This window comes from Microcebus murinus, chromosome 4, assembly GCF_040939455.1.
Source record: "Microcebus murinus isolate Inina chromosome 4, M.murinus_Inina_mat1.0, whole genome shotgun sequence".
Classification (NCBI taxonomy): domain Eukaryota; kingdom Metazoa; phylum Chordata; class Mammalia; order Primates; family Cheirogaleidae; genus Microcebus; species Microcebus murinus.
The window spans coordinates 77,200,622-77,344,800 of NC_134107.1; the positions used below are offsets into that span (position 1 = coordinate 77,200,622).

The 144,179-nt window shown below is 38.4% G+C and overlaps 1 protein-coding gene and 1 long non-coding RNA gene across 3 annotated transcripts; one reads left to right on the plus strand and one right to left on the minus strand.

The window, feature by feature from the left end:
* Nucleotides 1-16,164: 16,164 nt before the first annotated feature.
* On the minus strand, nucleotides 16,165-91,596 carry SESN3 (sestrin 3). The gene is made up of 10 exons (XM_012743920.3): nucleotides 91,160-91,596; nucleotides 53,744-53,809; nucleotides 42,302-42,499; nucleotides 40,538-40,720; nucleotides 35,453-35,689; nucleotides 33,972-34,146; nucleotides 28,658-28,776; nucleotides 27,721-27,911; nucleotides 25,356-25,500; nucleotides 16,165-24,056 (listed from the first exon to the last, which is right to left on the minus strand). Exons 1-10 carry the CDS (start codon nucleotides 91,235-91,237, stop codon nucleotides 23,970-23,972), a joined length of 1,479 nt encoding a protein of 492 aa, XP_012599374.1. The 5' UTR covers nucleotides 91,238-91,596; the 3' UTR covers nucleotides 16,165-23,969.
* A 350-nt stretch (nucleotides 91,597-91,946) lies between these two features.
* Nucleotides 91,947-116,052, plus strand: LOC105859778 (uncharacterized). 2 transcript variants are annotated; one of them, XR_012918991.1, is made up of 5 exons: nucleotides 91,947-92,566; nucleotides 103,745-103,793; nucleotides 108,031-108,151; nucleotides 108,262-108,419; nucleotides 113,921-116,052. It is a non-coding gene; the product is annotated as an uncharacterized LOC105859778 (long non-coding RNA). The 2 variants fall into 2 exon arrangements; XR_001148684.3 differs by lacking the exon at nucleotides 113,921-116,052 and having other exon boundaries at nucleotides 108,262-109,273.
* The last annotated feature ends 28,127 nt before the right edge of the window (nucleotides 116,053-144,179 follow it).

Genomic DNA, 144,179 nt, shown 5'->3' on the forward strand with positions numbered 1-144,179 from the left:
TGGGATTGTCCCCTGCCTCCGGGGTTCCCAGGGCGCCTCGACGTCCCTTCCCAGGGCCCAGGCTCGGCTGAGCTCGCGGGGCCGCGGGGCCGACCCGGTGACACCACCTCTCTCCCGATGACCACCTGTCCTGCCCTTTTCCGGGGAGGGCGAGATCAAAGTATACCGAGGCGGGCGGGACAACAGGGGCTCCTTCCCGCTGGCCGGCCTCGCATCCTTCCTCCCTGAGCGGGTTCTTTCCCTTTCCCCGCACGGGGGCCTTGGAGAGTCAGAGGGGAGCTTTAGCCTGCTCCCCGAAAAATGCACCTTCATCCACCCAATTGTGCATCACCCCTTCGAGTTCCCAGACCTGCTGACGACCCCGATGGAGCCTGATCCCTCCCGGGGAAGGGCCGCGCAGGTCTGGGCCAGGCTCGCGCTCTCCTGGCCCTACTGGAGCCAGCGCGGGGCGGGGCCGGGCAGCGCCGGGCGCCTGCAGACCTCGAGTGGCCTCACCTCGGTGGCCCTACTGGGAACGACCGGGCGGCGCTCACCACGCTGAGGGCCATTCATGAATTTGCACTGAGAAAGCGCTGCGGAGGCGCCACACGTGTCAATCCACCTGCAGAATGCGTCCCCTCCCTGGAGGCAAGCCCCAGGGGAGGACAGAGCGGGAGAAGTTGCTGGAAGACGGTGAACTCAGGAGCAGGGGAGTAGAAGAATTGAAGGTGCGGTGACATCAGGCTCGGACAGCCTGTGAACTCCTCTCAAGAAGACAGAAACTTCCGTGATCCCCACAGGGCCAGCCCTTTGCTAGACATGTGCCCCCTTTTTTTGTGATGCCATCTGGTCACCCTCCATCCGAGATGTGCTAATAAGTGGCGTCCTGTTGCAGTTCAGTCCGGCTTGTTCTTTGCATACTTCCACCGTGGAGCTGATTTCACAGTTTCACCCGCAGAGGGCAGCCTTATTCCAAGTTTCTAAGGTCCCCAGGCATCTCTCTTCTCCCGACCTCAGGGGTGAAGTGGGACTTACAGCCATTTCCCCCCAGGGCTTCTCTTTCCTCCCCGTCTCACGCATCGCGCGTCCTCCAGTGGATCCAGTGGGTCTGGCTTCTCCCGCATCTTCAGGAAGGCTTAGGGGAGAGGGCCCCGCACTGCTTGTCTCTAGGACAGCCAGTGTGAACTGGCCCTATCCTCTATGGAGGAGGCGACTGTCCTTGTACCCCTCCTCCTGAGCTGTTTGCATTTTAGGACCTTAAAAACCTCCAACATAAGGAAAGCAGACTAGCTGTTGGAAGGAGGCCGATTGTACAGGGCTTCGTAGACATTTTACAGACTTTGACTTTAATGGGAAAGGAATGGGGAGCCATTGGGGGGTTTTTGAGTAGCGGATGGACCTGTGTTTTTCACAGGGATCACACCAGGTGCTGTGTCCGCAGGGACTGTGGGGGGTAACTGGACAAAACGGAGGCCATGGCTGTGACCCAGGGGAGACAGAGTGCTCTGGCCAGGGAGTAGCGCCAGAGGTGGAGAAAAGGGGTCAGATTTTGGATAGAAGAATTTTTTTGAAAGAAAAATAAAAGAGATTTTCCTGTCCAGTTGTTCGTGAGGCGTGAGAAAAAGAGAGGACTCAAGGATGACTGCAAGCAGCTGGAAGGGTAGAGATGCTGCTGCCTGAAATCGGAAGACTGTGGAGACAAGAGGAAGATGGGCTTAATTTTGGAGATTTCCAGTTTGAGGCGTCTCTTAGAAAAATAAGTAGAGAGGATGCTTAGGTAGGCACACCTGTCTGGAGAGGGCTGGGCTGGAGATAGAAATATGGGTTATCATGATACAGGTGTGGGACTGAAAGCCTTGAGGCTGAAGAGATCCTCTGGGGAGTGAGTGGAGACAGAGGAGTCCAAGCACTGAGCCCCTGGGCCCCCAGCATGCACTTGGAGTCTGTTTCCTCTGCTCAACTGCAGTTCCCATGATCCTCTCCTGTTCACAGCTCCGCCCGCAGTGCCTGCTCAAAGAATGAAGGAATCCAACTTTCATCGAATGTAAAAAGAACACAGATATGATCCCTACCTTCTAAGGTGGTTGTCAGAAAAAGCTAAATGAGGTAATGAAAGTAAAAATGCAAATAGTAGACACGGTGTATTTTTAAAGTGTACGTTTCCGTCTCATTCTCCCTTATTTATAACTCAAGTTTATGTGAACTCTACAGCTTATATGTCTTGATTGTACCTTCACAGTTTCTGATACATGCAAGGCAAATACTGTTATTCTCATTTTATAGATGAGGACAATAGGCTCGGTGAGGTAACATAACTTCCTGGAGGTGCACATATAATAGCAATACCGGTGGCTAACCGACTTGGGCACGTCTGTGTCAGGCACTGTGTCAACGACTTGCAACAGCACAGTGAGGCAGCCATTATTACCTTCACTTGCAAATGTGGAAACCAAAGCATGGAGAGGGTGGTTAACTTAGCCAAGGTCCCCTAGGGAGTGAGTGGCAGAATCTGGTCATGAAGCAGACCTTCCAATCCTGACTTGGATGCTCTTTACCCAGCCTCATAGCTCCTTTTGTTCATCCCCTCACTAGACTCCTGCCAGGGCCGGGCCTTACCACTCCTTGCCTTGAAATTGGCAACATTTTCTCCACTTCTCTCCTACCAAGCCTGCAGCAGGATCCAAACGTTTAGTTACTCCTTGGGAACTTTCTGGAGCAAGCTAGGTAAAAGTATTTGATTCCTTAATCTCTCTGTCTGGAAAGTCCTTTCCCTTCTTCTCTACCTGGAAAACTTCTGTGTGTTACAAATCCTGGTGAACTCCTATGTGGCTTTCAAATCCAAATAATATGTCACCTCTACTGTGAAGCTTTCCATGCTTGTACCAGATGCAGTCAGGATTTAGTTCGTGTGACACTTTGTTTATACCTGGGTCACAACAAACTGATGATTTCCCATGGGTTTGACCAATGCACCTGCAAGATTGTGATGTCCTCTAGCAAAGGTTCTTATTTTTGTCATGTCTTTGTCTCCAATGTGGTATTTGCATGAAGGAAACGTAAATGAGTGAATGACCCATTGACAATAACTATCAAAGCAAACTTATGGTTATCAAATATCCTTTTAGAGATTAGGAAACAGGCTAAGAAAAGTGAGTTGCCCAAAGTCACTCAACTGAATTAAATATTGGAGCCTCATTAGCCAAAGTGGCATGCACCTGTAGTCCCAGCTACTCAGGAGGCTGAGGTCACTTGAGCCTGGGAATGCAAGGCAAGTCTGGCCAATATAGCAAGACCCCATCTCAAAAATAAACAAACAAATAAATAAATATTGGTGCCTGAGCTCCAGAGAGGTGAGGAGTTCGTGTCTTGTGAAGTCTCTTGGCATAAAGTCTTTTGATAACTGATGAAGTCCAAGACTTCACACGGCTGTTGCCTCGTTTTTCCTCTGCCATCCAGGGTCCTGAAACCTTCCCCCAAATGCTCCTGCAGGTGGCAACAGAGGCCAAGGAAAGGCAAAGCTTCCTGGTGGAAGCCCCCATGTGAGGTATGTGGGTGGAGAGGCAGAGCTCTCTGAGGGCAGGGGAAAGGGGACTTGAAAAATCCAGGCAAGAGAGCATTTTATGCATCCATCATTTGTACCTTGAAAGGAAATTGTTTAGACACTTTTAGTGTAAGCACTAGTCATAAAATTGACATGAAGAAAGGAAAAAGCAATTAAAATAAAACGACAGCAAATAACAGAATACTTGTTATATGGAAAAACTGTGCCATCTGCCCCAATTCACAGAGTTAGAAAGCAGCAGGGGGTTGTAAGTCTCAGGGCCCATTGCTGTCTGCAGAGGAAGTTTCTGTCTGATGTTTGAGCACAGAGAAATACAAGGTCAGGTATAGGTACATTAGGCAGGCCCCAGACGGAGGGCTGTCTGCAGGGCCAGAGCTTCTGGCTTCTTGCGGGGTCTGTCCCTCACTCTGTCCTACTAAATATTTTTATCAATAGCTCCCTGAGAAACAGATAGGAAAGATCAGTGAGCTTACCAAGGACAGTAAGCTCTGAGTGCTTGCAAGTGCCCACGCAGAACAAGGAATTGTACAGGTTCAAGCAGCATGGGCCAACGGGGAAATGGAACAAGGTGACATTTTACCCTTGTGTTCAAAATAATTGGACAAGGACAGCATGGAAGAGACACGGCTATAGCAGTAGTGTGTGCGGGCTGAGGCTTTTGTTATAATAACTTGCACTTGTGCAGCATGTGTAAGGCATTTGCATTCTCTCTCCACTCCTCACCACACACTAGAGGTGGCAATGGGAAAACCAAGCCTGGGATTATCTTGTCTAACTAAGTAGGAGAGCTGTAGCATGAATCGCATTTCTATAATTTTGGAGTTCTCTGTTATGCTACACATCTCTGACCAGGCTGGGTGCTCTGCTCATTCTTGTTTCAGAGAATCTCCTACCTCCAATCCAGACATCCACCTCATTAGAGGAGTGTATATCCATCTCTTTCTGAGGCTATTGCTCAATCTCCTCATTTAATCGCATCCTCTTTGTCCTCCCACTAATTTGATACATGCCACATGAGTAGGGTTGCCAGATTTAACAAAAAACAAAAAATCCAAGATGCTCAGTTAAATTCAAATTTTAGAGAAACAATGAGTAACTTTTATTGTGTGGAACATACTTATGTTAAAAATTATTGTTTATCTGAAATTCAAATTTAAATGGACATTCTGTATTTATCTGACACCACTGCATACATGGGATAGTTCTGAAATGCCATTTCCACCATTCCAAAAATTTCCATTAGTTTCCTGTTGCCTATAGGGCTGGGGCCACAAACTCAAATTCCTACAGGTGGTAACATAAAAGTATGAATTGGGTGATAAATTGGAGAAATGGGGCCTGGAGCTAAATTTAAAATTGAAGAGCAAATGTTTCCTTACCCCAGAAATTCAAATTCAGGTTTTAAATGTGCACAATTAATCCCAATGAAAGCAAAAAGCAAAAGCAAGCACACATGTATACACACACACACACACACACACACACACACACACACACACACACACATAAATACTCATTCATCCACAGCTATCAGAGACCTGGGCTAAGCCACACCACTCGGCCTGGCATTGGAGGCCCCTGGCTGAGCCTTCTGCCTTTCACTCTCACCACTTTCTACCACGGGCCCTTCCTGCCCTCCCCGCAACCCGTCCTCCTCAGCTAATCACAGCCCAGCTCACCCATGGCCACCTCCCAGCCATGCCAGTCTTGCTGGCACTCAAGTCCACAGTGATCTTTCCCATGGTCAAAGTGCTCTTCTCTGTCCAAGGACACCTCTAGTGGTCACATCTTTATTCCTTCCAACAGCCCAAAGGGAAGACAGAAAGTGACTTTGCGAGGCCCCTACCACGTGCCAAGTCCTCTGTGCAGATCGTTACTTAGCTTTGTCCTCTCCTTAGTGAGATAGTGAATCACTCAGTGGAGCAACCCTGTCTCATGCACCTCCAAATGCCATGTTGAGCTTTGCTATAAAATACATGTTCAGCATATACTTACCAGCAGGTCCCAGAGTGTGCAAACTCACCGACGGCAGACTGGAAGCCAAACCATAAGCCAGTGCTCCCCTGCCCCCACACTTCCTCAGCATACCTCTGTCACCTCCCAATTCAAGCTCAAGCATTTTTCAAGTCTGAGGCTTTAGCCCAAGTTTAAGCTTTGGTCTAAATAATGTATTTTGTTTTTACAGAGCTGCTCAAACCTGAATTTGAAAGATCGTTCTCTTTTTGGCCTCAGTCCTGCTGGGTAGATTTGCTTTATTAGAAAATTAGCCATTGCACCTTCAAAGGCCTTCTCTTGTGCATGGCGAGCTGAGCCGGACCAGGAGCTTTGAAAGGAATGCCATTTAATCTTGGCAGAGCTCCACCTTTTGTTTCTTAGGAGGGAAAAGTCCTGAGGAACACAGGTGACCTGGGGGCTGTTTGCACCCAGACCTGATCTGTCTTTGTGGTGAAAGGGTCAGAAACTTGGAAGTACACAAAGCTGGAAAAAAGAGAGACAAGCACTGGCCAGGCAACCTTTGGTCTTACTAACTCCAAAGATTTTAAAAATATCTTGTCTCTCTCATGGTTCCTTGGACCGCCCAGCTATGTTCTGGCTGAGCTGTGCTGAGCTGGGTGGGGCTGCCGGCTCTGGGACGGGTTAGGAGCCAGCTGTGCCTTCAAAGAGCTCTCTCTCTCTCTCTCTCTCTCTCTCTCAGACTTCCTCCATCTCCAGATTCCACAGCTGCCTCCAGGACCTTCCTTCTGGAAGCCCCACTGCCTTTTGAATTCTGTTATTACTCTTTTCTTTATAAACGATTCTCTTCCTTTTAATGGGAAAAGGTGTCAGGACAAATACATATCTCTATTTTCCTATTAGGCTCTAAACTTTCCATGGGAAAAAACTAGCTTTTTTTTTTATTAATTGAATGGACTAGAAGAAGCTCTTTATTACTCATCAACTTCAAAGAGACTATACCAGGTCCCTTGGGCAGGACTACAGAGCAGCGTTTCTTAATCGGAAATTATAGCCAAAAAGAAGAGGAGATCAGGGCGCATGTGCATTTTACTGGATTAGTGGTTTCCCTTAATAGTCCAGTTTTAGGGAGGAAGGAAGTTGCATGTGCTTGCATGCCAGGTAGTGTGCTAGGAGCTGAGGATGCAGGAATAAATAAAGGACAATCCCTGGCTCTCCCTACCAGATGGAGAAGGGAGACTTGAGCACCCTGTGCCGGGAATAAGCAGTGTAGTACAATAGTTATGAGCACGAGCTCCGGAGTTAGAGGACTTGGCTTGTTCACTGGCTCTGCCACTTACGGGCTGTGTGGCATTCGATTAAGTTAGTTGGCTTCTCTATGCCTTATAGTTTGTATCCCAAATTGGGGTTAATTATAAAACCTATGTTCCAGGGTTCCTGCAAGGATGTAGGGAGTTAAAATAGTTAAAGTGCTTAAGCACAGCGCTTGGCACCTGTAAGTGTTTATTACCGTGGTAAAGAAGGTGTGGAGGAAGTGTGTGGGTGCACAAAGGAAGGTGCAACTGACTGCTTGGATGAGGTAGGGGCAGCTTCAAAGAGGAGGTGACATTTGCTTTGCACCCTGAAAGATGAGTAGGAGTTCGGTAACTCAGGGTGGCGTGAAGGAACCCAGGCAGTGGGGAGTGTGGTCAGAGGCAGAGAGAAGGTGGTGGCTATAAGGAGCAGCAGAGACGCCACGGTGGCAGCTGCCTGGGACTTGTACTTGGCTTGGGGAAGGGGGTAAAAGCACAACCTGAGCCTGGAAAGGTGAGTTCAGACTAGATTAGGAAAGGCCTGGAACTCCATGCAATAGGCCACCAATTCGTTCATGTAAATCACATAGACTGTGTCATGTGTACTGTAAGTGCTCAATAAATACTAGCGATGTATTATTACTGTTATTATGAAGTCTTCTTCTGGGTTTCACCTCACTGAATTTCACAACATCCCTGAGAAGTAGGTTCCATCATCCCCATAGAGGTGGAGAAGGAAGGCATCAAAAAGTTATGTAATTGCCCAATATCACTGAACCTGTAGGTAGCAGAGCTGGAATTCGAACCTGGGCCTGAGTCCAGAGCCTGTGTGCTAAACCTTGACTTTGTGCTTTCTTGTGATCCTTTAGGCCACTGCCTTGAAACTGTGCTTCCCATTTGCCTCGTTAAATGGGATTGTATATGATTATACTATACTGTTTGCTTTTAAAGAAATGAACCTAATAAAGCAGTCTGACATGGGCCTTAGGTGAAGAAATTCACCGTTAGGCTGGGGTGTATCTCAGGCAGGCTGGGTAGAGATCTCGGGCTGTCTCCCCAAGGCGCAGGCCCTAAGAAGCATGGCCATCTGATGCTCTGATTCCTTTAGCACAAAAATTGCCATGATAGACCCAGTTAGTGTTTCCTTAGAGTCTGCTTGGCAGGGCTAAGTGATACCTGACACCCTCTGGTCACTTTGTTTTGGCCAAGGGCTTTGCTCCTATAGTGTCAATGTCATATCAGGTGATGCAGGTCACCAGGCCTTGGAGAAAAGCCCAAACATCTTTCAGTGAGCCCAGGCCCTGTGATACCTTCTCTCCAACCCATTTATGGCCTGCTGGGCTTTTTATGTCCTAGGTTGATTCTGCAGGTCTTCTCCTCCTTCTTTTGGGAGATACTCACTAGGCAAAGCCACTTAGTCACTGGGTCCCTGGCACCTCCTGGGGAGTAACTGGGGAGAGAAGAACAGGGCCCCATTGGGGAAGCAGACAGCAGGCACCAGGGAATTCCCCTTCTCCTAACACTTCCCTGTTTATTGCGTGTTGGCATTCCATGCCACAGGTTTAAGAAATCACCAGGGATCCTGTGGCATTTACCCTGGGACAGCTGCATCTCCCAGTGCAGACCTGCAGAGAACCCTGCTCTGCCCCACGATTCACTCTTAGCCCCTGTCTGTCCCTTTGTAACATTGACTCCAATTTGTTCTGTGGTTTTGTGGTTTTCTCCCCCCTCCTCTTCCTCCTGACTGTGAGCTCCATGTGGGCAGGGACCACATCTATTTTATTCCCTATTGTAGCCAACAATGGGGACAGGTGTGGCACGTGGTCTTTGTCCCTGCATCACTGGCATTTTTTTTCCTATCTCCTTCATTGTCACTTGTGCATTCTCCTCTTCCTGGCCTGTAAGGGTTGAGGTCCCTCTAGGCTGCCTGGTAGGTTACCTTCATCTCTCACTTTTTCCTAAGCCATCTCACACGTGAGTAAAGCTTCAATTAACCTACTTGACATCTTTGTCTATAAGTCTTAAGCCATCTCACACTCCGAGTTACCAAGGCAATACACATGATCTTCTCCCCAAACTTGGCCCCTTCCCAGTGTTCTCTGGGTAAATGGCTCCATCGTGCAGTGATATCGGCAAGCCAGAGACCTAGGAATCAACCTGACACCTCCTCATTGTTTACCTCCCCCAAGCCGATCACCCAGACAGGTCTATTTTTACCTCTTACCTATCTCTCAAATCCTTCTCTTCAGTCCTCATTCTAGTCTGCTCTTTCTTCCCCTTTCACCTGGCTGGCTTATTAAGGAGGGTTTCTGCTTCTATTCTGGTCCCCTCCATTCTCCACGCTCCAGCCACAGTGTCCTTGAAATGCAGACCTGATCATGTCACTCATTACTGTCCTACACACACACACACACACACACACACACACACACACGCACACACACACACTTTAAAACTCCGCTACAGCTTCCATTGCTCTTGCAATAAAAGCTAACATCCTTTGCATGGGCTTTAAAGCCTTGCATATTTGAGACCTGCACTATCTGGCCGACCTCTTGTGATATCCCAGGCTCTGGCCTTTGTGTTGGGGGGCACCTCACTCTGGCAGGCTCCTGTCTTGAACAGTTTCCTATCAAGACAGCTCCAGCCCAGTTACCTCCCAAGGTCTTCTCTTGGCCTACAGAAAGCTCACACGTCCTTGCCATGCCAAATGCTGGAAGGGCAACCATTCTTGCTGCCGCCCTGTCTCTCAGGCTGGCCTGCCTACACAGGCAGCTCCGGCCACCGTCTGGCCTGCATGCTTTCATTTAGATTGGAGTTAAATGCTGGTCTGTGTTGTTTCTTAAACTCCACAAGATTTGGAGAACTCCCTCAGAATGATCTCCTTGAAGGGTGGTGGGACTCGAAGCACTCTCTTTCTAAAATCTTCTCTTCCTGCCTCTTCAACCTCTCCTCTTTTATAGCCAGGAGTGGGGGGTGAGGTAATGGCTCACAAGGCAGGTGTGGGATCACCGCCTCTGCAAGTCACGAATACATGAGCCCTCCTCCCACTTTGGAATATGGGAACTCTTGGCCACCTCTTGAATCCTTCTGGGCCATGGCCGGAACTGAGTGGAAAGAATTCCCTGTACAGAATCCTGTTTTCTGTAGAAGGTGCCCAATGGGTGCTGCGCAGAGCGTTGCTGGTCAGGAGTTGCTGTTCATTGGATAAGCTTATGAAATGACAGTGAGTGTCACCTCATGCATCTGCCGCCATTTGCTGTCGTCTGTCACTGGCTGGTGCCACCTGGCCAGGCTGCCCTGCCTACTGCCTCTGTCCTCACCACAACTCCCAGCCTGAGGGCGACCCCAGCCTGACACAGCCGGCTTGGCCCAAGCACGGAGCAGGAGCCGTTGGCAAGGGCTCTGTCGGGCCCTGGAGGAAGCTGTGGTCCCCCAGTGGGTACTACAAGCCATGGTGAGATAGGGAACCACAGGCCCTGCTCATAAGGAGTCCTGAGACCCGAACCAAGGTCTCCGATAAAAGAAGAGGCAGTGGAAAAACTGGCCAAACCCAGCTAGAACCCAGATGACCAAGCAGCAAGAGTCCCTCTCTCTTGCTCAGAAGTCCCATGGCTGTCTGGGCCTCGCCATTCACTGAATCCTTGGTATTTCTGTCTCATCTTACCAAGACCGCCTCTGGACAAATTCATGAAGGAGATGTCGTTTCTCTGAAGCACTTGTGACCACAGGGAGGGGCATCTCATGCACGTTGGTAGGGGTGTAAATTGATACAACTTTTCTGGAAAGCAATTCAGAAATGTGTAGAGAGCATTAAGAGTGTTTTTGCCTTTTGATGGAGAAATTCCATTTCAGTAGTTTCCATGTCAGAAACCATTTCTAACAGGTTTGTAATGGGAAGTTTATTTTCACCATGGGGAAACCCATCTTTGATGACATTTCTTCTGGGTTCCATTTGATTTGCTGCTTTAATAACATCATGAAACTTCTTCGGTTTCTCTGTTATATATGGAACATAGAGAAAGGGTGTAGGCAGTCATGGTGAATTTAAGGCTATAGGACTCTGTTAACGTTGTCTAAGGGAGGCTGCTCCCAAAAGACATATGGTTCCCCAAAAAGAGACTAGTGTATCGCAGAGTGCATACAAATTTGTATGGGGAGCTTGTAAGAAGGGAAATTGTATGAGCCCCTTACCTCCCATTTTGATTCAGCAAGTCATGGTGGTTTCCAGGAATGTCTATTTTTAACAAGCTTTCCTGTAGATTTTGATGCTTAGACAGAAGGTCTGGTAATCACAGCTGAGACTATAATCTGCCATAGTCCATTTAATTTTTAAAGAATTCTCCTAAATCTTATGTTCATGATATATTGTATAATCCGTGCATTCAAGAAATATCTGAAACACTTGACAAGCATTCTCATTGCAAAGTTATAGGGAGACGTGTAATTACAAAAAAATGCTACATAAACCATATGCCACACTTTTAAGTGCATACACCGTGTATCGATACAGAGAAGTCTAAAATGACTTCCATATACAAAAGTGTTCTGCTCACTAGCAAGCTTGGGCACTTGACTTTTCCCCCTAGGGTTCCTGTGAAATGACTGCATATCCATATGTCACCTTTCTAGCACTTCTGAGGCTCCATCCCACGAATGTGGCCTTAGTAACAACTGGGAATTTTTTAAAATTTCTGCCTAAACCAATTATCTTCTCTCCATTCTGCCTGTAGGCCAGTTTGGTAAATCAGAGCTACAGTTTTTTCTACTGTTAGGAAGATATCTATTGGTGGGATTAACAACACAATTTTTCCAAGTGGTTCCCAAAATGTGTTGTATATTGCAATCACCAGGACTGGTTTTCAAAACCAAATGTCCTGTCTGTGCCTTGGACTAATTACATCAGAATCTTCATGTAGGGGGTGGTTCTTGGGTGTCAGTATTTTTTAGGTCCTCAGGTGATAGGTGCAGCGTGGTTGAGAACTATTCATTTGGCCTAAACTCCACCTGAAGTAACGAAGTGTAGCAGCAAAGGGCTGATTATTAAGCTACCAGCTACACTGAGTCTGTTTTAGAGGCATACGTAAAAATCCCTAAAACTATGCAAGGCTATTGTTAATAGAAAGTAATATAGGGAAGACATTTCCTAATGCAGATTTTCTGGCCACTTTCAGCACTTACATGCTATAAGTTATCTATTGCTGCAACAATGCTGTACTGTGTAACACACAATCAGAAAACCTCAGTAGTGCACAATGATAAATACTGAGTTTTACTCATGAATCGCTGGGTTGATTTGATGATTCTGCTCATCTAACGTGGGCTTGACAGGGCACTTCTATGAGTCTGCAGTCAGTTCTAGGTAGGCTAGTTGACTTTAGTGGTCTTGGATGGGCTTTCTCCTATCTGAGGCCTTAGCCAGAACATCTGGGACAACTCAGCTTGCTTCGGATGGCTCATTCTACAGTGGGCTAGCCCAGGTATGGTAAGGTTATGAGAGAGAGAGAGAGAGAGAGAGAGAGAGAGAGAGAGAGAGAGAGAGAGAGCGAGCATGCAAGGTCTCTGAAAGCCTAGATCTACAGCTTGTACAATGCCACTTCTGCTGCATTCTATTGGCCAACCCAAGTCATAGATGAGTCCAGATTCAAGGGAGTGGGGAAATAGGCTCTACCTCTTGATGAGAAAGTTGTAAAGTCACATTCCAAAGGATGGGAATGCAGCGAGGACAGTAATTGAGGTCATTTATACAAACAATCAACTACATACAGTACCTAAACTTTATCTGTTTATGTACCACTTAGTTAGAAGGCATCTAGTTCTGAAGGCTATTGGTCCTGGGCATCAGAAGAGTGTGTATGCACATACATGGGAAGGTAAGGCCTTGCATGTTAACAGTTTGCTTTGAGTATCTTACACTTTGCCCATGATAGCCTGGTGTACATCATCAAGGGGGATGTGCAGAAGTATTCAAGAGATTATTTAAGATATTAAGAAAATTCTCAAATGCCCAAAGAAAGCATTGGTTTTACCTTGAAGATCTTGTTTCCATGCTGCTCTGGTCGTCAAGGAGATGCTGTTGTTTCAAAATGGGACACACCATTGTGCTAACGACCCGTTGAAATTGGCTCCACATGAATCTGCCTCAATCTGGCTTTCATCACTTTTTTCAAATGAATAAATACAAATATTTTAGCTGATAACCATCTCACTCTGCACAGTTTGACCAAACTACATTTTCCAAGTTCATCTTCTAATATGAAGTCCCACATATATGCCCTGAACATCACACTCTGGATTTTTGTTCTGACTCTTCTACCTATGATGTGATGTCTTTAGTCTCTGGAAATCCAAATCTTAACAACCCTTTGAGTGTCTGTTTAAATATTACCTATTCGAAAAGCCTTCGCTGATAACACCAAACAAAAATGCACTCGTTTTTGTTCACCAAACAAAAAGGCAACTAAACTCAGACAAATCTGAGAACAGTTCTACCATTTGCTTATTGTTTGACATTAGACAGGTGCTTAATTTTGCTAAGCTATTTTTCTTAACTCTCTAGAAGGGAGGTAATACTCATCTGCAGGTATTATAATAAAATATTGCATTTAAAGTTCCTAACATTAACAAGGTCCTTGATAAATGGTGGCTCTTTTTATGACCTGTGTATAAGCTATTACCTTTTTATTTTCTATATTGTATGATGATGTCAAACCAAGGCCTGTCTTACTGTCTTTCTGCCCACACTTTCCCTTTCTTAAAGACAAGGTCTTCTTTCTAGTTACTGTTCTCTGCCTTTTACAGATGAGGAAACTGAGGAACCACAAGATTAAATAACTTGTTCAAGGCCAGATAGTTAGCAATAGTAGAGATTTGAATTTATTCTAGGATCTACTTTCTTAACCCCTATGCTGTATGTGGTGCCCTATCTTAGCCTGAGTTCTCCTGGAAGCAAAGCCTGAGACAAGGTTTATTTGAGACTGAGGAGGCAGGAGTGAAGGACAGGGGGAGAGAAATAGGAAAGGAGGGACCCCTGATAGAGTTGGATTGGTACCGCCCATCCCCCCAGGCCCTCTCAGTTTCAAAAAAATGGTGGCTTGGGGCATGAAAGCAGGAGGCACTGGTCATGGTTAACTAGCATTAACCCCTTGCCCTTCTGGCTGTGCATGCTTAGGGGAAAGGCAGTTTCCTCTCTCATCCTACCCCAAGTACTCAGGCAAGCCCCTGGCAGGAAGCCAGAAGTAGGGAGTCCAGGGCCGCAAGAGCTGTACCTGTAAAAATCTAGCTGAAACCTGCGTGGAGTTGGATGCCACAGCTCCAGTGCAGGAGTTAGAGACGATTGTGAAGTGGCTTCCAAGGGCCCTGACGCTACATGCCTCTTGGCAAATAAAAGAATCAATGGGTGTCAAAAAGTACTGTAACCAGGTGAGTTTTCCTGAAATTCACCTTGATGTGAAGATGAAAGATTTTTTTCAATGTTTATTTTAGGAGCAGGCCTGTGCAAGAGGGAGTATTAAGAATTCTTGCCTGAAATTCCTTTCAAATAGTTTTATGGAAAGTTTTGGGCTCAACTGTGTTTTTTCTGAAACATGTCAAGTATGTGAGATTATGGGAGAAGAGACATTTTTTGAGATTGATTTTCCTCTTAATCCACACAGAGGGAAGCCCATATGAGAAAGTTACATGCATTAGAAACTTTGACTTGAATTTGTAACTTTTATTACAGTGTATTTTACCATATAGTGAAAGTTACATTCTCAGTAGAATGGTCCTAAAAATATATAGTTAAAGTTACTATTCTCAGTAGAATGGTCCTAAAAATAAAAATGCAACACAGTTTTAAGCTTTCCTGAGTGGCTTTAGGATCAGGCCTATTGTTCTCTTGGGAAAAATTTTTAGCCTTTAAATTCACAGGTACTGATTTTATCTATTGTTCTGTAAACCTTCCCTTCAGGGACTATGTTTCAAATCACAGGGCCCATTTAGCAGTGGAGGGGAAAAATCTATTTTTTAAAATTAAAAAGGTTACAATTTAGCCAGAAAGGACAGTTATCTAATGTTTTTTGCAGTATGGATTATCCTTTTACTTTTAAGTAAAACATCACGTAGATAGCATGGTCATTTATATCATTAAGCAAGAAGCTTAGGCTGAATTAAGGTAGTGAAGTTCAGTAGAAATGATATCAGAAAGAAGGGAATTCCAATCCCCACCATGCCAATTCTAGGCGTCAAGTCTCAGGCAAGCAAAGCCCTCTAAGACGCAATTTCCTCAGCTAGAAAATGAAGATATCTTCATTACAAAGTTATTGTGAGGATTAAATGAGATCATATATGTGAAAGGACAACACACACACATAAACATGGAGTCTTATTTTTAAAAAAAAAGGCTCAAAGTTTTAAGTTCATGGAAAAACTAGTGTCAAAAAGCTGGCTTTTGAATTGGAGGAGAGCTTGTGGAAGGGCTGTGCTGTTGGCTGAGTGTGTGCCTTGTCCTTTATCTCCCCTGGGGGTTGCATATTATTGAAAAAGACAGACTAATCAGCTAGGAGCTGGTTTCTGCTGATCTTCCATTATATAGCTGGACACATGGCACAAAAGAAGAGCTCTTGCCTTTGGTATGAATTTTTATGTAATGAGTGAGTTAAGAGAAATGAAAAGTAAGGACTTTCCTTGGAAACCCTTGCACAAAAGCCTGTGCCCATCCCTTATAGATTTCCAAAAGCCTATTTTACATTTCTACTTGGAAGTCTTACTATCACTTCACATTACATATGTATAGTCTTCCCCTCCCCATCAATTCTCCTTCCTACTTTATTTCAACTGGCAACAACACTATTCTCCAAACTCATTACTGCGCTATATATTTGAAATACATTAGTATACTTTACCTAATCTTAAACCACTATCTCAAGTAGATATTGCCTCCCCCCCACCATTTGTTACAGAAATTAAAGATCATAGAGATTAAATTACTTCCAAGGTCACAAAGCTAGTAGAATATGAAAAAAAAAATAGGTTTATGAATGTAGGCCCTGACCCCATATTCAATGTCCCTTTCCCCATTCTAATTACTATTTTGGTTAATGAGAGATAATAATAAAGTTAATTTGCCTCTTGCTGAGATCACAATTGATATTTTAAAAAGTAATAAGGTACTAACTATACATTTTGCACAGTTTACACTATTGCAATATTCCACTAATGCAATATCCAGTGATTATAAGAAATAATCACAAGAAAACTGTGGGTCAGGAAAAAACTAGTGAAAATAATGACTCCTACAATTCAGGTGTCTTTCAGAATGCATGTCTCAATACAGGCAGAAACAAGCGTAGGCAAGAATGCTACTCCAATATAAATAAAGCAAGCAAATGATCAGTGTTCAGTTTTGCCAATTTTATTGAACCAATAAAATTCCTACTAATAACAATGAAATAAATTTCTGCAAGTATAAATGTGATACAGTTTAACAAAACCCATTGTTCTGTACCTATAAATAGATTTTCAAAATGTCATAAAAAGTGCAGTTATGAATTGTTGTTAACATGTTAATACACAGTTCCTTTATTTCAAATGTGTTTGTCTTGACTCACTAACAGTTCCTTCTGCATCTGTTCAAATAATATTACCCATCCCTCCAAAAAAAAAAAAAACGGCATTAAAGCACTAGAATATTACACATAAACTGATCCATTCAGGTCAGCTTTAGTCAGAACTGTAAAATCAGCAACAAAAGAAAAATAAAACCTAGTAATACATACAAAAAAGCTTTCATGGGTTCTATAATCTCCTTAACTGCTGACTCATGTGGAGGGCATTAAGAGTTGAAAAGGCTTATATGTTTAACTACCTTAGACTATATCTACAGCAGGGTCTGGTTTGCCAGAACAAGTTTAAAGTGGCTGTTTATTAAGTTTGCTATTTTCAGAATTGAAAGTATAAATATGAGACCGCCATTTGACACTGAAACTTGTGTGAATCCTAAATTGCATCAATGATCTATTTGATAAAAGCTTATTCTAATTTAAAACCTTATAGAGTAAGAGACTGATATATATAATAGCAGTCTTAAAGATCACGTCATCCGCCTTACATTAGTCCAAAGTCACGTGCTTCGTAAAAAAAAAAAAGAAATTACAGTAACAAAGCACAGGACTACAAAGGCAAAACATCACAGCTTCTGATTACATTGAATAAAAAGTACCAAAGAATGCAAAAGATAACTCTGTATTAATACTGATGAATTAAAGAACTATAATAGACGTTTCACAGCATGCTACATATATCGCTCACAACTTAAGGATAAAATGATGTCTAAAATTGAAAGTCAAGAAGTTGGCAATCTGATTTCATGTGCAATTCAGCTACAAAGTTTTAATATATACATTCATGATGTAGCTGCCCTGCAAAATCAGGATTTAAAAAAAAAAAGAGTTTTCAAGTTCAAATCCTATTTCATAAGTTAAAAGATACATCCAGTTCTTCCATGACCAGGAAAGTTATTTTCAGGTTTGAAGGAGCTAATCCAAGTAGCAAGGCCATATTCCAAGTTGACCTGACAGGGTTCTTTATTACCTTGCTCAGACTGTGTATGTGAATGTGCCCATTCTATTAGCATTGAGAAGATTCCAAACTGGCTTGTGGTTTGCTTTCTGTCTATATTTTGGGCTGAAAAGAGTAAATGTGAAGAGAAAGAGGAAGAGGAAAATTGTGTTTTCTCTCCAGAGAAGACATATAAATGCAAAGGAAATATTTGCACTAGATTATAGTTTGGATCACTTTCCTTGGTGAACAAAGGTACCATTTAACTCTTTATTTTTACTTTAGAGAATCAGCAAAATTCAGAAAGGCGATAATAGTCTTTCCATATTTCAAAGAAAACTTCTTGGCCACCCAACTGATATATTTCCTTTATCCTACCTTTTGATCCTTCCTTATCAGACTTGGGAGAGCCAGTAAAAAATTTGTAAAGATTAATGAACTTAAGAAAGAGCTGTATGATTAGCTCTATTCTGTTAAGTATCATAATGTATGCACTTAACTAATCAGGATTCATGAAAAATATTTTAACACTAAAGACCAGAGAGTCTCTCTCCCTCTTTGATATTCTTTTTGTAGAAATTATACATTCAGTTTTTAAGAGGTTAACTTGAGAGGTGCAAGAAAATAGACTGTTTTAGCAAAATTTACATAACAAAAATTATATTTATCATATTTAGACTTACTAATGTTTGATGCTGTCCTATGAAATGTAAGATGGGGTATTTGTTCTAATGGCTATCTTATGGTATGCACTGCATTGTTTCAAAGATTTCTATAAGCATTCAAAAGAATTAGATATTCATTCTCTTTTTCCCCCTATATTATTTCTTTTCCAATTCTGTACTTCATGGTGTTGCAGTTATAATTAAAGTTAGAATGAACACTTCATGACATATGATTTAATAAAAACCACTGCTTTAGTCTCCACTGTTAAGTCTCACTTCTTAACTAGGCCATCAATTCATTCCTGGGCCCTTAAAGGCATTTATTGGATAGTGCTATCAGGTTGGGTTGTTTATCAATGAGTTGGAAAACATCCAAATACCACCAGAGATCATAACACTCCATACTTTCAAACAGGATGGTTCATCTTTAGGTCAGACAACCATCTGCAGTGCCCCATGTTGGAAACCCGACATAGTTTTACATCTATGAACAACACTAAGTACACACTGGCTGGAAAGGAAGAACTGTTGTGTCTTCCTCTTTTGTGCATTTCCTTTTCCTTAATGATACTATCTGGGTATACCTGAAGTGCAGCTAGGGGAATAGAGATTACAAAGTCAATGCATTCTCTTTTCATCTCACAGAACATTTTTTTCTCCCATGAGAACAGGACAGGAATGGGGGTCAGAGCCTTAGTCTAACCCAGGAAAGCCTGGTCAAACCTTTGTGTACTCAATTTTGTGGTATTTTATCTATATTATAAATTAAATGGGCTTCTGTGATCCAGTTGGACCATCTAAACACCCTTGTCCTTCTATTAGAAATGCATTTCAAGGCCTAAACAACACCAATAAAACAAATGTCTAAAACATCACCCCATTTGTATGCTAGAAATTTCCTGTTCCCATTCAAGGGTTACAGGTCATCTGGATTGCTGGAGAATTTTAGCTTTACATTCAAATAGCTTGGATTAACACCTGTATTCATTACCTAATATAGTTCCAAGTTAGGATGGCAATTCAATCACTTTAAAATCCTGCTAAAGGCTAAATTCTGCATGGTAGAAATAGTTCAATTTTTGTATCATGTATAAATATAAAGATTCCTACTTTGATAGAAGGCAAAAATCTTTTATGATTTATTTAAAATATGGAAGTAGTATTACTGAACAACAGAGAGTGAATCCATGAAAAGGTTGGATACTCTGAATTTATAGGCTCTTTGGGGATGAGGTAGAGGAGAGCAAGATATTTTGGCAGCTGGGAAAAGGGTAGAATAGTATGGGGTGGACAAGATTTACACTTGATGCTGTGTAACATCTGGTAGGGTGTCTAGGGCAAAGGTTAGGCAAAATATAGCTTGGATGGCTGAGGGATTCAGAAGAAGTTGGGACAAAGCCAAATTCTTAATGAATGGATTGAAAGTAACTCAGAAAAATAAATGCTGGTGACTATCGGCAGGTGGCTGGTGATGTTTGGTTTGGATTGTGAAAGGCGTTCAGACCAAGATGGGCCGAGGGAAGGGGAGGAGAGTGAGCATGTAGAGGTTGAGGCACTTGGAGGAAGAGAAAGCAGGCAGGAAAGGGTGGACTGAATGCAGGTACGAGCTCCCACGTGGGAAATGTTTCCTTTATGTTAGGTGTATGATGCTGAGGACAGCCGCATTCTCAGCTTTATGTTCCATGTATTCTTTCAGAACTTTTCCTTCCTCACAGGGCTCTGCTTTGACATATACCTATGCCTCTAACATCCATTTCGCCCCAGCTATTTTTGTTCTAGGTCTCACCTGAGCAGACACTGCTAACTAAGTCAAATTAGCATTGAAATCAGCTCCACATAAAATGGGCATTTAAGTTCTGTTGACTGAGATAAATACATTCATGTTACAGTACTGCTTTGAGGAAAGACTAGTTAATTTGATTCTCAGTCTCCAGAGAGATATAATAGGGAAACACAGTTTATGATGATGGCCACCTAGAATAGGTTCTGATTATACAAATTGGGTAACTGAAAACTCAATCTGAACAGAGGAGCCACATGTCTTTCAGTTTGCTATTGAATTGTACTACTAAGCAAATTTCACATACTATTTATATAGCATTATTGTTGCATACATTTTACTCCATGCAAGACCATCTCTTTGCATAAAAGAAGAAAAGTTCTATTAGATAAAGAGAAGAGTTTAAGGTCTTGTTTTCTGGAGAAATGATTTAGAATTGTCTTTAAAACACAACATAAAACAAAACAAAAAAACCTCATTTTACTATCAGTGCAAATCATTTTTATAACACGCACTGAAATTTATTTTTTTCCCTGATGAATTGTCCTTAGAATTTAAAAGAATCTTACCATCATATATGCATGCACTCTCCACTAAAAGTGGTAAACTATTTTAAGTACAGATCTTTAATTATTTGTTGATAATTTTATTTTGCTGCGGCATAGAAATCTAAGATTTTGGATTAAAAAAAAACTTTATAAGGTGGAAAATGAACAAGCTGCTCTGTGATAATATCAATTAGATTTTAGAAGCATTTAAAATCTTTAGGAGACATTATAACAATTAACATAGGAGCTCTGGTTCAAATTTTATATGATTTTGATATAAAACTTACATTGAATTTTCTGTTCTCAAAACAGCCCTGTGTCTCTCTGCCATTATTTGGGCTTAAAACCATGATTAAAGGCCAAGGCCATACCCCAGATTCCCCATTAGCCATCTTTTATTTTAAAAGTACCCCAAATGGGACAAATGCCTACTGAGAACGAGACAATGTACTTAGTTTAAAAGGCAGACCCAGCTCAAAAGCCTCTTTTCCCTAATTGTCATGAGTCCACCTGAGGGAGCCTTGTCTGAAGGGTCCAATGAGGCACCTGCCTGGCCACGCCCACAGTCAAGTGGGTTAAAGAACAGATTACTTTCAGGTGGGAGAGTATTTCAGTATTTCTTAAGGTGACCTGAGAAATTAAGAATTACCATTGAAGCTGGAAAGCTTGAAATTCCAAAGTAAATAGACATTATTCAAGCATATATACCAGTGGATTATTAGACGGATTTTAACATAATAAGGAAGTAAAGAATTCACATTCACATGTGCTTTTTTCACGTACACTTGCACATTTAAGTTTGGCACAATGTGAGACCAAGGTGTAGATTAGCATATTGTATAATCACATCGTTATACCAATTGAACCAGATATCTCTTTTTAAAAATATCACATTTTAATATAAAAAGCTATACTATAAATTACTATGTAGTAAATTCAATACTCTGAAAAAATACCACCCTGGAAAACCGCATCAGAATTTCAAGTTTACATTGGATAAAGAGTGTTAACAGCAAAAAATGGTATTCACAAGCTGGAATGCTGTGCATGCTGTATGTTAGTAGGTGCTTTAGCACCTTCAGAAGTCAATTTTTCTAGGCTGGTTCACTGAGGTTCATAAACATATTGTTTTGTTTTTGTTTATAGTTCCAAGTCAACTTATTTTCCTGATTATTTATGAGATAGATCAATGCTAAGCTAAAAAGAAACTTTGCTAGGAAAGAGATCTAGTAAAGGCACTAATATTTCCGTAACCTAAATTCCAACTACTTACATTTCTGGGGGGGGGGGGGAATATAAAAAACAACAAAAAACTAAGTGGCCATTTTAGTTACTTAAACCTTGTTTCCCCTTTTGGTCTAAAGCTCATATGGTGTTCTGTGAGAATTTCTCCTCCTTTTCAATACATAAAAATCATTTTTCATCCTGTAATACAGTTCACCTGCACAAAAATATACGGCTATTAATTGAAAGGATTCTAGTAAAAAAACAAATGCAAGAATAAAAGATATCCTCAACTTGAAAGTTCTAAAGTTAGGGAAGTCAAATGGACATTTACATTGCCCTCTGTGTTTTGCCATTCTCCTAAATACTTTCTTTGTAGTTAATACATATCTATATAATGTGATAATGAATAAAAATCAACATATGGCACATGCAATAAACAAAACAGAAGAGATCTGGCACAAGTTCTTTGAATAATCTCTTTAAATAAACCACCCTGTCTTCAAAAATATTAGTAATTTTTTCCTCACATGGAAGATTTCAAACAAGATCCTGGAATCCAAAAATGCAGAACTACCTTATGTTAATAGGTTTATAATCATCTCTGTTTTCTTATCTGAAACAAAATCTAAAGGAAAGCAACCTAATGTATTGTACCAGAAAAGGATGATAAATGGAAGCGAAAAATGATTTAATAAAACACTAAAGTTCACGATTCTTTCACGAGAGAAAAAAGTTGAGTCCTATATAACAAGTCTAAAATAAAATCTTTATGGGAACTATAACGGAAAATTTTAACTATATTATTTACTATGAAAAAAATTGAATTTTTAAAAAAAATCAGCATGTATGTGTAAAATTCAAGTCACCCTTAATTAACCAAAAAGTGTTTAAAAAGCAGTGCAGTTGTGTCCTACTGGATAGTTGTAAGCATCTCTTTAGGCACTTCACTGGTTCATTAACATAATACAAATTAAAGCTATAAACACATAATATTGTGCTCTCTGAAGATAGTCTAATCAAGCAACAGAAACCAATGCAAAAATGTGACCTTTTGGCCGATTATTCCTCCCCTAAGACTTGATATCTTTTTTAAACCAGCTGTCCAAAGAGATTTTTCTGGGGAAAGGAATGCTTTGGCATTATGAAAGGAACATTGTTCAACCCCAGTAAGGTAAAACTGAAAAAAAAGCTTTGTGCAATAAAGAAATTTGAACAAAATTTCTTTATGGCTCTGTTTAAAAGGACACTTCTGCAGTGACATGATGGGGGAAAGTTTAATTGACTATTTAACATATTGCACTCTTTTGTTGTTGTTCAATCACATTAATGCATAGAAATGCAATTTTTACCTTTGAATAATAAACTGTTTAACTTATTATAAGAAGAAAAATCATGGAAAATAATTTCTAAAAGCCTAACAGGAAGAAATACAGACATATTAACCTTCCTTTGCTTACTGAAATATAGGAATAGCTATGAAAAAAGGAAAAATGTGCAAAGAAAATTTTTGGTCAGTCTTGTGTGGGTACAGGTTCATATGTGCCAACTAAATGAACTGTAAGCAGCACTGTGAGCACTGATTATTTAAGATGACTGAAGATTACTGTCAGTGATAGAAAGGATTGTGCATAATTCCACTTTTAATATATACATCTGATATGGAAAACCAAAACTTTTCTGTTTTAGAAGAGAAAGAAAATAGCTGAATTTGGCATTTCAGTAGCATGCTATAGAATTCATCATGATTAATTTCACATTAAATTATGGACAATGGCTGTATCACATTTCACGTTATCGCCAATAGCAGTAAAAAAAACAAAAAAAATTGAACAAACAAACTAAAAAACAAAAACAAAAACACAGTGCCTGACAAATAATCTCCTGGGGACACAAAAGTGTCCAGTGAGCAGCTTGGTTCAACAGCGCATGCTTTTCCTCCACCAGATTTAGGACACAACATTAAAATTTTAGAATGGCCAGAAGAGGTCATTCTTTGCTGAATTTCAATATCTGAAAAACAACTGCTTGAGCAGATTGTAAGCGCTTTTCCTTACTTAAAAAAAAAAAAGAGAGAGAGAGAGAGAGAGAAAGAAAAAAAATACACATACATACAAAACCCAAAAGCTCTGAAGTTAAGCATTAACAAACCAGGTTCATGATTTATGATCAGTATCCAAAACTCCAACTATAAACAATGCAAAGTAGTGCTCCTCAGTATTATTTTTGCAATTGTTAGTAATGTTAAGCATCAAGAAAAATAAAACACATCATTGCACATTACAGCCGCGGGAAAACAAAACAAAACAAAACAAAAACGGCTAAACTTTGACACTAGAGAATTGAATAATTTTTGATGCTATATCACAAACAGCTTCTTATGTGAAAGGTCTTTACACATATATGACATTTTCCTGGGGTGATGCTTCAGGTCAAATGCCGAGTTATGGCACGAAGAGCATAAAGAAGTTCAGCTTGCATCCGTGCTTCCATTAAAAGTAGATTTACATGAACCTAGTAGAAATGAAAATGTTATCTGTTTAGCAACCATTATAAACAGCTAAAAAAATCTTTAATTTTTCTCACATGTCAGACATTAACAGAGGTTTTCTTGTGTGTATGTAGACAATATACACACATACATGCCTGGGCATATTTAGGCACGTTCATGGTGTGACACTCAAATCTGTGTTTATAAGAAATGGCTCTGCAACCAGTAAAAATGACCTATAAAATCTAAAAAAAAACCCCATAATTTTGTTAGAAAATGAATTTCATAAGGCCAATCAACCTTTTGTATTACAAAAAATAACAAAAAAATTAATTTTTATAAATTACAATTTTCCTAAAAATTATACTTCCTTCTAGTTGTAAAATTTTACATGGCTAAAAATCATCCCTACATTTCTTACAGTTTAAGCTTATGCTTATCCTGTGGAATGTTTTTTAAAAATTTGCTAGTGTTTACTAGAAAGATACTAATGTGAAAATATGATGATTAAAGCAGTTTCTAATTAGTGTTTGATACTCATTAGATATGTATGCGTGGCTTCCCTAGAGTCTTTTAGATAAAACTTTGAAGAGCACTTCTTTTGGGGTTACACATCAGCCCATAGGTTAAAATGAATAACCACAAGTTTTCAACATTTACTACAAAAAAGGTTATAATATATTTAAATTATTTTGACATATTTCTAAGGTTGGATATATGTTAGATATATTCTCTGGATGAGTAAAAAGAATTTCTAAGATTCAATCTAGAAAAGGAAGAAAATCTTGCAAAACATATAAATGGGGCATAAAGATCTATGAAGGAGAGATGCTGGAGATAAAATGGGTATTTTTACCTGACGTGTAGTTGGTTCTTTTTTTTTATTTTTAATTATTTTTATTTTAACATATTATGGGGGTACAAGTGTTAAGGTTACATATATTGCCCATGTGTAGTTGGTTCTAAGACTTCAAAAAATCCGTTAGGTACCCGAGGCCATAACATTCTCAGCTAAAGGTCACATAGTTAATAAGTGAATGTTGGGACCCTACAAAGATTTTCTTACTTTTAAGCTTGGAAACTGTGGTATAAAGGAGATTCTTGGACTTAATAGTTAAAAGACGTAGAACTTTAAGGCCAGCTCTTATACTATGATGTTAGTAAAGATCCTTAACATTTATTAGGTTTTAATTTAATGTTTCCCCCTAGTCTCAAATTATCCTTCTGCCTTGGCCTCCCAAAGCACCGGGATTACAGGTATCATTACTTTTCATATTGAACACTGGCCTATGCATTATAATGCTTAGTCATGAAATACCTACCTTTTCTGAGTGTTTGAACTGCCGCCAGTAACTATCATACATGCGCTTTGTAGTTCTCTCAGGATAGCAGGTCACTGTCTTAATGTAAACCTTCAGGCTTCGTTCAAGTAATTGATTAACTTCTCCATAATCATAATCATCATACCTATGAGCAATATGACAAAAGCTTTATAATGACAAAGCAAAATTTTTTAATTTCTAAAGATTATATCAAGAGACATTTATTGTCTGGTAATTAAATACCAAAAAAATCATTAATTTATCTAATAAATATTTATTTATTTATTTTAGTTTCATGACACCATGTCTCCAGAGATATCTAACAAATATTTATTGAGTGCCTATCATGTGCCATGCACCCTTCTAGTGCATCCCCCAAAATAGAAAAAAAATCCCTGGTTTCATAGAGCTTAAATTCTATTGAAGAAAAAAGGAGAAAATTAAAAAATGAACATATAGGATATTACATGGTAATAACTGCTATGGAGAGAAAATGGAACTGTGGTCGTGGAGGAGAGGAGTTGTGATTTTAAATGGGGTAGGAGGAAGGCTTCTCTGAGAGGTTGACATCTGAGTGAGTAAATATCAGAAGGTGGTGAAGAAGCACGTGTAAAGGCCCTCAGGCAGGAGGCAAATATTTCAAGGAAGAGGGAATAATCCTTGTGTCCAATGCTACTGAATAGTCAAATAGGATGACACCTGAGAAATGGCCACTGGAAATAACTATTAATATATGGAGGTCATTGGCAGCCTCAGTAAGAGCAGTTTATTGGTTGGTAGGGGTAAAAACCTGACCCTTTAGGTGAGTTCAAGAGAGAATGGTATCTTCCACTGCTCACAAAGAAAAAAAAAAAAAAAGAGAGAATGGGAGATTAGAAAATGGTGATGGTAAATATACAAAATTGTTTCAAAGAGATTTGCTGTGCATGGATGTAGAGAAATGAGGCCATAGCCAGAGGGAAAAGAAGGATAAAGCCAGGATTTTCTTTAAAGATGGGAGAAATAACACCATGTTTCTACAGCAATGGGAAAGACCCAATAGAGCAAAGCTGATTATACAGGAGAAGAAAGAATTGCTAGAACAGAGATCTTTAGAAGATGAGAGATGGGATTTTGTGCCTAAGTGCACAGGAGCATAGACAGAAATAAAAGCAGAGTAAATGAGCACAGATGCAGACAAGTGGATAAATGTAATATCAGGAGCTTGTGGAATTCCTCTTTTATAATATCCTTTTAATTAATTTTTAACCCCAAATGTAATGCTTAGTTTTAAAAAAAAGTATCTTGATGATTTTATATAAGCTTTCCTTTGTAGCACCCAATAGATAAATTCATACAATCACCACAACATTTTTTGGTCTGCAGATAATAAATATTTATTATATTTAAATTAAACCCTATTAGTGTTTATTTTTCTTATGTGTAGGTACAATATATATGTATTTTAAAATGTGATGATTCTTTGATAACTTATTGTCTAGGATGGTAGATGGACAAATAGCTCAGTTATTACATACTACCATAATAGTATCTTTTAGAATATTGTATTATTAGTTGATTTATCAGGAAGTTTTAGATTTTTTTAGTTAAAATTACAGAAAATACTTTGTTTAATAGATTGACTTCTAGTTCTACCCCATAAAGGCTTCCTGGTATATATCAGAAAGGATATAGTATATAGTCAAGTTAAATGTGTTCATAACTGAAAATTTTCTCTTTCTGCAAATCTATCTCCATAAAAGCCTTCAAAACCCAGCTCAACAAGGCTTATTCTCCAAATGTAGCTTTCTTGATTAGATTGTTCAATTTCACTTATTTATTCACTGTCCCTCAAGGCTAATTTTCTAAATTTAGAAGCCATTAATTTATAGTGGCTGATATATATTACATTCCATTGCTCTTATATGAACTTATATAACCTTTATGAGGGCAGAATCTATTCTAGTTTTGTTTATACCCTATTACCACTTCTTTAAAAATAAATAAAAAAAACCTAACTAACTAAACAAATCAGAATTTATGACAGTGATCTAAAGAGATACAATATATGTCTTTTAAAAAACTCACCTATTCTTCCAGAAAGAATTCTCAAATTTAGTCTGATTCTATCTTGTCCCCAATGATTGCTGCTGCTTTTATCCTTCCTTAGTAAATCCTTACTACTGTATTTATATGTTCATCAGTGTTAAAATTCACAACACTTAAAGAAAAATACTTCTCTATAAAAAGAAATTAAATTTTTAAATCAGAAGTCCACATGTAATATTTTGCCCCAGAATAATATACTCCTAAACAAGATTTAAATAAGACTTATGCCAGCATTTTCACTTAGAAGTGTATAAAACTGTCTATACAATGAACATACCTGATTCCAAACATACAGTGAACATAGTTAAATAAAGCTCTGCGCAGCATGGTTGTGTCAACATCCTCGTGGGTGGCCATAGTGTTGTATGTGAGATTGTAGACCATCCGAAACTTTTCATCAAGAAGATGTCCAATGTCAGAATAAAGTCTGTTCACCAGGGAGAACCCATGATTTTCCCAGGTATAGTCCTAAAAGAATAAAATGAATCCAGTTGCAAAGTGGGCATTCTCCATTTAAACTGTTTTTGTTAAATATAATTACTGAAGCAAGTAAGTGCAAACATTTCTAATTTAGTTTCTAGGTTTGCAGCTTTACTAAGACTTTGCCAAGACTCTTTTCACATCAGTTTGGAGATCAATGTGCCAGGATGTTTCCTCACAGGGTCCAGAGTTTGGGACATGAGTAATGAACTATGGCTACCTCCTGCACACTATGCCCTTACCTGGAAGGACCCCAGGAGATCTTGGACTATTCCCATGTGTCTTAATTCAATCTTACACCCTCTTAAGGAGTCATGTCACTATTGTGGCTATTTTCTAGGGGTGGGGGTAGGGCTAGCCCTTAAGCCCACAACTACTGGTATATGATCTTATTACAAAATGCCTTTTTCCTTATAAATATGACCATATCACTTGATTTCCACCCTATTCACCTCCCAAAATTATACAACTACCATGATATAATAATGCAAGTAACTGAATAAAGCAGATAGTTTACTTTTGCCATCTTAGGGGGAAAAATATTGAAATAATTATCCATCTAATGGGACCTCAAATTAGACTAAGCAGAAAACTAGATTAAATAAAAAGATTTACAGATCCTATCAAAAAAAAAATCTGCCAATTTTTTTAGAAGTCAATTTATTTACATTTCAATATTTAACCATTAAAATGACAGTATTTTCTAGTGTCTCTGAATTAAAGATATCTCATACCTGAGCTCGGAATGTTGGCAAATGCTCTTCCCCTCGTCTAGCAAAGTCTTCATACCCAAAACCGGGGTCTTCGATATATCGAGAGACATCGGATGTTACAATCATGTCATCCTCAAAATCTACAGACAATAATGAACAATCTAGTGTTAAAGATACTGTACATAGTTAAGACTACAAAACTTAAGACTAAGAAACTCCATTTTCTTCCACGTTTTAGCTTTTCCATGGATTTCTAAAGTGATGATTACTGACTCCATGGATTAAATTCATTTACCGTATCTACTGCTAAAGTTTTGAGTACAATTTCATTACCAAATACTGGCAATCTTACCATTTAGCTATAGATTTCCAGGTAAAAAAACTAACTAGATTCAAATATCTAAGGAGTAGTAGCAAAAAAATCAATAAAGTAGTTTTACTAACTTGGAAATAGAAGATAGGATAGACCTGTGAGTATAAAGCTTAAATATTTTTTTTATTTCTCCTGGGGAATGAAGTAGCAAGTTGGGAAAGAGAAGAGATAAAGATAAAAGACAACTTTGAGTTTAATTTTAAGATAAAATTTGTTAAAATTACATGGTGCTTCATCTGGGCATAGTCACAGTAAAAATCAGTTCAACATATTTCACTTTGAGGTTTTTAAAGCAGCACATAGGGAGAACGATCAGGAAGGAAGCTCAACCGGGAGAAGAGCAGGCATTTGGATGCCACTATCATTATCTGAATTTAAATAAGGTGCTAGTTAAATGGGAGGGTTCAGTTTGTGAACATTCACTGAGATTTACACCTAAGATATTTGTACTTTTCTGTGCACATGTAAACAAAAAGTACACAGCATATGGAGTAAACAATGTGCTAATGAGACTGTGATTAGAATATTACCAAAGTAGCATTCAGGAAGATAGGAAGGCAAGGATAACATTTTAAGACAACTGACTTCTGCACCCTTGAGGATATAAAAAATTCACCACTGAAAAATTTCAAATGTCCAGTGAGTATTAATTTTGGTAAAAACAATTCTCTTCAAACTCATTTTTTATTTTGTTAGTCTGTATTTATATTAAATAATTATTTTTTCCTGTTTTTAACCATTTAAAGGGAATGAACAAGCTTCATTTACTACTTTCTACTCTAGAAAATGAACATATAGTTCTCAAAAAAAATTAGCTCTTCCCATGCAAGGAACAGTATTTTCTTAACAAGTATTAAGTTTGATATTTAATAAATAATAAATACAAAATAAATAGCTAATAAAATTATGGCATAATAAAATTAATATTTTAATAATATGCCAATATTATGGCATAATAAAAACTACTTAACTGCACAAAATCTTTAGAAGCTTAAAAAGCTTTTGGTAATCCTTCCAAAAAAATACCTGTAGACTAGTAATACATCATTATCTTTAATCTTTGCTATTTCATGAAAATCCTAACAATAAATATTTTTTTCTCAGAAGTTTTTACCTTTCCTTATGTTGCTGCTGTGGACTAACTGGGGTGCTTGGTAATGGTAGGAAAGATGTGCCCAGACTACCCAATTTGGATATATCTTATTAAAATTCTTACTCAACTTTATTCTCTAACAAGAACAAACTAGCATTTATTGAGGACTTACTATATACCAAGAACTATGTTATACACTTAGTATCTATTTTTTCTTTGTTTCATTAATACCAAAAGAAATATCAACTGTAAGTTATTAATACCATTGTCAGTACTGTCAATAAGAAATACACTGTGGATTGGTGTAAAATGATGTGGAAAACTTCTAAACATTAAATTACTTGAACTGATCTGAAGCTTTTAAGTGACTTTCAGTTCTCTGAATAGACATTTTTAGGCAATTTCTCCAGTTCAGTTCTACAACCACTTTATCTTCTCTGTATGCTCCAAGTACTCTATTCAGGTGAATAGAAACACTTTTAAGATGGCATTTTCAATGGACGATCTCTTAATGTTTACAAACCAGCATATACTTTCCTTCATTCAGTATATCACATAATACTCAATAGAAATGAAGAAAAAATGTAGTAGCAATTACTGAGGCTGCTATGAAAACTAGGATTTTTGTGGGTTGCAAAGTAAAATCAAACCAAGAACAGTGAATGATAACTCTACAGAACAGTGTCTCTCTAGAAGTGATTTTTCCCCCCACACTGTACAACCAGGTGGTTTCATTTGGCAAACATTGATACTGGAGTTGAGTATTACATACTTGGTTCCTTTACTTTTGATGTTAGTTTCTGTTTGCTTAAATACATTTTCAAGTTGTTGTCTCATTTTTAAACATCTTAAAATTAACAATAAAAAGTGAGTAATTAACCAAATAAGAGCATTGATCGTAGGAAAAATTCTATGTATTACTTTAAAATTAGGAGTTAATTAAAACCTGTTTTCTAGACAATTTTGCATAAAAAGAAATGTACAAAGGTCCCTCAATCCACAAAATTTTTTTTCCTAAATTCGTCTTAAGAAGTTAAACTTAGTATTCTGATCAAATCTAAAACTATAGTTTTAATTTTATCTAAACAAATATTTCAAAGTCTGTATTCAAAGGAAATAGCATTTTGCTCATTATCTGCATTTTCCTGTCCCTAAGAAGTAGCTACTAACATAATAGAGAAACCACTTGGTTGCAGTAATGGAATATCTTTCTAACTTAAACAACAAACAAACAATAAATAAAAAGCTAATTAACCCTGTTAACAAGCTACAGAATGTGAACTCTGTAAAATACTTTAAAGATTTATTTTCTTCAAAAGAAAAACTATTCTTTGAATCCCTACATAGAATCTTGGATGCTTTATCAAACTGGTCAATCAAAAACCAAGAAATTTTTTATAGGAAAAAATAAATTCCTATTTCTAGTTTAAAACTTGGTAAGTCTATAAAAATAACTTAATTAGCTGTTGTACTGAGTCATTTTTTTCTGTATTTTCTTTGTGTATCTAGCAAATTTAGTATGGCAATGGCCAAGAGTAAAAAACACATATAATGAAATTATTTCCTTGAATGATTTATACATGAAATGGCCTCTTCTATTAAAATTAGAACATCATTTTTGGTTAGGATCCAAAACTTGCTAGTATAAATTTACTTTTGAAGGCAGTAGTCCCTGCTCAAGGATCCAAGATGATAGACTGGAATCCAAAATATATTTTCAATGTTTCAAAAGACCTAAAAGAAATAAAACATTTATATCCTTTGAGCTCTAGTGATCTTAATGAAGCTCTTAAAAATTAATGTCTGAAAATAAATAGATATCACTAACCCTAATAAAAATGATTACATTTTAAAATACTGGTTTACCTAGAAGGTTCACCCTAGGCTCATTATTTTCATTTGCCCTCACTTGTTCTCTCTGGATGATTTTTATAATCAACTCTTTTGATTTTTGCTCCCAGTTATATACTGATCACTTCCAAAATTTTACCTTGAGCTTAAAAACCTCTCTGTTACACCCTTGCTATTCCAAGTATGGTTTGCAGACTAGCAGCACTCCATCACTTGGAGGTTCAATGGAAATGTAGCTTCTGAGGCCATACCTTAGACTGCCTGACTCAACATCTGCATCTCAACAAGATGCCCCAAGTGACTCATAAGAACAACAAATTTTGAGAGGTACTGTGCTAGACATTTCCAGACTGGATGTTTTATAGACATCTCAGCTCAGAATGTCCAAAATATGCAGGACACATGTTCCTTAAGGTTACAGAGGTCTTTCTAACCATTTGGCTTCTGTGCCTATGCTTGGAGCTGGACGCTGTTTACCACATCCACTTGTACCTCCCAGCCATTGCCTGGCTTTGGCATGCTCAAGTCTTTGAAGACTTATCTTAGAGCCAATAGCTATGGGAGTTCTTCCTGTAGGCCTTGCTTCTGTCCACTCCATTCCCCCAACAAGATCAAGTTCAATGTCCTCTTATAGGCTTATATATCTTTTAAATTCTGTTAGGTATTATAATTATTTCCCTCTCATTAGCATGAGAGTGTCCTGAGGGCAGGAATCATGTTTTATTTAGCTTTAAAACCTTAGTACCTAAGTGCTGAGACTATATGGGGTACTCAATGTTTATAGAATGAATATTAAACCAGTAACTAAAACAGCAAGTTTCTTTATTTGGAATTTCCTGCTGATTAGAGGGTCTGATTTTAGTTATAGTTGTCTTCAATGGATGATATTAATTAAATGGGCTAAATTGGTTACCCAATCTGTTAGATAAAATTTCTTATAAAAAAAGATCATTAAGGGAAATGATAAATAATGTTCTTGTTCTTCCTGGTAAAACTGAGAGCTACTGGTCCATGGTATGTTTAACATTAACAAACAAGTTACAGCTAAAACAATTCTCAGAATTTATGAGACTGACTAGTCTTTTTTTTTTTTTTTTTTTTTCTTTTGTAGAGATGGGATCTTCCTCTTGCTCAGTCTGGTCTCCAACTCCTGGCCTCAAGCAATCCTCCCACCTTGGCCTCCCAGAGTGCTAGGATTATAGGCCTAAGCCATTGTGCCTGGCTAAGACCGACAAGACAGTAATTTTGAAGGTTTCTTTTAAACCAATGGAACTGTATTTTTAAAAAAGTGTTCTATAAATTTATGATTTTTGAAGGGTTTAAGCTATTTATTGAGTCTGTGCTATTTTAATAGCATTTACTATGTGGTGTTCAATATCTTTTTAGTTGTAATTGAAAAGTTCCCTTCCTATTTCAAAGTCTCTTAGAGTATTAGAAAAACCATGTTTTTGAAAATAGAGCAAAGATTCCTAGCTTTTAATACGGAATGAATTCCTCCACATTCAATCTAAGAAAATGAACTAAATAATACATTTTATAGAATTCCAAAGAAATACAAATGTAAGTGCAATGTAATTTTAGAACTAATCTGGAAAAGCAGCAATGTGAGAATAATCCTCCCACACATACCGTACCCACAAAAAAGGCAAAGATATTTTTTAAAAAATTATATCTATTGAAATGAGATTTCATTATCATTTTAAAAAATCACAAAAGTAGGATGAATTCAATATTCCTATCTAACTTTATAAGCCATTGGTCTACTTCAAGTAACATTTTTTCCAGGATAGAATATGGACTACAGAGCTGGAAGTTTCTCTTAACCGGGCCTGAAATACATTCAAAGATGTACCAGCCTAAGAAAGAAAGCAACAGCATTTGGGGAAGGCAGAGGAAGAAAACTAAATGAAAGGAAGATGGTAGTGGAATCATTTTTACAGAATCATATGGAAAATACCGAAGGCCATTCTATCAGTGTTCTAAGAACAACTATAAGGCAAAGAAATGAACAAAAGCACCTGAATGAGGAAATGAATGAAAAGTATCTCCAGAGACCACAAAAAGACTTTCTTTCTTCTCCTTCTCAAAACGAGTGGTCATTTCTTCCTGAGATGCTTCTTCATCATCCCTGTCTTCTTGAAGCCTTTTCATCCTTTCCATTAAGGCCTCTAGTTCACTTAGAGAATCCACAATCTGGAACCAGATAAGATAACGTTGGGTGCTATTAATATTAAAAATTGTTCCAGTAAACGTCTCCATCTCCCATTGTCACTTATGGACAGCGGCACAGGCACAGTTATTAAGTTCCTAAGTGGGCTTTTCACTAACTCCAGAGAGAATCGTATGACACAGTCAAACATTTTCAGAAGTATGGTATTTTTGCTTCAGTTATAATTATAAAAAGTTTATAAATATATATATATGTATGTATTTAGTCTAGAGTTCTAGCATTTGGTAAGTATTAAATTATAGGTTATTAGAAATGAGGCAGCCTCAAATTTTCTACCTTCTGCTCTCATAAGATATGTTTTCCATTGGCTGTCCCAGTGTCTCATAGACATAGATACATTGTTCTGGGACCTGCTGTGCAAAGGGTGTAACATTAAAAGCCTATGTTTACTAGAATGCACCATTGTTTAGTCTTTATAATTTGTAATGATATATATTTGCTTTAAAAGCCTCTTTTTTTTTTTTTCCTAACCCCAGATTGAGACGGCTTCAGGACTATAGGGGCAGGTCTGTTTTCTCCCTTTTGGATTCTACCTCGCTGGTCTGGAAGTCCTCCGAAGAAGTCATTATTTTTCCAAAGGAATTTGGTTTCGTGCTTGTGTAATAAAGCCAGAATTTACTTGCTCGTTATCCCTCCCTAACTTTTTCTTTTTGACTGCCACCCCTCTTTCTGGACGAAAGATCGAACATGTTTTGTGGTGTTGCACTAGTTTGTGCTCAGGGTATTCTGAATCCCACTCGTTTCCTAATTTTTACTGGATTCCAAAGCTTTGACCAAGGATATTTTTTAAGAGGTTCAAGCTAGTGACTGTTAGTAGTGCAAGAATTTGTATTGGCTTTGAATTTCATGGGCTCAGTGATTACAAACAAAGAGATGCAAAGTACAACTGTGTAAACATTTTTAAGGTGTTTCTAAAGATTTTATATTGAAATTTAATGTCTATATTTACTGAGCTCCTAAAGAAAATGGTAGAATACACATAAAGTTTTGTTTAGGAAAAGTAGACTTGTTAAACTCTTTTTAATTGAATAAAAATTAAAGTACATTGAAACCACAAAAAAAATAAATAAATAAATAAATAAATAAAAGCCTCTTTAAGACAAATCAGAACTTTAAGTACTGGTTAAATTTTTACAGTAATAAAAATTATGCAAAAACACTTCAAGTATATAATATCCTGTCTAATCAGAGAATAAATTCTCTCCAGGTATTTTTAACACTAAGAAGTTTAAAACAAAATAGTAAAGAAAAGCAGTTAAGAAAACTAACCCCATAGTTGCCTCCTGTAAGGGATGCATTCTCTATGCTGTTATCATTTGCAAGGTCGCAAACGCAGAAATTGTTGACCGATATTAGCCTGAATCCATTGGAGATTTCTGGATCTCTCTCTGGATTGATACCACTACCAAAAACAAAGCTTGCCAAAGCATGATAATGTGCCAGTAGGACCACAGCATGTACCAGTTCAGGCAGAGACCAATTGTTTTCTCCAGTTTTGACAAGTTTCTGGAATGAGAAAGCAAATCAGAGCATATATGAAAACCATTGAATGCTTCAAAGTAATTTTAATTAAAAGCATGGAAAATCTACCAAATTTCATATATCCATTTGTTACAGCCTAACCAAGTTGTATGGCCCACCGCACAGAGAAGAGCCAATACGCTGAGACAGCCGGGGTTACAGCAGGGGAGATCCATCTCTTTGCTAGGCACTCTGCAATATTAAACTCTCTCTCTCTGCTGAAACTTCGGCTATCTCACTGTATTGGCTGCACTTGCCCCTATCGTACTGTTTTTCTCTCTGACATTTTGGGCTTCCTATCCGGTCAAGTAAATGGAAAGTTTGACTTGGGTCCAATCTAATAGACTGGGTGTCCCTACAAACTACTGAAGACTCTCTTTTGGGAGCTGGAGACAAATTTGTAACAGAATAAACAACAGTATGGGGGACCAGGCATCTGCCGTGCCAGAAGGTAGCCCGCTAGGATGATTTCTCAAAAATTGGAAATCTTTTAGGTTTTTCCCACTGACCTGCAAACAGTGTTTCTTTGCAAAACTGCTTGGCCATATTACTCTCTGCGACCAGGAGAACAGTAGTCAGTGAATGGATTCCTTAATTACAATGCAATTCTGCGGTGAGATTTATTCTCCAAAAGGACGGACTGAAACTGACTCAACACATAAAGACAATTTCTACAGCCCTAGAACCCAGCCACTTAGCAGATCCAAATGTCTAGCCCTTTGTCTGTCAAACTATCTTTATAAACCCTTTGTCCCTATTCAATTTTCTCTGGGATACAGATTTGAGAAATTCCTCCTGTCTCCTCACTTGGCACTATGCGATATGCAACTTTTTCTGCAGCAACTCCAACTATCTCAGTGTATTGGCTCGTCTCTGTGCAGTGGTCAATACAACTTGGTTGGTCTGTAACACATTTATAGCAATTAAACTTAAAACTCTCTTCTAAAAATGTTTCCTATATTAATATTAAAAATATGGCTTTGGTCAAACAGTGTTCCAGTAAAGCTAGCAAACCTAACAATGTAATTATGCTGCAGCTTCTAAATCCCTTATTATATAATAGATCTTCTGCTTCTAAAGCACTTTTATGTATTATTTTTATGTTATTTTAATGAGATACTTTCAGAGAATCATAGAACATTTGAAGGGACTTTAAAGATTATCTAGCAAAATCATTAATTTTAAGGTTTTTGGGAAACTTTGTCTAACAAAAATCACATAAAAATCCAATTCAGCAATTTAAATTTTAGATATTCTTTATATACCTTCTGAGGGAGAAAAACCCTGCAGCAAATGACAAAGCCATAGAATACTACCTCACATTTAAATAAGAATTTTTAAAATGTCAAAGCTCTTTTTCATATGCTATTTTACCTGATCTTCCAGCTGAAATGACAGAATCACAGATGAAGCCATTAAAATAAGTAATTCTTCCACTCACTTTTTCCAAGACTGAATTCTACCAATTAATTCATCAGGGGTTCTTCCCTATCAGTATTCTCTCTCCTTCTCTCTATCTTTCAGGTGTAGAGCAGGGTTTGGGGTAGGCAAGGATCTTATCCCTCTCTTTCCCCTCCCCCTAAATCTAAAACTTTCATTTGACCTACTTAAACGGTAAAACAAAACAAACACACACAAAAAACTGCTTTCTTTTGCTTTACTTTCCATTATTTAACTATTATACATACACATACATATATAATTTGTTACCAAAAGCCCAGGGAAAAAAAGTCAAATTCTACCACCCTAATATAACTTTTACATATCTTCTTTTATTTTTATAAGCATTATTTTAGTTATAATCATATATATCCATTTTTATGCTTTTCAAATTTGACATTGTAACAGGTTCATTTTTCATGAGGCTACACTGTCATATTAATTTTTAAGCATAGGCCTTTATTGTATATCAAGGGATGTACATAACTACTTCTCCCTTCCCATATTGTTCGACATACATATGTCTAAATTTTTTTGTTTATTTGCTACTATAAATAGCATCTTCATGCTATAGCTTTGTTTATATTTTAGAAATACTTCCTAATAGGATTGTTAGGGTAAAGAGTATTAATATTTTTATGCTGTTTGATAATACTGCCAGAGAGATTTCCAAAAGGTTTGGTAGAATTTATAATGCCTTTGCCAATCTTTGCAGGGTTATCATTAAACCTGAAAGTTCAGACAACACTCATCACCTCTAATTTCTCACCTCTCATTCATTTCTACTTTTTTTTTTATTAATTATGATCTGGTTTCTTTTTCAAATAAACTCCTGAAGCTGCATTTTCTAAGGCCACATATTCCTTGTCCTATTTGATCTCTGCAGAATTTACATTGTTCACTTCCTCCCTTTTTGACTTTGCAAAGGGTTGGCGGAAAAGTACATTTTCTACCCTGAGATGTATCTTTTGCTATTACTGTATTCTATCCATTATCTTCTTTCCTTGTATAATATCTCCCTGGATAGAACATTCATTCCTTCAACTTGACCTTTGCTTATCTGTAAATAACTATCCAATTTTATTTCTCCCCCACCCCACCCCCATCTTGAGTTACAGACCTATATTTCCTTCAGCAAGGAGACATCACTTTGTGGATGTCATAATCTGTTGGCAGCACATGTATGCTTACGCCATGAAGAAGGAAACTTTAGTCATTCTCCTGTTCCATCCCCTGTCTCCATCCTCACATCCTGCCAGTCACCAAGTCCTGCTTATTCTCATGCACTGTAAGTATTACAATCTCACTTCTCTTCTTTATCTCCCCATACTTTTTTTTTTAAAAATCATCTCTCAGGTGCAGTACTATGACTGGCCTCCCTGCTTCTATTCTGTACAATTTGTGATTTATCTTCTCCATCACCAAATATATTTATATTACAACTCGGTACAAAAGCCTTTAGTGATTCTTGATTCTCTATCATTTTCATCTCCAAGATTTTTTGATCATATGTACTCCCAACAGTAACAACTGGGGGACCAAACCCTGATAGTATGTATAGTTATTTATAAATTAATATATACTTATAAAATATATTTTATATAGAATAGTTATATAAATGTATATAATACTAATATAAAATACACAAATAAAGAAACTTAAAAGGTCAAGAGTATACACTCCCACACACACTGCATTTACTAATATTTTCAAGGTCTGTCTTGTGTATCCCCTGAAGTATCACAACATAACTCTGGAGACCATAACAGAATTTCTGAGAATAAAATACAAATTCTTTTTTTTTTTTTGAGACGGTCTTGCTCTGTTGCCCAGGCCAAAGTGCAGTGTCATCATAGCTCACAGCAACCTCAAACTCCTGGGCTCAAGCAGTTCTCCTGCCTCAGCCTCCAGAGTAGCTGGGACTATAGGCATGAACCACCCACCTGGCTAATTTTCTATATTTTGTAGAGACAGGGTCTCACTTTTGCTTAAGCTGGTCTTGAACTCTTGGCCTCAATCCTCTCGCCTAAGACTCCCAGAGTGCTGGGATTATGAGCATGAGCCACCACACCTGGCCAACAAATTCTTTAATACAGTATTGATTTGGTCATTCAATACAATTCTTCCCATTTTCATGTCTTCCCATTCCCCATACTCCACCTTATATAAACATTCCTCCACTCCAATAACCTGAAGCTATTAGCTATTCTTCCAATATATAAACATTACATGCTCTATTCTTTCTGTAAATGCTCTCTTCTACTTGAAAACTCCCACTTATTGATCAAGACCAAGCTCAAATGTCACCTCTTTCAAGAAACCTTCTGATCCATTCTCTTTATTCATACACTACTGTGCTATGATTATTATCATTACCCCCTGCATCTCCTCCCCTAGACTCCAAGCACATCCAAGGGTTAGGGTCTTCATCTTTACCCACCAAAGTATCTGGCACACAGAAATTAAGACATAACATAAAAATAATGATTAATTCCTTTATCTAACATATTATCAAATCAGAACATAAACTTTAGGACAGCATCGTACTTCATGAATTCCCAGATAGATCATCAAAATCTGAGAATATACAGATTGACAAAAGCTACATTTGATTAGATGGACAAAAACGAACAAAAATGTAGTCTAATGAGAGGATAAAAAAAATCAAGGATATTTCTGGGCATTAGAGACAGAGCTTTCAAATAATAAAGGCTCCTATTGATAATAAATTAGATGATAGCTCCTATTTATTGAATAGTTACCATGTGCCAAGCATAGAGGTAGGCATATTATATAACCATCTCATCCTATAGGCCTTTGATGGAAGCTCTTTTTTGAAACACAAATACTCTAAGTCAATCACAACTCTATTTCTCATCTAAGCTCTAGTTTCTAAAGGCATTTGGCATTCACACACCAGCTGGCAAATCACTTTTTTATTTGCAAAATCATGTTTTGGGAATCTTAAAATTATGAAATGTTAGAACTAGAAAGGAGTTTAGAACTCATTAATTTAGCCCTCTCATTCCACAGAGGGGACAGCTGAGGCCCATAGAAGTTAATTTACTAAAGGGCACAAACTTGTAACAGAGTAGAGACTAGAATGCAGGCACCCTATCATGTTAATATTATTTTCTTTGTTCTACCTACTGCTTAAAAAGAGAAGCCAACTTTTCTCACAGCCATTCACCAAAGTACTTGTACAAGCTAATTAGTGATTACTTAAATAGGAGAAGCATTTGTTTGTCCATATATTAAACCCACTGACATTCTATACTTATCTTTTCTACACATATTAATATAATAGTTTTTATTTTTCAAGTTTTTAATATGCAAGAGTTTAAAATTAAGTCCTAAGCAAAGTCCTTTATATTTCAAAGAAATGCTCAGTACCTGAATGTGCTCTTTCGTGATCAGCCAGGGTCGATGTGCTAGCAGCTTATTTATTTCATTAAGATTTTTCAGTCTTTGTGGCACATATTCCAAACCATTCAACCACTCAGGAATACCTCCAGTCTTCAAAAATTCATCCACGTGCATGTTTATTAAATAGGAACAGCGATGTCTAGCTGCAGCCTAAAGCACAAAGAAAAGAATTCGTTGATAAAACAATCATGGGAAAGTCTCATTCCACTATTTCTAAACAAATAATTCAGGTGGAGTTGACAATTTTTATAGCCAGTAACTCTTTTCTTGTAGAGTCCTCTTTCTAAAATATTGATCATAATACTGCAATAGATTCTTGAATCAATACATGAGGCCAATGCTTGTACAAGCAAATAATTGTCACCTGAAGCCAATTATTTCCTCGTTGAGATGTTGGTATATGGATTAAGCCAGAGCCCACTTTTCAGTTAAAGAAACACATTTCCATTTCACTATGGTCAATGTATCTACTGTATCCTATTTAAAACATAGTAAGATCTCATTAACTTTATACTCTTAACAATTCAGAATTCATGCTAATTTGGGTACTTCTCTTACACCCTTGAAGAGAACTCTGATTTTAGTCACATTTGTGTATATCATCCTACTCAACTGACACGGAAGCTCACTGATCTTTCCTTCCGATGCAGTCAGAATCAGCCTTCATGCTGACAATTTCATAAATCCATGCAAAGCAGACTTTAGACCTCTCTTTTCCTCAGGGCTGTTCTCAGCAAGATAGTATTCTTTTATTGTTTCTGTTCTCTATATCTTGTTTCTCTCTTAGCTTGTGAGCATTCATTCTAAGTCTGCTTTCAGCCTTACTGTCATCAAAACCGTAAGCTAAAATTATAGTCTTAGTCAAGTTCCTCATTCAATAAAACACAGAATGCTGCTTTTTGTTATTGTTGTGTGAAACTTCAGTGAGAATATTAAAAAGATAATCAAAGCAAATGTGGTAAAACCTAATCTGCTAACTCCCGGCTGGCTCTGCTAGCTGTCAGCCCAGCTGTTCCCTTAACCTCTCTAAATATATACAGCACTTGCCTCATGTTCTTGTTTTTCTTTTTCTCCATTAGCAGTCAACGGCAGCACTTTCTTCCTGTCCTTCTTTCTATCCCTGTCTATCCTGCTGCCTATCATCCCAATTTATGATTCTCCTCCCTAACCCCTACCACCTGCCAATAATATTATAATAATAGTTAACCAGTTTGTAACAAGAACCATACTTAGAAGCGTTAAAATTCATTTAAGAATCCTTCTCTTATCCAGATTCTCCTTTGGTGATGATTGATACTTTCCTCTTATTTCACCAAATTAGTACTATCCTTTATGTATAAAATGACTAAGGTAATGTCACAAACAACTTGTGTTTTTATTAATAATAAAAACAAGACATAAAGAGCAAAACCTAAACTGGCAGGGTATTATTTTGGACCCTACAAGCACCTTTAATCATAAATTTTTTACTAAAAATTCAGTGAGAAACATTCAGTGCATTAAGTGGCTTAAAGCATTCCAAATGTACCCCAAGGGACTTGGCACCCAAAAGGCCACTGGATTCTTCAATTCTTATGTCATGAAATTTGCATGCAGCTCTAAACACACACACACACACACACACACACACACACACACGCACACACACACACTCTAATTTTAGAAGGGACAAAGAACAAGCGAGGAAGATGTTATCTTAACATAGCAAAACATAGGAAATTAAGCACCTACCATTATTGCAATGTAGTGCCTATACGGTAAAGGAAGGGGACCATCCATGCGCAGCATGTAAAACTGGCTCCGCAAGAAAGACTCTAGGTACTGAGTGTGTAAACTCATGACCTGTGTGATGTTGTCCAGACGACCGGATGTAGAATATTCTTCCACAAGAAAGTTAGTACGTTCATCCACTGTGTTTGCTTGGACAACCTTATAACCAAGAAACACAAAACAAAATAACTATTGAAACATAAATACATCCTTGGTTTACATAAATCATGCCACTATTGAAGCAAATGAATATTCATTTGATATTAACAGACACTGAAATTTATGCAGTTGCTGCTCACACTAGGAACAGAAATTAAAAAAAAAAAAAAGAAAGCACCATTCATTTTTGGCTCTGGTGCCACAATTTATTAAACAACAAATGTTAAATTATCAAACATTATACACACAGCTATGGAATTGAAGAAAAGAAGCTTCCATTTGTGTTTCCAGGCAGGTTAGGCAGATTTTTCAGGGCCCACTTGCCTGACCATTTTCACACCAATTTGTGGTGAGGCAAAAGCAGCAGCCTTTGATTACATACATTTATAATTTCAGCTCATCAGCCTATGAAGAAAATTGACCACATCATTTTTAGACAAATATTTTCAGTCTGATCTTTTGTTTGCTTTTGTTATTCAACATAAAGAATAAAAGCTTTCTAAAGTCTTTTTAGGGACACAGGGATATATGATAATTTGTGGGAAAGTGTTAATTGAAAAATTAATAAGGACACTAGAAGACTGTCATTTCTATTTTGAGCCTATCATATTAATTACTAAAAACGAGGAAAGTTATTAAAATGGACATCTTCCATCCTAGGGAATCAAAAGAGCTTTTTCAAAAATAGATTATTTAAATATAGCTTTTATACACAATGATAGTTTTGGCATCACACCAAGAACTGGCTCTGAAGGTGTTAAGAGCTTATTAGCACCTTCTAGAAGGACCCAACTCTTTGGTTATTAATGGACATGAAATGCATAATTCTAGGACTGGTTCATTATTTGTTTGCATTTTAGAATTAGAGTTCTAGGCCTAAGAAGAATATTTTTTTTTTATTTTAGAGATAAGGAAATAGATTCAAAATTAAATTCAAGCTCATGCACCTTATTAATAGCAGAGCCTGGTCTAGAATCTAGAATCCAGATCTCCTAAAGTCCAGACTAATGGTCTTTCCAAAGATCCACAATGCTATTAAGAAACTCTGTTTACTCTTCAGAGCTGGCTTCACAGTCTTTTCTGAAAAATAAGTACACATTTTATAAAGGCACTACTGATTTAGGGAAGTTTAATCCCAAAGAAAATATGTTTGAAAGGTGTAAATTGTGAGGAAATGTTAATTATACTGGTATAACTCATTATAGAGCTAAGTATACTCTCATTTGCCCATTTTCCCCCATGTCATCAACTACAGGGACGAAGATGATAGTCAAAAATATAATAGGATCCAGATGAACCACATATAATTAGGGATAGAATATTTGTTATTTTTGTTTTGCTTTCCCCAGCAGAAGTTTCTTGTGTCTAACTGGATGTCTAGGATACATTAATAGATTCATAAGATGCAACAGATCCTAAAAACCAGATTATCTTCAAATATATACTGTGAAAATGACTGTGCTTCAGAAAGTCTTTATAAATACTAGGCAATTAAGAACAGCCCCAAGCTCTGTGAAGGAAAGAGGCCTAAGCACAGCAGATTGTCCAGTGTATGGTTATCACCCAGATCAGCTATTGCCGCTGAGCTCCTGAAATGTTACTGCTTCTTGGATTTTCACTTGGATGGTAAGGTCACTAAGAAAGCGATATGAATATAAGAAGAACTGCTGACTCCGGCAATGATCTGGTATTATTCTAATTCTACTAGTCCCTTCTTTTAAGACAATGCCTGGCACAAAATAGATGATCTATAAATATTTGTTAACTAATTTTAGAACACTATAGGAATAATCCTGCTATTGTAAGATAGATGATATTTTTGCAGTAAATAGTAAATCAGTACATCATAAAACTGTATACAATATGAGCAAATAACTCCTTGAAGTAGAGAAAAACTCAATCAGTGGCTCTTAAACTTTTCTTTGCCCAAATATTTCTGAGAGGAATCTAAGGAATCTAGGAATCTAAGAAGGTCCTACATACTGCTGTGATCCTTCAAAGAGATGCATATCCACAAAACAGGCACAAACCTTGTATTGATTATAATCTTCTTTGTGTTATTTTATAAACTCTCTTTCTTGGCATTTACCATCATGACTCCCCATTCTCATGAAAGGTACAGAATTGTATTGGAGATTCTGTGACATCCTGCCCAATCAACAACTTGGAACCAAGTGAAAAGAGTAACTACTACTTATGTAATATCATGTTTGATCTGATCAGTGTAGTTGGGACACTTACTTTTTCATTTCAAAATATCTTTTCTTTGTTGGAGACTAAGACCCTCCACATCCCAAGGACTTGTCCTGCGCATGGGCCTTGCCCCAGAAAATTAGCCTAAGACGAAAATAGCACCCAGCCCTCCAGCTATAGTTCCAAGAAGAATGCATTCCATGACGTGCTTGCTCCAGGGCATGCTACCTGCAATTGTTCCCAACCCCCTACCAGGTTGAGGTTGAGTGATCAATCATAAACAGCTTCTGATGCTGATAAGACGCTGATTGGGGCTGATTGGCCCACACCCAAGCCTCATCATCCCCCCACTCTATTTTTCTGTTTCTACTTCCTTGTTTCTGTATATAAAACCTACTAAGAATCCAAGTAAAGTAGACCTTGACAACCATTTGCTTGGTCTTGTTCCTTTCTCTCGCCCATCTCTTTCAGGCACGGTCCCCCTCGCCCCCGCGAGTAACAATAGGTCCCGTGGGCCGGGACAAGTGGCGCCCAACGTGGGGCCTGAGGTACGGACCTTTGTCGGGTGACACCACGGTGCGCTCTTCGGCCGAAGGAAACCCTACAGAGACCCTCGTTCTGCCGCTCACAGAGTCGACGGTCTGGTGAGTAAATTTTTACATTGTCACCCCATTGAGATGGGCCATTCATTGTCTAAAGAGGCCGTTTTTATCAAGGCTCTCAAGGCCTCACTCAGAGAGAGAGGAATTAGAGTTAAGAAAAAAGACTTAGTAAAGTTTTTTGTGTTCATTGATTGTGCTTGTCCTTGGTTTATTATTGGTGGACCTGAGATTCACCCACACAAATGGCAAAAAGTAGGTAGAGATTTAAACGATTTACTTCTGAATCAGGGCCCAGATGCCATCCCTGTATCTGTTTTTTCGTACTGGGGACTAATCAGAGATATTGTTGAAGGGGCAGATTCAGACCCCAATAAAAAGCAGCTGCTCTCAGTAGCAGAATTCTGCCTCCGACCCGTGTCGCGTCCGCTTCGAGAATGTCTTTAAAGACGGCCGAAGGGCCAGCTTCTAATGATCCTAAGAGACCAACATGTCCTTCCCCTTGCCCCTCAGTTTGTATTAATATGCCCTCTCGGGACCCCTCAGCTGAGCTCCAGACATCTAGAGACGAGCCCCCGATTAGTAGGCCAGACACCAAGACCCTCTATCCTCCCTTGCCCAAGGGTACAGCCCCTCATGCATTCAATTACCAGGTATTCAAAAAACAAACCCTCCAAGAGTCCCTCGACCCTGCTGAAGAGGCAACCATCGGAGATGAAGTGGCCCAATATCACGATCCTGAATGGCCTCCTCCTTACGTGCCCCAGATTTGCGCACCTTCATTAATGCCTCCCCTTACAATGCCCTTACTTTTGCGTACCAAAAAAGACTTAAGTCAAAGGGTTACGAAATTAAGAGATGTTTTACAACTTCAAAAAGAGTTTGCCCAGCTTTCCAAAGACTTGTCCTCCCTCCAAGATACGCTTAAAGATTCGGTTTTCATTAGCCACCCACGTCATGAGACCGCCCAGTCTCACGTCACCTTACATAAGAAATCCTTAAAATCCTCCCATAAGGCCTTAGCATTCCCGGTAGTTACCCGGTCTGGTGGCCAGAAAAACCCTACCGCCCCTTCTTGGAGCCAGTCCCCGCCCCAAGATTCTGACAATGAGGATACGGAAGGGAGGGAAAGAGAAAGTGAAAGCGATGACCTCCCGGAAGAGACAGATTCAGAGCCCACTGAATTTCGCAGACTAAAGTTCAAAACCTTAAAAGAACTGAACTCTGCCATTAGGACGTATAGGCCCAATGCACCCTTTACCTACTCCCTCCTAGAGGCAGCCTCAGGGGGCAGCTACCTGCTCCCTGGAGAATGGATCAAGCTAGTACAGGCGGTCCTTTCTCACGGACAATTTCTCTCATGGAAGGCCGATTTTCTCGACTGCTGTCAGATTACGGCTGCTAATAATTTAAAAAACCCCAATTCTGCCTCTTGGACCCTTGAAAAACTTAGCGGAAAAGGGAAGTTTGCCACTGAACAGCGCCAAAGGGGACTCCCGATTGGGCTTTTGTCTCAGACCGCCGCAGCCGCTTTCAGCGCCTGGCGAACACTTCCCTCTACGGGATCTGTTCTCACTCCCCTGACAAAAATCACCCAGGGAGCTCAAGAGGGCTTTAGTGAATTTGTAGGTAGGCTTTTAGAATCTGCTGAGAGGACCCTCGGACAGGAGGATGGCGATAATAAACTCATTAAACAATTGGCCTATGAAAATGCCAACAGCGCTTGCAGGGCCATCCTCAGGGGCAAACTTAAAAACAAAGACCTTAATGACATGATTAGGATGTGTAATGATGCTGACCCCTTCGCCCATAAGGTGTCGCAGGCTGTGTAGCTTGCGGTCGGGGCTGCCATTCAAGGCACTGCGGCACAGAGAGGCTATTTTAAGTGCGGTCAGCCAGGGCACTTTGCGAGGCAATGCCCCTTAGCTACCTCCTCTGCTGCCCCTAACCTCAGTGGACCACCAGGCAGGCCAACTCGGCCCCCTTCCCTCTGTCCTCGCTGCAAGAGGGGATACCATTGGGCTAATGAGTGCCGTTCTAAGACCGATGCCCTTGGAAATCCCTTGCCCCCCCTTTCGGGAAACGGCCTGAGGGGCCAGCCCCGGGCCCCTCGTCCTATTCAATTTCAGTCGGCCTCGGGGAACAGCCGACAAGAGGATCCCCAGCCCCTAGACTCCTCCGAGCAACCACAGGGAGCGCAGGAGTGGACTTGTGTGCCTCCTCCGACACAATATTAAGACCTGAGGATGGTGTTCAAATTTTGCCTACTGGCTCCTTTGGACACCCCCCCCAGCTAATATGTTCTTTTTTATTTTGGGCCGAGCCTCCTCTACTCTTGTGGGGCTCATAGTCCACCCCTCCATAGTAGATAGTGACTTTACCGGGGAGATTAACATCTTAGCCAGCGCGCTTACCGGCCCTGTGTGTGTCTCTAAGGGACAGCGCTTAGCTCAGGCGTTGCCCTTGCCCCTTAATACATCCTTCCCAGCCCTCGCCTCTAACCGAGGTGCTTCCTGCCCTGGCTCTTCTGATATTTATTGGGTCCAAGCTATCACCAAAAAACGACCCACCCTGCGGTTAAAGTTAGATGGTAAACTTTTTGAGGGCCTTCTTGATTCAGGCGCCGATTCCACAGTTATTGCCCAAGACGCCTGGCCCGATTCATGGCCACTGCAGCCCTCCCTTACGCACTTGCAAGGTATAGGACAGTCTAAAAATACTCTCCAGAGCTCAAAAATTTTAACATGGGAAGACCCTATGGGAAACAGGGGTACCACTAAACCCTTTGTAGTCCCGAGCCTACCTGTTAACTTACAGGGGCATGATATCCTTGCACAAATGAATGTCATTATGTGTAGCCCCAATGAGGTTATAACCAGCCAAATGCTTAAACAGGGATTCCTCCCAGGACAGGGTTTATTTTTTTTTTTTTTATTTTTTTTTTTTTATTTCGATTGGCTACATCTGTGGAACAGGACAGGGTTTAATCACTTGGAAAAGTGACTCCCCTGTCTGGATCGATCAGTGGCCCCTCCCATCTAACAAGCTAGCCGCAGCTACAGCATTGGTGCAGGAACAATTAGCTGCCGGACACATAGAGCCCTCTACTTCACCATGGAACACCCCCATTTTTGTCATTCAAAAAAGGACTGGCAAGTGGCAGCTGCTACAAGACTTACGGGCTGTTAATCAAACAATGGTTCCCATGGGGGCACTCCAGCCTGGTTTGCCTTCGCCCGTAGCTATCCCCAAGGGCTACTATAAGATAGTCATTGACCTAAAAGACTGCTTTTTCTCCATACCCTTGCACCCGGATGACTGCAAATGCTTCGCATTCAGTCTCCCGGTAGTAAATTGTATAGGACCCTCCCTGAGTTTCCAGTGGCGAGTATTGCCTCAAGGCATGGCCAACAGCCCTACCCTTTGCCAAAAATATGTAGCTCAGACAATTGATTCTTTTAGAATTCAACATCCTCAAATATATATAATTCATTATATGGATGACATTCTTTTTGCCGGAGCCGACGAGGCAACCTCACATCAAGTTACTATGCAGGTTGTCTCGGCCTTACAAGCTCGAGGCCTCCGCCTGTCCCCTGAAAAGATTCAGGTCTGCCCCCCTCATCTGTTCCTAGGTTTTGAATTATTCCCCAATAAGGTCCTCTCCCAAAAAGTACAGATCAGGAAAGACTCTCTTCAATGCCTTAATGATTTTCAGCGTCTTCTAGGCGACATTAATTGGCTTTGCCCATATTTAAAACTCACCACAGGACAGTTAAAACCCCTATTTGACATCCTGCAGGGAGATGCCAATCCAACCTCTCCCCGCTCCCTAACTAAAGAAGGGCAGCAAGCACTTGATTTAGTCAAGCAGGCCATAAATGCCCGGGCCATTGGTTACTTCTCCCCCGATTCCCCCTTGTACTCCATTGTCCTCCCCACCCCCTTTTCGCCCACGGGACTCTTTTGGCAGGACAAGCCTCTTTTTTGGGTTCACCTATTAGCTTCCTCCCCTAAAGTTCTTCCCACCTACCCTTACTTAGTAGCTAAGATTATTCGCTTGGGGCGAGAAAACTCCCTTAAGCTCTTTGGAAAGGATCCAGATATCATAATACTCCCTTTACAATGCTTAACAAATTCGGTGGCTAATACAAAATGATGATGATTGGGCGGTTAACTGTACGTCTTTCCAGGGCAAACTAGATAATCATTACCCCCCTGATAAACTAATTCAGTTCCTCTATCGGACACCTGTAATATTTCCCCAAAAAACAAGAGTCTCCCCCATTCCAGGAGCCGTCTTAGTCTTTACCGACGGATCCTCCTCAGGCACGCGGCCTATAGCATTAATGGCCAGGTTCGCAGTTTTCCCACCAGGTTCTCCTCTGCTCAACTCGTTGAGTTAGCAGCCTTAGTCGCAGTCTTCAAATATGTAGATCAGTCACCATTTAACTTGTATACTGATAGTTCTTATGTTGCTCATGCTGTCGCCACCTTAGAAACTGTGCCTCATATTCGGCCCTCCAACAATACCATTCAAATGTTCCAGCAACTACAAGGACTCATTCACTCCCGTTCTGCCCCCTTTATCATAGGCCATATTCGCGCCCACACTGGCCTTCCTGGGCCTCTAGTCGCTGGAAATAATCTTGTTGATCAGGCAACCCACGTTGCAGGCGCAGTCCACACTATCACTGTTGATCCTGTCTGTGCTGCACGCCAGGCTCATGATTTACACCATCTCAATGCCCATACCCTCAGACTTAAATTCTCCATTACTAGAGAACAGGCCAGAGAAATCGTCCGCCAATGCAGGGCTTGTTTTACCCTTCTCCCTGAGCCACACTTAGGAGTCAACCCTTGCGGCCTGATCCCTGGGGAGCTCTGGCAGATGGATGTCACTCATTACCCCCCTTTCGGAAAGCTTAAATATGTACATGTCTCTATAGATACTTGCAGTGGATTTATCTTTGCTTCCCTACAAACAGGCGAGGCCACCCGCCACGTTATCAGCCATGTTATAGCCTGTCTCACCTCCCTCCCTCAGCCTAAAGTTATTAAGACTGACAATGGCCCGGGATATGTCAGCTCCAATTTCAAAAGTTTTTGTGCTCAGTTAGGCATTAAACATGTTACAGGCATTCCTTACAACCCTCAGGGCCAAGGTATTGTAGAGAGAGCTCATCAGACGTTAAAAAATATGGTCTCCAAACTACAATCGGGAGGAGGAATTTTGTACCCTTTGACAGGTAATTCCAAAACCCTGCTTAATCACGCCCTGTTCATTTTAAATTTTCTCACCTTTGACACCGCCTTTGGCATCCATCCACCACAGATACTTATGCACAGGCCTTATGGAAGGAGCCGCTTACAGGCAAATGGCTGGGGCCTGACCCTGTCCTCATATGGGGAAAAGGACATGCCTGCATCTACGATACCCAGGCAGGAAACACCAGATGGCTACCAGAGAGAGCGATTAAGTTATATAACCCACCCAACGAATCCCCTGAGAAGAATTCTTAATTCTGTTCTCTTCCAGAAATACAATGACTCCCTGAGAAAAGGCGTTGCCTCTCCTATGCCTGATTCTAGTCATGATCAAGAGCACCATTGCAACCAACATCCATCAGATCTACAACTATACATGGCAGGTAACTAATGAGGCAGGCCCCTGACTTCTTTTGTGCTTCCTAGGGCTGTGAGACCACCGGTGATGCCTACTGGAATCCCTCCTCTTCCTGGGATTATATCACCGTCAGAAAGTGGTTTCCCCGTCAAGCTCCTTCGTCCCCTTACGCCCCACAACCACCCACTGATCCTCAGTGTAACAACCAATGGTGCAACCCCCTGTTAATTTCATTCACCGAAGCTGGAAAAAAGGCTTCTTGGGATCAGTCCAGGGGATTTGAGTGGGGGCTTAGACTTTACACATCTGGGAAAGACATTGGTCTCACATTTAAAATCAAATTAATTAAAAGCCTCCCCAGAGGTCCTACGGTCGCATTAGGCCCTAATAACAACCTACACCCACCACGGCCTCGCGGTCCCTCCAGCGGCCTACCCTCCTCCCCAACTGTGTCCCCTCCTCCGCTCAGCATCTCCCTATACCAACCTACCCTGCCCGAGGGGCCCCCTTCCTCGGCAGAACTAATTCTCTCCTTAGTCAACGCCTCTGTCAGGATCATCCGAGAGGCCAATAATTCAGAATATCAGGAATGTTGGGTATGCTACTCCCCCCGGCCTCCCTTCTATGAGGGTGTCGCTACTTTTGGTGAGCCAATATTTACTAACAACACCAGCAGACTCAAATGGGGCCTAGAGACCCATGGTGGCCTGACACTCAGCCAGGTCACAGGCCTAGGCCTTTGCCTTCTTAGCCCAAGAATGCTCCCTCCTGCACCCTTAGAGAAAATATGCAATCAGTCAATCACTGTCAACTCCACTTTTCAGTATATTCAGGCATCTAACACCTCTTATTTTGCTTGCCTTACCCCGTATGTAGTCACTGCAACGTTCCTTGAGCATAGAGAATATTATGTGTTAGTCATGCTCTTCCCCAGACTCACTATACGTCCTGCTGACGAATTGCTTAAATTTTGGGAGCGTGGCACCACAATGCCCCGAGAAAAGAGAGAGCCCATCACAGCCATAACACTCGCAGTTTTTCTAGGCCTTGATGCCACAGGGGCTGGAACAGGCATAGCCTCTCTAGTCACCTCCAACCAGCAATACCTACAGCTCTCTGCTGCCATCGATAACGATCTCTGAGAGCTACAGCAGGGCCTAAAATATCTCAAAGAATCCCTCGCTTCGCTTTCTGAGGTAGTGTTACAAAATAGAAGGGGCCTAGACTTAGTGTTCCTCCAAGAGGGAGGTTTGTGCGCAGCACTTAAAGAAGAATGTTGCTTTTACGCAGACAAAACAGGTCTGGTAGAAGATAGCATTGAGAGAGTTAGACAGAGCCTAGAAGATAGAAAAAAACGGAGAGAACAGAGTGAAGCGTGGTATCAAAATTGGTTTTCCACATCCCCCTGGCTATCCACATTGCTTCCTAGTGTCTTAGGGCCGCTTGTAGGTTTTTTGTTGCTTCTCACTTTTGGGCCTTGGGCATTCAAAAAACTAACCAACTTTGTCAAGTCACAGGTAGACGCAGCCACACAAATATCGGTCTCCGTGTTTTACCAACGGCTAGAACAAAGAGGCTCCAGAGAAGACCTCCATACAGAGTCTCCCCATTCAGCCACAGAAGGTCTAAATTTTTCAAACCTTGCCTCAGACATGGAATGCAATTGGTTCCAAAGGCTGTGGAGACGCCCATGACGGGATTATCGTGATGCCGCGTACCAGGTGCACACCCCCACCAGCAGTGAGGTAACTCCATGACGGGAATATTGTAGGTCCATGCCCGGGGACACACTTCATAATCAGAAGTGCCGGAGCTGGATGCCACCTACATAGCCTAAGACAGAGACCTCACCGTCATTTCGATAGCCCGATCTTATATTTGGGGTGCTGGTCGCGGAAGCCCATTGCGAAGCCTAAGACAGGCTCTCCACCAACCTGTATAAATCTCCCTCATATTAATAAAGATAGGGGGAGATGTTGGAGACTAAGACCCTCCACATTCCAACGACTTGTCCTGCGCAAGGGCTTCGCCCCAGAAAATAGCCTAAGACGAAAATAGCACCCAGCCCTCCAGCTATAGTTCCAAGAAGAATGCATTCCATGACGTGCTTGCTCCAGGGCATGCTACCTGCAATTGTTCCCAACCCCCTGCCAGGTTGAGGTTGATTGATCAATCACAAACAGCTTCTGATGCTGATAAGACGCTGATTGGGGCTGATTGGCCCACACCCAAGCCTCATCATCCCCCCACTCTATTTTTCTGTTTCTACTTCCTTGTTTCTGTATATAAAACCTACTAAGAATCCAAGTAAACTAGACCTTGACAACCATTTGCTTGGTCTTGTTCCTTTCTCTCGCCCATCTCTTTCAGGCACGGTTCCCCTCGCCCCCCCCCCCCCCCCCCCCCCCCCCCCCCGCGAGTAACAAAAGGTCCCGCGGGCCGGGACATTTCTTAACATGTATGTAACCTATAATCACCATGAAACAGTAGCCATTTTAAAACTTAAAATCTTCAGGTTAATAATAAATTTTATTATTCTTGGCTACATTGTTCAGAAAAATTATATATGAAATCAAATATGGTTAAATTTGTATTTTCTAACCTTGTAGTACTATGTAACTTTAAAATAAGAAGACAGATTATTATATACTCAAACTCCTAAGTGAAGCTGAAAAGAAATTATCTCCATGATTTTCTGACATGTGAATAAGAAATCCAAGAGCAAAATACATTTTTACTTCTATATTAATAATGGAGATATTCTTTGATATAATTAAGTAATTTTTAAAAATCATACTTTATATATTTTAAGACAGATGAACTTACTTCCTTCTCTGGAATAAAGGCACTTGGTCCTCTTGTCAAGGGTTGAGATACTCTGATTCTTTTATCCTATTTTTAAAAGAAAAAGTTTTATGTATTAATGACTTTCTAAGAAAAGTTAAATTTGTATACATTTATTGCTAAGGTACTAAAATAAATAGAATAAATAAATAAATAGAATCGTGTGAAACCAGAGTAAATGTTGGGTCTCAGATCAACAAAAACCCGTAAGTCCATTATATGGATGAAATAATGGGTCAAATATATCTCATTGTGCTAGGTGCACCACAGGTTCCTCAAAATGTCATTTCCCTGAGTTCATATTCTGTTATCACCATAGATCTTTAGCCTATAGTTGACATGACTGAAAACCATTAACCTCCAAAATAAAATTGTATTTAATAGTATACTACTACCCTTTCAATTTGAAAGCTAAAGGAAAGATTACATTCAAAGAGGATTACATACAACTCTCCAAAGCAATTACCTGGCCTGTAGGCTTTTTTCTAAATAAAATAGCAATAACCATATGTAAGATCAAGTTCTGAAACTTTACGAAAAATTGGAAAAGTAGAGGTTAGTTTAAGAAATGAAGAATACAGTAATTTTAATTGTTCCACTTGCTATTCTGTGTTAACTGGTAGATAACAAATGGTATATCTGAATGCTGTATTTTGTTAAGTTTTGAAATTTTTTATTAAATTTCTTTAATTGAAAAATATTTCAGTGTCCTCATTTATTTGTGATATAAGTGACAAATTTTCCAATCAGGGAATAGCTTCCTTCCTTCTCCCTAGGCATGTTTAGGAGCGGGGATAGTCTAGAAGGAGACGCCCCTGCTTTGAACTCTTTCTGAGCCAGGAGAAGAGATAGGAGAAATGGCCACTTCATTTTCTATAATAAAAGTAATATTCTAAATTTTGGGGGGAAAAAGCCCTACAAAGCCATAACATAAAATTCTGGACTATGTCATGGTTTATAAAGGTTATACAGACTGAGTGAGAAAATTAAGGAACATGAGAACATGCGTCTGTTGGGAAAGAGTGTGTTAAGCTTTAGGTGCCACCAAGTCCTCCTGAGGAAACTCTGAGGAAACTTCTAAGCCAAGAAAGGAACTCTAGGTGGTTCCTTATTTGAGGATAGCAATATGTATTTCATATGATTCTGTCTCCTGGCCGCAGCTGACTAGACCAAGATTCCAACTGGTCAAAAGAGAAGGTAATTTGGAGCCCATGGGTGCCTTGACGTACAAGTTATGCCCCCAAAGAATTGAGGGTAACTAGCTGGACTAGTAAGATTCTCTCAGGACTATGTAATAGACTTTAGGAAAGTAAGACAATCTGTCAGAGAAAAGAGAAACGAAATAACACTCAGAAGTAGAGGCAAAGAGGAAACATATTCTGTGGTATTTAAGATAGTTTCTTTAGGAACTAGATTCCCAGAAGTGGATCTACTGGAGTTTGGGTTATAAATATCTTTATACTTCTTGTTTACTGCCAAGATGCTAATGAAAATGTTTTACCAATTTTATTTACATCAGCTGAGAAAATGTCCATTAACCTCCTAATTTCGAAAATGAAAAACAGCATCCAAAGACATGTTTGAAACTTTTTATTGTACGCTTATTTGTAGTACAAAATTCTTAAGCAAAGATGTATCAGATCTATGTTTTTAATAATACAATTCTGGGGGTGATATTGTCCCTGGGCCTGAGAGGAAAAAAAGAAAACAGCTGGAAGTTATGGTAACAGTCCAGGAAAAAAATGATATAATCTAACCTACGAGGCGTGTTTACATATTGAACATAAGGAAAACTAACATAATGTTTAAGTTTTACCATCATGTATCCTTCTTAAACTATATTGCTTAAATGTCATCACTTTTGAAATGATCAGCCCAGTTCCTACTTCTGTATAAGGAACATCTTTTCTGGTGAGGACTCTACGACTCAGTTGGCTGCTTTGTATATTTCTATGAAGGTGAAAAATAATTTAAAAAATGATCAGAGCAGTTAATAAATTCTACTATATGGTCATTTTCCTATGAAAAATTTTTCTATCCATTTTATATCTCTGTATGTTTTTAAAGTCAGTAAGATCAAATAGAAAAGAAATAGGACAGCACTAAATTCAAAAGATTCATTTTAAAACCATAAACTGGAACGCTAACAAAATTGTAATGCCTTTCCTCAAATCCAAAATGCTCAAAGACCAAGTTCCTTCTTAATTCATACTCTGATTAACTTCTGGAATCTCTAGACTTCTGTTATCCAATAGGGTAACCATCAGATATGTACAGCTAAATTTAAATTAATTAAAGTTAAATAAAGTTAAAAACATGGTTTCTCAGCCACACTAGTAACATTTCAGGTACTCAATAACAACATGTACCCATGGCTACAGTATAAGATGGTGCAGACATTTCCATTTGCCATTGCAGTAGAGTTCTGCTAGACTGCTCTGAACTCCTCATTTGGTTTTGTTTTTCAAAATCACATTTTCAGACATTTTTATACCTTTTGAAATGTTAAATGACTGCTCTGCAGAGTTATTGGTTTGATGGTCACACCCACTCAATCTCAGAACCAAGTATTTTAGTGTAATTGCAGAAATGCTTTCGACCAAAACAAGAGTAAACCCAGATAGGGGTAAGTCAGGAAAGGAAAAGAAAAAAATAAAATAAGATAACCCAGCCAGTTCCAAAGATCCTTGTCTCAACTTCTGCTTACATTATAGTCTCCAGAAAAGTACCAAGGACAGACTCCTTCCTTCCCCCTCTCCCTCCCTCTTCCTCTTTTCCTCCTCCCTTTGTTTTTATTGTGGTAAAAATACCCACATAACATGAGATCTACCCTCTTAACAAATTAAATGTACAACACGGTATTGTTAACTATAGGCACGATACAGCAGATCTCTAGGACTTTCCGTCTTGTGTAACTGAAACTTAATACCCATTGCACAGCAACTCCACATTTCCCCCTGCCCCCAAGTCTTGGGGACCACCTTTCTACTTTCTGCTTTTACATAAGCACACTCTCCAGGTCACAGGGGAGCCTTCTGAACCTCCCTGCATAATTCACATCTACCTCTTTCTGCGCAACTCTCTCTTTGCTCAGCTTCCATAACACTGAACCGCCCAATCCACTAATTTCTTTGGTCATTTACTTTTACACTTTGCCTAGATGTTTCTTGCAATTCTGTTCTCATAAATATTCATTCTCTCAAGTGAGTGTTCTCTTCCATGCTTCCATCTTCTTTACACAAAATTCTAATGAAATTTGTTATGGTCGCCATATTAGGGGGAAGATAATGGATTGGGTGGGGTTGGCTGAGGGGAAAAAAAGGCATGTGATATGAAAATGAGCCAGCCATGCAACTGCCTAGTGCATCTTTTATATCTAATGAAGAGCTAGCTCTTCTCCGCCCTTCAGTCTGGCCTTGGGGTATTTTTTGACATCATCTGGATGTAATAATTAGCACCTTAAAATCAACATATTTAAAACTAATCTTCTACCCAAAACCAGCTGTCCTCCTCACTTTTCTCTGTAGCTTATAAAATCACCATACACACTATTAACCCTGGCTCAGATTCACAGTTATCTTTGACTCTTTATCTTAGGAGCCTGCATTCAAACAGTTGCCAAATCCTATAATTGCCTTTTACCAACTAAAGCTTTGAGTCATCCTTTCCACAGTTCCTTCTCAATCACAAGGTTTCTCTCATGCTGAGAAATATTTTCTCCTCACTTTTGAGAATAATGTCAATTCTAGGCCATAGCTTTTTCCCGTGTTAAGAAGTTTTGAAAAGATAACACATAAAAATGTAAAAAATGCCAAGCACAATACAAAATAAAATATTTTTATTTTTCTTCTGCCTATTTTCTTCAATGTCAAGAAAAAAAAAACTAGAACAGATATATTTTCTCAACAGATGCTATATGAATAGAAAAATTCAAGGATTGTTCTATATTATGAGTGAAAATAACCTGTGGCTGCACTGATACTGCCATGTTTTCCTCTCTTTAAGTATCTAAGATAAAGGTAATTTCTTATTCTTGGGAATGAGTTTGATCATTTATTCAAAGATCTAGTGAATCTTACACAATGGCCTTTAAATCATAAACCTGTTCAGTTTCTGTGAAAACAAGAAAAATAAAAAACAAGCCTTGGAGTTTCTTTAGCTGTACTGTCCATGACAGCAGCCACTAGCCACATATGCCTATTTAAATTTAAGTTGATTAACATTAAATAAAGTTAAAGTTTTAGAGCCTCAAAATGGTACTAGCTACATGTTAAGTTTTTAAGGCCACCTGTGGCTAGTGGGTGCCAGGCCAGATAATGCAAATCTAGGATATTTCTATCATTGCCAAAGGGTCTATGGTATAGTTTTGCTTCTTAACATTGTTCAGCTACTGGGATGATGCCCCTAGGATAATGCAAAGATATAAAATGGCTACAAATTCAGGAATAAACAAAGCACAATAAACATGTATTAAAGTACCTTCATAGAAATGAAAAGTTGATTTGGATGTTAAAACTGGAAAAACCAATAAAACCAACAAATTATAATAACAGAAAAGTTAGAAGATACCATTCTGCAGAGTCTAAATTTGACGACAATTTTGAAATCACTAACTAAAGAGAAGAAAAAAATTCTCTAAAATATTGCCTCTACTGTAAAAAAATAAAAAGGGGTATAGGCATATTTAATAAATTTTAAACAGTAGTAACTTTGTGGTCTGTTTTAAAATATCTTAAACAGTAGTCAGAATTTGCTTAAGTTTTTATCATAAAATCCTAGGCTTAAGCAATCCTTCTGCCTCAGCTTTCCAAGTAGCTGTGACTACAGGCATGTGCCACCATGCTGGGCTAATTCTTTCTATATATTTTTAGTTGTCCAGCTAATTTCTTTCTATTTTTAGTAGAGATGGGGTCTCACTCTTGCTCAGGGTGATCTCAAACTCCTGACCTTGAGTGATCCTCCCGCCTCAGAACGGTTATGATCTTAAGAATGCTACCATTAGGAAAGTTTTTTTTCCCAGCTATTTTATTATAGCTGAAAGAAGTTATGTTGGAAATTCATCAGTTGAGATTATTCCTATTAAGTAATGCTGGAAAACAAAACACTAAATGGATAAAGATGAATAATAGTTAGAAAATTACTTCTTTTAATACTTAACAGCTAAGCAATTTACTAGATCATTTTATATAAATTAATCCCAATAGAAAATTAAGCTACTTGGAAGTTAGGAACTCTTAAAATTATGAATAATCAGCAAATTATTTGCCCTTAAAAGGCTGACTGCCAAAGAAAATTAATTGCTGCACTTTAAGCTACTAAATGCTTTAACATAAATTATTAAATTTAATTTTTACTTTTCTTTAGTTTATGTCATTTAAAAATAGAAAAGCAAAATCACGCATTTTTACCATTAAAATGTAAAAGCTGCTTATGTATTTATCTCTGTAGGAGAAAAGAATGCTAAGAGTAAAATGTGCAATTAATTTTACATAAAGACACTTAAAAAGAGATCTTTTTAAAAAATATGTTCAACATATAAATTATTCTGGCAAAGCAAAATTTGACTTCACAGAGTATACTCACTCCACAATTTTTAAAGACAACATTAAGAAGACAGTTTCTTTAATAGCTTCAACATTCTTTTTCTAATAGATTACAATGCCAAAATATTTTTTAAAAAAACATGTCCCAAACAAAATTTTAGAGGCGAATGTGAAAAAGCCAATTGTAATTGTCAACACAAATAGTAAATTTCAATTATTGACCCTCCTTTTACTGTTATAGATGTTTCACTTTTGCAAAAACACTGCAAAAGAGCAAGGATGGACAGATGGCTCTATGTTATGAAATTATGCCAATGTCATCTACTTATTCCTTGGCAGATAATTTCAAGTAATATGACTAGTTTGTAGAAATTGATGACATTATATATTACAAAGGGGATGAGGAAATGGGAAAGAACACAGGAAAACTGCTATAAAATTTCTCTAATCCTAAATGAGAAAAGAATAAGTTTTAAATTAGATTAATTATAATGGATTAATCTAATTTAAAACTATAATTTTACAGTAAACTTAAGTGTCAGTAACTATCTCAAATATACATTATGTTCCCACCATCCCTAGAAAAAAAAATCCAAAAGACTATTGAATAAAATCATGACTTCTCCTACACCAAATTAAGATATGTATTGACATTCATATTAATAATATTATAATAACTAACTGAGATCCAAGGGCCTTTAGTTGGAAAATATCTGGAAGCAGAAAATGGCAATGGCACCAAGGGTGAGAATCTTCCAAGTCACACCAAACTCCTTCCTCTTATTTGGAGCTAGAGTGGTTTAAGCAATCACTGAGCAGCAGGTGCCTGGTCAGACACTACAGGGTGTGCCAGAAATTCACTGAAACTCCAAAGAGCACTCAAGATTCCCCTTCGTAGTAGGGAAGCGCATCTGATTCCAGGGGCCAGAGATGTCAGGAGTGGATTCTTTTTAGCTAAGCTATTAAAACCAAGGCTATCAAATCCTTCCTGCAATAGCTTCCACTCTTGGTAAAGCCACTAGAGGAACACTGCAAAGATATTGTTACTAAAAGTGTGAAAGTGAGCCTTCTTCGACAATACATATGAATTACAGCTTTTAACTTGAACTCTCAAAACATTTCCACTCAAAAGCACCATATTTATCAACTATACTATACAGCAATTTATTTTCTCTCTCCCTACTGAGACATTAGTTCCTTGCAGGCTGGGAAGTACCTTGTTTATCTTTGAGTACTTCAACCTTAGAATGACATAGAGTATGAGGTAAACTTCTGGTCTTATTTTTGAAAGTTTTATGTAATGGTCATTGGAATAAAAGTATTTTTTTTCTATTTCACTTTTCCAAAAAATGAGTACTAAGAAATCATATGAGATATCATGATTAAGCAACTCTCATTAAAAAAAATCTTGGGCCGGGCGCTGTGGCTCACGCCTGTAATCCTAGCTCTTGGGAGGCCGAGGCGGGCGGATTGCTCAAGGTCAGGAGTTCAAAACCAGCCTGAGCAAGAGCGAGACCCCGTCTCTACTATAAATAGAAAGAAATTAATTGGCCAACTGATATATATATATAAAAAAATTAGCTGGGCATGGTGGCGCATGCCTGTAGTCCCAGCTACCCGGGAGGCTGAGACAGAAGGATCACTCGAGCCCAGGAGTTTGAGGTTGCTGTGAGCTAGGCTGACGCCACGGCACTCACTCTAGCCTGGGCAACAAAGCGAGACTCTGTCTCAAAAAAAAAAAAAAAAAATCTTGGTGTGTCATATGGTAAGAACGATTAGGTAAATTTTACTTGTTTTGGTAACCATGAGCCCAAAGCTAGACAAACTCACCTAGTGAGTTTCCAGAGTTAGTACTTTGGAAATGGTAGCCCTGAGTACTACTACTAGCAGAAATCAGTAGTAGTACTCATTGTAGTAGAACCAGTTAAGTATTCAAAGATGAATGGAACTCATCCCAGCACTAAAAGAATTAAAATGTATGAGGAATTAAAAATGTATAGCCATATAGCAAATGGTAGCTAAGGAGTTTAATTTGCATTACAGTATAGGTGAGTTTCTAAATGAGCTTTCCCTTGGCCAGTAACAAAACCCCTTATATTTACTCATTAGAACACACAGTGAACCTGTTCAAAGTGCAAGCAAGTTTTGATATTTATACACTGGCTATGGAATAGCAAGCTTCTAAAAACAAAAGGACACTTTTAAAGAAACACAAGAACTCCGTACTCTTCCATCCCTTTTCTCTTCCTTGAACAGAACAAGAACATCCTATAGACTTAAGGAAATTAATGTTCTCTGTATCTTTATTAGAAAAACCAATAAGTTAAACTAATAAATTAAACACAGTCCTGGACATCAATTTACTACCTTGCAGGTACCCTCTGGAGTCCTACTTATTTTCTTATGTTGTTAAAACAAATGGTACATAAAATTTCCCATAATTTGTCCTGCTTTCTTAGAAATCAGTAATAATACTGCATGCTGTGACACTAATCTTAGGCAACAAAGGCTCCTATAAAATTAGCCTTTAAGTGTTAAGCACTTTCTATAGAGATGCAGAGCTACAAAATATACTTGTTGAATATGCTATTAAAACTTTGGGTCAAAGCCCAAGAAAATGAGGAAAGAACTATAAGTCTTTATACCTGAGATAATACAAGTCCATAATAATCATCTAACTCAATGTTTCCCTATTAACAAACAGACAATATACTTTTCTACCACTAATTATAAGATCTGGTCCCACAGAAGTGTTAAGAAGGGCTTCGCTTCTACACAAACAATTTTTTAAAAAGTTTCTGTATTGTATAATAATAAAACTTTGTCCTGAATTTTAGAAAGCTTCACCTATTAAAATTATGTTCCAATTAGATTAAAAGAAATTATAATGGGGAATTTTAGAAAGTAAAATTCCCATTAGAAACAAAGTTACTTAATTTTCTAATATTACTCAGTAGATGTTTGATAGTTACTAGTATTTTTAGAGAAACAAACAAATGAAAATGCAGTGAATGTAGTTATCTTGTTATATGAGGGAAAAGTAGAATTTTAAATCAAGCCTCCATATTCAGCATCTACCAGCTTGACTGCAACAAAATCAAAAGGTTTTAGGTTATTCTGATGGAACACAGAATGACAGGATAGTTTAAGGGCTTTCAAAACACAAGAATAAACAAAATACAAGTCACTTGCTCAGCTTAGAGCAATCAGGGAAAATACATTAAATGAATTTGATTTCTAGAGATTTATAAAACATAATATAAAGATTTAGCCATCTGGGAACCAATATTTCTTTACAGATTAAGTAGTCAAAATAGCAAGAACTCATGCTCTCATTTAAATTGAGAAAGTACCTTTTACACAACCTCCCAAGGAACACAACTGGGGAAATTAAAGTATGTTTGATTTTACATTGAATTATACTAACCCTCAGGGATTTTTTAAAAAATTTATTTATTTTCCATCTACCCAAGAGAGTATTTAATAAAATGTAGTTTTAATAAAGCTTAAAATGACAGAAGTTTTCATTCTTAGTTTTAAAAGAAGTTGTGTTTTCACTTTTGCAGGGAATATAATAGATCTGATCTGTATAGTGATTACTCATAGGCTTCACTTCAGTTCTATTTTGTCAGTCCCCCAGTCTATAAACAGAGAACTACAAGGTTGTGCTTTAATGTGTGCAGGTAAACTTAAAAACCTACTGTCATCAGAATTAAAAATATGAATTGTTTTGCTCATTTAAGTGGACGGTTCACAAACTTTTTGATATCAGCCTCTTTATAGTCTCAAAAATTATTGACTCCTTTGTTTCTGGGCAAGGAGCAGGTTGCTGCATGCATATTCATGTCTGTGTGAAGGGTGGTGGTCACAAGGCTCAGTCAGTCAACTCCAAAGCACTAGTGGCCTATTACCGGAAATATGTGGATGAGGCTTCCAAGACGGAGATCAAAGACATCCTCACCCAGTATGACTGGACTCTGCTCATAGCTGACCTGTGTCACTGTGAATCTAAAAATTGGAAGCCCTGGTGTCTGATCTTGCTGCCAGAAATCCTACCGGTAAGCCCACCATAAGGATCAAGGTTCACCTTTATAATAATCAATAGTTGTGAGATTTTAAGGCTAAAAAAAAAAAATTACTGATCCCAAGAGCTTTTGTTTATGTGGTTTCTATTTATCAATAATTACCATATTAGAAATTAAATCAGAGAAATTTAAAAAATGTCTATTAATTTATTGAAAAATAAAAATATACCCATTACATGTTAAGGCAGATGAATTTTTGGAAACTGAAATTTCCAAAACAAAGAAAAAATTACTGAGAACACCACTGTCTTACGTTTGCGCAAATATCTGGCTTAATTACAGAGAATCAAATTCTCATATCTGCTTCTACATTCCCTCTGTTGCTATATGTTGTGGTGATTGAACTACATGGAGTAAATCCGGCCTCACAAAGATAGGTTGTCGGAAAAGGGAAAAAATTTAATTAGCTTTTTCAAATAATTTTGGACATTCTTTGACACTAACCTAAAACTTGACAAGTGATGACTTTTAAAAGTTTTTTGTACTGTGGAATCTGAGAGCATATTAATAAACTTACCCCACTACCACATTAAAATCCACTGGTTTATCTTGTACTTTAAATAGGTCATTTTATCAATACATGATTTTGTAATGTTAATCATTGGTCATTTAGAAAATATTGGTTCATGAGGCTTTGAAAGTTTTCCAAACGTTGAAACATTTAATACAGTATTAAAAATGAAATTTGTTAGTATCACCGCTGATCACATAATAACTCTTTTAAATATTGAGAAGCAGTTCAAGCTCATGGTAGAAGATACTAGTGTTCTAAAATTCTTTTCTCCTGAAAGCTCAAATGTTATCATCAGCAATAAATCCTGTCAGTTGTTTTCCTTGATGTAATCGGCTCACTTTGTTCATTTTTGTGAAAATGCGTGGCAAATATGCAAGTGTGAATGACTATCATTCTTTCTTGCAAAACTGGTGTTTGATAAAAAGTAACTGCTTCACAAAAGTGACCGACTCATAACTCAATCACAAGACTGCTCTTCCTTGACACAACCATCAGTTTGGTATGCAGAAGAGCATTATGCATAGTCATCATTTTGAAACACAGATTATTAAAAAGATAAGCATTTAATGATTGAGGTTTAATGACATGTATAATTCTTACTGTTTTATCAAGGACATCCTTCAGTGAAGCAGGCATTTCTTTATTGTGAGTACAGGGTGGTGAGGAAAACAATGACTACTATTACAGTATGATACCAATCCTTTAGTTTGTCCTAAGGGGCCAGAGGTCTGTAGAACATACTTTGAGAACTGCTGGTTGAAATACATGTTTCTAATATACTTACGTCTCTCTTCCTTTTAATTCTGTATCCTTATAAACTCCTTCAGTCATTTGGAAAAAGACTGATACATTTAACACTCATATTAAGACATAGTACTAAGAAACACTTAAGAATAATGAATATTTTTTCCTTTTTATTATAAGGTCATAGATCTTCTATGGAATTGTTCATTTCTTCTTTGTATAAGAAGCTTCCAATCAATTAAACAAACATAAATAACCAAGAAAAACCTGTAAGAAAAGCCCTATGGAGAGCAATTAGGCCTACTATATAATAAAACATATTTTTATAATTAAAAGGATTGTGCTGGAACATGAATAGACTCAAAAACCAATGGACCCTTCCTAATTATGGCTCAAAATCCAAAAATGACAAAAAAGTGATAATCCAACTACATATAAACACATACACAATTTAAAAAACCTTTTACATGGTATAAAAACACCATAAGCAAAATCATATGACCAATATTTGTGACTTATCATGCAAACAATGGCTAACACCCCAAGTATATAAAGAGATCCTAAAAAAATCAAGAAGAAAAAACCTCAACAACTCAATCTAAAAATAGGCAAAGAATAGGTAATTAACAGAAGAAATTACTCATAAAAGGAGAAAAGGAAATATTATAATTCATACATCAGTTTGGTGAAAATCCAAGTTAAACAGTATACTTATTGACAAAGCTGTAAGGGAACAGGCACTCTCAAAAATTGTGTGAGAATGCAAAATCAAACAACTCTCATCAATAGGAATTTGGAAATATCTAGCAAAATTAAATATGCATTTGTCCTTTCATCCAGCAATCCCACTTCTAAGAATCTATCCCATCAATGTAGCCATAAAAAAGGGATGAGGAAAATGTCTACATACCACAAATATCTCAAACTTGAATGTAATCAAGGCTTTAACCATAACTTCAAATTAACAGGAAATGTGGGGATTAGAGGAACAAGTTAAATGACAACATAAGAAAGAATGGAAATATTATGAAATATTCTATAGGAAAACTGACCCAATTTTTTCCACTAGCTAAAAGGTACCCAATTTTTTCAACTAGCTAAAGGGGAGTTAGGGGAAGGGGAACTACTCTAAAAGAAACGTAAAAGACATAACTATCAGATGTAATGGTGGACTTCACTCAGAAAAAGTCAACTCTAGAAACACATTAAACAATAAAGGGAAATTGTTTAAGATGGGGGTATTGGGTGAGTCCAGGCAATTACTGCCAATTTTGTTAGGTATGATTCTGATGTTGCAGTTATGCAAGACTATATCCTTATATTTTAAAAATACATAGTAAAGTATGCAAGGGCAAAAGGAAATGAGTTTTGAGATTTAATTTAAATTACTTCAGTAACAACAACACAGGAAGATAAAGTAAGACTGGCAAAATCTTGCCAATTTTGGTGATGGGCTGATGAAGATTCAGTACTCTGTTTTTGTGTAGCTTGAAATTTTTCATAACGTTTTAAAGGTGCCTAGCAAGGTACCTGACATATAACACATAAAACATAACACATTTAAATAAATGGCAATTTTTATAATAAAGTTTTGGTAATTTACAATACAAGTTGAAGAATAAATGTGTTTTGAGTAGTTAAGCATTATTAAGATTGAAATTAAACATTGTAACTTTCATAAAGACGAACTATTAATTCATGTCACAGATTTTTTTTAAGCTCTGTTATGGACTGAATGTGTTCCCCCCCAAAATAGATATGCTGAAATACTAATCCCCAATGTGATGGTATTAGGAGGTGGTGCCTTTGGAAGGTGATTAGATCATGAGGATGGAGACCTCATGAATGGGATTAGTACTCTTTATAAAAGAGCCCCAAGAACTCCCTGGCCCTCTTCTGCCATGTTGAAGATGCCATGAGAAGACAGCTATCTATGAACCAGGAAGTGGGCCCTAATCAGACACCAAATTTGCTTGCACCTTGATCTAGGACTTCTCAGCTTCCAGAACTATGAGAAATAAATGTTTATTGTTTCAGCTACCCAATCGACAGTTTTTGTTATAGCAGCCTGAATGGACCAAGAAAATTTCATTACTTGGAAGGTCTTGGGCTAAGAACTGGGAGTACAAAGATAAATAAAGCGTAAGTGCTGCCCTAAAGGAAAAATCCAGTTAAATAAACACGGATGCACAATTATAATTATGTTATAAGCTATAATGGGGGTGATCAAACTAGGAATGCCTAACTCTGCCTGCAAGAGTATGGATCAAAACAGCCTCGATATGTGATAAATCTTTAGAAAGGAGCAAAAATTGTTTGGCTACCTGGAAAAGGATAGATAGGTCAGTGTGGATACAATTTACCAGGCAAAAGTAATACAAAATACAAAAGCAGGACACATTTGGGGAACTGTATGTTGTTCTATATGATGCCTGGAACTTTCTCAGGGAATAAGACTAGAGATATAAATAGGAATCATATTATGATTGTCACACTAAAGAGCTTTGTTGTCATATGAACAATGGACGATAGCAAAACAAATAATTATATTTTTCTTTTTTTAATTTGTAGACATGGGGTCTAGCTATTGTTGCCCCAGGTTGATCTCAAACTCCTGAACTACTAGCCTCATGTGATCCTCCTGCCATAGCCTCCCAAAGTGCTGGGATTAGAGGTGTGAGCCACTTGTGCCCAGCCATATATTTATCTTTTTAAAAAAATTTCTGACATCCATTAGAAAATGGACTCGAATGGGAGAACTAGAGGAAATACAAACTATTAGTAGGCTACTATAGTTATCTAGAAGGAGAAGATTTGGGTTAACTAAGCAGTATGGATTAAGAAAAGGAATTATGTTGAGAGCTACTTAGGAGACAGAATAAATAGAATTGAGTAATTGATTGGAAATGAGGGTAAAGTAGTGAGAATAGTCTAGGATGTCTCACAAAATTCTGAATTGGATGACTGGATAGATGACTAATGGTGGTACCAACTGATATAAAAGAAATCAACAAAAGGAGGTGGCTTAGATTTAGATTAATTCTAACAATCCAGGGATACATGTTTATAAGGCAGGCATGTAGAAGGATTTGGTTTTCAGGGAGATCAAAGTGCTGTTAAGAGTCAAGTGTTTCATTATTTAATTTGCATTTAAAGACCCAAACTTCCATTATGCCTAACACTGTTAACATTTAATAACAGCTTTATACCAAATTATCTCACCACCTGTTCACAAAGTTTCTTTCAGTGACTCTAATATGTTTTCTATTTCTACCACCACTACTCTAGTTTAGCCTACCATTTTATCCCCAGCTTTGGGGTGGGGGAGGAGAGTAAAGACAGGAAGTTAGTATCTCCAACATTCTGGCCCCTAACCTAACTTTCCAACTTTTGTTTTCCAAGTGTTCCCTACATGAACACTTCTGCTATAGTAGTCTGCTGACTCTCAAACATGTCTTTGCATATTCCTGCACCTTACTTCCTTTGGTCTTGAACCTGTGTGTGGAATGCCACACTCATTATCATTTACTACAGTGTTGCTAAGTCATCACATAAGGCCAAAGTCAGTTCTTACATTCTCTGTGATGAGTCATTCAAACCCACTATGAGTTTTCCCATCTTCTGGACTAGCATTTATATAACAGCTGGTACCATTTTGTGAAAGAGAAGACAAACACATATAAAGGTGTTGATTATAAAAGATGTGTTCCATCTTACTTACTGACTAATTCAAATCAGGTGCTCAATAATTATTGATTGAAAACATACTATTTTTATATTTTACTGAGCCCATTACACATTTAATAATATTAGAAACTATTTTTGGACAATAACCACTTTAAAATAGGGTCTTTTTATTTTGTTTTGTTTTGGCATCCTGGACTCATAACAGTCCTACAACACACACACCCATCCCAATTATAATTGAATAGAATTATTTCACAACATCCAAAGGTTTTGAATTTCTGTATTGACAAGAAAATTCTCAAAGTGTAGTTTTTGATAAGAAGAAAAAGCTATAATTATTCTACAATTAAGATCTGTGAAAGGAATTATTGCCTAATAATCACAAAGACTTTCTTTGTCACTCTTCTGAAACCTTCTCCCATTTTCCAGATTAGCCTGCATACAGATGCTATTCAGGTACTTTTCTGTTCGTTATCATTCTATTTTAACTACATTTATTTTCATTAAGGATAAAAGGATATATTATCCTTAGCCTACACTTAAGGCTTCAATGTTTATATACTAAATCCATAGTTTTCTGGTTAACTCTGAACAAATAAGACCATTCATATGATCTAAACATTACTACTATTTTATGTTATTATTTTATTATTTTATTTATTCTTGGTGAAGACAGCGTCTCTCTATGTTGCCCAGGCTGGTCTCAAACTCCTGGCCGCAAGTGATCCTCCCACCTCAGCCTCTCAAAGTGTTGGGATTACAGGCATGGGCTACTATGCCTGGCCAACATTACTGCTTTTTAAGCATTAAAAGAACATCAGTGGGGACCAGGGCATTGTGCAAGGCATTCTAAGTTAAAAGCACACTTCCAAATCAAAGAAATCACCCAACCAATCAGTATATATAACTGAATTCTTCATTGTGAAGCAGCTTATATAATAGCTCTTTTGAGAACATACAAAGTATAAAAGCTGCCAAAAGGGGTTTATAAACTAGTTGGTGAAATTAGACATAGACACCCAAACAATAATAAACAGAATGATGTGTAACTGAATGCTGGAGGTAAGATGATATAACAAATGGGTACTAACAACCTGAGTTCTTTTCCCTTCTCGATCACTTTTTAGGGCATCAATTTTCTCATTGGAAAAACTAGAGATAAAGAGAGAGGAGATAGAGAGGAAAAGTGAAAGAGAAAGAGAAAGGAGAGAGATAATCCTAAGGGCCTTTTTGTATAAACATTCTATGGTTATACAGAATGCTATGGGAGATTCTAAATGCTGGTAGAAAGTTCTCAGAAAGAAAATAAGCAAAATGCTTTAAAATTACTTTCCCATTATTTTTACTAGTGTAAAATGCTATTATTTTAAAAATAACCATTTTACTTAATCTATTAATAAACTAATAAACTGTTAGGTTCTGGATTTTTGGTAAAATGTTATAAAACAACACAGATTAGGAAAAAACTTATATATATGGTATATTTTGTGATAAAATTTACCTATGTTTATAACAGAATAACTTTAATTTTAAATATATCTAAGATACTCTTCAATGATCTACATTGTATGTTCTCTATAAATGATCCAGTTAAGGAAACATATCATACTCTCAAAAAAATTTAAAAAATCTATTGTCAGGATCTATGGTGCTTAATGATTTTCTTCTTTTTCTAGTTTTTTTCCCCAAATAAATCAAGAAATTATGATAAGTTACTTTCTGTAAATAAGAGTAGTTTTTCAAATAATCTTTATAAAATTACACATCTTTATAATCTAGTACTATAAATGATTTTTCAAAGTCCTCAAAATTATATATGAACTTGTCTTTAGATATTTTCATTAAAAAAATGTAGAATTTAGCTTCAGCATTAAGGATCGCTAGGCCCATATATAAAAGTGAGTTTTACCATTCCATAACGTATTTTTAGGGAGTTCACATCATCAAAACAGAACTTCAAATACAGCTGTTCCTTCCCTAGAGTATAACCTCCAAAAACTACATTTTTTTTTCTTTTAAAAGAAGAGCTATATGATCATTAGTGTGCCAAACTTGTTTATAACTATCTGAACATATGGGCTGGTGGGTAGGTCGAGATGCCTCCCTCAAATGGCTGGCAGTTGGTGCTGGCTGTTGGCTAGAGTGCCTTGCTGCTCCTTCACGGGGGCTGCTTTTGCTTCCTCCAAGTATGGCAGCTTGGTTCCAGAAAGTAGCATTAGGCAAAAACTGAAGCCTGCAGATTCTCCCTATAGGTTTTTACTGTTAGCCCTTCAAAGACTACTTTTACTTTCTGAAGCAAAGAATTTTAGTTTCCCTAGTTGCACCCCAAACTATCATTTTCTAAGATGAGTGTATTATAGTGGGAAAAATTTTGAGGTTTTTTTTTTTAGCACAGTTATGAGTCTTAACAAGACCTAAGAATTAAGTTCCACATGAGAAAGTACATTTTCAATTCAATAAAACTAGTCCAATGATAGTTTTTAGAGGATTTAAAAATGAATCAAATGCTTATTTTACTTTATAATCAAGAGCAGAAGTGAAATTACCAAAGCAAACTTAAAGTCACTCTTACCCATAATGTGAATAAAATTATTTTTTATTAATAATAACAGTTTGGTTAGACATATGATATAAATCAACAGAAGTTAGCTGGCAAATGTTTTAAAATACTTTTAATGTACCAACAGATGTCTGCATTTCAGATAGATGATATAAATATAAAAATCTTTTATATTTTGTTAATACTATCATTTGATTTCCTAGAGAAAAACATGAATGTATCAAATAAGAATGGTATGTGTTCATTAGTGTACAACTCAACTTCAATTATGAGGATTCAAAAAGATAGGGTATGAAGAAAAAAACCTAGTACTATGTCAAGAATAAAGTGAACAAAAAATGGAAAACACCCTATATTCAAATTTTAGATAGAACCATTCTGGCAAGATATACTAATTTTCCTCTATTCTAGATTATGTTTTCCTAAGGGCTTCATTAAGAAATAAATTATTAGTAGTACTATATCCCCTCCCAACACCAATTTCTGTGTACTTTCCCTCTCTCTATGTAGTTTTTCTTTTTATCTGATTATAAAAGTAACATTTCCTCATGGTGGAAAATAACGTACAAATAAGCAAACAAAAATCTTTTATAATCTCACCATACAAAAATAATTATTATTATCATGGTGCTTTCTAGTCTTCAAAATGTTTTTCTAAGCACATATATATATGTATATATACACATATACATAAAAATTTACTAGAGATCAGAATTTCATATAATTTTATAATTTTTCTATAAGTGCTCCCAAATCATAAATTTTAATAACTTCACAGTAATCAATAGTGCTTTTAATTAGGAATTTAGTGGCAAGTTCATGATAGTTCCTTATAGTATCATCACAGGTGACACAATTCAGAGACATCTGTGACCTGTAATGAACTAATTATATTAAAAAAAGAAAAAACTTCCTAATTTCTATACCAAACTTATCACCTCTATAATGAGTACACCTACTAAATTAGTCACACTATTACAATAAATTAACTAAAATACAAGGGCTAAATTTTTTTAAAAAAAGGATAACATTTTCAATTATAGTCATTCTATTATAACATAATATATTTTTCCCCTATATTTTAGGGGAAAAAAATCACTGCACTACGCAAAATCATGCAACAAAAACCATTATGGGAAAAATTAAGGGATTAAAGGTATAACATGGATGATCTCAAATCTGACAGAAAGATATAATACTAGATATAGATGGACAGAGCTCCTAATACACTGGTAAACTAAGGTATAGGGTAGATGTTTGAGATATGTGTGTGGGTTCTGGGTATCCTATGAAGCTCAGATCAGCTGGGTGCAGTTTTCTGAATCACCCTATTGCTTCTCATGGACAAAACTGCCCATAAGCAAACAAAAAATGTCTGTGTTCAAATTATTCCTTAACATGTCAATTGGAACAAAAATGAACATAAGTGTTATAGCAGAACTGACAGCATTTTGCCTTCTATTAATACCACTACATCATTTAAGCATAGCTTTTATTAAGATAGGAAGGAAGACTAAAGAAACTTATTATACTAATATCATAGACTAATAAATAGAGGTTAAATCGTTTGTATTTTAAAAAGTTAATTTACTAAAGTTCACAGGCACAGTGAAGGGAACGAAAAAAATCCAAACTTGGAAAATCTGCTTTTAATTATGACATATAGATCATTATAAATACTCTATAAGTGCTTGCTTTCCTTATATCAAAGATTTGGCTATACTAAAAAAACAAAACAGAAACAAAAGCAGAGTTAGTTTAGGCAGCTTATCATTAGATTTGCATTATTTGAAAACCAAATTCCCAGAAAAAGATATCCAATTTTATCAAGAGAAATGACAAGATACTCTGACATGATTAGAGTGGGGGTGTGGGGACAATATATATCCCAGATAATCATAAATTGCTTCCTAGTATATAGAAAAGTAGGTTTTAAAACAATGATAAATCAAGTTTGCAAACTCCAAAGTTATAATCAAGTATACCAGAAAAATTTCTATCAACCAAAAAGTATTTTATATATTTATAAGAAACACAGTTAAAGTTACTCATAGAAACACTGGCCTTTAGAAATGAAGCTCAGTAGACCATTCCCTCCACACTAGAATAAAATCCAAATTATCTTAATATTTATTCTGCTTTTAAAGGATCTTGGAAGACAAAAATTGAATGTGTCACCTCTCTTGATAAAGACTATGTCTAGCAGCTCTCACTCAAAAAATGCAAATGTATATACCCACATTGGAATTTGTAGACTGATAGTTGGAAAGAAAAGAGAATTATCAGAGCACTTGGATGAAAATTCCTAGCAATTAATAATAAAAACACTAAGGTAGTTTATTTCTATTTATGAGTTAGAAATGAGGGTAAAATATTAAATTTCCATATGCTTTCCTTTTATTTCTGGATATGGAGAATTTCTATCTGGGTTGAAGGAAAACAAACACAGAAGAAAACAGTTGGTTGTCATAGTTTTAAGCAAGTTACTTTGTGTACCTGATATCCTCATCTATGAAATGAGAATAATAATAGTATGTACCTCGTAGGGTAAGCACGGCATAAAGTCTAAAATTAAGGCTTAATATTATGTGCTGCCTTGACATCTGGTACAACTGAGAGGACCTCAAATAACCTAACTGCAAGTGCCTCTTCCCACTCTGTTCATACAGATAAGGTACCCTGGCCAAACAATCCTTCTAAATGGACCCGGTGCAATTCCTGCTTATTCCTGAGTGGCAGGTTCCAGTTTACTGCCAGCCCATGAAATTATTCAAACAAGTCAATTGCACTTTCCTGCAGAAACCAGAGGGCATACGACCCTCTTGTCACAAAGCCTGCATTCCACTGTCACTGGTTGTTCACTCTGTTCCTGACTGCAACTTCCACATGCACTGAATGGCAAGCAGTGTCCTCTTCCCCTGGGCTGTAAGTACATATGACAAATAAACTGCTGTTGATCTCATCTGTTCACTCTGAGGTGTTTTATGTTCAGCCACTCCCATCACCTGAGATTGGGAATCCCTCCGTCACCAGTGGAGTAAATAGGCATCTATTAAAATAGGCAGTGAGAATATCATATGAGTATATACCTGTAAAGCTCTTAAAAGAGTATGATATTATCAACTGCATAAATAGTTGCTATTATTAGAATTATTCCATAGAATTCATAAAGTACAATGTAACTAGCCAAAATGTTTAAACACTAATAAGTTACAGAAAAGATTTACAGAATAGACTGGGTTTAGAAAACTATCAATTGGCTCACAGTAGGTCCTTAATTCAGTATCTTGGTCAACAAATGACCCAGACCATTAAAAATGGAAAATAAAATGGGAAAATAAAGACACTTAAGTGAGGAACACCTATTTATTAAATAACTGGTTATAGATACTCTATAATGTTATCTATAATGTATTTTCCATTTTTAAGAATTAAAATTCAATTTAAAAAAAATCATTAAAAATGGAGAAAGACCACTGAAACCACATCCCTCTGCCTTGAAAATAGGAATATTTAACTATTCATCTTTCATACAGTAATGTATTTAAACAACTGAAATGTTACCTATGCCTTCACAATTTGTTGAAGATAAATGATAACCTATGAATATCTATAAAAAGCCAAAAGGTATATGTTTTCCATTTTTACCTGTCTTTATAATTATTTAGACATTTTTTTTCTTCAACTACAAAGCAAGCTCTCTAAAACCTAGGCCAGATTCCATATACCCTTTTTATTCTTCAAAAATCAAAGAATATACATGTTAATGGAATAACTATAAAATGAAATTATTTTATAAAATAACCACCTTTTTCTATCATCAGGTCCAAATAGATAACATCTCTAGATTAAAATACAATGTTCAAATTACATACTTGATAGGTGCCTGAAATTTATACAGTAAGTGTTATCTACTATATAGTATAAAAGTAGAGCAATACAACTGAAGCTATCTTTTAAATCAAAATTGAGAAAAACAAATTTTATGATGAAATATCAGTAAGTACATTAGATTTCTAAAAACACATCTTGGAATGACTGATATGACAACATAAAGGAATATGCTGTAGACAGCTACAGTGCCTTCATTCATTTCCAGATTGTATATATCTATGTCTACACATCTGAGTCCTCATTAGCCACCTACACACACATTATTATTCCCTTGGTGATTTACCCATAGCTACTATGGGTATCTATTGAACCTATAAGCATTTGTTTTATTTCAATGCATATTTAATTTACCATCTCATTTGAATTTGCTCTCTGAACTATCCATCACTTAAATTATTTGCTCTTCTCTATTATTTCAAAACAGCAATTGCTTTTAAGATGTTTGTAAAATATATGTTTATTGATAAACAAAAAGGGTAATGAAGAGAAATAGATGGTAAAAATAATTTCCTGTAATTCTATCACCCAGAAATTAATACTTCTAATTTTAGAGTTTATCCTTTTGTAACCTCTTTATCTTTTTAAAAATGAAAATGAAAAACTTCATATTCTTTAAAAAGAAGCCTTTTCCACTTAACAATCTATTATAGACATCTGTCTATATCCTAAGAATTTCCCAGTATTCCACTGTATTTATGTCACATAATCTGTTCAACCAATTCCCTCATTAGTAGTAATCTCAGAGTATTAAGCATTTACTGATGATACTTTAAAGATGAGAATTGATTCAACTGGACAATAACCCTATACTGAAATAAGATTTAGTGAAGGAGAGAACAACTATAGAAAGGAAAAAGACAAAGAAAAATTGCAAATGATAATGTGGTCTTATTCTCCAGCCTCTAATACACAGCACCATCACTGACCTTTACTGAAGGCTAGGTGGTCCAGTGGCTGGAATCAAAGGGCTCTGCCTCTTAAGTAAGTGTGCATGCAAGAGGGAATATGGGAAGCACGCTGCCAGTGGTGCTGCAAGAATCAGTTACCAAAAAAAATGGCATTATTAGTTAAGCTTTTATTTTTAATCTTGTCATTGCTTCCAGTGTTCCAGAGATAGTTCTGTTTAAATGTAATCAAGAATGACCCATGATTTAGTCAGTATTTTTATTCTTTATGCGAATAAAATCACAATCAGAGCTAAGCAACTCTTTTTGCTCAGGCATGGGTCCTAATCCTATATTTGTATCTGAGCTGCTCAAGTTTTCTATCAATCTGAAGATAATAATTATCACTCATTAATTAAGAGAAGGAATTATATGGCATTTTGAAAAACTCAGAGAAAAAGTGCTTTGTAAAAAAAGAGATATGTTCTGCTAGCTTAATCAGTCATGCAATAACTGACAGGAAATATTCTCATAACTTACTTTTGCTATACTGCTATTTCAGAACAGGAAAATGCTTTTTTAAATTTCCTTTTTCATGAGACTCAAAGTCAAAAGCTGACTGTCCATTGCCATGGAGACAGTTCTATTTAAGGTACTATATTAGTCCTTTCCTCACAGACGAAGGATAGAAAAATGGTCAACAGAAAAGCTCAATCTCCACAGTTTAGAATTAAGTAATTGCATATGCTTTTGGGGCAGCCCACATATAAGGAAATTTGGAAGTGGGGTGGAGGCAATTTAATACAGCCCATTATTTTTCCTGAGTAAGATCAATACAGGTTAAATTTTAGCACTAGAGGCAATGTGGGGAAAACACCTATTACCTCAAAATTAGATGCAACCAAAGAACAAAATAAAATTACTGATAGTTATTATCCTAGACAGAACTGCAACTCACTGAAACAATCTTTGCTTCTCAAAGAGCAATCTTCTATTCATTTAGAGTCTATGTATAATATACATGCCAAGGATTTGTTTTAATTTGCAGGCTTCCTGATGTGACTTTCTTCTCACATTCCATTTACAATTGAAGAGTAAGCTATTACAGGTGGAAAAAAAATCCATAATTTATATACATATTTAATCTTGTTTAAGAGACTCAACATGATAAAAAAAAGGTGTGAATTCTAAATCTGTCTTTAGGACAAATGTTATCATTTCTCCTTTGATTTTAAAAAGTCCTTTTCTCCACAAAAGCTTAAAATATCAATCTTCCTTGAAATAAAAATAATCCAAGATGGATTATCCAAGACCCATCAGAGTCTACCAATGTTAGCGCTAAAACACTTATTTTTATGTAAGCAAGCCAATTCCAAGAGATATTTTCACTTGATTTCAGTCGTAAATAAGCTTCCAAAACCCAATTCTCTTTTATTCCTTAAGCTGAAGTTCAGAATCCAGCAACAATAAAATAAGACATAGTTTTCTTAAAGTGAGATCAAATTATTGTACCTGAAAGTCTCAAATCTATGTTTTTGAAACTGGCAAAAGGAATCTTCCTGACTCTAGAGCTGGTACTGGTATTATCATCTATAAAGAGTATGGTTTTAGTATTAGTTAATTTGAAACAATTTCCTCTTTTTGTACCATTTTCATAAACAATCATGTTGAAGATGAAATGGATGTAAATAATTCCCAATTGTAGAATTGCTTTTCCTTAATAATCTTACACAAGTGATTCTGAATCCTTAGAGTACATCAGAATCATCTGGAAGACTTGTTAAAATACAAATGGTTGGGTCTCACCCAAGAAACTAACAACTCTAAGTGATGCTGATGTTGTTGGTTCCAGACCACACTCCAGAACCACCGTCCTAGGCATTAAACAAACATATCAGCCTATGGAATTTTTATTCCCTGTTAATAAGTACCTCAATCTTTCCCCAAATTAGTCACTTAAAATAAAATAATAGCTTCAGTCTAGGGGTGAGGGGAGTAGGGACAGTGAATCATAGCAATTTGGAAAGGATTTTAATTCAATCAAGACCTAGTTATTAATAATTCCTAAAAATTGCTGTGCAGTGGTTGAATAACTGCTGTGAGTTACAATGACATTCAGGAAAATAAACCCTTGGCCAGTAGTAAATGGTTTGTGATCCCTGTGACTTAAACTGGCCTTAAAAAACAAACAATTACTCTATGATAGTGAAGAGGAACTTAGTACTTGAATGTAAATTTTTCTTAGAAATAACTGTAAACCAATTATGCATTACATATGCTCCAGAAAAGGTAAGTATGAAGTTTCTGAGTCTGATCTAGCTTTTCCGCTGACTTATATCTTCATTTTAATAATCTTTTGCCTTGAATTGGTTGTTACATAATAGACAGCACATTGCATTTTAGTTTTCAAGTACTGTAAAGCTTGTCAAATTATACATAAACACTAAAATGATCAAAATGACTATAAAGGTAGAATAAAAAGAAATGGCCTTTTATAGGAATAATGCGCTCCCTTCCTCTTTTATGGTCATGTAATACATACCTATCACTGAAAAAGTAATGGACAAGTTAGGAGTTCTAGACGACAAATTACCTCATTTTTGTGACATCTGAATACTTTTTATATATGGTAACACAGTGACTTATTAAATGCAAAAATTAGTAAATATACATGCCATAATTGGTTTGAATTTTAGTAGCTCTCTAAAATGAAAGAAGAAACACCCTGTAGCACACTGATGGCAGCATCCTAGGTACTCGATATTTTTTGAACTTGGTATTTTTAAAAATCCAATTGTTTCTCTAAGTATCTGAAGTTAAATGGAGTATCACTGATGTGCTCATTAATTATCAATCCTTTCTATTTTCCATTATAATAAATATGTTCTATGCAATAGCTCTAATAAAGATCTAACAATTAGTAAAGGAAATAAGATAAAATCACATAGATGTTAGTAAATAATTAGTAAAGGAAGCAAGATAAAAACACATAGATGTCCTCACTTACCTTTAAAAGATTAACACTAATTAAAATACTGTTTTAATAAAATAATAGCTGCTTATACATCATGGGAATTTGTTTTAAAACCACATGCATTAGACTGGTGATTACTTCAACAAGAGAACAAGATAAGAAAGATAACCTATATCAATGTATATAGGTTATGTGCATTTAATTCTCCCTTACGTAGTCATAACAATACACAATTATAACAAGAGTTAGTCAAAGGACTCCCTACCAGATGTAATTTGAAGCATATTATTAAAAGACATAATTGTCCATCCTCATTTCAGTGGAAATTCTGATTGAATAGGGTTTGAATCTTGCATATTGCACTGGCTGTGTCATTGCTCTGGATATCATTAAATCCCAACCATGGAAAAATCATATACTGATGCTTTTACAACTGTGCAACCTGGATCAATGGTGCCATATTATATTCACTGATTAGGTGCTCAGTGTGCAATTTTAAAAGCTTATCCCTATAAAAAAGCATTCCGAATTACTTGATTTTCCATTTTTAAATTGTTGATATCAATTCTGCTCATCAAAGGAGAGGTTTGTTTCTACTGAATTATCTTCCCCTCATGACACTCTGCAACAAAAACATTCATGCACCCCTGTGTCAAGCACTGCTCTTGTCAGCTCTGGAGTATGTGTATGATTCACTTGTTATATGACACATTTCTTGAGCACCACTATGATAATGTTGGTTGAGGAAGGCATTTAGGGAAGTAAGACTTTAACAAAATAAAACAATTAGGTTGACACTTTACAAGTAAAAACTATTATGCTAGTATGTACGGCTGATAAGCCTAAGATATTAATATCTATCATCTAGCTCATTGCAGAAAGTATGCCAACTCCTGTTCTATACTATCTGTCAAGTGAGGGGCATAACCTCGAGGATCTTTGTGAGACCCACAAGTATGTTGCAAATCATCACACTGCTTAGTAAAAACCCTAATGTTCTCATTCTACGTTCATTCAGTGCCTAACAGGTACTGTGTTTCCCCCAAAATAAGACCTACCCATAAAATAAGCCCTAGCAGGATTTCTAAGCATTTGCACAATATAGGCCCTACCCCAAAAATAAGACCTAGTGATGGGTGTGGCAATGCAGCATATCTGCACAACCCATGCATTTCGTCTCAGAGTGGTAAAGAAGACTAGCAGCTCTTCTCACCTGCCCCATGAGAGCTCTATTGCTCGACATAAGAGATTGGGGCCAATGGTTCTAAAGAAAATAGAGTCGCAAGAAATTCAGGATGGAATTCGGGATGTGGAGAGTTATGATGATGTTCCAGAAGAAGATGACTTAACTATATTGAATAAATGTAGATTGTTGTACCGTACTTAAAAAAAAAATAACACATCCACTGAAAATAAGCCTGAGGGTTTCTTCTTGAGGAAAAATAAATATAAAACCCTGTCTTATTTTCAGGGAAACATGGTAGAAGCACTTAATGTTTGTTGAATGAATAAATACTTGAATGGAGGAAATTCATATAGTATTCAGTGATTTATAAAAAAAAGTTAATATCTTTAATATTTCTTGCCTAAGAATGTGAAGGATAGTAAAAGGTAATAGCAATTGACATAGAATTCTGATAAATATAAAATGGCAATCTGTATAATTTTACCAAAAAAGAATTGTTTCTACATTCCTATGTACCTAAATATATATTGTCCCTTATCTTTAAGAGTACCAAACACTACCTAGGTTTCTTGTGTAAAGAAAGAGTATTTACTAGTTTATTTGAGTTTTGGGTATTCAACAATGCACTTTGGCTAAAGAATATTAGAACCTAGAGTTTGTAGCTATTTTTAATAGCTATATGATATAAAAATTAATCTCATGAAATTATTAACTATATAGGTAATACTTATTAAAATAAAATTACAACACATTCTACACCCCAAATGAGAATTCACTAACTTCAAGTAACATATAAAAAGTTTTGATAAAATAAAAGAATCTGAGGGTTAGTGCTGAGGTTTCTTTAGCTTAGATGTTATTTGTTTTGCTTTGTTTTCTTTTTAATGGAATAAATTTGCTGGACCGATTTGTTTTCCTTTACTGATTTATATTAAAACATTAAGATATACATGTTAAACTTCTAATTTCACATAAAAAGGGAACTCTCTGGGGAGTTGAAATATGAGGTTTTTTTTCATTTATGTTATCTTAAAGACAACAATGAAAAATAGAAAATATTCCACTCAACTTAAAACACACCATGCTGGGCCAGAGCATTAGTCAGTACAAAGTGAACAAGGATAAGCCAACTTGACTCTGGCCCTTGGTTGTCCCAACACCCTACTTTATCACTCAAGTAGTTACCTGTATCTTCATTTCAACTTCTACTTGTATATTGCATGAAAATGCATTAACACAGTTTTCCTCTTAGATACAACAATTAACTGACAAACACATCCTTGGAGTGAACATACTAAAAAATAATTTTTGCCAAAATCAATACCTTTTTAATATTGAGTAAACAAGTCAGGAAAGACAGTCTCTAGTGAAGCAGTTACTTGGATTTCAGGATATATTTTCCTCTGAAAACAATTATACCTAGTGGTTAGGTTTCCAGGCTAATCAATAAATGCCTATTGAACGTATCTGTAATATTAATAGTACTCTGGAACTTGACCACATATCTTACTGTGTTTCCATGGAAAACTTTCAGAGTTCCAATTTATAAATAGCAGAGTCATGTCTCCCCATAAATCCCACTCCCCAACACAAACCCTTTGTAAGACTAGAAACTCTTCTGTGATTTAGTATTGTGGGGGCTACAGACAGGGAAAGGACAGGAGACAGATTATCAGTCTCAGGGTTTCTTTGTTTCCTTTAAACAACATTTTGCCTTAACATAGAAAGCCAAATGAACGGTGGAAATGAACATTCATGTTACTTCTTATCTTCTTAAGTAACTCTTTTTTATTGCAAAAAAATTTACCAAAAAATGAGAATATTTCATAGAGGGCCTATTCAAGAGATGTAATACTTAAACTCAAAATGTTTCTAGACAATATCTTTTGTCACAAATACTACAGCAATATTGAATGATTCGATGATGTTATTGAACTAATTAATGACTGGTTGGCAGGAGGAGGAGAGCAAAGTATGTTGGGAAGTTAGGAAAAAGTTATCCTGAGATTAGGAAAGAATGGTCACATAATTAGGGATTTAATAGATAAAAGAGCTAACTAGATAGGTTAAAAATTTTCAATATGAACTTTGTTTCTTAATTGATTTAATCTTAGTGATTTTTGTTGCATTTCTAATGTAAAAAATGTAGGATATATCTGAAGTCACTATTAATTTCTTGAATAATCAGGTCCTATTAAGTTTCATTAATTTTATATTTTATAAGAGCCTTTTTCATAAAGAAAAAACATGGATGTAAGGCAATCCAGTGTTTATACCTGTATAATGAGCTAGGCTTTAGAGTTCAACCTGGTTCCAAACCCAGAGTCTGCCACTTATTAGTACTATGACCTTGAAGAAGTTATTAAGCCCTCCGAGTTCCAGTTTCTTCATCCATAAAATATGAGCAATAATTCATCATAAGTTAATTGTGATACTTAAATGTGATAACACGCAGAGCTTAAATACTTAACACAGACTATGGTGCACAGGCAGTATTCAATAGAAGCTACTGTTGTTATTGGTATCATAAAATGTGTTTTGAAACTAAGAGTCACAGTCTCAGATAATTACAATGATCTTCCACAAAATCCAGTTTTATTGACCCATGAGATAAATGTGATCTAAGTATTCAGCATATATTTCTATAATTGGAAGGATACATTTCTTTAACTGACCAGTTTCATCTTTGCAGTGCAGGAAAATATAAAAATAAAATATATAGATAGAAATAAGAACATATCCCTCCATTACAAGTAGCTATTAATTAGCAGAGAATAAAGAGCAAATAAGTCTTACTCAAATATATATTTTATACTTGGTAAGAAGTCTCTGCTGCAAGAAATAATATGGCCCTAACGCAGTCATTTTTATACCTGTTCATACTTATTCACACATACAATTTTCAATATATTCTTTATAAAACAAAGGTTAAATGCCTGCCATACCTTATCAGAAGCCTTAAGAAGCAAAATGCAAGGTATTTCAACCCACCATTGAGTTCTGAATGGGATAAAATATCCCATAATATTCAGGTGTCCTTCAGGGGGAAGCCAATATTCTGGCCTGTAGACCAATAAATGATTCACTTCTGGGTGGATCTAAATAGTAAAGGCTAGTTATGGGGTAGTCCAGGCCTATGAACAATTCTGTTTCACAGTTACCAAGGGAGTGCCTGCTGGCCAAAGGGATCACAGCTGGCTTGGGAGACTTCCAAAGTAAAGGGCTTGTGGGGAGGTGGAGGAGGGAAAGGCTTAGCCAGAATTCTATAGTCAAACTGGAAACAAGAGGTGGCCTACAGGGAATCCTAGAAGTTTGAAGTATGTCCTTACCTCCTCTAAAACAGCCATCCCTTATAGAACACTAGCAGATTCCAAGATATAGGGCATATGTCCATTTCAAAGCAATAGCTACTTTACATTTCTGAGAAGGACCAGCAGCTAACGCCAGTGTCTTGACCCTCTCTCTTGGTGAACAAACATTCTTGCTCCCTATCATAATTCCCTTCAAAAAGTGGTCTGATATTTAATTGAAACATTCTTATGGCCACAAAGAGGACAAAATGTTTAAAAACAAACAAAAACAAAAAATCCCAGGCACCAGTGTATTTTCTTAAATAATCTTTGCTATTGCACTTCTGAAAGTGTTCCTTATAAAGAGAGAACACAATAGGGCCCTAAAGAACAGACATATCAGACATAGTTTGGAAAATCAGACAAGATTTCATTTTATTAGCTATATTATATCCAATATAAATATATTGCCAATATTTTTTTAGATAAATGTCTTTAAGTCAAAATCCCATTTTGCCAAAAATAACTCTCCATTAATCAGATCCCAAATAAAGAGGCAATCTAGTAGGAGAAAGATGTATGTAATTGCTAATTATAATTCAATATACTAAGTGCTACACATGCAGTATAATTGGATAGCACAGCAGTCCAGAGGTTAGAGGGAGAAAGAAGAGAGTTGGAAGATTAGAAAAGGTTTTTTTGGAGATGTCACTAGAGTTTTAAAGAAAATTTGTGGAAGACAAATAGGAATTCTACAGCTTTAAATAGTTTATATTGCACCTACTTAAAGGTTTAGGGTAACTATCATGGACACACAGCTAAATGTTTTGGTTCCTACCCCCCCATTCCCATTTCCATCAGACTGATGCCTAAGGAACAAGTTAAAGACTGGCAGTCATTTGTAGGTCTCGCCAGATAGAGTATGCCCATGACTCCAAGACCACATTGAATTGCAGATAGTTTGTGGGTGCCATAGGTTTCATGTACAGTGTACCACACCCCCTCCACCTCCCCCCACACACAAATCATGAAGTCCTCTATACCTTTGAGGATTGCAGTATTTAGGAATTCCCAAATTCAGAGCTGTTCTATTTCTTGTTAACAGTGGTGATTTTGTTTTTCTTTGTTATAACAATGCTTGTTATCAGTACCCTACATGAATACTTCTCTCTCTTCTCCCTGATTCTTTCTTGTCCCTTCTGTTGCTGCTGCTTCTCCCACACTTCTCAACTTTCAAGCCAAAAAGGCTAACCTTGCTACTCAGGGTCTTTCTTTCCTTTTCAGCCAAGTACCAATCAACTAGAACATAACAGACATATCTTTCATAATCTTTGGATCTGACCTTTCTTCAGTGGTTGCATAGTACTAAGGAGAATATTTCTTCAAAGCCAAAGAGCTTTCCCCCTCCTTCGTGGTTTCTACTAGGTAAAAAGATGCTCATGAAAATTAGAGAAAGATCGTCTCTAGTTAGCCAAAGTCTTACTGTGGTAGTAGGATGTCACTGAAAGGGTCCTAGGCAGCATTTGCAAGTGACCCCACCCAGAATAGAGGTGACTGGGTTGGCCTTATCCATATTTTCTGTCAGTAAGTATGAGCTTTTTATTTTCCCCACAGAATTACATTTATATGTACCATATACTGCCATCACTAACTCTGGCTCTGCAGTTCTTAAGTGTTTTGGTCTTGGAACCCCTTCACTCTTAAAAATTATTGAGGACCCTAAAAATCTTTTGTTTATAACTGTCAATATTTACTGTATGAGAAATTAAACCTGAGAAAAGTTCAAATCTTTAATTCATTTAAAATAAAATCCATTAAGTGTTAATATATATCGCATATTTTTATGAAAATAACTTTATTTTCCAAAACAAAGTAAAGAGAGTGACATTTACATTTTTTCAAAACTCTTTAACGTCTATTTAATACAAGACAGTTGGATTTTCCACAATCTGTTATGATATGTTTTGATTGAAGTATGTGAGAAAAATCCAGCCTGACACATCTATATAGTTGGAAAAAGGAGATTAATTGTGAACACTTTCTTTGATATCACACCAAAACTCCACAAAGGTAGCTTCTTAAAGATTAGTTGCAATGTGGAATCTGAAACCATATCCATAACCTTAACTTTCTATACTAAAATCCATTTGCCCATCTTGCATTTTGAATGGATCTTTTACCCATATAATATTTTGATAAACAAAAATGAGCAAAATGATACTGAAAATTCAAGGAAAACAACTGACAATATTCATTGCCAGTGATAAAAAGAATGGTCGGATATAAAGATTATGACCATTGTGCTCTAAATTGGTTGGATCTTGGCTCAAAAAAAAAGGCCCAGAGTAGTACTTTCTTTATGCATTGGTCATTTGGAAAATATTGGTTCAATGAGTTATGTAGACCTTTCAACTGTTAACATTTTGTTATACAATATCAAGAAATCACATCCATTAATAAATATCACCCCCAATCTCAAAGGAAGAGCATTTACAATGAGAAGTTTTTGGGCTAACAGTGGCAGATGCACATTTTCCAAAATTCTAATTTTTCTTTGAAAGCTTGAATTTTATCACTAGCAACAAATATTACTTGTTATTTTTCTTGAATTTTCAGGGCTACATTACTCATTTTTAAGAAAATGTTTATCAAATACCTAAGTCTGAGTAACTAAAGTTTGTCTGACAGGTATTCTTTCAAGTAAAAATTGGGCCATATGAAAAAAGTGGTTAGTTCAGCTTGTAACTAAAACAACTGCACAAGTTTTCCCCTTGAGACAACCAATCTTGCTATGCAGTAAAAGTGCTTTATACATTTCCCATTTTGTCACACAGGATATTAAAAATATAGACACTCAAGGGTCAAGATTCAACAAAATTTAAATTTTTGCTCTTTCCTCAAGGACATTCTTAAGTGAAATTGGCCTTTTCCCCTACTGCCTAGGTGTGGTGGTGAAGAATACTGTGACTACTGTTTGGTGTCACTCCCCTGATTTACACTAAGAGGCCAGCAGTTTTACCCCCACTGCTTTTCCAGGCAGTAAAAAAGTCAAAGAAAGCCTTAATATAATTATGAACATAGTTTTGACCTCGCAGGCCCTCTCAAAGGGTCTTGGACATCCACAGGGGTATAAGGATCATACTTTGAGAACTGCTACTTTATCTTATTAGGGAATTAATCAAACAACCATTAGAGAAATAATAAAAGTAGCCAGCTTACTCCTCTCCTAATCCTCCAGTTGATCTGCAATAATATGTCAAAGAGTGGCTAACTTCCATACTTCTAACCAATATTACCTAGAGAATTTTAGGTACCTATGGGCAGTCCACAGATGCTGAAGCTGAGAGTGGGGATATTCCCCAGCAGCCTCAATTCTGCAGGGGACAATTAGAGTACAGTTTATTACAGAGGCAGTATTAAGAATTAAATGGACATCTTATTAGTTGTATGACAGGGACCATGTGAGAATCAACTGAGATAATGTGGAACGTACTCTAAAAATTGTGAAGGTCAATACAAATTCAAGTTATTATAACCTAATCCCTTCAAAAGAAAAAATGAAAAGGATGAAGAGATAGGGAGAAAAAATTAAGAGACTTTTCCTTCCATAACTCTTATCCTAAACTAATTAAAAATTCTTTGTTTACCCTAGATTCAACCCTACCTTTATTAAGCACAATCATCCTTAACTCTTAGTATTTTCAAACCAAATATCAATTCCCTTATCTGCTAAAGTATTAATGAGACAAATTAATTGTTTGAAAATCCAAAAGCAATGCACTGAATTATCATTTAAGTGAAGGAGATCAGAAGAATAGAAGAATACAGATAGAAATATGAAATCAAAAATAAGTAAAAAGATCATTCAAACTAAAAGCATAATCTTTACCTCTCATTTATAGGCAATAATTAGACAGGACAGACAAGTGGTTATTAACCAAATTACTCAGTACATATTAAAACATATTCCTTTAACACAAAAAATACTAAGGTATTCTGGAAAAAAGGGAAATATGTACATATAAGTTTTTCCTTTTCTTACAGTTATACTTCATGGTTTACAAAGTATTTTAACACACATCTCTCTCAAACTATGCAGCAATTTGCAAGGTATGTAGAAATTATCTACATTTTACAGATAAAACTAGACTTCAAAATTAAAAGACCCATCAAAGACTTGTAAGCACATCTTGTGGCTTTCAGTATCACTACATTAGTTATGTTTTTTTTATTTATTTGATGGTAGTGAGTTGGGGGAAGCAGCAGAGTCCCTTTTACAAATGAAATCTTATATTGAACCTGAACTTAAAGGCATATAAATATGCCAAGCAACAACTTTACTACATATTTTAGTTATAAAGTAATAATTATTGTATTCTCACAAGTAAAAATTAAACATGAGTGCCTTCATAATCAATGACAATCTTTCTCTTCAATGACATAGTAACAAAAAAATTCAAACATATGTACAAAGATAGCAGAGCAAGTTGTAATTCAAGGCCTGCACAAGAATAATCTTGTCACAAAAGATAATAGTGGTAGGCTCCAATGTATCAAAATTATATATTGCTCATTTGGGTGTAGCTGTACTTTGAAATTATAATTTAAAAATAATTTAAGTACTTAAAAATTTAATGCAACTCAAGAATTTTAAAACCTTGAAGCATCTTAGGGCACCACAGAAAGCATTTTGAAAACCACTGCATAAAGGTTTGCCATCATGAATTTACTCTACTAGTCCATAAAGTGAATCCATTCTATTGGCTAAACCATATAAAATTGCTATTATCTGAGAATACTGACTACAAAAATGAGGCTCACATGGTTAAACCTAATATTTTTCATTTTAATTTGGCAGTGTCTATGCTTATAAAACCAACAAAAAGTTGTCAAAATATGATTATATAAGAAACTAAACATATTAAGAATTTTTATACCTTAGATTCTCTAACTTGCAGTGCAGAGTTCTATTCACTTAAGTGGTACTGACTGCTCAATACTCAAAGTACATTGTAATTTGCCACTTTTTATCTACTGGAAGATGAGTGGACAGTTACCTACCTTCCTCATTGAAGTTTGGCACTCCACTTTTCAAATTAAAAGGATCACATCATCTAGTTGTCACTGGAATTTCTTCAAGTAAAATGTATTATACTTCAAAACTCATTAACTTTACAAAGTAAATAGAAGCACTTTCTCTTTTATTAAAAACTTTATTGAATTACCTCATTGACAACAGAGCAAGTTAGGCTTAACAGGAGTTATGGATTGGAGGATAGTTTTGTTTGCTCCTTTGTTTCTAGATAAGGTTTCTCTCTCCATTCTTAGGTTTTTACTGACCTAAGACTCCCAAATTAGGTATATTCAATATTTATTTTGGAAGCCACTGAATCAGAATTGTAAAGGCACTTCTAAAAATAAATGTGATTCTCATACAATACACAATTCAAAATTCAGATATTGGGTTAAACCAAATTATTTCATTAGAAGATGAATTAAGTTCCTTTTGAAGTTCCTCTAAAATTCAATACATTGCAACAAATTAAGCTACTTATTGAGAGAAAGAGGCTTTCTGCCACATATAAAGGTGACCCCCCATCATTGATGAGGGTTATAATAGCAAAGAGTAATTCATACTGGATGCACATGAGTTTCATTCTTCCTTTATGAACTATACCAAACTAAAATTCAAAGTACTATGATTCACTTGGCTATTACTAAACATTTTATTAAACAGAAAAAACAAGATAAAGTCAAAGAATCACATTTTGAGAGTTATAGATGAATTTTACTTAAATTCTTTCTATTAATAAGAAAAACATGTCTTTATTAGAAATACATTCTTACATGCTATATTTAGAATGAGGAAGAATTTAAAATGGTAGATGCTTATTTCTTTTAAGAGCACTTAAGAATGGCACTCTTAAAAAGCTACAAATGTTCCAAGTCATGTCATAACTGGCTGAAACAATCCCATTTCCATCTAAGTTATTTCATGCTACTGCATGAATCAATATTAAATACCTTGGAGTTACTAAAAAGTGGAATATTGGCAGAGATGTGCACAGTAATTATAAAATATGAAAAGGTGAATACTCATTTTCCACAAACTTCTTTCTTTTAATAAAGGCTAGAAATGAGGATGTTCTTTCTAGTTAAACAGGAATAGTTTCTCAAAAGCTAAAGGAAAGATGTAAAGATGTCTCAAATGCTAGCAAAGTAGTTCTCTCTCAAAAAAAATAAAATAAAATATACTTTGAAGCCTAATATCATCTCCAAACATTTTATTGGCTTAATAAATTGCCAGAGGCATTAAAAATATTTATCAAAGTCAACATAGTGCTTTTTTTCTCTTATACAATTAAAAAACATAACTTGCTGTCATTTTAACCAGGCTTGAATTTAATCAAATATGTCTCAAACAGAACATTTTTTTCATTTCAAATACGTAACATCACTTTTAAAGTTAGGAAATAATATTTTTTAAGAAGCTAAGTTCAGATGGCCCTGCAGTGAAAGGGTTAACATTCAACCAAGCAGATCTGCACTTCTGATCCATTACATTTCTCACAAGCTGCCCTACAATGAGCTGAGCAAGTATCAACTGTAATTTGATCCCAGAGTTTATGGAAAAAAATAACTGCACATACTCAACATGCACATTTAATAAAAATCTGTTTCAAGAGAAACATATCCAATAAACACAATTTAAGGCATATTTAACCGTTCGATTAACTTCAAATCTGCAATCCCTTTGCTCCCCTCACGCTCTCAAATAAAATAGGAAGGAAAAAAAAGCAGCAGCCCTACTGCAGGGAAAAGAGGCTTGAAAAACAACTTTGATTGGCACTTGGCCTGACCCACAGAGGAAGAAAAACAGTTTTTGGACAAAGAGCGCAAATATTTGAGCTTGCTTACTTATGTGCTTTTTTTCCTTCCTTTTTTTTTTTTTAATATATAAAGACCAATCCTAAAGTGAACCGTATTTAGAGAAATTGACTAAAAACGGTACCATATTCATCTCGCTCTTTCAGTCTCGATGCATTTGCACAGCTCAGCAATTTTAATTCATTTGTACTGGACAAACAGAAGCATCTCACTTCATGAAATGTAAAAACAGAGCTTGGATAAGAATAAATTGATTATAATGTTACTCAGGAGCGGCTGTTAAAATCTGATTAAAAACTCTTCTCGGTCTATAGAGACATTTTTTTCATCCCCTTCCCCAGAACCCCGCACCCCCACCCCACGGAGAGATTAAGCCAAGTAAGCTAAACAATACAGGAGTAAACTTTCTATCAGTCACTCTGGGGAGCAGCAATAAACTGGTGGTGCGTCTGATATCTCTGGATCAACACGGGGTGGGGGTGCTAAGGAGGGATAACCCACGTCCACCCCAGTCTCCTCCTCCCCCAACCTCGGCTTGAGGAACTGCGAGGTCGAATAGCATTTCCCATGGGCATAAAGTTCAAGATGCTCTACTAGTTCCTTTCATGGCTGAACTACACACACAGGACGCCCACCAACAGAATGTGAACAGGGGGTGCTGGGCAGGGCAGAAAGCGACCGAATCAACAAAAACAGCGCCCGCAAGAGTTAGCCTCAGCGCAGCGGAGCCGGGCTCCTCGAGCCCAGACCAGGCTGCTCCGATTTCACACTGACCTCCATCGACAGCTCAGCTGCACAGGGAGAAGGGTCGAGCGGTCCCTCCCTCCCTCCGCCCAAGGAGCAGACCTGGAGTAGCAAGGTAGGGGAGACGAGCGGGATAACAGACCACAGGCATTAAAAAAAAAAAAAAATTAAAAAAAAAAAAATCCCAACCCTTCGGTACTAGCGTCTGTCCCGGTGGAGATCAAAAGCAGCAGCGGTCCAAACCCTCCTCCCTCAACCCACGCCCCCTTTCTCGGTCTCCGCGGAGGGACGGAGCCCGGGGATCCCACTGAGCCTCGCTCCCCGTGGGTTGGCCGGGGGCCGACACCCGCGCCCCGGCGGGCAGGAAGCGCCCCTCTCGGGCCGGACCCCAGGCCGAGCCCGTACCTTCCGCAGCACTTTCCGGCAGTTGGTACAGAGCAGGTAGTTGGCGGCGGCCGACGCGTTGCTGCCGCCCCGGTTCATCGTGGCTACGGGCGGGCGCCGAGGGCGAGAGCGGACGGCGGGCCGGGTCCGGGCTGTCACTGCCGCCGGCCGCGCCGCTGCGGGGCCGGACAGTCCCCCCGCCGCCAGCCGCGATTCAGCCTCAGCCTCCTCAGGGCGGGATGTCGGGATGAGAGGCGACGGCCCGAGAGCGAGCGGCGCTGCCCGAGGCGACCACCGCGGCGGCTGCCCAAGCGACGGCGGAGACGGCGGCGGCTGCTCCTCACCGGCCCGTTGTTCCACCCGCCCCCATCCTCCAGACCCCCGCCCCCGCCAGGCTAGGAAGAGCAGCCGCCACCGCTGCTGCCGCCGCCGCCGCAGCCGCCGCAGCGCCTCAGTGCGGCCCCGCCCCCGCCGCCCCACCACCTTCACCACCTCCACGCTCTGGGACCGCCCCCTCCCGCCAATCGGACAGCTCCGGCCACGCCCCCAGGGCGAGAGCCCGCAGCCAATGAGCTCCTAGAGGCCGGCTGGGAGCCGCGCCGGCCAATCGCAGGGGCCTAGGACGCCTTGAATCTCCGGGCAAGTTAAGTTTATCTCCGAGGCTCCGAACTGAAGGGAGATGGCGGGTTAGTTAGGTAATGGAGTGGGAGGGAATACGGTTTGCTCTGCTCCACCAATAAGAAAAGGAGGGTGTGTCGCATGCAAATATATGATGCTCAGCCCCACCCCCAGTGCAAGCCACGCCCCCTCCTCTAGGTCCCTGCTGAAATGGTGGGGAGAGTGAGGTAAATAGCTGGGAGCTATGGCTCACTAGAGTGTAAGACTGAGGTGAACATTTTCCTCATCCCTTGAGAAAGAGGGACAGAGGGGCAGGTTAAACAATCTTTCCGTCGGCCAGTGCTTAAGCTTTCTCTCGGCCACAGTCTAAGTTTAGCTGTAAAGAACACTGCAGTTATGTAGCAGTTTGCATACAGGGATCTCAAAGAACTTTATGCATCATTTATTGTGAGCCTTGTTTTGCGGAAACACCAGTTCCCTGAGGCTTGGGAAGGGTAGGAGGTGAAATGTCTGAGGTATATTTGTAGAATTCCTGGGGGGCCGGGGGGGGGTAGCACAAAACCTCCGGTTTAGCGGTTTCCTCCTCTATCCGAAGCACCTTCTCTCAGTCCTCTCAGGGATGAAAGTTGCTTTAAAATGGACCCAGCACAAAAGGGCCAGAGGGGTTTGTCCTCTCACCCGAAAGTGCTTCCTGAGGCAGCTGCTTGGAAGCACGCAGAGCATGGAGCCCTGCTTGGGAAGGAAGGTTCAGAGAACAGATTGCCGTTGAAAACTATTAGGCCAGACCTGCCTCTTCCAAAGCTAAAAATGGTGAGTCAGGGATTTGGCGTCCGCTTTCTGGGGAGAGAAGGCAGATGTGATTGGGGGAGGCGCCGCCGCCCGGGTGTGGGCAGACCGGCGGGCGGGAGTGGGGGTGGGGGTCGGGTCTCCCGGAGGGGCCGGCAGTGCGCGTGCGGCTCGGCTCGGTCGGCCGCAGGTTCCCGACGTGAGACGCCCGAAACCTGCTCCCGAGCGAGAACAAAGGCTAGCGCAGAGCGAGAGCCTGATTGGTGCCCGGTCCTCACCGGCGTCCGCCGGGCCCGGAGACAACTTGCCTGGCGCGCTGGCACGGAGCGCCGCGCTCGCTCCCCACCCGGCCTTGGCCGTGACCACAGGACTGTGCGTTATGACATCACCTGTTTTCGATTTTTAGAACCCGATTAGTATTCTCGGCTTCTTCCTTTTTTAAAGGTCCTCAGTGCACCAGGATTGGTGAAGGCCTGCAGTTCGCAGAATGAAATAAATCTGTGAAGAAGATTTAAAAGAAGGGTTTCACTGCTTTGCATTTCTTTCCTTTTTAATTTAAAAAAAACCACCCTGGTTTCCTTAGGGATTCAGTGTGGTGTTGTGATGCAAAATCAGAAAGGTACACTTGGAGGAGCTAGCAAGTTTAGCATATCAAAGCTATTAGACCAAACTGTGCGGTTAAATCTGCCAGTCTCCTCATTTCTCAACAGCTGTCTTCTCTCTGCCCCTTTTAGAGACCAACAAGTATAAACCAAGTCTACACAGGAACAAAGGAAATTGAAATCTGCCTGCTTCAGGTTGAAATAGATTAACATAGACTGGAAAACCCCAAAAGGATTCAAGTTATGTGGTTAAATCTGTTTAGTTAGTGATAGCTAAAGGTCGCTGGATGCGGTGTAGACTTACGAAACCTAGAATAGCTATGGTGTTGGAAAGGTGCTTAAGCATCAGAAGGAACTGTAAAACCAAGAAAATTCAGCAGAGGAAGGAATTACCACATGCCCTTCAATGCAGAGAACCAAGAAATCCAGAGAGAAAGTCAGCAAGGCACAGTTTTTCTAAGAACTGAAACACATATGTGTCCCCATTTAGTGGTAAATTTCTTGGGCTATGTTCCTGGCTGGTTCTGTTTTTTAAAACAGATTTTATGTGAGTACATTTTAAAGGAAAGGAGAAATTGAAGGATGAAGTGCATTTTTGAGCAGATTGAATTTTCTCAAATAGTATTTTAACTTCATATTGTTTTCTAACACATTCTTCTTATAACCTTTTCTATTCTTTTTTCACTTAACAGCTAAAATCCTTTTGCAACAAGGTCCTTTAAGTTCTTCAGTAACTAAATCCCCCGGAAAGGAAAGCCAAGAGAGTTCAGCCCTATACAATTACACCCTGTAACAAAGATTGCTAAGGGGGTTTTAGAGAATTAATGTCATCAGTGATACATGGGTCATATGATGGTTCTCTCTACCAAATTCCTCCAAACTTTTATAATATTTATTGTCTATAGTGTCATTTATTTGACAGTTAATCATGTAGTGCACTGTGACATTCCTTATTTGAACCATTATATATGTTTTCATGTTCCATCATTGAACCACTCAATGCCAATAAGTCATTCTCAACACACAATCACCACCCTTTTTGGTCCTTACACCCTGACTCCCATTGTGCTTGTTCTTCTCCCTCATGGTCAAGTCCAGCTTCTGGACCCCCTCCTTTCTCTTTCATTTTTCACCTGGCCTTCCTTCCTTTCTTAGATAATCTGTATACCCTGAGGAGAATGTGATTTAGAGAGTAAGTGGTTTGCACATCCAGGCTCACACAGAAAGTTAAAAAGGAGAGAAACAAAAGCCAGGTATTTTTTGATTTCACACAGAACTAGGAGAGAGTCCTCCCCTATTGTTATCTGCTATGTCTAAAACAAGGAAGAAAGAGCTTTAGAAAAGTAGGATATAGGTGAAAATTATAATCAATGTTGAGAACTACTTTTTAATTTTTTATTAAAAAATTTGGATGATACTTTATTAAATATTTTACATTTTAAAACTCTGTTAGATCATAATCACTTTTACTTGTTCTTTTAAAATATGATTTTTTTTTGCAAGGAATACATAGAATCACAATACTTGGATGTATCATAATTTATTTAACCATTAGTCCATTGTTGAACATGTAGGCTGTTTCTGGTTTTTCATTGTTGTAATGATGCTGTGATAAACTTCCTCATACTTAAATTTCTGGCAGCATCTCTGATTCCTAGACATGGAATTTCTGATTAAAATGGTAGGAATATATCTTAAGGCTCTGGGTGCAACTTACTAAAATATTTTGTGGAAAGGTCTGAATAAGAGCACAGGTGAGAGCAATCCTTTGAAAGCACAAATCTGGTCTGTCATTCTTGTGCATATGGCCTATCAATATTCAATTTACCTCTACCTCTAATCCCTTCTGCCTCTTTCTGCCATTTTTTTCTCCTTTGAAAGTTTTCCTGATAGACTCCAAGCTACTGTAGTACCTTCTATACCGCTTCTTTACCATCAAGCTCACTACTGACATGGTTGTTTTAAGTTGTTTTTTCATTAGACTTCAAACCCCTTGAAGGGAAGGGTAGAGTTACATTTTCTTTGTCTCCTTGACTCCTAGCTCAACCCACAGCTCAGCAAAATGCACTGAAAATCTTAGAGAAAGCAATGAGTTTAACTCTTTATAAAAAAGGGTCCCAGGCCAGGGACCATGACTCATACCTGTAATCCTAGCACTCTGTGAGGCCCAGTTGGGAGAATGGTTTGAGCTCAGGAGTTTGAGGTTGCAGTGAGCTACAATGACTCCATTGCACTCTAGCCAGGGGGACAGAGTGAGACTCTGTCTGAAAAAAAATGAAACAAAACAAAACAAAAATAAAACAAACAAACAAAAAGGGCCCCAATAAATATTGGTGAATTGAATTGTTCAAAAAGCCCACTGCTTCAGAGTAGGGAGATTGGGTTCATGTTCTTATCTGTCACCAATTCCTTCTCTGACATTGAACATAGTGACTATTATGACTTGGGACTTGCTATCTTTTTTATACAATGAAAGTTCTTGCCACAAGTCAGGAGTGTGGGGAGGATTGAGGGAAATTTTTTCTGTATAATGCTTTTGAAAGAAGTTACCCTGTTAATAATATGCTGTTACTTTGGACTTGAAGTTGTTTACTTCTCTAGGTACTTTCATTCTATTGACCTAAGAACTGGGCCTCTCTGTAGTTCCTAAATAAGGATTCATTTGAAAAAATCAATTACTAAAGATATTTTTTAAATTCCATTTCTTGGAACAATAGGTCATTTTTTAACATTTTGCTTCCTCAGACTTCTTTTTCTTTCTCCTGGGGACACCCAAAGCATTTGGATTGCAGGGAAAGTGCTGCATTATTTACAAATTTGCAAATACTGTAATTTGTTTCTTGCACAAAGGAATTCGCACTTCACACAATTGTAAATTGATTGCTCCCTTAGAGCTGTTAATTTGATTCCTGCTATTTTTTTCCTATGGCCAAGACCAGTACTGCTCCTAAGGAGAAATAAGAGGACCTGCTCCCCAAAAGGCAACTTTGGTTTTCACCCCCATTCTACCTCCTTAATCACCCACCTACACCAAGAAAATTATTCTTACCAAAGCTCATTTTTAAAAAATAAATATTCTACCAAGATCCAAATTCCTGCCAGCCTTCTCATCTAACCTTCCCTCTTACGGTTTTATGCATCTAAACCCACTATGAAGCAGGCTACAAGTGAAAAGCCTACAGATGTGGGGTGTGTTGTTTGTTTGTTTCTTTGTTTGGCCTGCACAATGTTAGTGGGCACAGCAGAGCTTTCAAAAAAATTGAATTCCTTTCAAATATTTATAATTTAGGAGTTTGTTTTTTAATAATAAAAATCTGGAATTCCAGTTTCTTTTGAAAAGTTATCAGATCTAGTCATCTGCAGATTACTGATCTGTTAATTGTCACTCTTAAGTTTATCATACAACATGAATTGAAAATAAAGTTGTCATCTCTTAGCTATAGCAAAAGCTAAAAAAAGGGGTCAAATGCAAAGAATATTATGATGTATGATGTCAGGTATTCTGACTATATATATAAATATATACATACATGTATACACATATACATATATATACACATATATGCATATATATATATTTTTTTCACAATGGGGAGGACAGTTATCTAATTAACATGGGACTGCTATGTTCTTTATGCTGCTAACTTCCTATTCTATCTCTGCCCATATCCCCATTCTAATAATTGCTTTAGGAGAAAGGGACAACAGGGAATGTGGCAATAGAGGAAGAGCAAGGAAGCCAAGCCTGGTACATTGCAGGTGTTTTCTTTGATAGACAGTATCACACAGAGGCTAAGAGCCCTGGCTCTGGAGTTGGATATGAATTTGAGTACTGACTTTCCTCTTACTAAATATATGACCTTGGGCAAGTTACTAAATGTCTCTACACTTCAGTTTCTTCATCTTTGAGATGGAGTAATAATGCTACCTATCTCAAAGGGCAATTGTAAAAATGGACTGAGATAATGCATTATAGTACTCAGCAAAGTGACTGGAGCATTGTGAGCCCTCAATAAATGTTTTCTGTGAGTTGCCACATATAAAGAATGTTATACTCTCCACATACTGTGTGACCTTGGTCTAGTTACTTAACTTTTCTGTGTCTCAATTTTTACCATCTGCAGAAATGAGGATTTTTTTTTTTTAGAAATGAGGATATTAAGATTAGCTTACTCATAGAGTTTTTTTGAAGATTAAATGAGTTCTTTGTAAAGTACTTTAATGCCTAGCTTATAAGAAATGCTATATAAGTCCTATTATTATATACTGTGGTCAGGAGATTTTTTTATTTGTCTCTTTTTTTCAATGAAGATCTTTGATTTTCAGATACTTGTTTGCAAAAGTAAGATAATATGGAATAGTAAAAATAGCAAGGGACAGAAAGACAGGAGACCTGGGGTTTAGTTCAGTACTGCTATGAACTATATATTATACCTCTGTTTCCTTATCTATTAAATGTGGAGGGGTGATTAAGTTGGATTAAGGCCAGGTCCAAGTTGTGTGGGAACTGAAGCTTATATGTGAAGCTTCCTTGAAAAAAGGGTATAAAATTGTGGATGCAAAAATGAAAATGAATACTTATTTAAGATCAGCAACAAAATCACAATAAATTTTAAAAAGCTTAAAAATACCATACAAATCATTAAATTCAGATAAATAACAAATTTTTGTTAACTTTCTGACACAACTCTGTATTACTTTTTCCCAACATCTCATATGACAATGATTTTTGTAATATTACCTTTTTTAGAGAGAATGGAAAGAGAATGTAATCTTTCCTCTAGTATATATTCCCAATGCTGGGTGCCCTAGGACACATATGTCTCATGAAACAGCCTCTGACCCTACATCTTTGTGGCTTGATACCTGGCGAATTAGCCCAGTGGGCAGTGGGAGTATTCCTAGAACCCATTCTTCCATTATGACAACTAGAAATAACAACCATATGCTGACATGACCCACTAAACATAAGATAAAAGTATTTCCAACTCAACTTCCCCTTAGCCAGATCAACAAAGATACCCACAGTTTCTCCAATCAATGCCTCCAGCACAAGGGAGAGTATGAAGGAGGTAAATTGGAATACAAGACTGTGGTTTTTACCAATAGTTTTAAAAATACTTACTTTTGAAATGTATTTAAAAATATGGCCATGTGAATAAATTGCTTAGAGCTCTCCCATGGCCTCAGAGGGGCCAATGCTCCTGATGGACCCTAAAGTTCAAAATTCTTTAAGTTCATGATTAATCCATGTTTGAGGAGAGAACTGCAGAGACCTCTTTGAGCTCTATAATTCTGTGAATTTGTTTCGTCTTAGTATTTCCATGGGAGTCTAATGTAAGCAGGGTGTAGGTGAGTTTTTTCAAGGATGCAGGGAGAAAGTATTATAAAAGAAGTGCTATTTTCAAATCTCCCTAGAGTTGTGTTGGTTTTCCTTTGTTCCCCGCAGGGATTATTTTTCATGTTAGCTTGTTCATCTCCTTGATATTCCAAATTCAACTGTCCCAAATCCTCAATTCTTTCAGAGATAAGAACATTGAGAAGTATTTTATATATTTTAAAGAAAGATCCCTGTGAAAGGTACTGGCTGAGTGTTAAAAAAGGAGAATGGAGGAATAAAATAGAAAAATCCACATGAGAGTAAGGGGATTGGATCTAGTTAGTGGGAGTACAGAGGAGAGGAATTATAATTTGGTGATTTAGAAGTCTTAGATAAAGCAGTATTCAATTGTGAGGGATTTGTAGGAAATCAACACATAGGACTGAGGTGGGATTGAAAGGCCATTAGAGGGAACAGTTTACATTTCACCTTTTAGATTCCCTGAATGTGAATGTGACTATGGCACATCCAGACTTTGACGTATTCAGGGGCAATTCTTATTTATCTGAATATTTCCAGTAGTTAGAATCTAAGAGGTGCTCCCAAAAGCTCATTAGATGAAATGATTAGATATATCAGAACCTGTTAACTTGAAATCAAGTGAACATATTATTATTACCAACAAAAGTTCCCAAATTATCTTAAAATTATAAACATATTTTTGTGCAAATGTAAAATTTGTCTTGTTAGCAAGAAGAAACTTTTGAAACTTATATGAATGATAACAACAAAGATAGCAATTTCAAAGATAAAATGTTGGCTTGAGAGGATGCATTCCCAAGTGAATTGCAAGCTTGAATCACAACAGCAACTTGTAAGATTCTGGAAGGCTACAAGTTTGGATGCATTGAAATATATATATGTATATATTTATAAACATATAAATATATATACACACACACTGTCCAAATATTCCTTTATTTACTCATTTATTTATTGAAGCCTTACAAAGTAGTAAGTCCTAGTAATAAAAATAGCAAAAGACAGGCTTAGAATCTAATAGTGAGACTGAAGTATAATCTCTGCATTTGTACAGACAATAAATAGAAAATGGAGAATGGAATGAAAAAAGGATTATTAACAATGAGCTCAGAAAGATTTTTTTGAGCATTCATGTCTATAACTGGATGCCTCTCAGTGGTAGTGTTGAGACATGTGATACAGGATTCTTGCTGTGTTTCAATGCAATTACAAAGTCAACGGGAAGACAGGATTAACCCCTATAAATACTAGAGAACAATACAGAACAGTATATGATGAAATCACCTCCTAATTCCACATTCATTACTTAAGTCATTCTTGCATTCATGCATTCAAGCATTCTATGTTTGTGGAGTACTTGCCATGTGCCAGGCACTTGGCTAGTTATGGAGATGGAATGATGAACGTGGGAGTCAGAACGTATAACCTGGCAGAGAAGATGGACATAGACTTTAAACAAATAATGCCATGTGTAGTAAGTAGGGACAACACAGGAAGGGAACATACATCAGGGGATGTAACCTAGTCTAGGCTTTTCTGAGGAAGTGAAACATGAACCGAAGTAGTGGGCTACCCCTGGTTTCTGACAGTGACTGCCAGGTATTCCATCCAGAAGGTCCTTTCCTAATGTTTCAATTCCCCCTTTTTATATAAGTCATGTTCCAATTACAAAACTCCTATGAATACTGGCCTTTTACATTGCAGTAGACAAACTTTCATGCTGGGTGCAATCCCTCATTTCTTTTCTAAGGGGCATTATCCCTATTAAAAATTCACCAGAATTTTAACCTCCTTTTTCTGATTCAAGAATATCACTTAACTTTATAATCTCACACTTAGGTTTTCTCACTTAGCCCACCACTCTGCTGAGTTCCATTTGTGTATGTGCAACTTATATGTATGTACCATTTCTAACAAGTACATCTATATTATCTCCCTGAGACTGTGTGCTTAAAGTTAACTCTCATATTTCTAATTTATATTTTCTAATTCCCATAATCCTCAAAATAGTTATAGTAATCATCATAGATATAGTAATAGAAACAACCATTATCATTTAATGAATACTTAGTATATGGCAATAGTCATGCAATAATCTATGTACATTATCTTGTCTAATATTTATAACACCTCTATGAAGTAGTTATTATTATCTCCATTGTACATATGATTTGTGAAGACTAAAAGTTTGGTCACAGTCACACAATTATTATAAGACAGAGCTCTGATTTGAACCCAGATTTGTTTGATGCCACCAGCATTTACAGTGTTATACAATCTTACCTTGGCATTATTCCATCAGTCATTATTGTAAAATATTTTTTGAACTAATTGTCTATGTTAGGTTATCAAACTATAAGGTCCACTAGATTAAATCTCTCATGCACTCACCAAAGATAGTTTGGGCATCTTTGTCAATTGGATACCTATTGAAATAAATGCAATGAGAGTAGGCAAAGGAGTATCCATTATTCCATATTCTAATATTTTATTGCCCACTGGCATGTTAGTCTACAATAAAACAATTGGGTGATTTTGGGATAATAAAAGTACTTTTGTTGGTACTCTAAGTTAAAATTTCCAATGTTTTGAGATATGTCTGAAAATTCCCAGGCTCTTGGCCAGTCATGGGGATGAAGTGATGGACATGACGGAGATAAAGTTAAAAGAAAAAAATAAAGGGAAGAAGTACTGTTGCTACTAATACTTTCATATGCTGTACCAAGGCAAGCCCAGGTCTATTGCAATTAGCTGGGATTAGCTTCTCTAAGAAAGAAGATGAACAAGCTGGTTTCCACATAATCTGCCAGCAATCTCAAGATGTTTATATTAACCTATCCCATCCAGATCCTCCTCTAAGTGAATCTTTCTGCTGGTGGCTCATTTAAAATAATCTACTACATGGTTGCCCCTCATCTCCTATGAGTTGACCGAGGCATAGACTCTTGACTCAAAGAGAGACATTCTGTAACCTAGCCATCCATCTGTGAGGACTAGCTTCAAATGATAATCTGGGCCAATCAGATTCCTTTCTTAGAAATTTGGCATTGAGAAGCTATGATACTAAGCCAGTTGGCAGCGAAGTCAGATTGAGAGAGGATGTCATGAACCATATGCAAACTAAAACTAAGAAGGAACAGAACAGATAGAGAGTAAAGAGTGAGAAAGCTGGTTAGGGAGGGAGGATGGGGCAAGGCACAGAAAGAAAAAAAAAAGATGCTAAGACACTGGTATTTAGAGTTCCTTAAATTCTGGTGTTTTTCCATTTCCAGTCCCTGTGTATCCTTGTAATAATTTCCTTCACCAGTCTAATCTCCTCCCACTGCTAATTTTGTGAAGTACTCTACATGTTATAACTCTGTTTCCTACAACCAAAAGAAACTGACTGATACAATCTTCCTTCATTTCCATGTCAAGCACTTATAAAAATGAAATATTCCCCTTATTTTTTATTAGTAGCTGGATGTGAAAGTCAGACATGCCAAAAAAAAAAAAAAAAAGAACTAGAATTCACTGGGCCAGAAAGTCCCAATTTTAGCTTTTACACATCAAAATTCTTACAGCCCATGTTTCATTAAGAAAGTTCTGCTCTGCAAAAACCTCAAACTTTTTAGAGCCTTTTTCTGTTCCAAGTTAGAGAAGAGTCGATCAGTAATGTATTACCCAAACCGCTTCTCCTCTCCATGTTTAATGTTAAAGTAATGCTAATACGTCTATGCCATCAGCTGCTAGTAAAGAAAACTTTGAGAGACAAAGGCTGTCTCCCTTTCCCCTCAGTATCCTTCATTCAGACTTAATGCCTGCAGGCCCAGTTTAATGATTTCCCAGAGTTTATGAACCAAAAAGATAAAAGAAAAAAGTACAAACAAAAATCAAAGTTAAATTTCCTCAATAGTTTCCATTTAAGAACTAAGCAATTGAGGCAGAGATAAAGTGAAGGAGGCACCTATGTGTCAGGAGGCAAATGAAAGCTCACTGATGTCTAAAGAGTATAGGTGTTTAAGGGACTAGGTGTATAAACTAAGAGGTCATTTTGTTTGGGAAATATAAACATGTGTATAAATGTTTTATTTTCAGTCAACTCACCAGTTGTGGAATGTGCCTGAACAACTAACTGATACGTTTCTGTAGACCCGATCACTATCTTTAGAGGAGCTGATCTCAGCTAATCACAGTAGATCTGGACTTTTCCTTGTTTCCATTCCTTTGTATCATATTCCTCATCTCTGCAGGAGGCACTGATTCTTCTCTCCCTTTCTCAATCGCTCTCTCTCTCTCTCTCTCTTTTCTTATCCCTCTTGTTTATATTGGGCTCATGTTGAACTCAGCAACCCTTGAACTTGTTTTTTGTTTGAGAGGTGAAATAGTTCTTAGGATTTGCTAAGCTCTTGGAGAATAAAGAAGGTACTTCACTTTGCCCATGGGGGTCATGGTCTCAGGTATGGTGAAGAAAAGAAAATGATCTTCCTGGGCAACACTAGGTGGGTTGTGATTGAGTTGGCCTTGCTCCTGATGAGATAGCACTACTGTTATTTCTGGATATACAAGACCTGTCACTTTGCGTTTTCTATTTCTCAGTGAAGTCATGAACGTCTAGAGATTCACATGTCTATGGGGAACTAGAATGCCCAGAAATGGAAGCAAATGGAAACATTCTCATTATGCAAGTGTAAATTTAGCTGTGACCTGAAATGTATTGCCTAAGACTTCTATAAGGGTGAAGTTGAAAATTTTTTGTCATTTTTTTACTTCAATATTGTATAGTCACTGTTCAAAAACTCTTCAAACTTCGTTTTTTAGTACTTTATAGGTTTTTTGTGAGGATTAAATGAAAAGATATATGTAAAGTGCTTAGAACAGTGACCCTCCTATTATGAGGACTTAAATGTTAGCTGTTTGTATTATTTTTAAAAGATTTCATACAACAATAATGTATTTTTTCAATAGCAATTGAAATTTACTTGAATTTTAATGTTTTGGGTTACCTAATACCATTTACCAAGACAATTTGTTTTGATTTAAAAAGGCCTCAAGTACTTGATAACATGCAAGGTTTATCATTAAACATCTTTATTGCACTTGTGTTTGCAAAGTACATTTTTGTCTTCTATTAGTTAGTCTATCCAATAACATGCTAAGATAAAGAGCTGTGTCTGTGATACTGTTGAATAATGAAGAAGCTAAGGGCTGGAGAAATTAAATGACATGAATGTATCCTTCATTCTAATCTCTCTCTAGATGAAGAAAGATGGTCTTCTCTAGAATTTGAATTTGCAGGTATATACAGGTGAGTGTATGTGTATACACACACATATGTACATATATCTCTATGTGTCCTGCTCTACATAAATTCTCTTTTCTAAGCTAAAGCTAAGCTCATTCTTTAACCTTTTAACTGAAAAATTACAATTTGCCAGTTAATGAAAAGAAAATATTGTTCCCATTTAAGAGCTGAAACTCTGCAGTAGAGTGCTTTGGAATATTTCAAGAGCTTTGCCTACCAGCAATGACAGTGATTCCTGGTTTTACTCTGCAGGAAGCAACTACCTTTTGCGACATGAACAAAATACAAAAGATAATATACCCAATGTATCCTATAAGACTCAAGCAAGCTCCATATTATAAATGGTTTATAATATTATAAAATAACCATATTATAACCAGCTCTGGTTTTAATAAATATAGGGCTGGGCTGAGAGGGTCCTCTGGGTGGAATAATGGGTAGGGTATGTAAGCATGTACTGAGCACCACAGTTCTGCCTTCTTTGCCTTTTGTGATTGTCTTGTGTCTATAGAAGCCTATTTGTGAGTCTGCCTTGGTTATCAGGCAAAATGCCTTATTTATTTCCTGGTTGTTTACAAAACTAAGGACCCAGGCTACAGGATATTTATACTGTTGTCCAGCAAAGCTTTCACTGGGAGAAGAGATAAGCAAGTCATCTGCCAAAAATATTGTGGCCTATGAATTTTGAGTGCATGTGAAAAATGTCACTGCATTACCAGGTCACAAGTAAATGATTTTGTTCTCTTCAGCTAATGATGCAACTCATCGAGGTTGATTGTACCTTCCTCAGATGTCGTGAATATAATTTCTGCCTTTCCCGTATAGTGCTTAGCATCTCAGAAAAAAGGGGAAAAGTCTGAGTTCAGTGCCCCTGAGAACATTGATAAGTGTTTCTCCCCTTTTTACAAAGAACTAGGGAGTATATTTAGCCAAACAAGGATAAGGCTCTAGGCTCTAGATGTGGAAGGCAACAAAGAGGGGTAAGATTTTTCTGTATGGGAAAAGCAAAGGGAACGGGAGATGCCTTGGTGTGTTGGTAACATAGTTTCTGTAGTCCTGGTGCTTCCCAAAGCAGCTTCAGAATGAAGACCAGCAGTCGGTTCCCCTACCTAGGGCAACAGCTTTCGGGGAGCAGAGGCTGGAGCCACATCCTAGCAGCTCCTGAGCCAGCTCAGCATTTTGTTGTCTTTGCCCTTTACCTTCAGAGCTTCAGCAATGTCATTCAGCCCCTATTCTGGAGTGAGATCAAGTGGATTCCACAGAGCCTGTGGATCCCAATGACATGTCAGCTTTTCTGATTTTGTGTCACCACTGCTTCTGGGTTCCCATAAGCAGTTTCAACAATATTACATGACTGCAAGGCCTCTTAATGTCTCTTGCCTTTGGCACTGTCACTTACCTGATCTACTTCTGATTTTTCCTCGTCCAGTCTCCTACCGCTTCTATTAATCTACTTCTTTCCACATCATCTGCCCTCTTTCCTGCCACCCTCTGAGTTAGTAGAGCAAACTGCTTAACCCCAGTACCTTTGCTCTATTCTTTAAATTCTCCTCAAAAGTCACCCAAATTATCTTGATAGCAAAGTAGAAAAGCTTAAAAATGTTTTGCAGTGAAAAGCCTAGGGATTGATGACTTACCTACACACGACCTATTTGCTACCTGTAGTTTACGCTCCTGCCAGGGGTAAATTATGGGTGGGGCTTTGCCTACACACACTTTTATCATTTTATGTTTAATGCTGCCCATGCTGAATCAGCTGTTTTTAGGCAAATGAAGGCAGGTGTCCTGGAGGGGTGGGAATGGTGATATTGGTGACATTCTCATGGCTAAAAACTTGCAGGTTACCTCTGGCCCTGTCCATGGATAAAATCTCAACCCCAGCCATATTATTCTGAACGAAAGACAATTTTTCATTATTAGGCTGTAAGCTCCATAAAGGCATATGTCTCTGTCTGGGTTCTGTTCATTCATGTATTCCAGGTGCCATGGAATGGAGCCTCTCCCAGTGTAGGCGTTCACTAAGTCTTGGTTAATTTATTACTCTAGCACTGAATAAGGCTCTTTTCATTAAATAGCATAATATTAACTGGTTATGACATGGTAGATTTCAATATGCTAATTAAAATATACAGAAAAAAATGATCCTTATATCCATCATGGGCCTTTGAATGAACGTGAATTTCCGAGGGCTGTAAATGTATCTCAGAGAACAGCATTAGGAACTAAGTAGAACTATAGTAAAATTTAAGGAATATCTCATACATGAAGGGTGGCAGATAAGGGAAAATTTATGTTTTTAATTATAGAAATGCAAAATTAGTAAAGAATTCTCTGTTTACCTGACATATCAAGTATTTTCTCAGGACCTTAGTACTGTTATTCCTAAAAAAAATAAACAAAACAAAACAAAATAAATAAAACAAGGAATTTAGACTAGATAAGATCCCTTCCAAATTAAAAAAGTTATGAGATTATGGTTATAAATGATCAAAATATTATATAACAATAAATGAAACTGTGAAGTTTTTTTCCTCTTTTGGGAGTAGGTCTAGACCTAGAACAAAAGATCTTAATCTCAAATCTATTATTGTACTGCCTTATATCTTTAATTTCCTAAAACTAGGCGCAAAAATTTTGTATATGTGCAATCCCCCCCAGGAGCAAAGGATCCATAGTTTTTATCAAATTCCTAAGGTAGTTTGAGACCCCCAAAAAACCTTTAAAACCTCTGGATTATAATATTTTAGATTGTCTGTTGTTTTTTTTTAAGTAGACTGTTTCTTTATAAGACTTGGCAGAATACTTCTTATGTGTCAGGCATCATGCTAAACGTTTATATTAAATCATTTAACCCTAAACTTCATAATACTGCTGCTTTTCTAAGAAGTAAGTTAGTTAACTTTCTCAAAGTCATACAGCTGATATATGGTGGAGCGGGGATATCAACCCAGGCTGAACCAAAATGCCCTGCTTTTAGTCATTATGTAGAATTGACTTCCCTTTCGGGAGATGGAACATTTGCCAAGAACCAGAGCCTTTTCAGTCTTAGCCATCATTTTCCATTTAAATCATCCTTTATATAGTAACTGCTTCCTAAGCATCCTAAAGCCACTCTCAAGCAGCATTCCTCTATGGAACCAGTCTTCTAAAGCACAGAAGCAAGCCTCTCCGTTCACATCCATTTTATGCCATTGCACAGCTAGGCTGTAGTAAGCTTAATTTTGTCTTAACTCTCTCTTCTACACTCAAGTCTGGCCACATGGCACAAATGGACAACCCATACATTTGGAGAGACTCCAAGAAATCCATCCCAAGCACTGAATGGTCCTGGCCCTGTTCCAAAATTTTACTAACCTTCCACAAATTGTGATTCCAGACACGTTTATACCTTGGCCCCCAGGATAATGGAAGCCACAAAAGATGTAGAAATTAAAATGTCAGTCCAGCTGGGCCCACAATGTGGGCCAGCAATTACAATGGAACCCATTGCCTTTTAGGTCACCTGAGGGTAGCACATCTGTGCTTCTTACAAGAGAGGTAACAAAGTAATCCAAAACAGTTTTCTTTTTCTTTCTTTCTTTCTTTCTTTCTTTCTTTCTTTCTTTCTTTCTTTCTTTCTTTCTTTCTTTCTTTCTTTCTTTCTTTCTTTCTTTCTTTCTTTCCTTTTTTGAGACAGAGTCTTGCTCTGTCACCTGGGCTAGAGTGCAGTGACATCATCATAGCTCACTGCAGCCTCAAACTCCTGGACTCAAGCAATCTTTCTGCCTCAACCTCTCGAGTAGCTGGGACTACAAGGGCATGCCACCATACCTGGCTAATTTTTTCTATTTTAGTAGAGACAGGGTCTCGCTCTTGCTCAGACTGGTCTCTAACTCCTGACCTCAAGAGATCCTCGAACCTCAGCCTCCCAGAGTGCTAGTATTACAGGTGTGAGCCACCACGCGCCACCCAGAACAGTTTTCTTGATGTTTCTCAACTCACTGTAAATACAGTGTGCTACTTAACAATAGCAACCAAGATGTTAACAAGCAGTGGGAAAGTGTTTTAAAACCAGGTGAAAAGCAGAGATCAGAGTTCTGGTGAGCTTTGTAGTTCAGCTACCACTGTCATTATTCCAGTGTGAACTAACCTGAAATATATGCTCATGGCTGGCGAGGCAAGTAAGATAAAGTGTTGCTATTCTCTGCTCGAGAAAGGAGTAAGGATCATACAAACTTTTCATTAACTTCAAATCCTGAAGGACGAGCAGTATGCCATGTCACTGAAAATGGAAAATAGAATATCCACAGCAAAGGTGACCCCAGAGAGGCCATACACATTGTGGGATCCTGACAAAGGTTCAAAGCATCAACCTGAAAAAGGTAAGTGAAACTGAGGATGAGAATCAGAGATGTGGGTGACGTAAGGGACTGAATGGTGCAGTATTTGAGACATTGACAATCTCACTTTCTTCTTTTTTCATTCTTTACAGCCACAACCATTGATAGAAGCCACTAATTTGACCCGAAGTAATCTGTGGTGTTTTCTGTGCTTCTGAAGGTGTAGATTTCAACGTCTGCAACGTTACATTCATGAGTCTGCTAAATTTGAAACTGAGCACTGCAAAACAAGTAGATACCTTTTCTTCTGGTATGCTGGGGGAAAAACTGAGATTAATTCAACCCAAACTGGTACTTAGTCATGAAGGAGTTTGCTTAAACTGTTTTACTTTTTCTTTTTGTATTCTTGATACAATACGATGGATACAGATTATTTTCTCACAGTACTTATCACCTGCTTTGTGATTGTTTTTTTTTATGTGGCTGCCTTCTCCATGAGATTATAGGCTCCATGAGGACAGTTTTCCTTATCATGATATCCTCAATACAATAATTTTGGGGAAGAAATGAATAAAGAAATTTCCAATGCTGAAAAGTCTTCTGTTCTATGTCATAGAAATAATGAATTCTTGTCAGGTTAGTAAAATGTGGGTTGCATTGCTCAAGAGTTTTTAGTAATCAGTGGTTGTAAACTGAATTTATATCACGTGTAGATGTAGTGCTGGATACATTGTAAATGTAGTTGTAAGTTTTAGAATAGGGACACTGGGTCAGGCTGCAGTGGATAACTGCTATTTTTGCCTTCCTTTGGGAAACTCTTAGCCAGTTGGGTCTGGGAAATTGCCCCCTCCTTTATGCTCGGCCCTGTCCTTGTCCTCCTGCTATAAGGGTCTCCTCCCCCAGGTGCAGTGGGTCCAGTATTGGTATGTGATTCTCTGTTCCTCCCTCCAGGGACAACATTTACCTGGGGCCATGAGGCTTTCTTTGTTCAACCACACTCCCAGCTGGTCTTGCCGGAGGAGCATCTGTGTGGGTGCAGGACACTGTCCTTTCTTTGCTTTAGGGAGAAATGAGCTGGACCTGTGGGCCTCTACACTAAAGCCACAGAGGGGAAGGTCGGGGGTGGGAGAGAAAGAGAGACACATAGAGGGTCTCGATGACACCATTAGAGGCAATAAATCACCCACAACTTTATTTGTTCTGTTATTTGCCACAAAGATAATACTAGGAGAGGGACTATGCTGTTATGTTACTTAGTTCTTATATTTTTAAAAGAAAGAGGCCAGGTGCGGTGGCTCACGCCTGTGATCCTAGCACTCTGGGAGGCGGAGGCGGGAGGATCGATCAAGGTCAGGAGTTCGAAACCAGCCTGAGCAAGAGTAAGACCCCATTTCTACTAAAAATAGAAAGAAATTAATTGGCAACTAAAAATATATAGAAAAAATTAACCAGGCATGATGGCACATGCCTGTAGTCCTAGCTACTTGTGAGGCTGAGGCAGAAGGATTGCTTGAGCCCAGGAGTTTGAGGTTGCTGTGAGCTAGGCTGATGCCACGGCACTCTAGCCCATGCAACAGAGTAAGACTCTGTCTCAAAAAAAAAAAAAAGAAAAAAAAAAAGAGATCACTAAGTTGGCTCTTAGAGGAAGTGAAGTTTGGTAGGTCTTGGTCTGGTTAAGAAACTCATTATTTTATTGGACTGCAATCTGCTGGCCTTGATACAATGTTCTAGTTTCTGGAGCTACAGATAACTCAAACTCTCTTCACTCTGATCCCTCCCTATTAATAGGGCAATTACGACTCCTTTGCTCATTCTTTCATTCAATAAATATTGAGCACCCACTATGTGTGGATACATCTTTTCTCCAGGCTATATGTTTAGAGCATTCTTTGAGCTGTTTCTCATTTCATGGCTATTCTGGACCAATACTGCTGGTCTTTCTTTAGAAGGACTCCACTGTGTCAAATCATCTCCTTTAAGATATGGATCTGGAGCAGAGCATGATAACATTCATCCACTGGTGTTACACATTTCTTAAGTGCCAGCCATGTGCCAGGCATGACGGTGACAAGGATGGATGAGGCTGTTTAGGAGGCTGCCATGTAAATAAATCAGTACAACACAGAGAGCTACAGCAGGTCCCAAAGAGGGAGTGGCCAATTCTCTTTGGAGAGGAGAATCCCTAAGGAGCTTTTCACACAAGAGAAGTGAATAAGGAGAGGAGTGTGGACATTTGATAAGTGGATGGCGAGTCAGTGCCCTGAGCAACAGTAAGGAGGAATGGATCAGCCTAGTGAGTTCAAGGAACTGCAGCACCTTTGATAAAGCAGGAGTGTAGGATGTGAGATTGGGGTACAAAAGAGGTATAACCAGAAAAATATTTGGGGATAATCTCATGATAAAGCCTTGAACTCTGTACTGAGGAACTTAGATTTTTTTCCTACAATTGACAGGGAGTCTCTAAATCTTTTAAAGAAGGGGGACAACATGAGTAAGTTTACATTTTAGAATGACACTTTGAAGTTATATGGCCCAGGAGCTGAACCTTGAGGAAACTGAGGCAGGAAGTCCAGCTGAGAGACTACCAGAGACTACCATTCTAAAAGTCTCCACACAAAGGAAAAATTTTGTAATGAATATTTTATAAATAAAGGTACATTTAGCTAGAATTTCCCATTTTCCCTATACATGGTGACTTTGGAGACACCCTGTAGATCATCTGGGAGAGAGGTACAGAGGGATTCCCTTATGGCAATATCTCTGAGGCTGGGATGGTTTAAAGGCAGTGAGGACAAGTGGGCAGGCTGTGCTGCAGGCCTTCGCTGTTCAAAGTGGGTCAGAGGACCAGCAGCATCAGCAGTACCTGGGAGCTCGCAAGAAATGCAGGCTCTGAGGCCCCACCCCAGACCCACTGAATAGAATCTTTAGGTTAACAAGATCCCCCAGACTATTCATAGGCATGTTAAAGTTTGAGGAAAAAAATGACCTAGGTGTTTGGAGTACAGTGGTAAAGACACAAGACAGCTGAGGTCCCTACCTTTGTAGAGTTCATACTCTAGCAAAAAGGCAGATTTGAAACAATAATTAACATTGATTATGGTTTACATTGAATAATGACTGTGATCAGTGCCAGGGAACTGGGAGAGCATGAAATAGAGGGACCAGACTGGGCTGTGAGTTCAGAGGTTTCCCTGAGTAAGTTAAAGAGACAAGGCACGATAAAAGCAGGTAAAGTTGGTGGAAAATGTATGTGTGTGTGTACGTGCGTGCCGGGACTGGAGGGAGGGGTCTTCCATGCAAAGACACCAGCACTTGTCCAGACTGGAAGGGGCACGAGGACCTTGGGGGACTGAATGAGAGCGGGAGCAGTGTGGGAGCCAGGAGAAGCATGGTGGGAAGTGGGGCTTGAGGATGAGCATCAGGTCCAGTCTTCTAAATCATGCAAAGGATTTTGATTTTTAATTTAAGAAGAAAATGAAAACAGTATCAAGAAGACCGTATCCAAGAGGAGACCTTCTCTGGTGGTTTTCATAGCCTTCACTGGTGGTTTTAACCACAACCCGTTCATTAGTGGACCTATTGCTTTAGGCACTTTTAGTTTTTACTCAATTTAGGAAAGATTTATTGAGCACAGACTTTGTATTAGGCCCTATGCTAGATAAGGGAAGGCTATTAAAATATTTAAGTTGTGACCCCTGCCCTTAAGGATATTAGAGTTTAGTAATGACATTTTGCTTCATTAAAGAAGTTAATAGTCAAAGCAAGAAGAATTTCCAGTTTAATCATTCCCTGTGTCTTCTCACATGGACTGCTTCTGAACCAGTTTTTTCACCTCCTGTTCTTATACATTTGATTTTTTTAATACAAAATTTTACATTTTTCTTGGTTTCAGGCCATCCTCCCAGCCTGCTATATCTTTTTGAATCCTGCTACTAGCTCTCTCTTCCAACTTATGCTATGTGCAGATCTGATGAACATGCCTTCTTTTTGTTAATCCAAAATCTTACTTAAAAAATTGGTGACAGGTCTCAGAGGGTCCTTCAGCCCCTTAGCATGGCAGCAGTAGAGATGCCCTTTCACGTGATTAGTGATTGATTAGGGTACCATATAGTGTTTTTTTCTGGGAAACGTCTCCCTATCTTGTAGCTAGAAATCAGTGCCCTATTGATGGGCATGCACAGCACCTGTGAATACCAACGTCATAGTACTTATGACATTACATTATAATTTTATGTATCTGCCGATCAGTATGAAGCTGCCATTTTATTCATCACCTTATTATAAGCACTGAGCACAGTGCATGAATGGATATTCAATAAACATTTGTTCAGTGCCTTAACCTGCATAATTTGTATGGACTTGCAGAAATTGTGCAAAACTACCAGGCTATTTGATAAATTTCAAGGACTGAAATATAAAATTTAACCTGGCAGACGGTTCCTGGGTCTATAGCCAGTTTACCTCTACCTGATAAGTAACTGGGACTTGCATTCACTCCTTGGAGTTGGCTCTACACTATCATATGCTTTGCTGTCGGGAGCGTTTCCTGATATTTCTCATAGATTTTTTTTTAGTCTCTTCAGATTATTCCAGAAATGCTGCAGTGAAATCAGGAGAAAAGAGATGTGTATAATCACCTTATCACCAATCCCTAATTTTATGGACTATCTAGTTAACAGTATACTAAATATAGTAAAAACCATGGTTTAATTTGAGAAAGCTCATTGACAAAAAAAAAAAAATCTTCTTTTTCACGTTAATCATCTTGAGAAATTTACAGTTTTTCAGTCTGTCCCTGCACATTTCACTTTTTTCTTTGATTAAACTATGGGTACAACAGATATTCTTTTTTGAAATTTGCTCTCATTAATTCTTCACTACCTTGATTTATTTTATTCTTACCATACCCAAGTTTCTATTAGTTTGGCAGAAATACTTGGTAAGATTTACTGGGACTTTTCAACAGCCCACATCCAGTTCTGTGTTATGGACTTCAGAGGTATTATCCTATTTCATCTATGGGAGACAAGTATATTACTCTCCTTGATTTACTATATATATATAAAGAAATAAACAGGAGGAAGGTCAAATCATCCCCATGTTTAGCTTGGCTTCCATTGCTCCTCCAGGTCTGCTGGTGTGTTGCAGAGCTGAGGTTTGGATGAGACCCGATTCCAGAGCCTGAACTCTTAACCCAGCACACAATTTTGCAAAGACATAGAATACTGTGCTGGAAGTGCCCTCGGAGATCATGTAGCTTGGAACATGATGTCTGTTTGTGGACTTGTTTTGCTCTGTCACTTTGGGCAAAATTTTCCAGTGCAAAGAAATAGGTAGAGGAGATGGGTGGAGTGGGAGAAGGGGCTAGGTGGGTTGGTTCCAAGTCCCAGACTCCTAGGAGAAGGGTGTCATGTCTGGAGCTTTTGAATGCAATGAATATTGTATACATTTTTAAACCCGTATTAGTGTGTTTCCTTATCAATAAAATTTTTGTCTAACAATTACATGAGATTGGGATCTAATTTAGTTGTAACTGCCACTCACAAGCTATGTAACCATAGGATTTTTTTTAAACCTTTACTAAATGCTAACTCTGTGTCATTTTTAAAGACACACATTTCAGGCAAAAGAACAGCAGGGGCAAAGGTGCAGCCACCGAACAGAAAGGCGGGGAGCTGGACATGAGCACTGCCCAGGTTCACCCTGGAGAATTGATATCAGACAAAGATTCTATTTTTCAATATGACAAATTGTTATCTTCAAATAACACAGAAAGACAGAATATCAGTGAGTTTGTCTGTATTTCCACAGGCAGTGAAACTATGAAGATCCAAGCAGTGTGGAATGAAGCCAGTTTCAGAGACAACATTTTGCTGAAATGGAGAGTGATCTGTGTGTGCCTAAGTCACACACAGGAAGCAGGAGACCCAAGGATCACGGCCCCACAACGTCCCCGAAGGGCAAAGAGGCAACTTTGGGAAAATGAGAGAAGCATGCAAAGTGCATGAAATCAGCTGTTTACATCGTGAAACATAAGTCACAGTGCTATGTGTTTGGAGGCTGCAGTCTCAAAGATCAAAAGAGAAAATAAAAGCCTACACCTCCATGCACGAGTGATCTGTGCCCCTCACTCTCTCATTCCTTTCCTCCACCATGTTAGTCTCCTAAGCCTTTGTTGAAGGATTTTCTGTCTCCATTAAAAATAAGGATGGGCGAGGGAGTATTTTTTTTTTTTTCTTTTCTTCTTCTGTTGTGAGGGAGTATTGTTTTCACCTGAGCAAACCAGCTGCGGCAGGCTCCGCAGCAGAGTAAATCCATGTGTTTTTGCTCTGCTTATGTAAAAATAACTTAGGGAAGCTGCAATATTTCGAATGTGTATTAAAAGTTGAAGAGAGGAAGGGCTTGGTGCAATGAATGAGATGAAAGACAAAGCTGTGCCAGGCAAGATGAAAGCCAAGCAAAGGGGTGGTTAATCATCCCAGCCAGAGATAAACAAGAGCAATCCAGTGTCTCCTGAGAGAGCAGGAGGAGCCCCGCTATCCGCTGCTCCGCTGCGGAAATGTCTCTGACATCGAAGTCACCGGAGCTGCTTACTAAGCCTGCTATTTCTGCTCTGTCAAAGTCATTCCATTAAAACTTAAAATAAGCCTGCAACTGGATAATCTTATCCCTTATAGGAGCCTTATGTAACATATGCAAATGTGCATCTGAATTATTAGGCTTTTATTTTTTTTTCCTCAAAGCTGCACTTAATCAGTAAAAGCTTGTGAAAGCCTAGAGATTTCTAAAATAAATGTGTATCTAAGAACATTCCTAATGTTGTCTTGAGAGCTACCAAGAGGGTTTAGAAAAAAAGGCCTCTGATGGAGAACAAGAATTGCTGGGTCCTGAGGCTGGTTATCTGCTTCCTTTGGACTGGCCCTTGCAAATTGCTCAGCCTCCCAGGGCTGAAAGATGCTATGTCTGAGTGGAAGGAGTTCAGAAACTAGGGTCAGAAAGCCAGGGTTTGAGTCCTGCCTTGTCATTTATGAGCTTTGTGGCTGGCAAAGAATTAATATTTGGAGACTTGTTTTCTTATGATAAAATGAGTGATAGTACCTAATTCATAGGACTGTTGGGAGGGACCTATGAGACATGTATATATAAAAAGTGCTTTGCAAACTGTAAAGGGCAATGGACAAGTTGGCCTTTGCCATCACTTCCCCAGTTTATCTGTGCCTCACAGAATGCTGGGAGAGTAAATGAGAGCTAGAAAGTCATTTATTACAGAAAGTCCTAAGGACTACTTCAGAATTCATTGCAGCAAGTGAGGACATACTTTAATTCTGTTGGTAAAGGCAAACATAAACTAATCAAAAGCCAGCCCCATCTGGGAGATGTGTAAAACATCTTCCATCTACAGTCACAGAAAAACAGCAAGATTCTTTTTTTATTCTCTTGTCTTCTAGAAGCAGTTGGGGGTTGGGTGGCTTGGAGGACAGAATGCCACACAAAAGCATTTGCCAGATTATGGGGTGGGGGATGCTATAATTTAAGAGGCATAAGATGACTGAAGCGACCATACAAAAAAGATCTTCTAATTCCATTTGAGCTATAATCTGATTTGGCTGTTGAGTACAATGTCCTCTTCACAAGAATCTGAAGTCAGTATTGAGGGCTGTGCCGCAGAAGTTTTCCACCCAGCAACAGGATGATGTCAGCGGCCAGGGGAACAACCAATCAGCAGGCAGAATGAATCAGAGCCGAGCTGGGATTTTGCTCAACTGTCTCCTAGCAAAGCAAGCTGTGCTTTGAAGTGCAGGGGTTATTTGCACTTCCTCTGCACTTGAAGCTGAGACTGAATGGCTCCTTAGCTGAAAGGGTTACCAGTGAGTGTGCAAGCAGTTAAGATTATTTGCATCCAAACAGCCAGTCTTATGGGTAATAAGAGACATATCTCTATTTTTCTGGAAGCATTTTTTGCAATAAAAAAATTCAGCATTAATAAATATTTTAAAGTCTTGATTTATATATTGTGTCTTGTAATTGTTTGAAACCTGTTTTATTTCATGCATTATGTGCTGCTGGGCAGCTCTTGGCACATGAGCTACATGTAGGTTTAATATTGTGCCTTAGAGAGTTTGAATTTGCTGTGATGTGTTCTCGTCTAATGATGAGCAGCCCAGAAATCAACAGCTGTTTCATTTCTGGGTCAAAAGCCCTAATTTTCTAATTCCACTAGAATGTGTTTTGTATATACTTTAAAAATAAGTCTAAGCTGAAAGCTTATGATGCGACTTGTAGACATTGGGTGAGAGGGAGGCTTTGTAGCATTTCTGAAAACATGAACTTATTTCCCAACATTTTGTCAGTTTTTCTGATCTTAGTAGCGAGTGACAGCAGGACTGGAAAGGGGTACAATCAAAGCATTAGACCTATCTATGCAGCATCACCTATTACACTTCCCAAGTCTATTAGACCTCCTAGCAGCTTCTTCACTGGCATCATCTGACAACAATTTCTGTGCTAGCTAAGGCCAGAAGGCAGTCTCTCCTACTAGTGATGAAAACACGTCTTTACAAAAGATAAAAATATATAACAAAGAGGGAGTGATTTTTCCATCTTGTCTTCTTTCAGAGGACTTGGTAGGTCTCAGGAAGCACCATAGACTAGGATTTATTAGCTCAGACCTGCCACAACCTTTCTCTCCTTCAACGGGTTTGCTTCTTGGCTGAATGCCTCATTTTCCTCATTACTGAAATGAAAACAGGGTTTACAAAAGCTAGCTAATTTGAGCTAATTAGGGACAGGCCATTCTGAAATATTGAGAGGACTGAATTTGAAAATATACTTTAGAGAAAAGCAGACATTACATTGAAAATTTGGTAACATGCTGGAGGAGAGTGCATGAGTTCTAGAGTATAGGCTCACCTGGTTTTGAATCTCAGCTCCATCACTTACCAACGCTGCACTTCCAGACAGATCTCCATTCCACAGGTGCAAACTAGGGCAAAGCTTAGCTCCAAGGATGGTTGTGAAGATAAACAATCTCTCACCACCCAGCACAGGCAAAACACATAGTAGCTACTCAATAATTCATAGCCCCTCCACCCCTGTTAAACTAGAAATAAACAGCTTGTTGGCTAATGGAAATCCCAGAGAGACCTGCTTTCACAAATACTGTAGGAATTGTAATTAGCATGTAAAAGGACTACTTCCAAGCCTTGAAAGCACGTTGTCCTTTAAAGGCTCTTAGGCGACTCAAGAAGCCTTGTTTACACTCCAGCATTAATTTGCTTAGCAAATCCTCACTGCTAGGCCAAAATTAAATTTCAGTTTAGGCTCTGTTTGATTGACCACAAACTCTAAATGAAGGTGTCTTTAGTGTGACCTAAGTTTCATTTTTCTGGGAGCCTTGACATTAATTCAATGGGCCTTCTAGTGATTCTCTAAGGCCCTGACACTTTTTATAAGAAAGATATAAAACATGTAAAAGTATCTGAACTGATGCTGTTATCACCATTCCCCTCCTTCATATGAACATCCCTCAAGGGGTTGCACTCCTGTTCACAGAGGAGTTTAGAGAAGTTTTCTGCAGACCATGACAGACCAGGAGTCTGTGCAGAGGTGCCAACCCCAGGGCAGGTACATGGTTACAGCAGCTGTGGAGCCCAGAAAAGTCTGGAGGAAGTTGGGGGGGGGTGCACTTCCTGGGTGAGGTCAAATCAGCTATTTTGGACTCTGGTTCCTCATTAGAAATGGTAACATTCTGTTATTTCCACTGAGCCTTTCTCCTGAGAAATGCATTTGCTGACTAAGATATGATGTGGTAGATTTGGGGTCCACCCAAGGCTTAGCTTACTGCATCACTGAGAAGCCTCCTTCTTCCCACTCTACACAGAGATAAACTGATGGCTTGTGGGCAAGCTCAGGGATTTGTGAGAGATCACATTAGGACAGCAAGATCTCCAGACGGTACGTCCATTACTCCAATCACTTCAAGTCCAAGTGGAGAAGTTAGAAATCGGTAACAATTGCAATCACAGCTTTAACCAACAGTCAAGACCTACCTATTTTGAATAATTGGGCCTCTATATGTAGGAACTGACACATCTTTACCTGTATGTAGGCAAGGGGAAGTTAATTTATTCCAAGAGAGTGCCATTTTGTCTCAGAACAATTTGATACGGTATCATGGGTTAAATAAATTCCTTATTTGGAAGGGTCAGGTTCTTTGGAAATGGGTTCTCTGCAGATGTAATTAGTTAAGATGAGGTCTCACTGGAGCAGGCTAGGCTCCTTATTCAACACGACTGATGTCCTTACAAGAAGATGACAGTGTGAAGGCAGACATACACAGGGATATCACCACATGAAAATGGAGGATTGCACTGATGCATCGAAAAGCCAAGGAGTGCCAAAGATTGTTGGCAAACCACCAGAAACTAGGAAGAGGCAAAAATGATTCCCCTAGAGGTTTCAGAAGGAATGTGCCCTACTGTTACCTTGATTTTGGACTTCTATCCTCCAGAAGTGTGAGACAATAAATTTCTGTTGTTTTAAAGCCCCCAGTTTGTGGTACTTTGTTACAGTGGCCCTTGCAAAAGAATATATATGGCAATAACCAAAATTACCATGCCACTCCAGACTGGGTAAAGCTGCCAACTCTGTGATCTGGGGCAAGTTATTTGACCTTTCTGGAAAAGAAGTTTTCTTACCTGTGAAATAGAGATGGAGTAGGTGACTCAATAGGACTCTAAAATTCTTTGAGAACATGCAGTTATCTCCCAATATTTTATAGCCTTTCTTCCTCTGATCTCGCTCATGAATCCTTCCCCATCTCTCCATCTGTATTTGCCCATATCTTAGTTCAGGGCCCAGTTATTTCTTGCCTGGAAAACTGCAAAACTGTTCTCTGCTCTAACTTATATATAACATAAGTGCCTGAGGAATCTTTGTAAACACAGATCTGATAATATCACTCCCCTACACACCTCCTACAGCCTCGTGTTGCCTACAGAATCCTGTCAAAACTCCTTGGGTTGGCACCTGGCTCTTCACATCTGGACCAAACATCTGCCTTCAATCTCATCCCCTATGAACACCCCTCCCAGCTGACCTCGTGCCCACATTTCTTATATTCCAGCCACGCCAAAATATCGTTTCCTAAATAAGCTATGAACTTCCCTTTTCTTAAATCCTGCACCCACCTCCTCCCTAGAGACTTCTCAACTATCCTTTTATTCGCCACAAGACAATGAGTAATTTGAGGATAGGAACTGTGTCTGCTTCACTGTTTTTTTTCTCCATCACCTGGCACTTTCCTTAGCGTATATTAACAGTAAAAGCTTGATAAATATGATTTTGTCACTATTTTCTCATGTCAGTTCTCCCATGTGTGAATCCCCATGTGTGAATCTTTGCACGTAAGTGCCAAATGAATGCTTGTGGAGTAGAGGGACCAATAAATAACAGCCCAGTTATGACTGTTATGAATGTTGGTGTGTACTGTTTGTTTAGTGTGAGGATCTTCAACTCATCTGAGGTATATGAGAAAGTTAAACCCTACTTGACGGACGTTTCTTGTTTAATCAGATTGTGGCCGTAGTGGTTTAGTGCAGTCGGTCAGAGTGTGTGCAGAGGGGTGGCTTCCTCAGGCGTTCTGCCCTTTTTGGGGGTCAGTCGCAGCCAACTCCTCAATTCCAGATGGCAGAAGGAAACTCTGCAGGGCAGGCACAAAATGAAACAGTGCAGATGGGTCACTGCAAGCTCACCAGGTCCGCAGCTCAGCCCCAGGGTAGTGGTAAGGGGCTGGGGGGCAACGCGGGTCTCTCCGTTGCGATGCCCTCCCCCCCTTCTCCTTCTCCACGGCTAAGTTTGGCTAAACAAGGCCTGTGGTGGGTGGGGCAGAAGTAAAGCATCCTGGGAACTGTTGCGCATGCGCCTCAAGGCGGGTCTGCCGGGCTTAGTCTTACACATGGGTCAGGGAATCATCTTTTGAATTGTAATGATAATGACTGTGTATTGGGCACTTACTGCCATACTCTCTCTCTCTCTCTCAGTGGATTTGACTAACCCTACAATATGGCAATTGAGACAGAATGTTATTAGATGATGTGCCCAAGGTCACACAGCTAGTGAGTGGCAAAGGCAAGAATTTAACTCAGGTCTGTTTGACTCAACAGACTTTGCTCTTGGCCACTAGACCACTAAACACAGTGCTTTCCCAGTCCATTGCATTCTCTCAAATTCTTTCATTGATTAATCCACTAAACAATGTTTACTCAAGACCTGCTATGTGCCAGTTACGGTTGAGGTTCTGGAAATGATGTGGCAGACAAGACAGATGAAGTCTTTGCCCTTGTGGAGCTTGCATTCTAGAGAAGAGAGATAGGCAATATAAGTATACACAAATGATTTTAGCTGATGACTAGTGCATGAAGAAAATAAAATATGGTAAAAGATAGAAAGTATGATTGGCAGCCTCTGAGATGGTCCTCAACCATCTCTTCCTTCTGGTATTCATGACCTTTTACAATCATTGGAATATGAAATGGACCTAGAGACCCATTTCTAATGAATAGAATATGGCAGTGATGGAGGGATGCCCTTTCTGAGAATAGGTTACAAAGAGCCTTTTAAAAGTATTTTGAAATACTTTATGCATATAGGATTCAGTGAGATAGGATTCATTCTCATTCAGTGAGATGAATATGGTGCATTAAGAAACATTACTACATTGATTTACATTAAGTTACATCAAATAGCAATTTACCTTAGAGACAAACCTGAGCTTTTAAAACATTTTATAGAAAGAACGCCTCCAATTGTTGATACACGTGTTTAATTTCCTTGAGCCAGAAGACCAGCAGATTTTATACCTTCTGCTCAATTTTGTTTAATGTCCCTGCCCAGGTCATTCCAAGCTCTCAATGCAGACTGTAAGCCCATTTTGATGTTCTCCAATAACCCAGATTTCTGAGAGCTGTAAGTATTAAAAGCCTGACCTTGACTTTTATGGGTACTAAAAGGCAACATTAAGGCTTTCAGGGAGTATTTTTGATATGCATTTTTCTCAAGCTGTAAAGAAATATGAAATGAGAAATTTCTTCAATTAGACTAGGCCTGGAACAAGAGTTTAAAAATTAAACATTTATGAATAATAAATATACAAAAAAGGTATAACCTCACTAGAAACCAAAGAAATATAAAAGCCATGATGAGATATAATTTTTCACCTTTCAAATTGGGAAATATAATTCTTAATGCATGTAGGATTTAGTGAGATGCAAAATCTTAGACAGCTCATGTGGGATGAATTACTGGAACAACTTTCTGAGAGAAGCAGTCATTCATACGTGTCAAGATTCATAGCCACATTCATCTCTTTTAACCCAGTGACACCACGGTGTCCTCAGCCCCTCAAGTGCAGCCGGTACATCATAGATATTCAGTATGTATTTATGGAATTAATTAAATTAATTAATTTAACCAATTAATTAAATTAATTAAATTGGGTATAAACCTAATAAAATTTAAGAAAATAATATCAGTTATAAAAATGTACAAAGATGTTTACTGAAGTGTTTATTTTAATAAGAGAAGTGGAAACAACCTGAATGCCTAAAATAGAGATCTGATTAAATAAATAAATATCCATTTGATGGAATATTTTTCTGCCCTTAAAATGAGGCTTTCAAAGAATTTTTAATAAGATGGGACAGGATGGACAATGATCAAGATATTAAACTGGATATACCATGATCCTCAATATGCATATAAAGAAAGCAAATCACTATACATAGGGGAAAGTAATTTACAAGGAAATACTCCAAAATGTAAATAGTGGTTATCTCATAAGTGATTTTTGTTGTCTTCTTTATACTATATTATAAAATTTCTGTACAACGACCTTGATTTACACTTATTGTTAAGAAAACAGCAATGTAAGCATTTTAGCAATACTTTTTCAATCTAAGCCTACAAAATTTAGACTACTAAAACTATGAATATATATTGAGCCAAAAGTTTACAGTAAGTAAAAGAAAACCACTTTTGGTTTTCCCCAAATATTAGACTCGTGCTAGTTTTCTCTTTTTATTGCCTTTAAACCTGTCAAATCAATTTGGGTAGGCATAGAAGGAGGCCATGTGGAGTAGTGGTGAAGGACATATTATTCTCTTAGAACAAGGCTTTGTTAGTTTAAACCTGGGCTCTGACAATTACCGCCTCGGTGAACATTGGCAAATTATTTAACCTCTTGGAGTCTCAGCTTCTTCATCTGTAAATGGGAATATTAATAATCTCTACCTCATAGGATGATTGCATGTATTAAATGAGAATAATATACATGAAGCACTGAGAATCATGCCTGGCACATGGTGAGTGCAACCTGTGTTTCCTCTTGCCATGGCAGGATTTCTAGCCAAGTAGAGCTCTGTTCAGTGACAAAGATTTGAAATCCAAACCTTCTACCTGCCCTCCTTGAACCAAAAGGACAAGCTTGACAGTAAGGCTTCTAAGTTATTTAGATGTCTGTATGTGCATGACTTACAGAAGAAGTGACAAAGATAATGAATTGAAAGGATTTAGAGCAACTGAACCTTAAATGTCATAGTCTTTTACAGCAAGCACTTTGAAATGTACTTTATTATGGGTACTTGCAGTTCTCTTGCCTTTAAATTGTTGAAAATAATATCAAGCTCTCAGTTCACAGAGGGGTTCTCTCAACCTAAATGGAGAAGCAAAAAAAAAAAAAAAAAAATGCACAAAGTCTTAGTGCCTGTGAAATAGAAGTGTCTCTTTGAACACTGAGTGGACATTTGAGATTTAGATCATGTTTTTCCTCCTCCAGGAGGTCTCCCTTGGTCTACCCAGCAAGACCCAATCCCTTTCTCTTCTGAGGTTCCTGAGCCCTTTTTAAAGAGCTCCTTGATGACTGTCCCTAATTCTACTTTATATTATGATTATTGTGTGTGTGTGTGTGTCAATATGGGCCTTAAATATCATGTTTTATTCTTCCTTATCTCATCCAACTATACCTAGCATAGGAGAACCTGAATAGAAGTTCAATTTTTTTTAAATGAATTAAATAATAAATAATGAAGATCATTAGAGCTTGTAAAATATTTTAAAAATGGCATTTTAGAGCTGAAGATCTGGAGGTAAGATGAAAACTGTAATTTGCATAAGAAAGGATCTAGGGTTTTAATCTCTCACAGGCTGTGTGATCTTGAGGAACTTTCTAATCTTTCTGATAATTGGTGTCCTTATCTCTAACAATGAGGATAACAAAACCTAACTCAAGGAACTGATAATAGGATAGAAAGAGATAATTAACTCAAGTGGTTTTCACTTAATAACACTAGTGAAAAATTTTTGCTCAAGGCCACATTGTCTGGTAGCTGCCAGAGCTACTGCCCTATATTTTCTTCTTTCCCTTTCTTTGATCAGCTTGGAGGTTTTACCTAAACACAATGGCTGTGATATGAGGATCTCTTACAGGAGGAGAGGAAATGGCATTTGTTGCTAGTCTGCTATATGCCAGGAGGTTTACCTATAGCTTTTGAAGGTACTCTTGGTGGCAAAGCCTATGGAAATGGATGAAAAAGTCAAATGAACTGATATTACCTTCTCATGCTTCAGGTATGCTTGAGTTTTTTCTTAAGATCTTGCCCACTTTACTCCCCTTCATTCAGAACTCAACAACCAAGATATTTGGAAATAGTAGATTGAACCGGACTAAAAATCTCTGAGAAATTAGAGTACCATTCAGTTATTTGGGATAACTGGAACATTCTAGTCCCTGAGACTCTCTGCATTATGAAGCTCTCAGACTGAAGGGCTAAGTGAACTTATAGCCTTCCTGTGAATACTACAGGAGATATTCCCAGCAGCACCATAATGGGGCCAGTGTGAGATATTGTACCTACCGTGGCCAACTTTCTGGCAAGTGGAGTAACTCAGGACTTACCACTGGCCTATCAATAGATTTCTAAAATTATAGAAAACCCCTGACCCCAAACTGCAAGTATTTTCAAATGAGGCTAATAAGAGTGTGTTCCAGACCTAATCTAACTCTTTGGATCTGAGCTTCACAAAAAAAAAAAAAAAAATGTGCAACCCAAACAAGTAGATTTTCTTTTCAGAGGAAAGAAACATTAGTGAGGATCTATCATGTATCAACAATGTTGGGTGCTCTGCCATGTTATTCCATTTATACAAATAAAATGATCATTTTTCAGGTGAGCAACTGGAAGGCAGTTGTCTTACTTACATTGTGCCACACATAGATCTCATGTAGTGGAGCCAAGAATCACACTCTTGTTTGTTGTTGTTGTTTGTTTGTTTTTTTAAAAAACTACAAGATCGATGTTATTTTGGCCACACTGTACAACTCATCTTAAAATGTTTTCAGAGTGATTAAAAAAAAACCAAATCACTTATTCATTCATTTAATCTAACAAACCTTTGTTGAAAGATGTGTGTGTTTCAGAGAGAGAGAGTCAGCTGAGTCACAGAGGTCAAAGACAGTTTTCTGTTCAGGGAGCTCACTCTGCAGTGCCGTATTTTAAGGACTGCGTCAATTTGACTCTAAAGTCAACTGATCCAATTCCCATCTGGTTGTCCCCCCTTGGATAATCTTGGACAAAAATCACATCAAATCTTACCAGGGCCAGCCTGTGTTGAGACTGTGAGAGTTTTTAGAAGGTGATTTACAAGCTAATCATTGACTCAGTGTGTGGAATATGTGAGTGGTTGGACCTATGAGGTCTGTGGGGGTGGCATTTCATCCAAGAAGTTGGGCTGTCCCTGCATGTGACATGGTGAGCCCCAGATTAACAATGACTGCTCTCCTAACACATGATCTTCGGATAGAGGAACTGCTGGCAACACATTATTTTAAATGTAGAAATTGAACTTGTTGAAATTTAGGGAGAGCTGGGTGCAGTGGCTCACGCCTGTAATCCTAGCATTCTGGGAGGCCAAGGTGGGCGGATTGCTCGAGGTCAGGAGTTCGAAGCCAGCCTGAGCAAGAGCGAGACCCTGTCTCTACTAGAAATAGAAAGAAATTAATTGGCCAACTAATATATATAGAAAATATTAGCTGGGCGTGGTGGCACATGCCTGTAGTCCCAGCTACTTGGGAGGCTGAGGCAGCAGGATTGCTTGAGCCCAGGAGTTTGAGGTTGCTGTGAGCTAGACTGATGCCATGGCACTCACTCTAGCCTGGGCAACAAAGCTAGACTCTGTCTCAAAAAAAAAAAAAAAATATATATATATATATATAAATTAAAAAAATTAAATAAAAAAAAGAAATTTAGGGAGAAAATGTTTTCAGTTGATGTTATATATTAAACTCTATCAAAACACTGTGCAAAGTTTTGGCAATGAAGGGCGATTCAGGGAGATTGTGCTGAGTGGAAGACCAACCCATGCACACTGTGGGTCATGCTGTTTACTCTGTTGGTATGGAGACCCTTGTCCCAAAGTCTACGGTGGTATAAAACTGTTATTGATAGTCACCATGTCTTTGGAGTTATGTAGAGTGGGGTTTAAATGTCAGCCTTCTCATTCATTTATTCTCTCATGCTTGGGTAGGTTATTTAGCCTTCATGAGCCATTATTTCCTCAAATGTAATAATAGATCCCACTTCTTAGCTTTGTTGTGAAGATCAAAGGAAAAGATTGCTGGTAAAGCACTTAGCACAGTTCCCCAAAATAGTAAACAATAAATGGTAGTAATTTTAGTGAAATATTATTTTATAGGGAAAACCAGTATAGGAATAACAGAGATTAAATATTTGCCATACTTTCTTGTCATGTGATAGCATCAGTTTTTGTTTTTTTTTTTTCTTTTTAACATGCCGTATCTCTACTTTTAAAACAATTCTGGAATTTACTCACATACAATATGAGCTCCTTAAGGACAGGGACTTTATCTAATCATCTATGTGTATCTCCTGTACCTAGAACAGTGCCTGGCCCAGAGTGGGTAGTCAGGAAATATTTGTTAAATGAATGAATTCATTCAATCAATCATTCAACCTTTAGTATCTATACTTTGTGATCTGGGAAACACAAAGGTAAATAACATAGGTTTTTCATCCTGTCTGGTAGATAGGGATTCCGAGTCTCCTCGGGACAAAAGTGGGTGCTGCTGCAATTCATCCCCACAAATGGGCTTTCAGAGAGGCTCATGGGAGATCTGCATGTGGAGTAAGGCTCAGGTCATGCAGTTTCCAACTGTCCAATCAAAGTGGTTCCATGGTGACAGCTGAGACACTAGGGAGGTCCCAATCCGGGCACTATAAAACAAGATGCAGACCATAACCAAGGCTCTTTTTGCACCCTCCCTTTTGCTCTCCCTTTGCAGTGGCAACGGTCCAGTCATCATGTGTGGCACATGTACCATGCTCTGCAAAACTATATCTTGCTCTTGCCCTATAATCCCATCTTTCTCTCCTCAATAAACCTCACATTCATGCTTGCCTGACTTTGGTGTGTCGGGTCATTCTTCAGCCATGAGTGTGCCAAGAACCGACATTTCAGACTAAACCCTGACAATCCTCATATATTATACTGAATTAGAGAAGAAACTGTATTAGGTTATTAATATGAACTGTCTGATTTTCTTAAAGGACTAAGTTTGACAGTTGATATCTCTAACATTTCACTTTGACGTTTCTTGTTTTATTTTTATTGTGAAGGTACATCCTCATTCTTTCAAATGCATGGTTTGGCTTGTGATTATCTTTCAGATTTTTTTTAGATCAATTTTTGTGAAATCATGAATAAGTCAAAAATTCAAGTTATTTTTGAATATGAGTTCTGTCGTGGAACAAATGTAGCACAGACGGCTCGAAATATTAACAGAGTGTTTGGGTAGGATGTGGCTAATGAAGGCACAGTATGTCGATGGTTTGAGAAGTTCCATTCTGGTGATTTTAACCTGAAAGTGAGCTAGCTATGTGGGTGACCTCAGATCAAGGTGGATAATGATAAACCGAAAGCTGTAGTGGAAGCGAATCCATCTCAACTTACATGTGAATCAGCAGCAAGGTTTGACCTTACTATTCCAACAATATTGGACCATTTGAAACAAATCAGCAAGGTAAAGAAGCTGGATAGATGAGTACTAATGAATTAAACGAGCATCAGAAGAAAAATTGTCTCTAAATTTGCCTTTCTTTGCTGTTACGACCTAAAGGTGAACCATTTCTACATCATATTGTTATGTGTGATGAAAATGGATTCTTTCTGTCAATTGCAAGCATTCAGCACAATGGTTGGATAAAGATGAAGTGCCAAAACACTTCATCCAAAACCAAATATTCATACAAAAGAGCTAATGGTGTCTTGCTGTCCAATGCTGGTATTATCCGCTACAGCTTCATGAAGGGATTACAGCGTATGTCTACTGCAACCAATTGGACAAAATGATGAGGATGCTTGTGATTAAGCAGCAAAGATTGGTCCCCTGAGACAGGCCAATCCTCTAGCAAGACAAGGCTTGACCACACGTCACACAAAAAACACTGCTCAAACTACAGAGGCTGGAGTTGGAAACTCTCTGTCATCCACTGTATTCACCAGACCTTCCTTGCACCAACTGACTACCACTTCTTCCAGGCTTTGGACCACTTCTTGCAAGGAAAAATATTCAATTCTCAACAAGCTGTGGAAAATGCCATTGGTGATTTCATTGCCACTTGCTCTCCAGACAGGCTACCATTAAGATGGCAAAGCTGTGTCGATAGTTTAGGTGTGTCCTTGGATTAATTGTATTGCTTCCTGTGTGAGATATAATAAATTAAAATTTTGATTCAAAATCGGACATTTTATATTTAATTACATAATATAAAATGATACTCCAAGTAATACTTCAGATAAGATAAGGACTCTAAGGTGAGACTTTGGAGGAGGAAGAAGAATATGGGAAGGCAAGAAAAAAGCTGCAAGGAGGAGTGGTACTTGAATTGCGCTCAAATAGGCCAGGAGAATATTGCTAAGTAGACATAAAGGGGGCAGGTAGGGAGGGAGAAGAATGGAGATGGTATTCCTGAAAGGAACCATCATGAGCAAAGTTCTAGAAGCAGGAAAGAATCAGGTATGTTTGGAGACAAGGAAAAGTACAGTTTTATGAACAAATAGAACACTTGAAGGGAAATTAAGGACAGGAACTAAGTTTCCAGAACACTGTGCAGAGCCCAGAACCCCATCCAAGGTTCAGCAAATTAGCTATGAGTCACTGTAACGTCATGCTGTTGAAATGAGCATCTAGGATGCCCAGTGAGAAGACTGCCTGCCGCGAGAAAGGAGGGGACTCGGTATGGGGTAGCTACAGACAAGAGATGAAGCATGGGATTGATTATTGTGTTGTTTCCAAACCCACCCACCGGCGGTGTCTGGGAGGATTTCACCACATTCTAGGAAATGAGGACTTTGGAACCCTTGGGTTTGTTGGCTTGAGACTAGCCTGTCTCTGCATTTTGACTCTAAATAAAAAATATTGGCACTTCTATTATATGAATCCATTTGTTTGGAAGAGCACGCAGTTCTGGAGAACATCTGTATAACACAGAGCTGTGTCTAGCAGGTGACATGCAGCCTCATCTGTATCCCTAACCTTGGTGGTTAGAGCCAAGGATGGAACAAAATACTGCCTAAATTCTGCACCACCAGAGGGTACACAGATCTGAGCTGCAATAGACAAACTTTGGATCCTCTTCAAGTGTCTAAGAGTTCTGTATGTCAAGGTCAACCTCCAAATGATTTCCTCCTGCCTGCATTAGTGGAGGGCAATAATAACAGTTAACTTTCATTGAACACATGCTATGTGCCAGACACTGCATTATCTCATTAATTTAATTTTCACGGACAATCACAGTGAGGTGGCTTCTATTATTCCCACTATTATATAATTGAGAAAATAAGGTTCTATGAGGTTAGATTGTTTGAGTAGTAAAACACAGAGCTTGGACTCAAAGCGAAGTTCTTTGATGAGTTCATTGCGTTTTATTGCAATCATAGAAATTCTTGAAAAATGAAAGATTTTATTTGATAGGTACAAGGAGCTGAGGGAAAATGTGAAACTTCCTAGAATTGAGGCTGAGTTAGTGGGATGGGAGGGAGAGTCTCAGAATGCATGAGGGGTAGGGGTGAAAGAGCAGGAAATGGAGTAGAGATAATTACAAAACTAACTTTTTCTTCTAAGGTGACAACAGCTTCCCTCCCCTATAGTCAGGTGGGGGTAGTGACTTCCGACTGACTTTATGATCTCCCTAGCAAGGGGCAGATATTTTTAATAAAACTGACAGAGTGTATCAACTCCACGTCCCTGGCCAGGAGGGCAAGGCATCAGGCCTCCCTGAGATGCAGCCTTGCTTGAATCCTGGGCACCCACCTTGAGCAGGCCTCTGTTGTCACTCTAGTTAATCATTAAACCCGGGGACTTGCACTTACTGGGCACAAGCCAAGTTACCAGACACAGGCATGACCTAAGGAGCTTATGATTCTCCTGCCACACCCAGCCTGGTGCACTTCATGGAGTTGGCCCTACCTCCCAGCCTGGATCTGCAGCCACCTCTGGGGCCCAGGGAAGGGAGGGAGAGGAAGTGTTCATGTGGATTCCACGGCTCCCAGGCAACAGGAAATCAAAAGGAAACTGAGAAGGCAAAATGGAGTTAGCAGTTCCAAGATTTCCAGTTTAGAATTGAGTCGGCAGAGTGGGTGCAGTGAAAGCAAAACCATCCACTCTAAGAAAGAGAAATGTTTCCATACTGTTTTTTGTTCTGATATTGAAATTTAAGCTCTCTTCTAAAACTGTTCTGAGCCCTCAGTGGTATCCACTCTGTCAAACCCAGGCTCTTAGTAGCGTAAATTTCTCCCAAAGATTCCTGTTACCATTTGGCCTGAAATTTGGAGTAGGTAAGAAGCAGAAAGGGCCCCAGACAATTTAAATGAATAGCGAGGGTCGAAGGGAAGTGGCTCAGAATGCATACCCTGCTCAGTGATACTTGCATTTGGGGCAAGAGCAAACAAAGCAAAACAGAAACCAGATCTTTGGCTAATCTGCCAGCTGAGAGATGCCTCAGTAGGATAAACAATTGGCTAAGTATTCAGACTCCGAGGTACATCCAGGAATGGCAATCTGCTATCATTCTCCTGTCTAAATGGTTTTCCTTTGCTCTTAGAAGAGAATGAATATCTTTAATGTGACACAAGGCCCTGCACAATCTGGACCCTGTCGTTCCCATCACTGGGCTGTAGCCACATTGGCTCTTTCTCCGTTTCTGGAACATGCCAGCACCATGCTCCATGGTGTACCCATCCTGAAGCTCGCACATGCTTTTCTGTCTTCCCACACGTTTATTGTCCCCCAGGGCCCCCAACCAAGAAACAAAACAAAATGAAACAAAATCATCTCTCCTCCTCCCCAAAAGGGAATGTTGGCAACATGAGTGCAGAGACCATGTCGTTCTTGTTCACACTCTATCTCCACACCTAGAATAGTGCCTGGCACATAGTCAGTGCTCAATAAATATTTGTTGAATGAATGAATGGAGCCAGATTGTTTCAAACAATCACAGTTTTCATTGCACAGTATTGTTCTGTTGGACAAACAGTATAAACACAAAGGATGGTTACATGCCATACTTGTACAATATATCACAAACTAGATGCAGATCAATAAACAACTTGCACCTAGAGGGGGCCAAGTGCTGTAAGTTCAAACTCCAAAGGAAAGCTTTCTTGGGGCGGGGGCAGGGGAGAAGAATCTAACGAAATTGCCCTGTGTCTTTCCTGCACAAGAGAGAGAGGAATTGAAATGATGAGTGGGACATTTTCAATTCGGGCAGTAAACCAGCTCTTAGGGATGGAGTATCTTGGATTCAACATTCATTCAGCAACTATTTGTTGAGAATGTACTAGATTCTCTGGTGTAAGAGGAGCGAACAGGACTGACAAACCTGCTGGAACTGGGAGCCTGATTTGCAGAGCCATCCAGGCTGGTGCTGTAATAAATGTTTGGTTTCTGGCTTCAATGGGTTCTCAGTGCAGCCAGGTAGCCTTTTCCTCACCTTAGCTCAGTGTGCTCTTCTGTTCTCAGAGACTTCTCCAGAGTTCACTATTCACATTTTATCTCTAGCCCGGACTCCATTCCACCCGTGTTCAATACATGACCTCAACTCCTACTCCAAGAAATATGAGGCTATACGGCCTGAAAGCCTCAGCTTCCTCCCTAAGACTGTATATTAAGCCTCATCTCTACCCAACTTTATTTTCTTCTGTCCTATTTCAGAGATTGAAGAGTCCTTCTCTCATTCCAGTGTTCTTTAAAAATGTAAGCCTCGATCAGTTAGTGGGGCATGAAATCAATTTAGTGAGTCGTGACTAGCATTCTTTAGTGACATAAAAGAGAACAGGAAAGAAAATTTCAGGGTACTTAATATGTAGAAAAGGTGTCTCACAAACTTTGTTTTACATATGTGATTATGTGTTCATCTTTGTGTGTCTCCTGGGTCTTGAGTAAAATGTATTTCTTTCAGTGGAGCATGGTCAAAGTTACTCAGAGCACCACCGTATTCAAGGCAATTCTCTCCACACCTTCATGCCTCCACAGAATCCCGACTCACTTCTTCCACTATCTTCTATCTTCTCTACGTATTTAATCTGTGACACTTTCCTGCGATTCTTTCCGTTCAGTCTATAATGCCCTCTAGTTTCTTTCCACTTAAAGCTGTCTTCTCTTGACCTAGATTTCCTTCGACTCACTCCTCTTCTCATCAAGAAGCACAATCTAAGCTCAAGCTTTTCCTCCTTACTCCTGTGACCTCCACACCATTAAAACTGCTTTTTAAGAGGCTGCAAATGCTCTTTGTAGTGCTAAATGGAAGATGTATTATTTCACACCTATATGAGTTGCATTTTTGCGTTTCTTTGTCCTTGTGGGCTATGTGCTTGAAACTTACAACATTCTGGATTTCTTTCCTGCTTCATCTTCCACCAATCTGAACTTTTCTCTTATGTCCCAGTCATGAATTCTTCATCATTCTCCTGTCCCTTAAGCTTGGGTGCTCCCCAGGGTCCCAGTCTCACCCTTTGATCTTTTCCCTCGATAAGGAACTTTGAATTAAACTAACTACTCCAGGCAGATCTAAAGTCTCATGTGCCCTGTTGGTTTGCTTTCCCAGATTTACTGTACAATTGTTCTGCTTTTTTAATTACTCTGTGCTGTGTAGACTTGGATAAAGATGCAAAGAGGAAATTTGATATCAAAAAATTAGGGCTCAATTAAACTGTTAACTAAAACTAATGACTCAGACAATAGACATTATACATGTTATCTAAGTTACTGAATATCTCAAGGGAAAAGAATCAAGACATTGTTGAATCTGTTTAGAACCTAATTAGAGAAACTCTTTAAAATTGTATCACACCCATTACTGGATTTAATCGCACTCTCAAATTATTGCCAACACTAGTTTATTCTATTTTCCATGGCAGGCCTGTAATAGAGTTATAGCATGTCTGTCTAACCTTATGACTAAAATGCTATTGTGTACTTGCTATGGCCTTAAACTGAAAGATCACTCAGAGATTCTTTTTGGTGGGCTCTCCAACTTCCTTCAATACTTTTGTATTGTATTTGGTGCTCAGCTGTCATGTTCTTATTTTGTTGTTAAAATCTAGGGAATTGAGAAATTGATGTTGGAGTGAGTTGGGAGCTGGGTTCAGATACTTTTTTTTTCTATCAGCTTCTTAGAGGTCAGGTTTGTTTGGGGTGGGGAAAATGCTGCTAAGATTAGTCTATGTGATTACCATAAACTTCTTAACAAATACTTGAATTAATGAGAGCATGCTCTGCTGATTTCATTAGTTCTAATAATGCTCACAGTGAATAGTGATTTAATTTTCTCCCTCAGGAGTTGATATGTAGGTTCAGAAGGCCAGTGATATATTGCAAATACCATTGTGTCATGATTTGAATTTGCAGTGATTTAGACTTCCCATGTTTCCTCTGTAGCCTCATCAAGATGATACATGGGCTAAAAAATAAAAGAGAAAGCCCTGTAGTTCACTCTTTAAAAATATCAAGAATTCTGCATATTAGACTAGCACCGTGTAGGATATTATAAGTTTTATAATTTATTTAATTCTTAAACAGCCATCAAAACTACTCCTGATTTATAAATGACTAAGACAAGACTCAGAGAGGTTAGAGTGGCTCGTCCAAAGGCACACAATTAGTGTTAGAGCGATAATATTGTTAGAAAGCAAAAATTTTTCAACAATGGGCTTTTGAAATGTTCTTTAAAATCTAGTCCAATCAAATACTAGTTTTAGGGTAAAGTATTTTGAACACTAAATCTACCAACAGCTATTCTCCAACAATAATTCTTTCTTTCTGATTTCTAGTTATTATAAAATATTTATTGAGATAGATTTCTTCTAATGCTTTTGTTATTTTCTGACTTTCTCTGTAGTTAGTGATGACATAGAAATTTCTTCAGTTTTACCTTTGGGGAGGTTGAAATGAATTTGGTTGTATTCACTTCATCCCAACCCACTAGTTCAATGATTAAAAAAAAAAAAGTTCTATCTATCTGTTCCTGTTAGGGCCCCTTGTAGAGTCAAAGACTGTTAGAGCTAGAAGATGCATGGGACAATACAATCCCAGGTATGACAGGTCATATCGTTCATCTCTCCATCTTGCTCTAGTACATTTCCAAAGCATTGTGTTAATAAGGATTGTCAGACTCTGTTGAGCTCAGTGGGAGCAAGAGCTATAATTGATCAGCAATGCCAGCCATTGCTAATCACTGGGTTCGTTGTCATGCTGTAGTCGCCCTCAATTCTTTTCTCTTTTGCCATTTATCTCCAGTATGTCAGGAAGTCCTACCAATTACACCTCTGAACTATATCTCAACTGTGATTACTTTTTACCATGTCCACAGTTAGTACCTGCATGTAATAGGATATGCTAGGCTGTTGTGCAGTAATAAACAACCCCCACAACTCTGAGATTTAAAAAACAATATTTACTCCTCTCTTAGGCTGTGTGTCCACAGCATATCAGTAGGGAGTTCTGCTCCCTACTTCTTCCTCACTCTAGACCCCTCATTGAAAAGGCTCCGCAATCCGGAATGTCCCCATCACAGTTGCAGAGGCAAGAGAGCACAGGAAGATCTCACCTGACAATCAGGTGCTCCAGCCTGGAAGGGATACACATCATTTCTGTCCCCAACCCATTGACCAGAACTAATCACCTGACACCACCCAACTGCAAAAGAAACAAAGAAGTATAATTCTTTGATGTGCCTGGAAAGCGAGGAAAACAGACATAGGTGAGTGTTAGAATTTCAAGTCACTACTCTCTCTTACCTGGATTCCTAAAAAGCAACCTAACTAGCTTCCCTGCTTCCACTCTTGCCTCTCCGAAGTACATTCTCCTTAGGGCAACTAGAAAATTTATTGAAAATATAAATCAGAACATCCCTTTCTAGCTAGTCGATTGAACATAAGAATTATCCTTTGAGAAGCAAAGTCTATTGTGTCCACAGTACCTTCTATATTGCCATGTGTTTCTGTAACAACCACTCTCTTAAATCTTTCTTGTTGAATGAGGAATGAGTCAGAGCATCTTCACACAGCACCGGATGAAGATGCATAAGAGAGAGTCCTTACGCAGAGTGGCCTTCTCTGTTGTTCTCTTGTGGAGAGCCTATGAGGGGTTGCTATGAGAGACGTGAAGGTGTGCCAGCTGTTGTTTGGAGCCCTCCCTAAGAGTTAGGATGGCGGCCATGCCTTCAGCACCCAGATCATGTTCCCTGTGCTGGCTATCCTCACTCAGCTTGGTATGAGAGTATAAAGGAAGTAGGGAGTGGCTTGTTTTCCCTCCTTGCAGGACAAGGACAAAAATAAGTGATGAAGAAAGACAAGGACATGCTGCTTTCTTCTTTCTTATCTTATCTCCTGCCTGCAGTATCTCTAAACCATCTGAATCTTCCAGTGTTCTTTGATGGAAAGCAAAATCCTTCCAAATCTTTGCCTGGTCTCCTACTTGAGGCAGTATCTTACTTTATCAGTAGTACTTACCACTCATTGTGCCTAAAATGAGCACTATGGGCACACCTACCCATACGAAGAGAGAAATATAAACAGTATAGAGAGGAAATAAACTATGCCCCAAAATAGGATCTCTCCTTGATGTTTTTTGTTGTTCAGTGCTATCATCTATTCTCTGATCCCAGACTCTGGACTTGGTTTACTTGGACCTACAATGCTTGCTCCACCCTTCCTACACTGGCTGATTTGTTTGGACCTCACTTCTTGTTTAGATTCATGTTGTTGGTCTAACCTTTGAGTCTTGAGTACTGCTCCAGAGTCACTACCTAGATTTTTTTCTCTTGTATAATTTCATTTCACAATGTCCGTCTTATTTTCCTTGATCATGTAACTGGCCTCAACATACTCTCAATAATAACATCAGTATATTTCATATGAGCAAGTCTCAATATGACCTATGTTTCATCAGATTACCATATCCTAGAATGAAATGCTCTGAGAAATGTAATTTATTTAATTTGGAAAAACCATTATGGAAGTTCTCAGATCTCTCTCCAAAGAACTTAAGCTAGTTTAATAAATGTGAATTCATGTAAATATGTGAATTCATGTAAACCCTAGGGATTATCTCATTCTACTATCTTACTATACAATTTTGAGGAAACAGAAGCCAAGAAAGAATAATGCAAATGTCCAGTATTACAAAGTTGGCTTGTATTGTTCTGGAATCCAAGCCCTCAAGCCCATGGCACAGGTCTGGTCATTCTAGATGCTACCTTTGAGTTTCACATTATAATCATTTTTCAAGATATTGATGTCTAACTATTCATTATTATAGTGAAAATGTAGATGTGAGCATTTTTGTTTTGGGACATTCAGTTTTAGAGCATGGAATTCTTCAAAATAAGGGAAAAAAACCATACCCATTTGTAGGATGTAGTTATAAAGTTTCTTTTCTTTATATACTGGGGATCCCATAGCAATTCTCCTTTTTTATATTAGAGATGTATTTGGAATCTTTTTTTTTTTTGTATTTTCTTCTTTGATACAAAGTCTCTTGCTGCCAAATACAAATCTAGGTAGGGCCTGAAAACCTAGAGCATTGCTTTGATAGAAATGAAAAATACCAGTGATAGAAAGAATGTAGAAATTCATAAGCTAACAGATATTACTTTTGATTAATTCCATTGAAAGAACCAGCAGCATCTATGTGTCACTTTTCAATATAATTTCCCATTCTATGGGCATTATATTTATGTTTTATCATTCTAACCCACATTTGGCCTATAATACATCTACCTATTACTTATTCCTGCTTACTCAGACCAGGAAAGAATTTAAAAAGTATTTAGCAGTTAAAAGTTTCCCTTAGGAAAATACATCTCCAAAAGAGATGGTCCATAGAAGCAAAGCAATCCAAGTATCCCAAGGAAAAAAGAAATGTCCAAATTGTCTATTTCTTTTAATTTTAAATACTTTACAGATTTTAATTCTAGTTAATATTATCCACCCCAGATTCCATTTTAAACTGGTCTATGTGGACACAAATGCTAACCTGGCAAGATGATTGCTCTTTCTATACACGTAAGTTTGCCCCATTCTTGCCCAGCAGAATCAGACACAGCTAGTGAGAGACAAGAGTCAAAACAGCTTTCTAGCAGTGGCTCATTGCTCTCAGTAATGGTGAAAGCTGTGGATTTGTACAAGATAACAATTTGAAAGTGTGAGGCATTGGTGAGGAATTTGAAACGCTTGTGTCTGATGAAGATGTACCATGTGTCTTTGGGGAATATCACTCAACGTCTGGATGTCTTCATCAGTCAACAGAATAGGTCAACAGATATCTGCTTCCCCCGTAGTGCTGAGAATTTACTGAAAGTCCTGATGGCAGTGCGAAGTACTGAAAGACTAGCCAATATGTGAACTCCTAAGCCAGACTCTCATCAGAATGTGAAGAGAAAGTTTGGGAAAAAAGAGACTACTTAATTACCTTGAATTTTAGGGATTGGGTAGTTGTGATGAATTGCATATTCTGCTCAGCTGGGGACCCAGCCACAAAAATCTCTTTTATTTCTCTTTTTGTCATTAAAAATGTTTCTGAAATATATGAATGAACATCTGTGCTCACATAGAATAATATGAGACACAGAGATTCTGGAGTTAGGTAGATGGTGTTCAGACCCCACCTTGATCATGGAAACTGCATTAAGCAAATGATTTAGCCTATATGAGCTTAAGTAAATTAGGGATGATAATTGTCATGCAAATTGGTTGTGAAGGTACAACTAAATTAACTTTCCAAATGGATATAACATCTCAAAAATAGTGCCTGGCACATCATAGATAATAACTCCAAATGTCTTAGGTTGGGTTCTTGAGACGCAGAGCCTGAGGTAGGGATTTTTATGCCAGTGATTTATTGAGAGTATTTGCAGGTAAAAGCTGTCAGGAAGGGGGTGAGAGAAGCAGAATGAGAAGGGACCAGATAAAGATGTGTACTCACCTTGATTCCTTGGGGAATTCTCAATGGAATGACATCACAAAACTTTCCCACACTGAGAGGGGTTGGGGGGGGATGTCTAAGTTTAAGACCCCTTTATCAGTCAGGTATTGGCTGCCGGCCACCTCTGGAGATAATGTGCTACGTCCCTGGCCTTTCTGGGAAAGATGTTCCATCCACGCAGGGCGATTCTCAGAAGGGGACAGCTCCCAGCTGTTAGCAGCCAACAGTTACAGGAGCTGGGGGATGAGGGCACCAAAAGTGTCTCTTATACTAAAGATGTTGGATGCTGATTGAGGACAGAGGCTCACTATATCTTGTGCTTTTATATTTGCGATTCATTCAGCAATTACTCACTGGGTGCGATCTCTATTCCAGTCACTCCCCTAGGCACATGGGATGAAAGGAAGGCCAGTCCCTCATGGAGCTAGCATTTCAGTAGGAGAGAGAAAATAAGCAAATAGATATAATAAATAATTATATACCATGTTGTATAGTGATAACTACTATGATGAATAGACAACAGGATGATCTTTTCTTTTCTTTTTGAGACAGGTCACTCTGTTGCCCAGGCTGGAGTATAGCAGTATCATCATAGCTCACTGCAATCTCTAACTCCTGGGCTCAAGTGATCCTCTTGCCTCAGCCTCCCAGGTAGCTGAGACTATAGGGGCGTGCCAGCATGCCTGGCTAATTTTTCTCTTTTTAGTAGAGATGGGGTCTCACTGTTACTCAGGCTGGTCTTGAACTCCTGGCCTTAAGTGATCCTCCCACCTCAGCCTCCCAGAGTGCTAGGATTATAGATGTGAGCCACCGTGCCTGGTCAGGATTGTCTTTTCATCACTGAAAATGTACAGTGTATGAAGACTTGATTTCTAAGCTCAGGTCTCCCTATGGAGTATTATAGATGTATAGAATCACATAGGCACGATTTTTTTTTTTTTTTGTAGTAGAAGAAACCTTGGAGATTTAGTTCAAGATTTGGTTGAATTTGCACTGATCTTGGGACATACTTTAATTTGTTTTTTGACTTTATGTTTGAGATGATCTAATTTCTGTTTGTCTTTTTTTCTTCCAAAATTGGAGTATTGACATTCTTCAGTTAATTATGCTTTCTGGTGATTTGAATTCATTCATTTATTCACTAATTTTATAAACGGCATTTGAATATCTACTATATGCAAAACACTGACCAAATTTGGAAAAGGTAAGACAAAAGTCTCTGCCCCCAGAAGCTCACAATACATTGGGACAGATAGGCTGGGTATACTAATAGTTCTACCACAAGGAAGAAAGCACAGGGGCCAGGGAACCTACATGAGAAACCTGGTGGAGGAGTGAGAGACTACTTGTGGCCATGAAGGCTCAAAGAAGCCCTATGGAGGGTTTCCCCTGGGGCTCAAAGGCTGGCTAGCCTGCAGACACGTGGACACATAGGGGGTGGGACACTGGGGCAGAGAGGACCTACAACCAAAGAAACAGAGACCGCAAAAGGCTGAACGCATTTTACAGGATCCTGAGTAGCTCTGGCTGGGTCTCATTCCTGAGATGAAACAATGGGTTAAAAAGATAAATTTATAACTCCATAGAGAAGGATTTGAAGGTGTTCTACTCAAGGATCTTTTGTTAGGAAGGAATAGAAACCCACTTAACACACATAAGAGGATTTATTAAAATAAAATAGGGAAATTGTGCAAAATTCAAGACTGCAAGTACAATTAGGCCTCACTGAAACTTGCAGAAAATTAGGAAGTTTCCATCTCCCAGGCGCTGGGAGGTCTGTTGTGGCTACTTCTCCTTGTTTGTCTGCTTCACCCTTCTTCTCCCCTTCTTGGTTTCCTGTATTTACTTATTTTTCTTGTGGTTCAGACCAGAATAGCCACTTGTCTCTCAAAGCTGGCAATGAGCACAGGCAATTGTCTCCAGGTCTCGGGGGAGAGAGCCTTCCTGGCTGTCTTTGGGCCACGTGTCCATTCAAGTCAAGTCACCTGGCGCTGGAAGGAAGGCATCAGGAGCTTGCTGCCTACCCAGCAAACCCTGGGCTGGGTGCCCTTGGAAGGTGTCCTGGTGTGGCAGGCGGGGCTGGGGACTGGTAATGCACATGGCCTGGCAGACTGACTCCACTCTTCAGGAAGAGGTGGGAAGCCTGGGAAACTGTCTGAGCAGAAGGTTCCAGTCCATCGATTGATTTGTTTACTTGTGCTGTAGTTGCTTTGTTTCTCACTTTGATGAACTGCTAGCAGCATTGTTTCCCCCTAAAATTGTGTTAACTGTGCAAACTTGAACATCTGAAAACAATGAGTAAGTAGGTGGTACCAGGGTCTCTCAGAGGCTCAATTGCATTAGATGGCCCTGGTCTGGGAGTGTATAGGATAGTCCCTCACTGGACTCACCACCTTCTATGGAAAGTATGTGTCTAAGGGTCTCTTTCCTTAGAGACTGTGGGTTCCTTTAAGGCAGGCATCACATCCTAGAGCCTAACATAGTGCCTGGTATATAATAGAACCTCAGTAAATGCTTATTTCTGTTTTTCTGCAGCATTTCTTTCTCCAAATACAGTGTGTGTTGAATGCATGAATCTGTATATACATTAGAAATGAAGTGTTGGCACTTGCACACTGATCAATTGGAAAATTGGCAAACAATGATTCTCTTCTTGGACTCTTTTCCTAAGAAAACAATAAGAAAGAATGGAACAGGCCCTGAGAAAGTTTTGGACTTTGGAATCAGCAGCTTTGGGCTTGAATTCCAAATTGCCATGTACTGGTTATATGACCTGGGGCAAGTGACTTAATTAAAAAGCCTTACCTTGTGTGTTCTTATTTGTAACGTGGGAATAATACGTATTATTATTTACATTAATGCAAGTTTGTGTGAGATAATGTATATAAAGCTCCAAGCACAGTGACTGATACATAAGACTTCCAATAATTATAGCTATTGGCATTATGATTATTGATTTCAGGACTTGTTACCATTAAAAAACAATGATACAACTTTCTCATAAAACAGAATTCCCAGAGAAAGCCATGGGAGTGTGCTACTGGTAGGCATTATAACATCATAATTTAGTGTAGATTTTGTGTCAAAAACATGTTTTGAGCAAGTGAGGCCTCAGTTTTCTCCTCTGTAAAATGGGGATGGTATTAATAATATTAATAACATCTGCCTCTGTAAGCATTGAGAGAGTTAAATGATAGAATGCATGTAAAGTACTTAGCAATGTAGTGCCTGGTGCATAGAAAGTTCTCAATAAATGGTTATTATTAGCAGTATCTCTCTCTCCCCCTCTCATCTATGAACCAATAACCATCAAATCTATCAAATAACCTGTCTTTCCTGCAGCTGATTATTCTTCCATATGGACCAATATAGTTCACAATCATTACAACATATTATGCAGGAAAGCAAGGGGGGACTGAGAGAAGCGTGTATGTACGCATACAAGGGAGAAACATTTAAGACTATCTCAAGATTCAAACTAACTATTCTGGAGATCTTGGGTAAAGGCAGTGAAGAATCAAAGCAGCTAAATTCCCCTCCACCCTCAACCAAGTGTTTACTCCCTAGCAAAACAAAGCTGCTGAAAGAGAATCAGCGAACAAAAGCAGAGACTTGGAGCAGAGGCTTGGAAAGTAACTTTGAGAGATATTGGAGGGAAATGTAAAGAACCTGTTTTTTTTTTTTTTTTTTTTTTCCTAATCCCAGAGTTGCTGAAACTACAGAAAAGCTGGTGGAAATTAACCGTTTGTGTCACAGGCAGAGCACCATATGCTGCCCCCCTTCCCTGGGGAAAGAACAGAGAGCAATTGCTTCCCACTCCCCAGCGAGTCTGCTGAGCTCAGCCTGTGCTCGCTTGGGCTCTCTAATGAAATGCAATTGAACAAGCCAAGCCCCAGCGTGCTTAACCTTTGGACTGCGGATGCCAACGTTTCTCTGGAGAAAGAGCCAGTTGTGCTTGTCTTGGTGACTGTGATGCAACCACTGAAGGGAAAAAAAAGGCTTATACCCACTATGATTTTGCAATGGCTCCAACAAAGGGCTTAAAGGATTTCAGATGCATTTGGAAATTAAACTCTGCCGGCCCTCCTGAGCCAGCATCTCTTCTGAATGCCAGAGGGACTGACAATGACAAAACCCAGACCCAACTGCTGATGCAGGCTTGGTGGTATTTGGGTTGTCTAGTCATGACAAGGCATAAACACATCTCTTTGCCACTGTTTGCATGTGAAAAAAAAATGGCATCTCATCAGGCTGCTTTCAACCTTCCCTTGGCAGGTTGCCCCAACACCCCCACCCCCACCCCCCAAGTGGATCTTTGGGAAACTGACCTTGAATACAGAACATGGAATGTCTCAAGGGAATAAATGCTCTCATTCCCTCTCTGGTTATATGATATTTCTGGTCAAAGGTGGACTGACAGTAAGGGATTCATGACAGCTGGACAAGAGGTCGACTCCTGCTGACATCAGTGAAATGGGGCAGATCTCAGAGGTGGTGTCTAACCTTAGAAGGAAATGAAAACCGTTGGCTACAGATTTTTTTCTGAAGTATGGTTCCTTTTTTTCTTTTTCAGCCTACAGCACCCCATATTTCCAAGTGGTCCAACCCTGCTTAGCTCTGGGGATCAGACAAGATTGGGTGTCTTTGGGGTGTTTTGGCTGCAGACTGGTTCTTAACATAGCAATTACTTCTAGTATGTACAGTGGTCCCCCCTTATCCATAGGGGATACATTTCAAGACCCCCAGTGCATGCCTGAAACTATGGATAGTTCCAAAACCTATGTATATCATGTCAGTCAGTTTGATAATCAGGATGGCTACTGAGTGGCTAGCAGCTACAGTGCAGATATACTGGACAAAGGGATAATTCATGTCTAGGGCAAGATGGTGTGAGATTCTATCATGGTACTCAGAATGGCACATAATTTAAAACTTATGAATTGTTTATTTCTGGAATATTCTGTTGAATATTTTCAGGCTGTGGTTGACTGCAGGGTGGCTGAAACCTTGGATAAAGGAGGACTACTGTGCTCTGTAGATTATAAGAAAGGAACCAAATGTTTTGTAAACTGGACAAAAGAAACTAAGGGGATGATGTGTGGCAGGGGGCTAGAATGGTGTAGCAGTAGAATTTGGTGACCATTGTAAGGGCGTGGAGATTTATACGTGCAGGACCCTCACCTCTACTTTCATTTGTCCTACTCCAAGTTCTGGGATATGAATGATAAAGAAATGGGATCCCTGCATAGTCAGAAATGCCTGGGATTTTACACTAATGAGTCTAATGAGGCAGCATAACATGTCCCTCAAAGTTCATGTGTTGGAAACTTAATCCCCAGTTGTAAGTGTCCAGAGGTGAGACCTTTAGGAAGTGATTGGGTCATGAGGGCTCTGCCCTCATGAATGGGTTAAGGTCCTTACCACACACAGGAGTGGGTTAGTTATCTATGTTTTATCCCAATAAAAGGATGAGTCGGTCCTCTTGCTGTCTCTCACGGGTGCTCTCTAGCCCTCTAGCCTTCCGCCATAGGATAGCGCAACGCAAAGTCCCTTACCAGATCAGATACCAACTCCTCGGCCTTGGACTTCCCAGCCTACAGAACGGTAAGAAATACATGTCTTTTCTTTATGAACTACATGGTCTGTGGCATTTTGTTATAGCAACACAAGATGGACGAAGACAAACATCAAGTTTCCATACTGACATTTTTGTCACTGTGACTTTGTCATATGAAATAGAATCTCACTGTAACATGACTCACCGGCAGACCAAATCATATACCGCTGCAGGACCCACTTCAGTACAGCACTGCACATGGACAAAGTCTCTAATGAGGGAGAGTTCAGGCTGCTCCGAAACTCCACCTGAACGGGGGCCTCCTCCATAGCCAGCATGTGGAGAAGCAAACCGGAGTCATGGTTGTGTTCCACAGAAAGCTAGGGGGCCAGCCCCTGGCAGCCTCCAAATCACCAGAAGGCACTCACAAATTACTCTACAATATGAGGGATTACTTTCACTCTCGACTTTCTGTCCTTAATAAAAATTTACTTATTTGTTCTCTCTTCTTTCCATGTAAATTTGGCTTAGTTCGAACTTTACCTCAGGATATGGAAATGGATTTTGTGCTATAAGTGAAAAAGAAAGACTTGAGGGGAGAAAAGGGAACAGAGTGAGGAGAAGGTAAGAACAACATAGAAATAAAAGAAAAAAGCAAACAGCCTCAAGGAAGTCTGAAATACTTGAAAGGTAGCTACTCACAAACCAGGAGCCAGATTCTAGCCATCCAAAATGAAGAGAGAATGGTGTGTACGTGGTGTTTGTGTGCACGTGTGTGTGCGTGTGTGCCTGTGTTGAAGATGGGCACAGTCACATCAGATATCTTCAGCACGTGCCAGTGCCATCGCCCATGATGGAAACTCCAGCTGTCTCAGAAGCTTCTCCTTTCCTTGACTCCAGCATTGTATGAGGCACTAGGTGTGTAATGATCTGCCTTAGCCTCAGGTGCACCACAACAA

What these genes read in the sequence shown, in the direction of transcription:
- SESN3 (XM_012743920.3), bottom strand. Translation starts at nt 91,237, where the DNA reads ATGAACCGGGGCGGCAGCAACGCGTCGGCCGCCGCCAACTACCTGCTC. An exon ending in GCCGGAAAGTGCTGCGGAAG is followed by an intron (nt 53,810 to 91,159) that starts GTACGGGCTCGG and finishes TTTTAAAAATAG; the next exon opens with GATAAAAGAATCAGAGTATC. An exon ending in TCATTCATTTCCTCATTCAG is followed by an intron (nt 28,777 to 33,971) that starts GTGCTTTTGTTC and finishes TATTGTCTGTAG; the next exon opens with ATTTTGAGGATGACATGATT.